Raw genomic sequence first — 144,179 nt, forward strand, 5'->3', positions numbered from 1 at the left:
TCTACTATGAACCATAATACAAACTGTTACCATAGTCTTGTGCTGCTTGTGATTTATCCTTTATTTATTTCTGGGATTAGAATTTGAAAAAATGTACAAACTATGTTCATATGATGATAGTACAGAAGCACATTGCTGCCAAGGCAGAAAAAAAGGATCAGTATCACGTTATGATGTAATAATCATCTTTTTTGTTGTGGCAGCATTGTGCTTCTGTACTATTATCATACACACTGTATTAATTATATTCAGTATGGTAAGACATTCTGATACAAGTGTGATATGAGGTAATAAGGAAATATATAGGCATACAATACTCAGGAGAACTGCCTTCAGTAACACTAAATAACAGTTTTAAACTGTTTAACAGTTGCAGCTTATTTTACTCAACAACGTTATGTTGCATTTGTGAATGTGGGGAATTCTGTCTTCTATTGATACTTAACCAAACAGAGCTGGAAACAGAACTATTTCTTACAGTCTAATCTGTTTCTCTCTCTTTCTTCCATCCAGGTGTACAAATATTTCTGTCACCACCAATGGAAAAAGTCAAACATTTGAATGTGACAATGGACCCATGTCTGGACGCTATGTTACCGTACACTTAGAAAGAACATATTTTGTCATTTTGTGTGAGGTGAAGATCTACGGTACAAAAAAAGATGGTAAGATGAAATGTTCTCATGTCACTGGTCAGTCAACAAACAAACTTACAAAAAACGTCTCTATTGCAGATTAAAATCCACCATATGTTTAATAGTAGATGTGTTAATAGTGAACTAAAGAGTCTAATTTATAGTTGACACATATAATTTGGAGACTTTAAGTTCATATTTAGGCTGGAGCTAAGCACAACCTTTCTGACACACTGAATTCACTGAGCTGAACAAGGAAACAGATAAATGTATCTTTGAATAAATCTATCAAATAGTAGAGCAGAATGTAGTATTTAGTTTGTTCTTGGAGAGATCCGCTTTCACATGTATTAAATATCAAGAAGAGAAAAAGCAGAACCAGTTCTACTGCTCTTCATACTGTGATATCAGTGACACGCTGTGTGTGTTTATGGATTAATACAACATGTGAGATGATGCCACTCATAGAGGAGCAAACATTCACACTGACAACTCTTTGTTATTTTTCATCACTGAATGGCCACAACGCTTTATACATGATTTGATTCATGTTTGATTCTTTTTTATTCTCTAAAACCTCTACACAATATAATCATGTACAGCTTTAAAATTCCTCTTTTGAGTTGATTGTCGATATTCAGCTCATCAGATGTGTCTCTTTACTCAAGGCTTGATGCTGGTCCGAGAGAACAGAACCTGGGAAGAAGCCCTGTACCACTGCAGAGACTTAAACATGGATCTGGTGTCCATCCTCGATGAAGACACTCAGGGCTGGGTTGAGTTGGAGGCCAGGAAGGCTGACAGTCCCTATGTATGGCTGGGTCTTCATTACAGCTGCACCCTGGGTTTCTGGTTCTGGGTCGATGATCACGTCGTATCATTCAACCACTGGGGTCCAAGAGAGAAAGAAAAAGAAAACTGTGACATGAGTGCTGTCATGGACACAACAGGAAATCACACCTGGTTTACAAAGTCAGACTATGATAAGTATAATTTCATCTGTGCAGAGTAAAAGACTTGTTTGACTTTGCTTACTGAGTAGTGGATGTCCCTCTAATATATCATGTGTGAGGGGTCCTGGCCCAGAGTAGCAGCTTTTCAGATGTAGTGCTGCTGATATGAAGCCAACATTTCTACTCTGGTCTATAAAGATGTTTTTGTTTCTTGGTTTTCAACAGTTTGTATTGTTATTTTCTTTGCTACAGTTAATTCACTGATAATAATGTATTCTGATGGTTATATGACATCAGTTGTTGCTGTGTGTTTTTGCTGCAAATTCATATACATTATTGTAGTGTAATTGGATACTTATCGGCTGTGGGTTTATTTAAATTTCATTTTAATTCTTCTATCAAAAAGAAAAAATTTTATCGATGATACAGAAACAGTTGTAATTAGTTTGAATTTCATATGAATTCAGGATGCAGTGTCATTTTATTATACAAAGCAGTTATATTTGCATCCTTCAGCGTGTACATTAGCTTGAATGGGATTTACAGATGATGTTATTTCTCACATAGATTATTACGACTAATATGGAAATGCTACTTTTTCATGTCTGGGTTCTTATCGAGTCTAAATAAAAGCTAAGATGTGTTTAAACACTTTATTGTCGTTTTATTAATGAAGGTGATATAAGGTGAATATTTCCATCTGGAAAAATAGTTGTTGGACGCTTCATATACACTGACGCATTTTAAAAACAATTCCAAGTTGTTCTGGACAATGAAGATTCTTTGGAGAAGCAGAAGTTTAGAGGAGACTTGGCCGTTAGATAAGGAAACTATCAGGTAATTCAAGTCATTCAGCTCAGTCTTTCTAACCCTAGTCACTGGCTCCTACTGAAAAATCGCCTGCAGTGTTGGAGATATTCACACAAACAACCATTCCCTTCAGGAACTTACATGTTTCTGGTCGGTTTGTTTACTGCTTTATTTCCCTATATTGGATTTTTCATAACTTCAGCTAACAAAGGGAAATTTACAGACTGTTTACATTTTAAAATTAACTAAAGCGACTTAAGATGTCATTCAAAAACCTTACATTAATAACATCTACATAATCTTTTTTTCCAGAGCAAAGAAGCCTCCAACACCTGTCACCTGACCAGCCTCCTGCTGCTTAAGGTCAGCGTTAGCCAGAATACATAAGGATCAAGTCATTCTGTTGTATTCAAACTAATTTAAACTTCTCCTGAAGGTCAGCATCTATGAGCATTTCGGAGCCGCAGGATCCAAGACGTTGTGTCTGCAGCAGCTGTGTAGCCTGCTACCGTTCAACCCCTGGCACTGGTTCAGCCTGGGTCAGACGTGTTTGCAGCTGCTGGAGAATAAAAGAACTTCAGGTAACGTTAACGTCACTTCCTGTCTCACTTAACACCCATACTTGCTCTCAAGATGGTAATTATTTAGGTGAATAGTTGATCTTTGTTTTGTTTTTGTTGTTTTTTTGTTTGTTGTTCTGTTGTTAAGTGTGGTGTGTTATTAGAATCCTGTTCTGCCATGAGATGTAAAAAGATACAAGTCCTGTTGATCCTGTGTTGAATGTTTACAGAGAACTCGACAGAGAGGAGAGGACTGAAGAAGATGCTTCAGTCAAATATGAAAGTATAAATCCCAGCGTCACTCAATTTGAAATGTCTGTGAATCTATTCAGTAATAAATGTTCTTTTAGCGATTTTAAAAGATTTAAATGATCTTAACTGACACATGTGATGTTTAAATCCACCTTTTTAAAGCATAAACTGTGATGTCAGTGTGTTGAATCTACCATGATCTGGTACGCGTTACCCAGACTGACCACTAGATGGGGCTCTAGGACTAAATAAAACTGGATGGATGGATAGATGGATAGAATGTGCTACGTTGTCTGTCTGTTATCTGGTAGAGAGGGTGGTCAGGGTTATCCATGGTTGATAACAGTTTGTTTAGTGTCCTCCTCTCTACCACTACTTCAAAAGTTTCCTCTCTGCAGCCAGTGACAGAGCCAGTCTTCCTGGTCAGTTTATTCAGTCTGTTGTTGTCACTGGTTGCAATGATGTTCCCCCTGCAGACCACAGCAGAGGAAAGGGTGCTGGCCACAACAGACTGATAGAAAATCTCAAGCATCTTATTGCACACATTGAATCATGTAGTCAGTGATCCAGGAGACAGTGGACGCACTGACACCCATCACCTGCAGCTTCTCACCCAGCAACAATGGCTGGATGGTGTTGAAGGCCCTGGAGAAATCAGAGAATGTGATTGTCACTGAGCCTCCACCACCATCCAGGTATAAGAGAGTGAGCTGCAGCAGATAGATGACAGCGTCATCCTGAAGTGTGAGTCTGTTATAAGCATTGATTGGACACAGTGTGTATGTGTGATCACTCGTGCTGTATCGCTGCAGAAAGATTCAAAATAATTCTTTGCGTCACCTGTAATCTTCAGCTTGTAGCTATGCGACACTGACCATTTGCGCAATGTTAATTTAAAACCCAGCTGTTATTGAGGCTCTGGATTGATGTTGAAAAGATTTTACATTATGTACATGTTTCAGGACAAAAAAGCATTTTACACATTTTCTTTAAATAAATGCAGTATGAAACAGTCTGGACTAAATGTCTGTACAAAGGATACAGTGCTGCCAACTAACACATTGGCTTTACTTTTACTTTATACTTGTCTCAGGTTTATTCACCAACATAGCTAATCATTAGTTATTTATTCCGCCACAAATTTAAATTTCTTTAACCTCCTGAGACCAAGGGGAAAAAAAGTGTTTTAATTATACATATATATATATATATATATATATATATATATATATACATATATATATACATTTACATAAATTATGTGTTGGGGTGGTAAAAAGCACATTGCAAAGATTTTTTTTAAAACTTAAATTTATTCAAATTTTATAACATGTCCACTGTAGTGGACAACAGGATTTTCATGTTCTCAAGCATGAAACATTTTAAGGCTGAGTATGTACATGGGAAGATCCACTGGAATCATCAAGGAAAATACAAAACAAATAGCAAATCTCGATTTATCTTTTTGTTACGTTATTTCATCTGAACCTTTTGTGATTTCTTCTTCCATTGCAGGTCTTGGGACTTGGACTTGTTTTTGACCATATGGAACAGGTGTCCTGTGTCCTGTGTCAATCCCATGGACGGTCAATACCATGACAACAGGCTTGTTGTCCACCCACTTGGTGCGTGCGATTTCATGAGGTCTCTGTACAGTCATTTCTGATGACCCTCTCCCTTTTTTGCTCAGGACCTTGTCAACAGTGAAGTGGCACTCTTTTGGAATTTGATTTTTCTGAATTGTTCCTGTAGCAGGAAGGCCCCTTTCCAGAAGAGTCTCCAGATGCTTGATGGTGGTAAAACACCAATCAAAGTACACCAGTGTTCCTCTGGAAACTATCTAAGTCAAACGCAGGACTGCATTTGCACCTATTCCCATTTGCTGGTCTCCAACAAAGGTGTTCTTTCCCTGGTAGGGCTCAAAGTCCAACACAAGGCCACTTGGAGTTGCAAGAACAAATACCTTTAATCCTGTTGGATTTGGTTTACCAGGAAGGTATTGACAAACTGGACATCTACCTGTGAAGGGATCATCAATGTAGACCTTTGCTGGCCTGGGTAGGATGAGACAACCTTGGAGCACTCTCTTGAGGAGTGGTCTTACTTTCCAAAGCAGATCCCTTTTCTTCTCATCTTCTGGCACATCCAGATCATTGACCACTTTAAGTGAAGATCTGATCTTGTAAAAACGATCTTGTGTCATTGAGTCAGTTATAATAGGGACTCTTGTTTTGGCAGCCCAATACATTTTAATTCTTGGATATCCAAGGCATGCCATGTACACTGAGATTCCTAGAAAAGTCTTGATCTCTTCTGGTATTGTGTTCAAGCTGCAGCCTGAATCCTGTGCCATGCGCTGGTTGGTGAAGACAGACAGATCCTGAATTAGTTGTGCATCATTGTACTGCTGGAAGTACTGCAGTGGGCTCCAGTCTCTACGGGTTAGGACAGCATCATCTGGTGTAACTCTGCATTCTTCCAACACGGGAATAAACCTTAAGAGAAAGACAAAACACACTCAATAATTAAGCACAATTAACATAAAAATGTTAAAGGGATAGTTCACTTGAGAACACTTATGTACATGTTTTTTTTACATCCATCCTTCTAATGAATGTGTTAACATTTTTTCCTCAATTGTTTCATTAGATTAAAAAAATAAACAGCCTCAGTTGTCCTCTTTAAGGAACACTAGGACTTGTTAGTGACATGTATAGTATGAGAGATGTTAGCAAACACCTTAATGCCAACTAGAGTGGACAAAAGTGAATTGCTGGGTATCAGGAGGTTAAACACACAATAACATGAATCCAACACATTTTAGTAAAAGGATGACTGGAGGCAAAAGCTGTCATCAACAGCGCACAGTTTCACACAGTGCGCCACACTATCTGAGACCAGTCAGTCTAAAAGCCTCCTGTGCACAGTAGGCCCCGCCCCTATCGCTGCTGAGCCAATCACGAGGCCACAAATTACACCGACTCTGTCAGATTCCCGCATTTGGCCAAGAGAGGCTATTCAGTCCCCAAGTGAAGCTGTCAATTATTTTCTTAATCTGTCGATTATGTATAACAGTCAGGTATGTTTACGGCAGTTGCATGGTTACCCTACTATAGCACATGTTTGGAATGAAAAAAGGATCTTTGAATCTGTGTATTATTTGAATAGCTTAATATTGAATGCAATATGATGATAATCATGTATATTTATAAAAAGCACTAGGTTCAGTTCAATATAGAACACATATAGTAGGTAGTAGGAGGGTCTCTACTTAATCTCTCCATCAGTTTGGGGGTCCTTGGCCTGGACTGGGGAAACTGGGGAGTTCTTGATTAATTGTAGCGAATAAATGTTGAACTCATTTTTATATTTATATATATTTTCTAGTTCTGGATGGAGAGATTAGGGAGCACTTTTAACAACTCTGTGTTTTCTGAGGCCAGAGACCGAGTGTGTGTGTCTCTGTGTGAGTCTGAGGTAAATCTCTTTCTTACAGAAGTGGTTAGTTTCATGGGAAAACGCTGCAAGTGTGATAGTCTGAAAGGTTGTTTCACGGTAGAAAGGTGGTGAAATAGAGACGACCTTATCCTTAGCTATAGTGTTAATTGTGTTGATATTGAACTACAAATCTAAAAATTAGCTGTTTTCATATATTTTTAGACACTGATGCATTTGAAAAACAATTCCAAGTTGCTCTGGATACTGACGATTCTTTGGAGAAGCAGAAAGTCTACAAGTTCAGAGGAGATTTGGCCGTTAGACACAGGAACTATCAGATAATTAAAGTCATTCAGCTCAGTCTTTCTAAATCCTGCAGTGTTGGAGGTATTCACACAAACAACCATTCCCTTCAGGAACTTGCATGATCCCAGTCTGTTTGTTTACTGTTGTATTTCCCTGTATTTGAATGTTTCTATGACATTAACAACAAATAAAGACAGTGTATCAGTATCCTTTTTTTCCACAAATGTACCATTTCCTCATCTTCAGAACAACAAGTCATGCAATTCAACAGAAAAGTAGTTTAGTCTATATGTTACATCTAAAACCAATATGTAAATAAATGTAATTTAAGTTAATTTGCAGCATGTTGTACAACAATGACATTTATCTGAACTGCTTTAAAAAAGACTTCTGAGCAGATATTTAGACACAGTTTTACTCTTAAGGAACCAGACTGAAGGAGTGAAATCTTAAATCTGCTTCATTTTGAGAGAACACCATCTGCTCTCATGATTTGAAAGTGTCTGTGTTTCTGTTCTTGTGGTGTGTGTGGTTCAGAAAGCCTTGGAGGCATACAGCACCTGCCTGCAGTGGATCGCTGACAACAACCTGACCATCAGACGAGCTGTACTGGAGGGAATGGCCCGATGCTGCACCAAACTGGGACAGAGAGACAGGACACTGGACTTGGCTGATTTGCTGCTAATTCTTTGTCTGATTTCAAATTCACTGCTGAGCTGTCATATTCTTTATACTGTATGTCACACTGTTTAAATGAGACAAGTTCTTACTTCAGAAGCAGATCAGGAGGATGGGGCGACTGAGGAGCAGCAGGAGGAGGCGGCAGAGCTCAGTGAGGACAGGATTCATATCAAAGCTTGTGGCTGTTTCATCAGGACAAGGTACAGCCACTGTGTTTAGATACTGTTGACCAGTTTCCCACAAGAACTTTGCAGAAATACATTTACTTTTGTAATGTCTTCAAATTTAATGCACATCCACTTACCTACTCTTACAGTAGATCATTATGTCCACAAGTTTCCTCGTCTCCCACAGACTCCTGTTGAGAATCCTTCAGCTGCAGCAGTCGTCCTTCGTGTTGCAGTCCAGTCAAAGTGTACTACAGATGTCAGAAGATGAGCTGCAGCAACTAAATCTCAAATAAACAACACTGCAGGCTCTCACTGAGGTGAGGTAACACACTCACACACTTGTTTAGTGCAGACATGCTGCTCCAAGGCCTGAATTACAGGAACTTTAAGGTGGATGCTGATTTAACGTTGAGTTAAAATGTAATATGTTCACAGAGAAGATGAGGGAGGTCCACCAGGTACCAGTTAGCCAGACTGACCACTAGATGGGGCTCTGGGAATAAAACCATTTTTTTTTTTTTTTTTGCAGTAGATATAATTAAAGACAACAGTCCCAACCAGTTTAGGTAGATAGATAGAATTTCAACTTATTAAGTTATTAAAAACTCCCTACTGGCCCATATCTGTGGGATGATTGTATCAGGATTTGACTCTTTCAATGTTATGACAACAGTCAAATCAACAGTATCGACCAGAGTGACCTGTGGGGGTATAATATGCAGCTAGAGGCAAATACTCTTCAGCTGATTTGACTATTGATAAAAATCTGGACAGAAAAAAGAATGAATGATATTGGTGTGTTTCAATGAGGGAAGCTGTGGAGGAAGGAAAGTAAATGTGGCTTTGTCAAGGAGAGGGGTTCATTTTTTTTTTTTTTTTGTCTGCATTTGTCTGCATAGTTGGACACCACAGGGTGTCAACATTATATGAGGTTGATGCAGTTATATTCTTGCAGTTGAAAGCTTTATTACTTCAGTGCGTGAGTGTGACCATCACCAGCCCTCCCTGAGAACTGTCCTGTTGATCTTTATTGAGTGTAGTGACCTTGTGTGGCAGGGAGGGCAGTGCTACACCTCAGTGGATAGAGGGGGGGAACAAAGGAAAGAAAAGATGTAGAAGGATGGACAGTGGAGGAGATACATGTGGTGCTAGTAGGAACTAGTGGAGTGCAGGGTTCTGTGCTTCCCAAGTCACCTCACTCAAGTATGACTGGGTACAGTCATCTCTGGAGAGATGAGAGAGTCCAGGGGGGGTAAGGGCGTCCCAATGGAAGGAGAGAAGTCTGCCATAGGGCACGTAGTGATAGAGTGAAAACAATAATCCAGCCCTTAATAGCCGGGACTCATCAATTCTTTTTGATGTGATCCAGCACGGGCTGGCAGGTGACAACACACATGCATGTGGGCATTCCCTAAATATGAGTGAGACCATTATCAGGGCCCAGAGTCAGGTCAGAAGCCCCAGCGCCCGAGAGCCTCCACCCCAGTGTGGGGCGCATGGGTGACAGGACCAGAGAACCACCGTAGCCACGGGGCAAGCCACACCCCAGCGCAGATGGCGAGCGATGACCAACACCCCCAGACCAACCAAGCGAGCACAAGTCGGTGCAGGCCAGAGCAGCCCCCCATACCCCCCACACCCCCCAGCCACCGCAGCCCGTCCACCCACCGCCGCCAACACCCCCCCCAAAGACCCCACCCCCCGCCCGCAGGGCAGCCATGGACACCTCTCCAGCCGAGAGGACTCCCCCAGGAGCCCAGCAAAGCCCCCGCAGACGGGCACCGGCCCAGCGCCCAACCAGGGACGGGCCATCCGAGCAGGGGGGCCAGGGAGCCGGCCCCATGCCCCTGGCGCACCCGGGCCAGGGAGACCACGGGAAGAGAGAACCCCCATCCGCCAGGGAGAGACCCCAGCCCCCCATCGAAGGGAGAGGGGAAGCACCAAGCCACCACCCGAACCAGTCGATACCGGAACAACCGGGTACCCAAGGAAGCCGCCACGAACCCGTCGCCACGCAGCACCAGGAGACAAAGCCAGGCCAAGAGGACACCAGAGAACCTACGTAGATACCCCTACCAACGGCCGTGGGGCCACAGACCGCCAGCCCAAGATCCCCCTGCTAGCGGAGGACCAGGCCCCCCAAGCCGTGCCAATGGATAATGAAAAGTGACAGTGTCCCTATTACTGTGCTTCCTCAGTCCCTGATGAGGAAGCAAGCCCCTACACCGTGACCCTGTGACCCTGGATGTGGTGTGGTGCATTAAGACAGGGGGCAAACAGGAGGGTCAGGTGGGTCAGAGGACTGCAGCACACTACTGTCCTGCAGCCTGCCCTGACCCTGACCGATCCTGGGTGGACCCCTAAGGTGAGGTGCATTAAAAACGTGGGATGGGTGTGTGTGGTGTATCTAGCCTTGGTTGTAATGGGCGACATAGTGTATGGTGGAGTGTGAGGTGAGTGCAATTTAAGAGGCAGGCAAGTGAGGGCCAAGTCCCCGGCAGCAGGGCCAAGGCGCAACAGCTGCCCATGGGACCCACAGACGGGGTGAGGGCCCCCAGGACTCAGGAAGTCCCCCGACCAGACCCCGCCCCCAGCCCAGAACAGCAACCAGGATGCGACAGACCCCCAGGAAACCCCGAAGAACCAACACCGACCAGCCGAGCAATGGCATCAGCTACCCCCCCATCCACCCCCCGGGGTGGCAGGGGTGCCCCCAAGGCGGACGGAGACCCCACCCCCCACAGCCCCCCCAGCCCCAGCGCGACGGAGCGACCGGACACGCCCAGGGTGGTACTCAGGCAGCCCCCCACACCCTCAGGCTCCGACCCCAAGGCGCCGGGCGTGGCCCCGACCTACGGGGCCCCCCGGACCCCAGGAAGGGCCCCCACGACCAGCGAGGGCCCAGCCACCAGCGGAAGGAAGGAGGGGCCGGAGGAGGAGCGGGGCGAAGGGAGGAGGGCGCTGCAGAGGGGAGGGAGAGGAGGGGACAGGGAGCCCGCCAGCCCAGACCGCCAAGGCCCACCAGGAGATCCAGGGAGAGTCGGCCACCGATACCCCACGACCCCAGGAAAGTGAGCAAGCGCCGAAGCCACAGGGAACCCCAGGCAAGTCTCCATCGCCACCCCACGTGGGGGAGAGGGAGGCCAGCCGGGTAAACCGCTCAGGGCCGGAAGTCAACCCAGGGGTGAGAAGGAGTAGGGCACCCCTAATGCATGCTCAAGGTGTTGTGGTCCGGGGATCCTCCTTAGTGAACCTGGATGAAGAGGGCAATAAAATCTTTTCCATAACGACATTCATCACTGTAAGAGAAATATTATTATAGCATTACAGTAAGTGGAACAGAAGTGGCAAAAGCTAGCAGGCAAAGTCTAGATGTAAATTAAGGTTGAGGGAGTCGCAGAATACGGACCATTTTTTGGCAAACAGAGTCAACTGATTTTTTCGGGTAGCAGATATTTTCTCCAATGATATATAATCGGAAAGAAGGTTCAACCACTGGGAAATGTTTAGTGACTGTTTGTTCTTCCAGTTCATAAGGATTGTTTTCTTGGCGATGGTGAGAGCTACAAGGACAGATTGTGATAGATGGTGAGGAAGACTGATTGTTTCCAGGTCACCAATGAGGCACAAGTTAGGGGTTAATGGGATTCTGCAGTCCAAAATTAAGGCGAGTTTCTGTGTTACAAGTGACCAGAAGTGCTGCACCGGAGAACAGAGCCAGAGAGCGTGGAAATAAGAATCTGAATAGTTTTGGGTGCATTGCGTACATTTGTCGGATTGGGAGAAGCCCATTCTATACATCTTGTATTGAGTTGTGTGTGATCTGTGGAGTACTTTAAACTGGATCAGCTGTAAATTCGAGTTTTTGGTCATTTTAAATATATTTTGGCAGATCTGAGTCCAGAAATCAAAGTCTGTGGACAGGGAAAGATCGGCTTCCCATTTTGATATTGGTACATGTATTAAATGTGTGGTTGATAGCAGCTTATATATTAAAGAGAGGGTTTTCTTCTTTTTCGGTGTGAGTTTTTTAATGTTGGTGACGAATTGTGGTGGCTGTATGCAGTTCTGGAGCACTGGGATTTTCTTTCTGATTGTCTTGGTCACCTGTAGGTATTGGAGGAAGTTTCCATTTCTTATTTCAAACGTATCAAATAAATCTTTGTGATTCATAAGTAAGTTCCCCTGGAAGAGGTGATGGAGGTGGGTTATTCCTTTATGCTTCCAAGTGCTGAGGTGAAGAGGGACTTTGTTATTCACAAAGTCAGGGTTGTGCCAAATTGGGGAGGGGTTCATTTTAAAACTGGTGGATCTGGAGGGAGCTGAGCATCACCTGGACTGTCAGTTTGTTGTTGTGCTTTCAGATAGAGGGGATACATTTGTGCAAATCCTTTGTGATTTCCAGTCATTGGTCTGTGGTCATTTGTGTGGATCATCTAGTCAACAGTTACTGAGGTTTCTTCTCTTTCAAAGCAAAGATGCTGTGGACTCTGCTGTTCTTCTGTTTGATTGGTAAGTTGCTCCTTTCATTCAGAGTCAAACGTGAATGTGAAAAAGTAAATGAAAATAAAATGATAATCGTGTACGTGACCAGAATGATAAAAGTAACTCTGATGTATTTCTCTGACACTTCACATTTCACAGGGACGTCTGCTCAGAACCAAGGAGGTAGTATTAAATACATTTCTCTGCTCTACTCTGTTTCATCTCTTGAGTCATGTCAAAAAGTATAAGAGCATTGATGCTGAATATGTATATGGGTCAATATTATGAAGTGAACTGTTTTGTGTTTTCTGCTACAGCTAGCTGCACAACAGGAAAACTGATAGAGGGAGGAAAAACAACTCAGTCTTCAACCTACATCAATCACTTCTCTGACAGAGCTGTTGATGGGATATACAATCAATGTGCTCACACTGAAAACAAACCCAACTCCTGGTGGACAATGGATTTACTGGGCTTATATGAAATTTCCTGTATCAACATCAACAACACTTCTCATGGCAATATTGACCTAACGAATGCTCGGATCCTCATTGGGAACTCATCTGATGGAAACTTTGACCAACACAATGTGTAATGTCTTCACTCTACTATGAACCATAGTACAACCTGTTACCATAGTCTAGTGCTGCTTGTTATTTATCTTTTATTTATTTCTGGGATTATATTTTGTAAAAATGTACAAACTATGTTCATATGATGACAGTACAGAAGCACATTGCTGCCACGCCTGAAAAAAAAAGGATCAGTATCACGTTATAATGTAATAATTACCTTTTTTGTTGTGGCAGCATTGTGCTTCTGTACTATTATCATACACACTGTATTAATTATATTCAGTATGTTAAGACATTCTGATACAAGTGTGATATGAGGTAATAAGGAAATATATAGGCATACAGTACTCAGGAGAACTGCCTTCAGTAACACTAAATAACTTTGTAACAGTTGCAGCTAATTTTACTCAACAACATTATGCTGCATTTGTGAATGTGGGGAATTCTGTCTTCTATTGATACTTAACCAAACAGAGCTGGAAACAGAACTATTTCTTACAGTCTAATCTGTTTCTCTCTCTTTCTTCCATCCAGGTGTACAACTATTTCTGACACCACCAGAGGAAAAAATCAAACATTTGAATGTGACAATGGACCCATGTCTGGACGCTATGTTACCGTATACTTCGATAAAACATCTTCTATCGTGGTGTGTGAGGTGAAGATCTACGGTACAAAAAAACATGGTAAGATGAAATGTTCTCATGTCACTGGTCAGTCAATAAACAAACTTACAGAAAATGTCTCTATTGCAGATTAAAATCCACCATATGTTTAATAGTAGATGTGTTAATAGTGAACTAAAGAGTAAAATTTACAGTTGACACATATAACTTGGAGCCTTTAAGTTCATATTTAGGCTGGAGCTAAGCACAACCTTTCTGACACACTGAATTCACTGAGCTGAACAAGGAAATAGATAAATGTAGCTTTGAATAAATCTATCAAATAGTAGAGCAGAATGTAGTATTTAGTTTGTTCTTGGAGAGATCCACTTTCACATGTATTAAATATCAAGCAGAGAAAAAGCAGAACCAGTTCTACTGCTCTTCATACTGTGATATCAGTGACACGCTGTGTGTGTTTATGGATTAATACAACATGTTAGATGATGCCACTCATAGAGGAGCAAACATTCACACTGACAACTCTTTGTTATTTTTCATCACTGAATGGCCACAACACTTTATACATGATTTGATTCATGTTTGATTCTTTTTTATTCTCTAATACCTCTACACAACATAATGATGTACAGCTTTAAAATTTCTCTTTTGAGTTAATTGTCAATATTCAGCTCATCAGATGTGTCTCTTTATTCAAGGCTTGATGCTGGTCCAAGAGAACAGAACCTGGGAAGAAGCCCTGTACCACTGCAGAGACTTAAACATGGATCTGGTGTCCATCCTCGATGAAGACACTCAGGGCTGGGTTGAGTTGGAGGCCAGGAAGGCTGACAGTCCCTATGTATGGCTGGGTCTTCACTACAGCTGCACCCTGGATTTCTGGTTCTGGGTCGATGATCACGTCGTAACATTCAACCACTGGGGTCCAAGAGAGGAAGGAAAAGAAAACTGTGACATGAGTGCTGTCATGGACACAACAGGAAATCACAACTGGTTGAAGAAGTCAGACTATGATAAGTATAATTTCATCTGTGCAGAGTAAAAGACTTGTTTGACTTTGCTTACTGAGTAGTGGATGTCCCTCTATTATATCATATGTGAGGGGTCCTGGTCCAGAGTAGCAGATTTTCAGTGTAGTGCTGCTGAAATGAAGCCAACATTTCTACTCTGGTCTATAAAGATGTTTTTGTTTCTTGGTTTTCAACAGTTTGTGTTTTTTGCTACAGTTAATTCACTGATAATAATGTATTCTGATGGTTATATGACATCAGTTGTTGCTGTGTGTTTTTGCTGCATATTCACATAAATTATTGTAGTGTAATTGGATACTTATCGGCTGTGGGTTTATTTAAATTTCATTTTAATTCTTCTATCAAAAAGAAAAAATGTTATCAATGATGCAGAAACAGTTGTAATTAGTTTGAATTTCATATGAATTCAGGATGCAGTGTCATTTTATTATACAAAGCAGTTATATTTGCATCCTTCAGCGTGTACATTAGCTTGAATGGGATTTACAGAGGATGTTATTTCTCACATAGAACATTAGAACTAATATGGAAATGCTACTTTTTCATGTCTGGATTCTTATCGAGTCTAAGTAAAAGCTAAGATGTGTTTTTAGAGTTTATTGTCGTTTTATTAATGAAGGTGATATAAGGTGAATATTTCCATCTGGAAAATTAGTTGTTGGACGCTTCATATACACTGACGCATTTTAAAAACAATTCCAAGTTGTTCTGGGCAATGAAGATTCTTTGGAGAAGCAGAAGTTTAGAGGAGACTTGGCCGTTAGATAAGGAAACTATCAGGTAATTAAAGTCATTCAGCTCAGTCTTTCTAAGTCCAGTCACTGGCTCCTACTGATAAATCACCTGCGGTGTTGGAGGTATTCACACAAACAACCATTCCCTTCAGGAACTTACATGTTCATGGTCGGTTTGTTTACTGCTTTATTTCCCTATATTGGATTTTTCATAACTTCAGCTAACAAAGGGAAATTTACAGACTGTTTACATTTTAAAATTAACTAAAGCGACTTAAGATGTCATTCAAAAACCTTACAGTAATAACATCTACATAATCTTTTTTTCCAGAGCAAAGAAGCCTCCAACACCTGTCACCTGACCAGCCTCCTGCTGCTTAAGGTCAGCGTTAGCCACAACACACAAGGATCAAGTAATTCTGTTGTATTCAAACTAATTTAAACTTCTCCTGAAGGTCAGCATCTATGAGCATTTTGGAGCCGCAGGATCCAAGACATTGTGTCTGCAGCAGCTGTGTAGCCTGCTACCGTTCAACCCCTGGCACTGGTTCAGCCTGGGTCAGACGTGTTTGCAGCTGCTGGAGAATAAAAGAACCTCAGGTAACGTTAACGTCACTTCCTGTCTCACTTAACACCCGTACTTGCTCTCAAGATGGTGATTATGCAGGTGAATAGTTGATCTTTGTTTTGTTTTTGTTGTTTTTTTTGTTTGTTGTTCTGTTGTTAAGTGTGGTGTGTTATTAGGATCCTGTTCTGCCATGCCATGTTCTGAGATGTAAAAAGATACAAGTCCTGTTGATCCTGTGTTGAATGTTTACAGAGAAGTCGACAGAGAGGAGAGGACTGAAGAAGATGCTTCAGTCAAATATGAAAGTATAAATCCCAGCGTCACTCAATTTGAAATGTCTGTGAATCTATTCAGTAATAAATGTTCTTTTAGCGATTTTAAAAGATTTAAATGATCTTAACTGACACATGTGATGTTTAAATCCACCTTTTTAAAGCATAAACTGTGAAGTCAGTGTGTTAAATCTACCATGATCTGGTGCGCTTTACCCAGACAGACCACTAGATGGGGCTCTAGGACTAAATAAAACTGGATGGATGGATGGATGGATGGATAGAATGTGCTACGTTGTCTGTCTGTTATCTGGTAGAGAGGGTGGTCAGGGTTATCCATGGTTGATAACAGTTTGTTTAGTGTCCTCCTCTCTACCACCACTTCAAAAGTTTCCTCTCCGCAGCCAGTGACAGAGCCAGTCTTCCTGGTCAGTTAAATCAGTCTGTTGGTGTCACTGGTTGCAATGATGTTCCCCCTGCAGACCACAGCAGAGAAAAGGGTGCTGGCCACAACAGACTGATAGAAAATCTCCAGCATCTTACTGCACACATTGAAGAAGCTCAGCCTTCTCAGGAAGAGGAAGACACCAGAGAGGACACGACCCAAACAAACAAACTGTGGCCTGTTTGTCACGTAGTCAGTGATCCAGGAGACAGTGGACGCACTGACACCCATCAACTGCAGCTTCTCACCCAGCAACAAAGGCTGGATGGTGTTGAAGGCACTGGAGAAATCAGAGAATGTGATTGTCACTGCGCCTCCACCACCATCCAGGTATAAGAGAGTGAGCTGCAGCAGATAGATGACAGCGTCATCCTGAAGTGTGAGCCTGTCATAAGCATTGATTGGACACAGTGTGTATGTGTGATCACTCGTGCTGTATCACTGCAGAAAGATTCAAAATAATTCTTTGCGTCACCTGTAATCTTCAGCTTGTAGCTATGCGACACTGACAATTTTTGCAATGTTAATGTAATACCCAGCTGTTATTGAGGCTCTGGATTGATGTTGAAAAGATTTTACATTATGTACATGTTTCAGGACAAAAAAGCATTTTACACATTTTCTTTAAATAAATGCAGTATGAAACAGTCTGGACTAAATGTCTGTACAGAGGATACAGTGCTGCCAACTAACACATTGGCTTTACTTTTACTTTATACTTGACTCAGGTTTATTCACCAACATAGCTAATCATTTGTTATTTATTCCGCCACAAATTTAAATTTCTTTAACCTCCTGAGACCCAGGGGAATAAAAGTGTTTTAATTATACATGGTGGTAAAAAGCACATTGCAAAGATTTTTTTTAAAACTTAAATTTATTCAAATTTTATAACATGTCCACTGTAGTGGACAACAGGATTTTCATGTTCTCAAGCGTGAAACATTTTAAGGCTGAGTATGTACATGGAAAGATCCACTGGAATCATCAAGGAAAATACAAAACAAATAGCAACTCTAGATTTATCTTTTTGTAACGTTTCATCTGAACCTTTTGTGATTTCTTCTTCCATTGCAGGTCCTGGGACTTGGACTTGTTTGTTTTCTCTTTTTGACCATATGGAACAGGTGTCCTGTGGCTCAATCCCATGGACGGTCAATACCATGACAACAGGCTTGTTGTCAACCCACTTGGTGCGTGCGGTTTCATGAGGTCTCTGTACAATCATTTCTGATGACCCTCTCCCTTTTTTGCTCAGGACCTTGTCAACAGTGAAGTGGCACTCTTTTGGAATTTGATTTTTCTGAATTGTTCCTGTAGCAGGAAGGCCCCTTTCCAGAAGAGCCTCCAGATGCTTGATGGTGGTAAAACACCAATCAAAGTACACCAGTGTTCCTCTGGAAACTATCTAAGTCAAACGCAGGACTGCATCTGCACCTATTCCCATTTGCTGGTCTCCAACAAAGGTGTTCTTTCCTTGGTAGGGCTCAAAGTCCAACACAAGGCCACTTGGAGTTGCAAGAACAAATACCTTTAATCCTGTTGGATTTGGTTTACCAGGAAGGTATTGACAAACTGGACATCTACCTGTGAAGGGATCATCAATGTAGACCTTTGCTGGCCTGGGTAGGATGAGACAACCTTGGAGCACTCTCTTGAGGAGTGATCTTACTTTCCAAAGCAGATCCCTTTTCTTCTCATCTTCTGGCACATCCATATCATTGACCACTTTAAGTGAAGATCTGATCTTGTAAAAACGATCTTGTGTCATTGAGTCAGTTATAAAAGGGACTCTTGTTTTGGCAGCCCAATACATTTTAATTCTTGGATATCCAAGGCATGCCATGTACACTGAGATTCCTAGAAAGGTCTTGATCTCTTCTGGTGTTGTGTTCAAGCTGCAGCCTGAATCCTGTGCCATGCGCTGGTTGGTGAAGACAGACAGATCCTGAATTAGTTGTGCATCAATGTACTGCTGGAAGTACTGCAGTGGGCTCCAGTCTCTACAGCTTAGGACAGCATCATCTGGTGTAATTCTGCATTCTTCCAACACGGGAATAAACCTTAAGAGAAAGACAAAACACACTCAATAATTAAGCACAATTAACATAAAAATGTTAAAGGGATAGTTCACTTGAGAACACTTATGCACGTGTTTTTTTTTTACATCCATCCTTCTAATGAATGTGTTAACATTTTTTCCTCAATTGTTTTATTAGATTCAAAAAATAAACAGCCTCAGTTGTCCTCTTTAAGGAACACTAGGACTTGTTAGTGACATGTATAGTATGAGAGATGTTAGCAAAAACCTTAATGTCAACTAGAGTGGACAAAAGTGAATTGCTGGGTATCAGGAGGTTAAATACACAGTAACATGAATCCAACATATTTAAGTGAAAGGATAACTGGAGGCAAAAGCTGTCATCTTTCAGTCAGCACATCACTCATTTGCATACAATACAGGAGCTGTCTCAACAGCGCACAGTTTCACACAGAGCACCACACTATCTGAGACCAGTCAGTCTAAAAGCCTCCTGTGCACAGTAGGCCCCACCCCTATGGCTGCTGAGCCAATCACGAGGCCACAAATTACACCTACTCTGTCAGATTCCCGCATTTGGCCAAGAGAGCCTATTCAGTCCCCAGGTGAAGCTGTCAATTATTTTCTTTATCTGTCAATTATGTATAACGGTCAGGTATGTTTATGGCAGTTGCATGGTTACCCTACTATTGTACATGTTTGGAATGAAAGAAGGTTATTTGAATCTGTGTATTATTTGAATAGCTTAATATTGAATGCAAAATGATGACAATCATGTATATTTATAAAAAGCACTAGGTTCAGTTTAATATAGAACACATATAGTAGGTAGTAGGAGGGTCCCTACTTAATCTCTCCATCAGTTTGGGGGTCCTTGGCCTGGACTGGGGAAACTGGGGAGTTCTTGATTAATTGTAGCGAATAAATGTTGAACTCATTTTTATATTTATATATATGTTCTAGTTCCGGATGGAGAGATTAGGGAGCACGTTTGACGACTCTGTGTTTTCTGAGACCAGATTCATCAGGCCATATTGAACTACAAATATAAAAACTAGCTGTTTTCATATATTTTTAGACACTGATGCATTTTAAAAACAATTCCAAGTTGCTCTGGATACTGACGATTCTTTGGAGAAGCAGAAAGTCTACAAGTTCAGGGGAGATTTGGCCGTTAGACACAGGAACTATCAGATAATTAAAGTCATTCAGCTCAGTCTTTCTTTCTAAATCCTGCAGTGTTGGAGGTATTCACACAAACAACCATTCCCTTCAGGAACTTGCATGTTCCCAGTCTGTTTGTTTACTGTTGTATTTCCCTGTATTTGAATGTTTCTGTGACATTATCAACAAATGCAGACAGTGTATCAGTATCCCTTTTTTCCCACAAATGTACCATTTCCTTATCTTCAAACCAACAAGTCATGCAATTCAACAGAAAAGTAGTTTAGTCTATATATTGCATCTAAAACCAATATGTAAATAAATGTAATTTAAGTTAATTTGCAGCATGTTGTACAACAGTAACATTTACCTGACCTGCTTTAAAAAAAGTCTTCTGAGCAGATATTTAGATACATTTTTACTCTTGAGGAACCAGACTGAAGGAGTGAAATCTTAAATCTGCTTTATTTTGAGAGAACACCGTCTGCTCTCATGATTTAAAAGTGTCTGTGTTTCTGTTCTTGTGGTGTGTGTGGTTCAGAAAGCCTTGGAGGCATACAGCAGCTGCCTGCAGTGGATCGCTGACAACAACCTGACCATCAGACGAGATGTACTGGAGGGAATGGCCCGATGCTGCATCAAACTGGGACAGAGAGACAGGACACTGGACTTGGCTGATTTGCTGCTAATTCTTTGTCTGATTTCAAATTCACTGCTGAGCAGTCATATTCTTTATACTGTATGTCACATTGTTTAAATAAGACAAGTTCGTACTTCAGAAGCAGATCAGGAGGATGGGGCGACTGAGGAGCAGCAGGAGGAGGCGGCAGAGCTCAGTGAGGACAGGATTCATCTCAAAGCTTGTGGCTGTTTCATCAGGACAAGGTACAGCCACTGTGTTTAGATACTGTTGACCAGTTTCCCACAAGAACTTTGCAGAAATACATTTACTTTTGTAATGTCCTCAAATTTAATGCACATCCACTTACCTACTCTAACAGTAGATCATTATGTCCTCAAGTTTCCTCGTCTCCCACAGACTCCTGTTGAGAATCATTCAGCTGCAGCAGTTGTCCTTTGTGTTGCAGTACAGTCAAAGTGTGCTACAGATGTCAGAAGATGAGCTGCAGCAACTAAATCTCAAATAAACAACACTGCAGGCTCTCACTGAGGTGAGGTAACACACTCACACACTTGGTTAGTGCAGACATGCTGCTCCAAGGCCTGAATTACAGAAACTTTTGAGGTGGATACTGATTTAACGTTGAGTTAAAATGTAATATGTTCACAGAGAAGATGAGGGAGGTCCACCAGGTACTAGTTAGCCAGACTGACCACTAGATGGGGCTCTGGGAATAAAACCATTTTTTTTTGCAGTAGATATAGTTAAAGACAACAATCCAAACCAGTTTAGGTAGGTAGATAGAATTTCAACTTATTAAGTTATTAAAAACTTCCTACTGGCCCATATCTGTGTGATGATTGTATCAAGATTAGACTCTTTCAATGTTATGACAACAGTCAAATCAACAGTATCGACCAGACTGAGCTGTGTGGGTATAATATGCTGATAGAGGCAAATACTCTTCAGCTGATTTGACTACTGATAACAATCTGAGCAGAAAAAAGAATGAATGATGTTGGTGTGTTTCAATGACGGAAGCTGTGGAGGAAGGGAAATAAATGTGGCTTTGTCAAGGAGAGGGGTTCATTTTAAAACTGGTGGATCTGGAGGGAGCTGAGCATCACCTGGATTATCAGCTCTTTGTTGTGCTTTCAGATAGAGGGGATACATTTGTGCAAATCCTTTGTGATTTCCAGTCATTGGTCTGTGGTCATTTGTGTGGATCATCTAGTCAACAGTTACTGAGGTTTCATCTCTTTCAAAGCAAAGATGCTGTGGACTCTGCTGTTCTTCTGTTTGATTGGTAAGTTGCTCCTTTCATTCAGAGTCAAATGGGAATGTGAAAAAGTAAATGAAAATAAAACAATAATCATGTACGTGACCAGAATGATAAAAGGAATTCTGATGTATTTCTCTGACACTTCACATTTCACAGGGACGTCTGCTCAGAACCAAGGAGGTAGTATTAAATACATTTCTCTGCTCTACTCTGTTTTATCTCTTGAGTCATGTCAAAAAGTATAAGAGCATTGATGATGAATATGTATATGGGTCAATATTATGAAGTGAACTGTTTTGTGTTTTCTGCTACAGCTAGCTGCACAACAGGGAAACTGATAAAGGGAGGAAAAACAAATCAGTCTTCAACCTACAACACTCTCTCCTCTGACAAAGCTGTTGATGGGATATACGGTGCTTGTGCTCACACCAGAGAGGAGTCCAACCCCTGGTGGACAATGGATTTACTGGGTCTATATGAAATCTCTTGTATCAACATCAACAACACTTCTGGCAATACTGAACTAAAGGATGCTCAGATCCTCATTGGGAACTCATCTGATGGAAACTTTGACCAACACAAAGTGTAATGTCTTCACTCTACTATGAACCATAGTACAACCTGTTACCATAGTCTAGTGCTGCTTGTGATTTATCCTTTATTTATTTCTGGGATTAGAATTTGTAAAAATTATAAATGTACAAACTATGTGCATATGATGATAGTACAGAAGCACATTGCTGCCACGCCTGGAAAAAAAAGGATCAGTATCATGTTATAATGTAACAATCATCTTTTTGGTTGCGGCAGCATTGTGCTTCTGTACTATTATCATACACACTGTATTAATTATATTCAGTATGGTAAGACATTCTGATAAAAGTGTGATATGAGGTAATAAGGAAATATATAGGTATGAAGTACTCAGGAGAACTGCCTTCAGTAACACTAAATAACAGTTTTAAACTTTTTAACAGTTGCAGCTAATTTTACTCAACAATGTTATGCTGCATTTATGAATGTGGGGATTTCTGTCTTCTATTGATACTTAACCAAACAGAGCTGGAAACAGAACTATTTCTTACAGTCTAATCTGTTTCTCTCTCTTTCTTCCATCCAGGTGTACAACTATTTCTGTCACCACCAATGGAAAAAATCAAACATTTAAATGTGACAATGGACCCATGTCTGGACGCTATGTTACTGTACACTTTAATAAAACATCTTCTCTCGTGGTGTGTGAGGTGAAGATCTACAGTACAAAAAAAGATGGTAAGATGAAATGTTCTCATGTCACTGGTGAGTCAGTAAACATACTTACAGAAAATGTCTCTATTGCAGATTAAAATCCACCATATGTTTAATAGTAGATGTGTTAATAGTGAACTAAAGAGTCTCATTTACAGTTGACACATATAATTTGGAGCCTTTAAGTTCATATTTAGGCTGGAGCTAAGCACAACCTTTCTGACACACTGAATTCACTGAGCTGAACAAGGAAACAGATAAATGTAGCTTTGAATAAATCTATCAAATAGGAGAGCAGAATGTAGTATTTAGTTTGTTCTTGGAGAGATCCACTTTCACATGTATTAAATATCAAGCAGAGAAAAAGCAGAACCAGTTCTACTGCTCTTCATACTGTGATATCAGTGACACGCTGTGCGTATTTATGGATTAATACAACATGTTAGATGATGCCACTCATAGAGGAGCAAACATTCACACTGACAACTCTTTGTTATTTTTCATCACTGAATGGCCACAACGCTTTAAACATTATTTGATTCATGTTTGATTATTTTTTATTCTCTAAAACCTCTACACAACATAACGATGTACAGCTTTAAAATTTCTCTTTTGAGTTGATTGTCTATATTCAGCTCATCAGATGTCTCTCTTTACTCAAGGCTTGATGCTGGTCCGAGAGAACAGAACCTGGGAAGAAGCCCTGTACCACTGCAGAGACTTAAACATGGATCTGGTGTCCATCCTCGATGAAGACACTCAGGGCTGGGTTGAGTTGGAGGCCAGGAAGGCAGACAGTCATTATGTATGGCTGGGTCTTCACTACACCTGCACCCTGGATTTCTGGTTCTGGGTCGATGATCACGTCGTATCATTCAACCACTGGGGTCCAGGAGAGGAAGGAAAAGAAAACTGTGACATGAGTGCTGTCATGGACACAACAGGAAATCACACCTGGTTGAAGAAGACAGACTATTATAAGTATAATTTCATCTGTGCAGAGTAAAAGACTTGTTTGACTTTACTTACTGAGTAGTGGATGTCCCTCTATTATATCATATGTGAGGGGTCCTGGCCCAGAGTAGTAGCTTTTCAGATGTAGTGCTGCTGAAATGAAGCCAACATTTCTACTGTGGTCTATAAAGATGTTTTTGTTTCTTGGTTTTCAACAGTTTGTATTGTTATTTTCTTTGCTACAGTTAATTCACTGATAATAATGTATTCTGATGGTTATATGACATCAGTTGTTGCTGTGTGTTTTGCGGCATATTCATATAAATTATTTTAGTGTAATTGGATATTTATCGGCTGTGGGTTTATTTAAATTTAATTTTAATTCTTCCATCAAAAAAAATATGTTATGATTCAGAAACAGTTATAATTAGTTTGAATTTCATATGAATTCAGGATGCAGTGTCATTTTATTTATACAAAACAGTTATATTTGCATCCTTCAGCGTGTACTTTAGCTTGAATGGGATTTACAGAGGATGTTATTTCTCACATAGAACATTAGGACTAATGTGGAAATGCTACTTTTTCATGTCTGGATTCTTATCGAGTCTAAATAAAAGCTAAGATGTGTTTAAACACTTTATTGTCGTTTTATTAATGAAGGTGATATAAGGTGAATATTTCCATCTGGAAAATTAGTTGTTGGACGCTTCATATACACTGACGCATTTTAAAAACAATTCCAAGTTGTTCTGGACAATGAAGATTCTTTGGAGAAGCAGAAGTTTAGAGGAGACTTGGCTGTTAGACAAGGAAACTATCAGGTAATTAAAGTCATTCAGCTCAGTCTTTCTAAGTCCAGTCACTGGCTCCTACTGAAAAATCACCTGCAGTGTTGGAGATATTCACACAAACAACCATTCCCTTCAGGAACTTACATGTTCATGGTCTGTTTGTTTACTGTTGTATTTCCCTATATTTGATTTTTCATAACCTCAACTAACAAAGGGAAATTTACAGACTGTTTACATTTTCAAATTAACTAAAGCGACTTAAGATGTCAGTCAAAAACCTTACATTAATAACATCTACATAATGTTTTATTCCAGAGCAAAGAAGCCTCCAACACCTGTCACCTGACCAGCCTCCTGCTGCTTAAGGTCAGCGTTAGCCAGAACACACAAGGATCAAGTCATTCTGTTGTATTCAAACTAATTTAAACTTCTCCTGAAGGTCAGCATCTATGAGCATTTTGGAGCCACAGGATCGAAGACATTGTGTCTACAGCAGCTGTGTAGCCTGCTACCGTTCAACCCCTGGCACTGGTTCAGCCTGGGTCAGACGTGTTTGCAGCTGCTGGAGAATAAAAGAACCTCAGGTAACGTTAACGTCACTTCCTGTTTCACTTAACACCCAAACTTTGTCTCAAGATGGTAATTATGCAGGTGAATAGTTAATCTTTGTTTTGTTTTTGTTTTACTGCCATTGTTATTTAAGTCTGGTTTGTTTAAGGATCCTGTTCTGCCTTTGTGTTGCAGTACAGTCAAAGTGTACTACAGATGTGAGAAGATCTCAAAGAAACAACACTGCAGGCCCTCACTGAGGTGAGGTAACACACTCACACACTTGTTTAGTGCAGACATGGTGCTCCAAGGCCTGAATTAGAGTAACTTTGAGGTGGATGCAGATTTGGCGTTGAGTTAAAATGTAATATTTTTACACAGTCCCCTCCCACTTCTCAGGTGATGTCAGAGGACTTGATCCCAGAGAAGATGAGGGAGGACTACCAGGACGGAGAGAGTCTGACCAGTGCGTGTTTGCAGAGCTTCAGAGAGCGCTGGTGGAACAAGATCTTAATGACAGACGTGTTAGAGACTAACGAGACACATAGATACAAGTCCTGATGATCCTGTGTTGAATGTTTACAGAGAAGTCGACAGAAAGGAGAGGACTGAAGAAGATGCTTTAGTGAAATATAAAAGCATAAATACCAGCGTCACACAATTTGAAATGTTTATGTGTCTGTTCAGTGATCTCAGTGTATGCTTTGCCTTGAAAAATGTTCTTTTAGCCATTTTAAGATTTTAACTGACAAATGTGATGTTTAGATCCGCCTTTTTAAAGCATAAACTGTGAACTCAGTGCGTTAAATCTACCATGATCTGGTATGCGTTACCCAGACTGACCACTAGATGGGGTCTGGGACTAAATAAAACTAGACTAGATGGTGTTGAAGGCCCTGGAGAAATCAGAGAATGTGATTGTCACTGCGCCTCCACCACCATCCAGGTATAAGAGAGTGAGCTGCAGCAGATGATGACAGCGTCATCCTGAAGTGTGAGTCTGTTCATAAGCATTGATTGGACACAGTGTGTATGTGTGATCACTCGTGCTGTATCAGCTGCAGAAAGATTCAAAATAATTTCTTGCGTCCCTGTAATCTTCAGCTTGTAGCTATGCGACACTGACCATTTGCGCAATGTTAATTTAAAATCCAGCTGTTATTGAGGCTCTGGATTGATGTTGAAAAGATTTTACATTATGTACATGTTTCAGGACAAAACCCAATAACAAAAAATGAAGTGCAGCTGTAAGAGGCATTTTACATGTTTTCTTTAAATAAATGCAGTATGAAACAGTCTGGACTAAATGTCTATACAGAGGATACAGTGCTGCCAACTAACACCTTACTTTATACTTGACTCAGGTTTATTCACCAACATAGCTCATCATTAGTTATTTATTCCCTCACAAATTTAAATTTCTTTAAATACACAGTAACATGAAACCAGCATATTTTAGTGAAAGGATAACTGGAGGCAAAAGCTGTCATCTTTCAGTCAGCACATCACTCATTCGCATGCAATACAGGAGCTGTCTCTACAGCGCACAGTTTCACACAGAGCGCCACACTATCTGAGACCAGTCAGTCTAAAAGCCTCCTGTGCACAGTAGGCAGGAACTTGCATTTTCCCAGTCTGTTTGTTTACTGTTGTATTTCCCTGTATTTGAATGTTTCTGTGACATTAACATCAAATACAGACAGTGTATCAGTATCCTTTTTTTCCACAAATGTACCATTTCCTCATCTTCTAAACAACAAGTCATGCAATTCAACAGAAAAGTCGTTTAGTCTATATATTGCATCTAAAACCAATATGTAATTAAATGTAATTTAAGTTAATTTGCATGTCCTCATGTCTCCTCATCTCCCACAGAAACCTGTTGAGAATCCTTCAGCAGCAGCAGTCGTCCTTTGTGTTGCAGTACAGTCAAAGTGTGCTACAGATGTCAGAAGATGAGCTGCAGCAACTAAATCTGAAAGAAACAACACTGCAGGCTCTCACTGAGGTGAGGTAACACATTCACACACTTGTTTAGTTTATATGTTCACAGAGAAGATGAGGGAGGTCCACCAGGTACACATTACCCAGTCTGACCACTAGATGGGGCTCTGGGAATAAAACTTTTTTTTTGCAGTAAATATAATTAAAGACAACAATCCTAACCAGTTTAGGTAGATAGATGGAATTTCAACTTATTAAGTTATTAAAAACTCCCTACTGGCCCATATCTGTGGGATGACTGTATCAGGATTAGACTCTTTCAAAATTATGACAACAGTCAAATCAACAGTATCGACCAGAGTGAGCTGTGGGGGTGTAACATGCTGATAGAGGCAAATACTCTTCAGCTGATTTGACTATTGATAAAAATCTGAGCAGAAAAAAGAATGAATGATGTTGGTGTGTTTCAATGAGGGAAGCTGTGGAGGAAGGGAAATAAATGTGGCTTTGTCAAGGAGAGGGGTTCATTTTAAAACTGGTGGATCTGGAGGGAGCTGAGCATCACCTGGATTATCAGTTTGTTGTTGTGCTTTCAGATAGAGGGGATACATTTGTGCAAATCCTTTGTGATTTCCAGTCATTGGTCTGTGGTCATTTGTGTCCATCATCTAGTCAACAGTTACTGAGGTTTCTTCTGTTTCAAAGCAAAGATGCTGTGGACTCTGCTGTTCTTCTGTTTGATTGGTAAGTTGCTCCTTTCATTCAGAGTCGAATGTGAATGTGAAAAAGTAAATGAAAATAAAACGATAATCATGTACGTGACCAGAATGATAAAAGGAATTCTGACGTATTTCTCTGACACTTCACATTTCACAGGGACGTCTGCTCAGAACCAAGGAGGTAGTATTAAATACATTTCCCTGCTCTACACTGTTTCATCTCTTGAGTCATGTCAAAAAGTATAAGAGCATTGATGATGAATATGTATATGGGTCAATATTATGAAGTGAACTATTTTGTGTTTTCTGCTACAGCTAGCTGCACAACAGGAAAACTGATAGAGGGAGGAAAAACAAATCAGTCTTCAACCTATGAAAGTCTCTACTCTGATAGAGCTGTTGATGGGATATACAATCACTGTGCTCACACCCAATGGGAGTCCAACCCCTGGTGGACAATAGATTTACTGGGTGTATATGAAATCTCTTGTATCAACATCAACAACACTTCTGGCGACACTGAACTAATGAATGCTCAGATCCTCATTGGGAACTCATCTGATGGAAACTTTGACCATCACAAAGTGTAATGTCTTCACTTTACTATGAACCATAGTACAACCTGTTACCATAGTCGAGTGCTGCTTGTCATTTATCTTTTATATATTTCTGGGATTAGAATTTGTAAAAATGAAAAATGTACAAACTATGTTCATATGATGATAGTACAGAAGCACATTGCTGCCACGCCTGAAAAAAAGGATCAGTATCACATTATAATGTGATTATCACATTTTTTGTTGTGGCATTATTGTGCTTCTGTACTATTATCATACACACTGTATTAATTATATTCAGTATGGTAAGACATTGTGATACAAATTTGATATGAGGTAATAAGGAAATATATAGGCATACAGTACTCAGGAGAACTGCCTTCAGTAACACTAAATAACAGTTTTAAACTTTTTAACAGTTGCAGCTAATTTTACTCAACAACGTTATGCTGCATTTGTGAATGTGGGGATTTCTGTCTTCTATTGATACTTAACCAAACAGAGTTTGAAACAGAACTATTTCTTACAGTCTAATCTGTTTCTCTCTCTTTCTTCCATCCAGGTGTACAACTATTTCTGACAGCACAAGAGAAAAAAATCTAACATTTGAATGTGATAATGGACCCATGTCTGGACGCTATGTTACCGTACACTTCAATAAAACATCTTTGGTCGTGGTGTGTGAGGTGAAGATCTACGGTTTTAAAAAAGATGGTAAGATGAAATGTTCTCATGTCACTGGTCAGTCAATAAACAAACTTACAGAAAAAGTCTCTATTGCAGATTAAAATCCACCATATGTTTTATAGTAGATGTGTTAATAGTGAACTAAAGAGTCTAATTTACAGTTGACACATATAATCTGGAGCCTTTAAGTTCATATTTAGGCTGGAGCTAAGCACAACCTTTCTGACACACTGAATTCACTGAGCTGAACAAGGAAACAGATAAATGTATCTTTGAATAAATCTATCAAATAGTAGAGCAGAATGTAGTATTTAGTTTGTTCTTGGAGAGATCCACTTTCACATGTATTAAATATCAAGCAGAGAAAAAGCAAAACCAGTTCTACTGCTCTTCATACTGTGATATCAGTGACACGCTGTGTGTGTTTATGGATTAATACAACATGTTAGATGATGCCACTCATAGAGGAGCAAACATTCACACTGACAACTCTTTGTTATTTTTCATCACTGAATGGCCACAACGCTTTATACATGATTCGATTCACGCTTGATTATTTTTTATTCTCTAAAACCTTTACACAATATGATCATGTACAGCTTTAAAATTTCTCTTTTGAGTTGATTGTCTATATTCAGCTCATCAGATGTCTCTCTTTACTCAAGGCTTGATGCTGGTCCAAGAGAACAGAACCTGGGAAGAAGCCCTGTACCACTGCAGAGACTTAAACATGGATCTGGTGTCCATCCTCGATGAAGACACTCAGGGCCTGGTTGAGTTGGAGGCCAGGAAGGCTGACAGTCCCTATGTATGGCTGGGTCTTCACTACAGCTGCACCCTGGATTTCTGGTTCTGGGTCGATGATCACGTCGTAACATTCAACCACTGGGGTCCAGGAGAGAAAGAAAAAGAAAACTGTGACATGAGTGCTGTCATGGACACAAAAGGAAATCACACCTGGTTGAAGAAGTCAGACTGTGATGAGTATAATTTCATCTGTGCAGAGTAAAAGACTTGTTTGACTTTACTTACTGAGTAGTGGATGTCCCTCTAATATATCATATGTGAGGGGTCCTGGCCCAGAGTAGCAGCTTTTCAGATGTAGTGCTGCTGAAATGAAGCCAACATTTCTACTCTGGTCTATGAAGATGTTTTTGTTTCTTTGTTTCCAACAGTTTGTATTGTTACTTTCTTTGCTACAGTTAATTCACTGATAATAATGTATTCTGATGGTTATATGACATCAGTTGTTGCTGTAAATAAATTATTTTAGTGTAATTGGATACTTATCGGCTGTGGGTTTATTTAAATTTCATTTTAATTCTTCCATCAAAAAAAATATGTTATGATTCAGAAACAGTTATAATTAGTTTGAATTTCATATGAATTCAGGATGCAGTGTCATTTTATTTATACAAAGCAGTTATATTTGCATCCTTCAGCATGTACTTTAGCTTGAATGGGATTTACAGAGGATGTTATTTCTCACATAGAACATTAGGACTAATATGGAAATGCTACTTGTTCTTGTCTGGGTTCTTATCGAGTCTAAATAAAAACTAAGATGTGTTTGAACACTTTATTGTCATTTTATTAATGAAGGTGATATAAGGTGAATATTTCCATCTGGAAAAATAGTTGTTGGACACTGAACTAGTCACACAGTTTATACTGAAGGACATAAACAAGTGTGGCTGGAGTTGTGTAGTTTGTTTGGAAACTGGGGAGTTCTGGATTAATTATAGCAAATATATGTTGAGCTAATTTTTATATTTATATATATATATTATATTTATATATATTTTCTAGTTCCAAATAGAGAGATTAGGTAGCACGTTTGACGGCCAGAGACAGAGTGTGTGTGTCTCTGTCCTCTTACAACGGCAAACTGTGTGAGTCTGAGGTAAATCTCTTTCTTACAGAGGCTCTGCAGCCAGTGACAGAGCCAGTCTTCCTGGTCAGTTTATTCAGTCTGTTGGTGTCACTGGTTGCAATGATGTTCCCCCTGCAGACCACAGCAGAGGAAAGGGTGCTGGCCACAACAGACTGATAGAAAATCTCCAGCATCTTACTGCACACATTGAAGAAGCTCAGCCTTCTCAGGAAGAGGAAGACACCAGAGAGGACACGACCCAAACAAACCAACTGTGGCCTGTTTGTCACGTAGTCAGTGATCCAGGAGACAGTGGACGCACTGACACCCATCAACTGCAGCTTCTCACCCAGCAACAAAGGCTGGATGGTGTTGAAGGCACTGGAGAAATCAGAGAATGTGATTGTCACTGCGCCTCCACCACCATCCAGGTATAAGAGAGTGAGCTGCAGCAGATAGATGACAGCGTCATCCTGAAGTGTGAGTCTGTTATAAGCATTGATTGGACACGGTGTGTATGTGTGATCACTCGTGCTGTATCACTGCAGAAAGATTCAAAATAATTCCTTGTGTCCCCTGTAATCTTCAGCTTGTAGCTACCAGCTGTGAGACTGACAATTTTTGCAATGTTAATTTAATTTAAAACCCAGCTGTTATTGAGGCTCTGGATTGATCTTGAAGAGATTTCATATTTTGTACATGTTTCAGGACAAAACCCAACAAAACAGAAGTCCAAACGTAAGAGGCATTTTACATGTTTTCCTTAAATAAATGCAGTGTGAAACTATCTGGACTAAATGTCTATACAGAGGATACAGAGATGCTGAGGAACTCCTTAATTTTTAATTGACTCAGGGGCTAATGCGCGGCCTGCGATTCAGTAGAACGATCATTGTAGGCTACAATTTGCATACGTCAAACTTGATGTTGTACCAAAGATCATTAGATCCATGTCACATAGTGTGTCTGCAATAGTTTGACTGCTAAAATTGCAGTGTATAGAGGCCATTAATTTATTTAATACCACCCCTGTTTCTCACCAATAATTTAACACAGAGTTTTTGAATACTTCCTCCTGCCTTTTAACATCAAACCAGAACAATGAACAAAATGGCCTATACCATATTATAGTAAACTTATTCCACAGCATTTGCATTATCTAATTAACCAAATTGTGCATGAAAATAGGAACAATGTACATTCATGGTGGTATTACCACGAGTGAACACAATCAAACAGGAAAACTCCCCCAGTTCAAAGTTACTTCTTTGATGGACGTGATTGATGGATTGATGGATTGATGGATTGATTTACATAAAGTAGCCTAAATGTTAATATAGGTATATTGAATAGGTATGTAGCCTAGGGTCTGGGTGGGGTCCTGTGCCCCTGTAAGGCTGCAGGCCTAGTAACTCCCCTGCTTTATCCTTAGCTAGGAAGTGGTAATTGTATTGATCTTGATCTATGAATATTTATACTAGTTGTGTTTATATATTTTTTAGACACGGTCATGTTTAAAGACAATCTCGAGTTGGTATTTATATAATAAATGCAGACTCAGTTTTAAATTAGAGGCATTCACCCTTCAGGAACTGACATTTTCTCAGCCTGTTTGTTTACTGCTTTATTTCCCTGTATTTGAATAATTCTGTGACTTTATCAACAAATATAGACGGTGTATCAATAGCCTTTTTTTCACAATGTACCATTTCCTCATGTTCAAAACAACAAGTCATTTAATTAAACAAAAAAGTAGTTTAGTCTGTATATTAAATCTGAAACCAATATGTAATTAACTGAGGAGCAGCAGGAGGAGGCGGCAGAGCTCAGTGAGGACAGGATTCATCTCAAAGCTTGTGCCTGTTTCATCAGGACAAGGTACAGCCACTGTGTTGAGATACTGTTGACCAGTTTCCCACAAGCACTTGACAGAAATACATTTCATTTTGTAATGTCTTCAGATTTAATGCACATCCACTTACCTACTCTTACAGTAGATCGTTAAGTCCTCAAGGTTCCTCGTCTCCCACAGACTCCTGTTGAGAATCCTTCAGCTGCAGCAGTCGTCCTTTGTGTTGCAGTACAGTCAAAGTGTGCTACAGATGTCAGAAGATGAGCTGCAGCACCTAAATCTCAAATAAACAACACTGCAGGCTCTCACTGGGGTGAGGTAACACACTCACACACTTGTTTAGTGAAGACATGCTGCTCCAAGGCCTGAGTTACAGGAACTTTTAGGTGGATAGAGATTTGACGTTGAGTTTAACTGCAATATGTTCACAGAGAAGATGAGGGAGGTCCACCAGGTACTAGCTACACAGACTGACCACTAGATGGGGCTCTGGGAATAAAACTTGTTTTTGGAGTTGATATAATTAAAGACAACAGTCCCACCCGATGCATGTGTGTGTGTGTGTGTGTGTGTGTGTGTGTGTGTGGAGGTAGATAGATAGAATTTCAACTTATTAAGTTATTAAAAACTCCCTACTGGCCCATATCTGTGGGATGATTGTATCAGGATTAGACTCTTTCAATGTTATGACAAAAGTCAAATCAACAGTGTCGACCAGAGTGACCTGTGTGGGTATAATATGCAGATAGAGGCAAATACTCTCCAGCTGATTTGACTATTGATGAAAATCTGAGCAGAAAAAAGAATGAATGATGTTGGTGTGTTTCAATGAGGGAAGCTGTGGAGGAAGGGAAATAAATGTGGCTTTGTCAAGGAGAGGGGTTCATTTTAAAACTGGTGGATCTGGAGGGAGCTGAGCATCACCTGGATTATCAGCTCTTTGTTGTTGTGCTTTCAGATAGAGGGGATACATTTGTGTAAATCCTTTGTGATTTCCAGTCATTGGTCTGTGGTCATTTGTGTCCATCATCTAGTCAACAGTTACTGAGGTTTCTTCTCTTTCAAAGCAAAGATGCTGTGGACTCTGCTGTTATTCTGTTTGATTGGTAAGTTGCTCTTTTCATTCAGAGTCAAACATGAATGTGAAAATGTAAATGAAAATAAAACAATAATCATGAACGTGACCAGAATGATAAAAGTAACTCTGATGTATTTCTCTGACACTTCACATTTCAAAGGGACGTCTGCTCAGAACCAAGGAGGTAGTATTAAATACATTTCTCTGCTCTACTCTGTTTCATCTCTTGAGTCATGTCAAAAAGTATAAGAGCATTGGTGCTAAATATGTATATGGGTCAATATTATGAAGTGAACTATTTTGTGTTTTCTGCTACAGCTAGCTGCACAACAGGAAAACTGATAGAGGGAGGAAAAACAACTCAGTCTTCAACCTACACCGATCACTTCTCTGACAGAGCTGTTGATGGGAATTACAGTGCTTGTGCTCACACTGAAAACAAGTCCAACTCCTGGTGGACAATAGATTTACTGGGTCTATATGAAATCTCCTGTAACAACATCAACAACACTTCTCATCACAGTATTAACCTAACGAATGCTCAGATCCTCATTGGGAACTCATCTGATGGAAACTTTGACCAACACAATGTGTAATGTCTTCACTCTACTATGAACCATAGTACAACCTGTTACCATAGTCTAGTGCTGCTTGTCATTTATCTTTTATTTATTTCTGGGATTAGAATTTGTATCACGTTATAATGTAATAATCACCTTTTTGGTTGTGGCATTATTGTGCTTCTGTACTATTATCATACACACTGTATTAATTATATTCAGTATGGTAAGACATTCTTATACAAGTGTGATATGAGGTAATAAGGAAATATATAGGCATACAGTACTCAGGAGAACTGCCTTCAGTAACACTAAATAACAGTAACACAACTTTTAACAGTTGCAGCTAATTTTACTCAACAACATTATTCTGCATTTGTGAATGTGGAGAATTCTGTCTTCTATTGATACTTAACCAAACAGAACTGGAAACAGAACTATTTCTTACAGTCTAATCTGTTTCTCTCTCTTTCTTCCATCCAGGTGTACAACTATTTCTGACACCACCAGAGGAAAAAATCTAACATTTGAATGTGACAATGGACCCATGTCTGGACGCTATGTTAACGTACACTTAAAAAGAAAATATTTTGTCATTTTGTGTGAGGTGAAGATCTACTGTACAAAAAAAGATGGTAAGATGAAATGTTCTCATGTCACTGGTCAGTCAATAAACAAACTTACAGAAAATGTCTCTATTGTAGATTAAAATCCACCATATGTTTAATAGTAGATGTGTTAATAGTGAACTAAAGAGTCTAATTTATAGTTGACACATATAATTTGGAGCCTTTAAGTTCATATTTAGGCTGGAGCTAAGCACAACCTTTCTGACACACTGAATTCACTGAGCTGAACAAGGAAACAGATAAATGTAGCTTTGAATAAATCTATCAAATAGTAGAGCAGAATGTAGTGTTTAGTTTGTTCTTGGAGAGATCCACTTTCACATGTATTAAACATCAAGCAGAGAAAAAGCAGAACCAGTTGTACTGCTCTTCATACTGTGATATCAGTGACACGCTGTGTGTGTTTATGGATTAATACAACATGTTAGATGATGCCACTCATAGAGGAGCAAACATTCACACTGACAACTCTTTGTTATTTTTCATCACTGAATGGCCAAAACGCTTTATACATGATTTGATTCATGTTTGATTCTCTTTTATTCTCTAAAACCTCTACACAATATAATCATGTACAGCTTTAAAATTCCTCTTTTGAGTTGATTGTCGATATTCAGCTCATCAGATGTCTCTCTTTACTCAAGGCTTGATGCTGGTCCGAGAGAACAGAACCTGGGAAGAAGCCCTGTACCACTGCAGAGACTTAAACATGGATCTGGTGTCCATCCTCAATGAAGACACTCAGGGCTGGGTTGAATTGGAGGCCAGGAAGGCTGACAGTCCCTATGTATGGCTGGGTCTTCACTACAGTTGCACACAGAAATTATTTTTGTGGAATGATGATCACGTTGTAACATTTGACCGCGGGGGTCCAGGAGAGAAAGAAATATAAGACTGTGACATGAGTGCTGTCATGGACACAACAGGAAATCACTACTGGTGGAAGAAGTTTGACTTTAGTAAGTTTAATTTCATATGTGCAGAGTAAAAGGCTTGTTTGACTTTACTTACTGAGTAGTGGATGTCCCTCTGATTTATGATGTGTGAGGGGTCCTGGCCCAGAGTAGCAGCTTTTCAGATGTTGTGCTGCTGAAATGAAGCCAACATTTCTACTCTGGTCTATAAAGATGTTTTTGTTTCATTGTTTTTAACAGTTTGTATTTTTATTTTCTTTGCTGCAGTTACTTCATTCACTAATAATAACGTATTCTGATGGTTATATGACATGAATTACTAACTTGAATTTCATATGAATTCAGGATGCAGTGTCATTTTATTTATTCAAAGCAGTTATATTTGCATCCTTCAGCGTGTACTTTAGCTTGAATGGGATTTACAGAGGATGTTATTTCTCACATAGAACATTAGGACTAATGTGGAAATGCTACTTTTTCATGTCTGGATTCTTATCGAGTCTAAATAAAAGCTAAGATGTGTTTAAACACTTTATTGTCGTTTTATTAATGAAGGTGATATAAGGTGAATATTTCCATCTGGAAAAATAGTTGTTGGACGCTTCATATACACTGACGCATTTTAAAATCAATTCCAAGTTGTTCTGGACAATGAAGATTCTTTGGAGAAGCAGAAGTTTAGAGGAGACTTGGCTGTTAGACAAGGAAACTATCAGGTAATTAAAGTCATTCAGCTCAGTCTTTCTAAGTCCAGTCACTGGCTCCTACTGAAAAATCACCTGCAGTGTTGGAGATATTCACACAAACAACCATTCCCTTCAGGAACTTACATGTTCATGGTCTGTTTGTTTACTGTTGTATTTCCCTATATTTGATTTTACATAACCTCAACTAACAAAGGGAAATTTACAGACTGTTTACATTTTCAAATTAACTAAAGCAACTTAAGATGTCAGTCAAAAACCTTACATTAATAACATCTGCATAATGTTTTATTCCAGAGCAAAGATGCCTCCAACACCTGTCACCTGACCAGCCTCCTGCTGCTTAAGGTCAGCGTTAGCCAGAACACACAAGGATCAAGTCATTCTGTTGTATTCAAACTAATTTAAACTTCTCCTGAAGGTCAGCATCTATGAGCATTTTGGAGCCGCAGGATCCAAGACGTTGTGTCTGCAGCAGCTGTGCAGCCTGCTACCGTTCAACCCCTGGCACTGGTTCAGCCTGGGTCAGACGTGTTTGCAGCTGCTGGAGAATAAAAGAACCTCAGGTAACGTTAACGTCACTTCCTGTTTCACTTAACACCCATACTTTGTCTCAAGATGGTAATTATGCAGGTGAATAGTTAATCTTTGTTTTGTTTTTGTTTTACTGCCATTGTTATTTAAGTCTGGTTTGTTTAAGGATCCTGTTCTGCCTTTGTGTTGCAGTACAGTCAAAGTGTACTACAGATGTGAGAAGATCTCAAAGAAACAACACTGCAGGCTCTCACTGAGGTGAGGTAACACACTCACACACTTGTTTAGTGCAGACATGCTGCTCCAAGGCCTGAATTAGAGTAACTTTGAGGTGGGTGCAGATTTGGCGTTGAGTTAAAATGTAATATTTTTACACAGTCCCCTCCCACTTCTCAGGTGATGTCAGAGGACTTGATCCCAGAGAAGATGAGGGAGGACTACCAGGACGGAGAGAGTCTGACCAGTGCGTGTTTGCAGAGCTTCAGAGAGCGCTGGTGGAACAAGATCTTAATGACAGACGTGTTAGAGACTAACGAGACACATAGATACAAGTCCTGATGATCCTGTGTTGAATGTTTACAGAGAAGTCGACAGAAAGGAGAGGACTGAAGAAGTGCTTTAGTGAAATATAAAAGCATAAATACCAGCGTCACACAATTTGAAATGTTTATGTGTCTGTTCAGTGATCTCAGTGTATGCTTTGCCTTGAAAAATGTTCTTTTAGCCATTTTAAGATTTTAACTGACAAATGTGATGTTTAGATCCGCCTTTTTAAAGCATAAACTGTGAACTCAGTGCGTTAAATCTACCATGATCTGGTATGCGTTACCCAGACTGACCACTAGATGGGGATCTGGGACTAAATAAAACTAGACTAGATGGTGTTGAAGGCCCTGGAGAAATCAGAGAATGTGATTGTCACTGCGCCTCCACCACCATCCAGGTATAAGAGAGTGAGCTGCAGCAGATAGATGACAGCGTCATCCTGAAGTGTGAGTCTGTCATAAGCATTGATTGGACACAGTGTGTATGTGTGATCACTCGTGCTGTATCACTGCAGAAAGATTCAAAATAATTTCTTGCGTCCCCCTGTAATCTTCAGCTTGTAACTACCAGCTGTGAGACTGACAATTTGTGCGATGTTAATTTAAAATCCAGCTGTTATTGAGGCTCTGGATTGATGTTGAAAAGATTTTACATTATGTACATGTTTCAGGACAAAACCCAATAACAAAAAATGAAGTGCAGCTGTAAGAGGCATTTTACATGTTTTCTTTAAATAAATGCAGTATGAAACAGTCTGGACTAAATGTCTATACAGAGGATACAGTGCTGCCAACTAACACCTTACTTTATACTTGACTCAGGTTTATTCACCAACATAGCTCATCATTAGTTATTTATTCCCTCACAAATTTAAATTTCTTTAAATACACAGTAACATGAAACCAGCATATTTTAGTGAAAGGATAACTGGAGGCAAAAGCTGTCATCTTTCAGTCAGCACATCACTCATTCGCATGCAATACAGGAGCTGTCTCTACAGCGCACAGTTTCACACAGAGCGCCACACTATCTGAGACCAGTCAGTCTAAAAGCCTCCTGTGCACAGTAGGCAGGAACTTGCATTTTCCCAGTCTGTTTGTTTACTGTTGTATTTCCCTGTATTTGAATGTTTCTGTGACATTAACATCAAATACAGACAGTGTATCAGTATCCTTTTTTCCACAATTGTACCATTTCCTCATCTTCTAAACAACAAGTCATGCAATTCAACAGAAAAGTCGTTTAGTCTATATGTCACATCTAAAACCAATATGTAATTAAATGTAATTTAAGTTAATTTGCATGTCCTCATGTCTCCTCATCTCCCACAGAAACCTGTTGAGAATCCTTCAGCAGCAGCAGTCGTCCTTTGTGTTGCAGTACAGTCAAAGTGTACTACAGATGTCAGAAGATGAGCTGCATCAACTAAATCTCAAATAAACAACACTGCAGGCTCTCACTGAGGTGAGGTAACACACTCACACACTTGTTTAGTTTATATGTTCACAGAGAAGATGAGGGAGGTCCACCAGGTACTAGTTACCCAGTCTGACCACTAGATGGGGCTCTGGGAATAAAACTTTTTTTTTGCAGTAGATATAGTTAAAGACAACAATCCTAACCAGTTTAGGTAGATACACAGAATCTCAACTTATTAAGTTATTAAAAACTCCCTACTGGCCCATATCTGTGGGATGATTGTATCAGGATTTGACTCTTTCAAAATTATGACAAAGAGTCAAATCAACAGAATCGACCAGAGTGACCTGTGGGGGTGTAATATGCTGATAGAGGCAAATACTCTTCAGCTGATTTGACTATTGATAAAAATCTGAGCAGAAAAAAGAATGAATGATGTTGGTGTGTTTCAATGAGGGAAGCTGTGGAGGAAGGGAAATAAATGTGGCTTTGTCAAGGAGAGGGGTTCATTTTAAAACTGGTGGATCTGGAGGGAGCTGAGCATCAACTGGATTATCAGTTTGTTGTTGTGCTTTCAGATAGAGGGGATACATTTGTGCAAATCCTTTGTGATTTCCAGTCATTGGTCTGTGGTCATTTGTGTGGATCATCTAGTCAACAGTTACTGAGGTTTCTTCTCTTTCAAAGCAAAGATGCTGTGGACTCTGCTGTTCTTCTGTTTGATTGGTAAGTTGCTCCTTTCATTCAGAGTCGAATGTGAATGTAAAAAAGTAAATGAAAATAAAATGATAATCATGTAATTCTGATGTATTTCTCTGACACTTCACATTTCAAAGGGACGTCTGCTCAGAACCAAGGAGGTAGTATTAAATACATTTCTCTGCTCTACTCTGTTTCATCTCTTGAGTCATGTCAAAAAGTATAAGAGCATTGATGCTGAATATGTATATGGGTCAATGTTATGAAGTGAACTATTTTGTGTTTTCTGCTACAGCTAGCTGCACAACAGGAAAACTGATAGAGGGAGGAAAAACAAATCAGTCTTCAACCTATGAAAGTCTCTACTCTGATAGAGCTGTTGATGGGATATACAATCACTGTGCTCACACCCAATGGGAGTCCAACCCCTGGTGGACAATAGATTTACTGGGTGTATATGAAATCTCTTGTATCAACATCAACAACACTTCTGGGGACACTGAACTAATGAATGCTCAGATCCTCATTGGGAACTCATCTGATGGAAACTTTAACCATCACAAAGTGTAATGTCTTCACTTTACTATGAACCATAGTACAACCTGTTACCATAGTCGAGTGCTGCTTGTCATTTATCTTTTATATATTTCTGGGATTAGAATTTGTAAAAATGAAAAATGTACAAACTATGTTCATATGATGATAGTACACAAGCACATTGCTGCCACGCCTGAAAAAAAGGATCAGTATCACATTATAATGTGATTATCACATTTTTTGTTGTGGCATTATTGTGCTTCTGTACTTTTATCATACACACTGTATTAATTATATTCAGTATGGTAAGACATTGTGATAAAAATTTGATATGAGGTAATAAGGAAATATATAGGCATACAATACTCAGGAGAACTGCCTTCAGTAACACTAAATAACAGTTTTAAACTTTTTAACAGTTGCAGCTAATTTTACTCAACAACGTTATACTGCATTTGTGAATGTGGGGAATTCTGTCTTCTATTGATACTTAACCAAACAGAGCTGGAAACAGAACTATTTCTTACAGTCTAATCTGTTTCTCTCTCTTTCTTCCATCCAGGTGTACAACTATTTCTGACAGCACAAGAGAAAAAAATCTAACATTTGAATGTGATAATGGACCCATGTCTGGACGCTATGTTACCGTACACTTCAATAAAACATCTTCTCTCGTGGTGTGTGAGGTGAAGATCTACGGTACAAAAAAACATGGTAAGATGAAATGTTCTCATGTCACTGGTCAGTCAATAAACATACTTACAGAAAAAGTCTCTATTGCAGATTAAAATCCACCATATGTTTAATAGTAGATGTGTTAATAGTGAACTAAAGAGTCTAATTTATAGTTGACACATATAATCTGGAGCCTTTAAGTTCATATTTAGGCTGGAGCTAAGCACAACCTTTCTGACACACTGAATTCACTGAGCTAAACAAGGAAACAGATAAATGTAGCTTTGAATAAATCTATCAAATAGTAGAGCAGAATGTAGTATTTAGTTTGTTCTTGGAGAGATCCACTTTCACATGTATCAAATATCAAGCAGAGAAAAAGCAGAACCAGTTCTACTGCTCTTCATACTGTGATATCAGTGACACGCTGTGTGTATTTATGGATTAATACAACATGTTAGATGATACCACTCACAGGGGAGCAAACATTCACACTGACAACTCTTAATTATTTTTCATCACTGAATGGCCACAACGCTTTATACATGATTCGATTCACGCTTGATTATTTTTTATTCTCTAAAACCTCTACACAATATAATCATGTACAGCTTTAAATTTCTCTTTTGAGTTAATTGTCAATATTCAGCTCATCAGATGTCTCTCTTTACTCAAGGCTTGATGCTGGTCCAAGAGAACAGAACCTGGGAAGAAGCCCTGTACCACTGCAGGGACTTAAACATGGATCTGGTGTCCATCCTCAATGAAGACACTCAGGGCTTGGTTGAGTTGGAGGCCAGGAAGGCTGACAGTCCCTATGTATGGCTGGGTCTTCACTACACCTGCACCCTGGATTTCTGGTTCTGGGTCGATGATCACGTCGTATCATTCAACCACTGGGGTCCAGGAGAGAAAGAAATAGAAAACTGTGACATGAGTGCTGTCATGGACACAAAAGGAAATCACACCTGGTTGAAGAAGTCAGACTGTGATGAGTATAATTTCATCTGTGCAGAGTAAAAGACTTGTTTGACTTTACTTACTGAGTAGTGGATGTCCCTCTAATATATCATGTGTGAGGGGTCCTGGCCCAGAGTAGCAGCTTTTCAGATGTAGTACTGCTGAAATGAAGCCAACATTTCTACTCTGGTCTATGAAGATGTTTTTGTTTCTTTGTTTCCAACAGTTTGTATTGTTACTTTCTTTGCTACAGTTAATTCACTGATAATAATGTATTCTGATGGTTATATGACATCAGTTGTTGCTGTAAATAAATTATTTTAGTGTAATTGGATACTTATCAGCTGTGGGTTTATTTAAATTTCATTTTAATTCTTCTATCAAAAAAATATGTTATGATTCAGAAACAGTTATAATTAGTTTGAATTTCATATGAATTCAGGATGCAGTGTCATTTTATTTATACAAAGCAGTTATATTTGCATCCTTCAGCGTGTACATTAGCTTGAATGGGATTTACAGAGGATGTTATTTCTCACATAGAACATTAGGACTAATATGGAAATGCTACTTGTTCTTGCCTGGGTTCTTATTGAGTCTAAATAAAAACTAAGATGTGTTTGAACACTTTATTGTCGTTTTATTAATGAAGGTGATATAAGGTGAATATTTCCATCTGGAAAAATAGTTGTTGGACACTGAACTAGTCACACAGTTTATACTGAAGGACATAAACAAGTGTGGCTGGAGTTGTGTAGTTTGTTTGGAAACTGGGGAGTTCTGGATTAATTATAGCAAATACATGTTGAGCTAATTTTTATATTTATATATATATTATATTTATATATATTTTCTATTTCCAAATGGAGAGATTAGGTAGCACGTTTGACGGCCAGAGACAGAGTGTGTGTGTCTCTGTCCTCTTACAACGGCAAACTGTGTGAGTCTGAGGTAAATCTCTTTCTTACAGAGGCTCTGCAGCCAGTGACAGAGCCAGTCTTCCTGGTCGGTTAAATCAGTCTGTTGGTGTCACTGGTTGCAATGATGTTCCCCCTGCAGACCACAGCAGAGGAAAGGGTGCTGGCCACAACAGACTGATAGAAAATCTCCAGCATCTTACTGCACACATTGAAGAAGCTCAGCCTTCTCAGGAAGAGGAAGACACCAGAGAGGACACGACCCAAACAAACCAACTGTGGCCTGTTTGTCACGTAGTCAGTGATCCAGGAGACAGTGGACGCACTGACACCCATCAACTGCAGCTTCTCACCCAGCAACAAAGGCTGGATGGTGTTGAAGGCACTGGAGAAATCAGAGAATGTGATTGTCACTGAGCCTCCACCACCATCCAGGTATAAGAGAGTGAGCTGCAGCAGATAGATGACAGCGTCATCCTGAAGTGTGAGTCTGTTATAAGCATTGATTGGACACAGTGTGTATGTGTGATCACTCGTGCTGTATCGCTGCAGAAAGATTCAAAATAATTCCTTGTGTCCCCTGTAATCTTCAGCTTGTAGCTACCAGCTGTGAGACTGACAATTTTTGCAATGTTAATTTAATTTAAAACCCAGCTGTTATTGAGGCTCTGGATTGATCTTGAAGAGAGTTTATATTTTGTGCATGTTTCAGGACAAAACCCAACAAAACAGAAGTCCAAACGTAAGAGGCATTTTACATGTTTTCCTTAAATAAATGCAATCTGAAACTATCTGGACTAAATGTCTCTACAGAGGATACAGAGATGCTGAGGAACTCCTTAATTTTTAATTGACTCAGGGGCTAATGCGCTGCCTGCGATTCAGTAGAACGATCATTGTAGGCTACAATTTGCATACGTCAAACTTGATGTTGTACCAAAGATCATTAGATCCATGTCACATAGTGTGTCTGCAATAGATTGACTGCTAAAACTGCAGTGTATAGAGGCCATTAATTTATTTAATACCACCCCTGTTTCTCACCAATAATTTAACACAGAGTTTCTGAATACTTCCTCCTGTCTTTTAACATCAAACCAGAACAATGAACAAAATGGCCTATACCATATTATAGTAAACTTATTCCACAGCATTTGCATTATCTAATTAATCAAATTGTGCATGAAAATAGGAACAATGTACATTCATGGTGGTATTACCACAAGTGAACACAATCAAACAGGAAAACTCCCCCAGTTCAAAGTTCCTTCTTTGATGGACGTGATTGATGGATTGATGGATTTATTTCCATAAAGTAGCCTAAATGTTAATATAGGTATATTGAATAGGTACGTAGCCTAGGGTCTGGGTGGGGGCCTGTGCCCCTGTAAGGCTGCAGGCCTAGTAACTCCCCTGCTTTATCCTTAGCTAGGAAGTGGTAATTGTATTGATCTTGATCTATGAATATTTATACTAGTTGTGTTCATATATTTTTAGACACGGTCATGTTTAAAGACAATCTCGAGTTGGTATTTATATAATAAATGCAGACTCAGTTTTAAATTAGAGGCATTCAACCTTCAGGAACTGACATTTTCTCAGCCTGTTTGTTTACTGCTTTATTTCCCTGTATTTGAATAATTCTGTGACTTTATCAACAAATATAGACGGTGTATCAATAGCCTTTTTTTCACAATGTACCATTTCCTCATGTTCAAAACAACAAGTCATTTAATTAAACAAAAAAGTAGTTTAGTCTGTATATTAAATCTGAAACCAATATGTAATTAACTGAGGAGCAGCAGGAGGAGGCGGCAGAGCTCAGTGAGGACAGGATTCATCTCAAAGCTTGTGCCTGTTTCATCAGGACAAGGAACAGCCACTGTGCTTAGATACTGTTGACCAGTTTCCCACAAGCACTTGACAGAAATACATTTACTTTTGTAATGTCTTCAAATTTAATGCACATCCACTTACCTTCTCTTACAGTAGATCTTATGTCCTCAGTCCTCTCTCCCACAGACTCCTGTTGAGAATCCTTCAGCTGCAGCAGTCGTCCTTTGTGTTGCAGTACAGTCAAAGTGTACTACAGATGTCAGAAGATGAGCTGCAGCACCTAAATCTCAAATAAACAGCACTGCAGGCTCTCACTGGGGTGAGGTAACACACTCACACACTTGTTTAGTGCAGACATGCTGCTCCAAGGCCTGAGTTACAGGAACTTTTAGGTGGATAGAGATTTGACATTGAGTTTAACTGCAATATGTTCACAGAGAAGATGAGGGAGGTCCACCAGGTACCAGTTAGCCAGACTGACCACTAGATGGGGCTCTGGGAATAAAACTTGTTTTTGGAGTTGATATAATTAAAGACAACAGTCCCACCCGATGCATGTGTGTGTGTGTGTGTGTGTGTGTGTGTGTGTGTGTGTGTGTGTGTGTGTGTGTGTGTGTGTGTGTGTGTGTGGAGGTAGATAGATAGAATTTCAACTTATTAAGTTATTAAAAACTCCCTACTGGCCCATATCTGTGGGATGATTGTATCAGGATTAGACTCTTTCAATGTTATCACAAAAGTCAAATCAACAGTATCGACCAGAGTGACCTGTGTGGGTATAATATGCTGATAGAGGCAAATACTCTCCAGCTGATTTGACTATTGATGAAAATCTGAGCAGAAAAAAGAATGAATGATGTTGGTGTGTTTCAATGAGGGAAGCTGTGGAGGAAGGGAAATAAATGTGGCTTTGTCAAGGAGAGGGGTTCATTTTAAAACTGGTGGATCTGGAGGGAGCTGGCATCACCTGGATTATCAGCTCTTGTTGTTGTGCTTTCAGATAGAGGGGATACATTTGTGTAAATCCTTTGTGATTTCCAGTCATTGGTCTGTGGTCATGTGTGTCCATCATCTAGTCAACAGTTACTGAGGTTTCTTCTCTTTCAAAGCAAAGATGCTGTGGACTCTGCTGTTCTTCTGTTTGATTGGTAAGTTGCTCTTTTCATTCAGAGTCAAATGTGAATGTGAAAAAGTAAATGAAAATAAAACAATAATCATGAACGTGACCAGAATGATTCTCTGACACTTCACATTTCACAGGGACGTCTGCTCAAAACCAAGGAGGTAGTATTTAATACATTTCTCTGCTCTACTCTGTTTCATCTCTTGAGTCATGTCAAAAAGTATAAGAGCATTGATGCTGAATATGTATATGGGTCAATATTATGAAGTGAACTGTTTTGTGTTTTCTGCTACAGCTAGCTGCACAACAGGAAAACTGATAGAGGGAGGAAAAACAAATCAGTCTTCCACCTACACTGATCACTTCTCTGACAGAGCTGTTGATGGGAATTACGGATCTTGTGCTCACACTGAAAACAAACCCAACTCCTGGTGGACAATAGATTTACTGGGTCTATATGAAATTTCCTGTAACAACATCAACAACACTTCTCATCACAGTATTGACCTAACGAATGCTCAGATCCTCATTGGGAACTCATCTGATGGAAACTTTGACCATCACAAAATGTAATGTCTTCACTCTACTATGAACCATAATACAACCTGTTACCATAGTCTAGTGCTGCTTGTCATTTATCTTTTATTTATTTCTGGGAGTAGAATTTGTAAAAATGAGAAATGTACAAACTATGTTCATATGATGATAGTACAGAAGCACATTGCTGCCAAGGCAGAAAAAAAGGATCAGTATCATGTTATAATGTAATAATCACCTTTTTGGTTGTGGCATTATTGTGCTTCTGTACTATTATCATACACACTGTATTAATTATATTAAGTATGGTAAGACATTCTTATACACGTGTGATATGAGGTAATAAGGAAATTTATAGGCATACAGTACTCAGGAGAACTGCCTTCAGTAACACTAAATAACAGTAACACAACTTTTAACAGTTGCAGCTAATTTTACTCAACAACGTTATGTTGCATTTGTGAATGTGGAGAATTCTGTCTTCTACTGATACTTAACCAAACAGAGCTGGAAACAGAACTATTTCTTACAGTCTAATCTGTTTCTCTCTCTTTCTTCCATCCAGGTGTACAACTATTTCTGACACCACCGAAGGAAAAAATCTAACAATTGAATGTGACAATTGACCCATGTCTGGACGCTATGTTACTGTACACTTAAAAGAACATTTTTTGTCATTTTGTGTGAGGTGAAGATCTACGCTACAAAAAAACATGGTAAGATGTAATGTTCTCATGTCACTGGTCAGTGAATAAACAAACTTACAGAAAACGTCTCTATTGCAGATTAAAATCCACCATATGTTTAATAGTAGATGTGTTAATAGTGAACTAAAGAGTCTAATTTATAGTTGACACATATAATTTGGAGCCTTTAAGTTCATATTTAGGCTGGAGCTAAGCACAACCTTTCTGACACACTGAATTCACTGAGCTGAACAAGGAAACAGATAAATGTATCTTTGAATAAATCTATCAAATAGTAGAGCAGAATGTAGTATTTAGTTTGTTCTTGGAGAGATCCACTTTCACATGTATTAAATATCAAGCAGAGAAAAAGCAGAACCAGTTCTACTGCTCTTCATACTGTGATATCAGTGACACGCTGTGTGTGTTTATGGATTAATACAACATGTTAGATGATGCCACTCATAGAGGAGCAAACATTCACACTGACAACTCTTTGTTATTTTTCATCACTGAATGGCCACAACGCTTTATACATGATTTGATTCAGGTTTGATTCTTTTTATTCTCTAAAACCTCTACACATTATAATCATGTACAGCTTTAAATTTCTCTTTTGAGTTGATTGTCGATATTCAGCTCATCAGATGTCTCTCTTTACTCAAGGTTTGATGCTGGTCCAAGAGAACAGAACCTGGGAAGAAGCCCTGTACCACTGCAGAGGCTTAAACATGGATCTGGTGTCCATCCTCAATAATGACACTCAGGGCTGGGTTGAGTTGGAGGCCAGGAAGGCTGACAGTCCCTATGTATGGCTGGGTCTTCACTACAGCTGCACACTGGATTTTGGTTCTGGGTCGATGATCACGTGTAACATTCAACCACTGGGGTCCAGGAGAGAAAGAAATAAAACTGTGACATGAGTGCTGTCATGGACACAAAAGGAAATCACTACTGGTTGAAAAGTCAGACTTGTGATTTATAATTTCATCTGTGCAGAGTAAAAGACTTGTTTGACTTTACTTACTGAGTAGTGGATGTCCCTCTAATTTATCATGTGTGAGGGGTCCTGGCCCAGAGTAGCAGCTTTTCAGATGTAGTGCTGCTGAAATGAAGCCAACATTTCTACTCTGGTCTATAAAGATGTTTTTGTTTCTTGGTTTTCAACAGTTTGTATTTTTATTTTCTTTGCTGCAGTTACTTCATTCACTAATAATAATGTATTCTGATGGTTATATGACATGAATTACTAACTTGAATTTCATATGAATTCAGGATGCAGTTGTATTTATTTATTTTCTTTTGCAGTATATTCTTCATAATAATAATGTAATTATGATGTATAGGACATTAATTATTTGAATTTCATATGAATTCAGGATGCAGTGTAATTTTATTTATTCAAAGCAGTTATATTGCATCCTTCAGCGTGTACATTAGCTTGAATGGGATTTACAGGGATGTTATTTCTCACATGAACATTAGGACTAATGTGGAAATGCTACTTTTTCTGTCTGGATTTCTTATGAGTCTAAATAAAAGCTAAGATGTGTTTGAAACACTTTATTGTCGTGTTATTAATGAAGGTGATATAGGGAACCTGTTCCATCTGCGAAAAATAGTTGTTTGATTGCTAGTCACTGACATGTTATTACATTGAGTGTATAGGATCTTTGCGCTTAGTTTGAGAGTCTGTCTTGAAACGGAAAATTCAAGAACACATGCAGGCTCTCACTGAGGTGAGGTAACACATTCACACATTTGTTTAGTGCAGACATGCTGCTCCAAGGCCTGAATTACAGGAACTTTCAGGTGGATGCAGGTACACAGTCCTCTTCCTCTTCTCAGGTGATGTCAGAGGACTTGATCCCAGAGAGGATGAGGGAGGACTACCAGGACGGAGAGAGACTGATCAGTGCGTGTTTGCAGAGCTTCAGAGAGCGCTGGTTGAACAAGATCTTACTGACAGACGTGTTAGAGACTGACGAGACACATAGATACAAGTCCTGATGATCCTGTGTTGAATGTTTACAGAGAAGTTGACAGAAAGGAGAGGACTGAAGAAGATGCTTTAGTGAAATATAAAAGCATAAATACCAGCGTCACACAATTTGAAATGTTTATGTGTCTGTTCAGTGATCTCAGTGTATGCTTTGCCTTAAAAAATGTTCTTTTAGACATTTTAAAAGATTTAAGTGATTTTAACTGATATATACCTGGTTTTTAGATTCACTTTTTTAATCCAAGAGATGTGAACTCGTTGAATCTACCATGGTCTGCTACGCGTTACCCAGACTGACCACTAGATTGGGTCTGGGACTAAAACTGACTTTTTAGCTTTTTGTATTTGATATAGTTAAAGAGGACAGTCTCAACAGTGTTGTAGATATAGATAGATAGATGATAGATAGATAGATAGATAGATAAGTAGATAGATAGATAGATAGATAGATAGATAGATAGATAGATAGATAGATAGATAGATAGATAGATAGATAGATAGATAGATAGATAGATAGATAGATAGATAGATAGATACTTTATTAATTCCAAACTGGAAAATTTCACAGTTGCACTAGCAATGTACAAGTTATTAAAAACTTCCTACTGGCCCATATCGGTGTGATGATTGTATCAGGATTAGACTCTTTCAATGTTATGACAACAGTCAAATCAACAGTATCGACCAGAGTGAGCTGTGGGGGTATAACATGCTGATAGAGGCAAATACTCTTGAGGTGCTTTGACTACTGATAACAATCTGAGCAGAAAAAAGAATGAATGATGTTGGTGTGTTTCAATGAGGGAAGCTGTGGAGGAAGGGAAATAAATGTGGCTTTGTCAAGGAGAGGGGTTCATTTTAAAACTGGTGGATTTTGGAGGAGCTGAGCATCACCTGGATTATCAGTCTTTGTTGTGCTTTCAGATAGAGGGATACATTTGTGAAATCCTTTGTGATTTCCAGTCATTGGTCTGTGGTCATTTGTGTGCATCATCTAGTCAACAGTTACTGAGGTTTCTTCTCTTTCAAAGCAAAGATGCTGTGGACTCTGCTTTTCTTCTGTTTGATTGGTAAGTTGCTCCTTTCATCAGAGTCAAAGTGAATGTGAAAAGTAAATGAAAATAAAACGATAATCATGTACGTGACCAGAATGATGAAAGTAACTCTGATGTATTTCTCTGACACTTCACATTTCACAGGGACGTCTGCTCAGAACCAAGGAGGTCGTATTAAATACATTTCTCTGCTCTACTCTGTTTTATCTCTTGAGTCATGTCAAAAACTATAAGAGCATTGATGCTGAACATGTATATGGGTCAACATTATGAAGTGAACTATTTTGTGTTTTCTGCTACAGCTAGCTGCACAACAGGAAAACTGATAGAGGGAGGAAAAACAACTCAGTCTTCAACCTTCAAAACTCTCTCCTCTGACAAGCTGTTGATGGGAATTACAATCTCTGTGCTCACACAGAGAGGAGCCAACCTGGTGGACAATAGATTTACTGGGTCTATACGAAATTTCCTGTATCAACATCAACAACCCTTTTGCTGAAAATATTGACTTAACGAATGCTCAGATCCTCATTGGGAACTCATCTGATGGAAACTTTGACCATCACAAAGTGTAATGTCTTCACTCTACTATGAACCATAGTACAACCTGTTACCATAGTCTAGTGCTGCTTGTGATTTATTCTTTATTTATTTCTGGGATTATATTTTGAAAAAATGTATAAACTATGTTCATATGATGATAGTACAGAAGCACATTGCTGCCAAGGCTGAAAAAAAGGATCAGTATCATGTTATAATGTAATAATCATCTTTTTTGTTGTGGTAGCATTGTGCTTCTGTACTTTTATCATACACACTGTATTAATTATATTCAGTATGTTAAGACATTGTGATACAAGTGTGATATGAGGTAATAAGGAAATATATAGGCATGAATTACTCAGGAGAACTGCCTTCAGTAACACTAAATAAGAGTTTTAAAGTTTTTAACAGTTGCAGCTAATTTTACTCAACAACATTATGCTGCATTTGTGAATGACGGGAATTCTGTCTTCTATTGATACTTAACCAAACAGAGCTGGAAACAGAACTATTTCTTACAGTCTAATCTGTTTCTCTCTCTTTCTTCCATCCAGGTGTACAACTATTTCTGACACCACCAAAGGAAAAAATCTAACATTTGAATGTGACAATGGACCCATGTCTGGACGCTATGTTACCGTATACTTAGAAAGAACATTTTTTGTCATTTTGTGTGAGGTGAAGATCTACAGTACAAAAAAAGATGGTAAGATGAAATGTTCTCATGTCACTGGTCAGTCAATTAACATACTTACAGAAAATGTCTCTATTGCAGATTAAAATCCACCATATGTTTAATAGTAGATGTGTTAATAGTGAACTAAAGAGTCTAATTTACAGCTGACACATATAATCTGGAGCCTTTAAGTTCATATTCAGGCTGGAGCTAAGCACAACCTTTCTGACACACTGAATTCACTGAGCTGAACAAGGAAACAGATAAATGTATCTTTGAATAAATCTATCAAATAATAGAGCAGAATGTAGTATTAGTTTGTTCTTGGAGAGATCCACTTTCACATGTATTAAATATCAAGCAGAGAAAAAGCAGAACCAGTTCTACTGCTCTTCAACTGTGATATCAGTGACACGCTGTGTGTGTTTATGGATTAATACAACATGTTAGATGATGCCACTCATAGAGGAGCAAACATTCACACTGACAACTCTTTGTTATTTTTCATCACTGAATGGCCAATCACGCTTTATACATGATTTGATTCATGTTTGATTCTTTTTTATTCTCTAAAACCTCTACACAATATAATCATGTACAGCTTTAAAATTTCTCTTTTGAGTTAATTGTCGATATTCAGCTCATCAGATGTGTCTCTTTACTCAAGGCTTGATGCTGGTCCAAAAGAACAGAACCTGGGAAGAAGCCCTGTACCACTGCAGAGACTTAAACATGGATCTGGTGTCCATCCTCAATGAAGACACTCAGGGCTGGGTTGAGTTGGAGGCCAGGAAGGCTGACAGTCCCTATGTATGGCTGGGTCTTCACTACAATTGCACACAGAAATTATTTTTGTGGGGCGATGATCACATTGCAACATTCGAGCGCTGGGGTCCAGGAGAGAAAGAAATAGAAGACTGTGACATGAGTGCTGTCATGGACACAACAGGAAATCACTACTGGTGGAAGAAGTTTGACGTTAAGAAGTTTAATTTCATCTGTGCAGAGTAAAAGTCTTGTTTGACTTTACTTACTGAGTAGTGGATGTCCCTCTGATTTATCATGTGTGAGGGGTCCTGGCCCAGAGTAGCAGCTTTTCAGATGTAGTCAATGCTCCTGAAATTAATCAAATGTTTCTACTCGTATCTTTAGAGAAGAGTTTTTTCAGGTTAATTGTGTTTAACTGTTTGTATTGTTATTTTCTTTTTTTGCTTTGACTTCTGTTACTGATAATAATGTATTCTGATGGTTATATGACATGAATTATTTACCCTTCGCTGTGTGTTTTTGCTGCATATTCGTATGAATGACACTTTATTATTCGATGAATGTGGATACTTTGCTGTCGACTGTAGGTTTATTTTAATTCAGAATCAAACAAACCAAACAATGTTATTGATAGCACATAAATAGTTGTATTTTGTTTCAATGGTAACTGAATTCAGAGTGCTGTGTCACTTAATAGAAAACTTTTCTTTTCTTTTTTCTTTTCTTTTCTTTCTTTCTTTCTTTTTTTTTTTTGCCCTGATTTATAAAAAGCAGCATATTTGCATCCTTCAGCGTGTACTTTAGCTTGAACTGGATTTACAGAGGATGTTATTTCTCACATAGAAAATTAGGACTAATATGGAAATGCTACTTTTTCCTGTCTGTTCTCTTATCGAGTCTAAATAAAAGCTAAGATTTGTTTGAAGAGTTTTTTGTCGTTTTATTAATGAAGGTGATATAAGGTGAATATTTCCATCTGGAAAAATAGTTGTTGGACGCTGAACTAGTCACGCAGTTTACACTGAAGGACATAAACAAACAAGTGTGGCTGGAGTTGTGTAAATGTTTGTGTCTCTGTTCAGTGATAAAAGTGTATTCTTTGCCTGAATAAATGTTCTTTTAGCCATTTTGACAGATCACTCTTGATTTTAACTGACATATATGTGATTTTTAGACTTCCACTTCCTTAAATAGTGTATGCACAACCAGGATAAGGTGTGAACTCAGTATAAAATAGATAAATATAGAAATAGATAGAATATAGATAGATATATGGAAATGTGTGGAGATATATGGAAATGCTAATTATTCATATATGCCAGTCAGTGGATAAATTATCACCATAATCATTATTTAGAATATCAACATATTAATCATTGAAGAGCTGATGGGAGGCGGATCCACAGCAAAATCCCCAACACACCCATCCGACACATACACAGGTGTTGTGTTGTTGTTTTGTTGCATCTAATTTGTCCTATTCAACACAAGCTGAGGATGAGTTTGTCTCATAATGCAAAGCATCAGCGTGGTTGAGCGGCAGGTACTACAAAATCACCTCCGTTCATATACCTCCTCTGTGTAAAAACATAAGCCAAAACAACTTTTTGTTCTTTAATAAGAATTTGTACATGTGCTTTGCCCCCAAAATTACTTGTTTTGTAGGATCTTGACTGTCAGATATCATCAGTTCATTAACTGTATGTTGAACCATATATTTTCTATGAACTCTAGCTCCTGAGTGTCTGTGCGAGGACGAGTCATGTGTCCAATAAAGAGTGAAATTTCTGTCCAGTCTGTACAGTCTGTACTAGGTTCTGTTCGGACAGAAGCCTGCTGCGTGTCTGTCAGTCATGCTGTTGCTCCTTCCAAGCGGCGTAGTCATACCGCTCTGGAACGGCCTCCACCCTGGCTGTCCCGTCCCCTGGGCGCTGCTGAAGGACCGCTGCCGAGCCACAAATCTGGATCCTGCAGCTTGAAGATTTTGAGGGGTCCAGTTTAGCCCTGGAGGGGGACCCATCTGCTGGGAGTGGTGGTGCTGTAGATGCATATTGGCTCCTGTGCCTGACAGATACAGTGGGCGATCTCTGTGGAACTGTGGCCGGAGATGAGATCCCACTCCTGCACGGGCTGACTGTGAACCTGTGGGATTTATGTTAGGGTGCGCCTGTAGGGAGGGCTGATCTAGCCTCCTGTTTTCAAGAGAGGAGATTTTGTTTTGCAGCCCAGGCGAGTGTCCTCTCAGATGGGTGACAGCGAACTGAAGATTAGTCTTTGCCTGCCTTGGAGGCAGGAAATTACCAGATGGGAGTTCAACATTTGGTTTAAAGTTTAGCGAGTGGCCCCATTGTCCTCTTTGCGTGTTAAAGCCTGAAGTGTTCCTCGATGGCTTTGTTGACATGTTTCTGTTGCTTGGCTGAAAGAAAAGTCTCTCAGGACCCACGTCTGGAGCTGATTGATAGCGCTGAGTCCGGTGCTGTCCATGCGTCGTGGAGGCAGCGTGTGGAGGCTGTGACTCTTGAACGCTGGCTTTCTTTTCATCTGTGGCGGTGATGGTGAGGCCGCCCAGCTGAGACTGAACATGTGACAAGTGGTTCTGATCGCGAGGGTCTGAGTGACCGTGGCTCTGGTTTCGATTCATTTTCGGGAGTTCTACATTGGTTTTTACATCAGTCTGGCTGCTGGCTGCTCCCACTGGGTGTATTGGCTTTTCCTCAGGAATACTCTGCATTCTACACCCGGTTCCCGGTTGAAGCAAAGGCTTTGGACCCAGTTGTGTTGCTGAACCGGGGCCTGCACTGTGCGCAGAGCATTTGTCACCTACGCCGCGCTCCACCTCTGGGCCCTGACGATTGCATAAAAGTGGCATTGCTGCTTTTGTCTGGGTGTTTTCTCCGCTTTCAACCCAGGCCCAGAGGCACATCGCCTTGGTCGGGTTTGATTTCCGCTTACTGATGCGGGCGTCGCTATTATGAGCTTCATGTGATGTGGGGTGAAGAGTGAGAGGCAGAGTGATGAAGGAGACAAACCCAGCGACTGGGTTGGAGCTGGAGTAGAGTCGGTGGAACTCCTGAAGGAAAGGCGCCACTGAGCTGCCCTTTATGAGAACAGCAAGACTGCGATGGACCTGCCAGGACAGCCAGGAGAAACTGAGGGGACCACACAAACACACAAACTATTATTACCCAGAAACTGAAAACAACAAACACATAAGATACTGTGAGAATGCTTTATTAATCGTACATGTCCAAAAGTTTCCCAGCAGAACGTTGCATTGTCACAATGTTGTCAGTGTATTTACTTCTCCTGTCAGTGGTTTTAATGTTGTGGCTGATCAGCGTCTGCAGGTTTGTGTTTGCGTACCTGTATGAACCAGTCAGCACCTCCGTCCAGTCAGCGATGATAAAACTCTCTGCAATCTGACCCGTCAGCTTCCTGCCAGTCTTGGCGCAGTAGTTCTGTCCACAGACGCCCCTTACTGACAGCTTCTACCCACACAAACACAAGAAGACATTAAAGAGTCTCCACTAAATAAATAAAGACATAACGACATAAAGACATAACTGAAAACATGTCAAATGGGAAGCTTTTTATTTCAGATACAGCAGGAACGTGGCGATGAATATTCATTTCATAGCGTGTGTGTTTGGCACACATCAAAGGCCAAGCTGAGGCAGACTCTTTCACTAGACCTGTGCATCGACACCATATGAAAATTCAAAGGTTAGGGTTAGTGGAATGCAACAAGAACACAAAGAGACACAGTAGTCACACGGCAGTGTGGACATCAGCTACAGTCTGTCACGCAATCTTTCCGTGACTAGAGCATTTACATCTGGCAAGCAGAACTGTGCCCTTCTGTCGACGTCTAATTACGTGATTATATTAATAACTGCAACATAGAGGATGTTTGTTGGTTTGGTGCTTGGCAATGCAAAAAGAGGAACAAGGAGGAACCTTGTTTGTGTTCTTTTTCTGGGAATCTTATGGGATCACCTTTGGCTGGAAAGAGGGGGAGCGGCAGACTCACGGGGAAGTTTCTGCTCTCCAGTTTGACGTCGTGCCAAATGCTGACGAACAGGCTCAGGTTACGACGATCCAGCAGCAGATGAACGGACACATTCCTCTTCCTGCTCGCCTCCAGGAGATCGCACAGCAGCTCGACGTCAGTGAAGCTGTCCACCACTATGGCCAGGGCCTGAAGACACATGCGGTTGCGTTAATAAAGATGTCAGTACCCACCCGCAGATGTTCTTAAAGACCTCGACTCCCCGCACGTTATTGGCTCATAAAAACCTGCAGACAGATCACGCTCACTGTGCATCTGGCATTTCGGGTCAGGCACTGACACGTTTGATGACGCGCTTGCTACATGCATGCATGCGAACAAAGAAACGCACAAACGTGTACCAGTTTAGCCTTTCTGATGAACTGCCTGACCAGGTCTTTGATGCCAGCTGCCCCGCTGTCAGACGAGAGAAAAACCCCAACGCTGGACTCCCCCAGGACAGCGTTCCTTGATTTCACATCTGGAAGTAGAAAAACACGAATCTGTCGAGGTTCTCAGTCATCCAGCTCGTGGTAATCCAAAAGTGGTTTAAAAGGCAAGGCACCTGGACTTTTAACATAGTTCCTTTAATACAATTTACAGACTTTCCCAAAGTAATAATAATCTACTTGTTGAGAACCTTTCAGGTTACCTTGGTCCAGCCCTGTCACAGTAGGATCACTGTCTGTTGACATCTCAGGGTACCGTGTGGGAGTCCGGGAGCTAGCAGATAAGCTCAACACATCATCATCATCATCATCTGATGCACCAGGACCATCTGTATAAAGCATACAACTGTTAAAAAAAAATCAACAGTGTAGTCTTTTTTCTTACATCAACTAAATAAGTCTGATGATTGTCTTGGTTTGAAGCATAACAGCCTGCAAAGAACAAATGGAAGAAATCTATAAACATATAACAAGCATTTACAACCTGTGTTTCCATCCATCCCATATTCCAGGATGTAACTCTTGTCCAGCTTTGACAGAAAGTCCACCTCCCCCTCTTCCTCCAACACCCGGTGGTATCCCTCCAAGCCCCGGCTGAGGAGGCAGTCTACCGCAAGCCGAGCGCACTCGTTGTGGCTCAGGTCCAGCTCGGGTCTGCCGGCTATTAAGTCGTAGCAAGAGGAGGAGGAGGGGATGCGGACGTCTTGAATCCGTCGCCTCACCTTCCCCAGAGGTTTGGACCCCCTGTACTGCAGCACGGACACCCTGTTGCACGCGTCCATGGGTGACGGAAGTAAATTTAAGTCTGGTTACGGAAGGCTCGAGTCTCGAAGGCCCTCAGAGGAGCTACAGCAGCTCTGCAGCTCACTTTCCTCAAGAGAGACCTGCTGATTGAACAGACAGAGGTATCGAAAGGTGGATCCGCCCCTGCTAAGGGCGAACGGGTTCCTGAGATATGATGAGATGTGATGTGTGACAACTGGGAGTAAAAGTCAAAGCTCGTAGTTTAAGACAGGATTCAAGGTCACGGTCAAGGAAAATACAGGAAAGTGTGGTTAAGCGTAAACACGACCAGCTCATGTTTACGCGAAAATCTTTTTTTTCATTTCGCGACTTGTGTATTTGCTTCTATCCAGGTGAGCGATAACAGAGCGTGAAGTACTCATTTAGCAGTTTACTGCCAAGCCTCTGAGACACAGTTATGCAGAGCTGGTGAGCGTAGACAAAAGACAGGCGGAGGGACAGAAATGAATGAGTGACAGGAATGGAGATGGGAGTCATTTCAGATCACGTCAAGCACCACCTGGATGTTTACCAGCAACACCCGCGCAGAGCAGCGAGGAGTAAACTTTAACTTCTGATCCAGAAAAAGAATCCAACATTTGCTCCTCGACTCCTTAACCGTCTTCATTCAACCGGCAAACGTCCAAACAAATCATCTAGTACAACACAAAGGCACTCCGTTCACAGAAAATGGCTCCTGCAGACAGACATTTAAAAGACAGTTTTCATTGACTCCCCGAATAAATAATTGATGGTAATGAGTTAAGTCACAAAGAAAGAAAGAAAGAAAAAACAATCAGGACTTTTCAATGTGTTTTATCCAAACAAGTTTTAAATAAAAGCAAATATAAAATTCATTACAATTAATAAAAATCTACATATCTCACACCTATTAAAATGGAGGTAAAAAAGACAGAAAAGAGATGCAATTGTGGTTACTGCGGAAACAAGATTTTGTACCGCACTGTGAAGTATGTAAAGGATAGGAAACAGGTGTTTTATCACAGAGTGACTCAGTTTGACGTGATATCTACAGTAGTACTCAGACAGGAATGTTCACTGGCTACAGACAGACTGGCAAAGACAACCGAGGCACAACAAACACAGCCACTAGTTACTCGATTAACAGAGCTCAGTGCATTTCAGGTTGACTTGGATCCAGGTGTACACTTTATGAAGCAACAACTCAGAGGATTAACCCGCTTCTGTCCTGGCGTTTTCATGGAGATAGTGGTCGTTCATGTGTGGTGGAGAGCAGTGGAGAGAACGCAGGTAGGTGGTACGGCCTTCAGCCTGAGTCACTGTTTTTAGTGTAGAGAGTTTGAGTTGAGGTTATGCTGGTCACTGGGACACAGAGGACGGTGTGTGGACGGACTGTGAGGAGGCAGAGCTTCCCTCTTTGCCTCTGGCTGCCAGTTTCTGTCTCAGTTCACGGATTTCCTTCAGCAGTTCTCTCTCGCTGCTGTCCAGCTGCGCCCGGCCGCGGTCCAGGGAGACTGAAAGGATTCGGGGAAGAAAAGAAAGACAGGATTATTGATAGGATGCAATTTATCTCCTTTGGGCATCGGTGGATCAGGCTTGTTCTAGTGCATCCCACAGTTTGCATGCTTCAGTTTGGCTTTTACTGAATTTGGAGGCCAGGTCAACACCTTGTGCTGTTTTTTCTTTCTTTTTTTTTTTTTTTTAGTTGTTCCTAAACCAGTGTTGTGTGTGTCTGTGTGAGGCTGCATTGCTATGTGGTGGGGGTGCATGGTACATGCCTAAGTAACAAGACGGTCAATGTTATAGGCTTCTACTGTCTGTGGTTTTAATGTTGTGGCTGATACATGTCATATGAGAGAACATATATGCAGACATAACATGGGGGAGTCACTACACTTTATCATTATGACACGTCAACGTATTCCACGCATATCGACGTATTTAAATAATCATTGTCACCGATTAAGTCGACGCCTTGTTGCAGCCTTGCTTCACCAGTTTATTATTTACAGTGACTTACAGACGGTAGAGGTGCTTTCTGAAGGTGAACTGCTGTTCAGACACATCAGCTTGGTTCCTGTCTGCTTCGGAGTTGCGGCACAGTTGAATCTGAGGTCTCCAGGTCCTTTGGTTCCAACAGAAACAACAGGGGCCGGACTGTGTCTGTGAGGAAGTGCTGTAGTCGAACATGGTGGTCTCATCGTTGGTTGTCTCCGTCCATCTGACACAAACCAAACAACGTAGCATTAGACACATGTCTGGAGGACAGACTGTGTGTGTGTGTGTGTGTGCGTGTGTGTGTGTGTGTGTGTGTGTGTGTGTGTAGTCCTACCTGTTTCTGCTGAGGGCCAACAGGGCTGTTGCTGCTCCTGTAACTGAGCTCTGGTGCTCATCACGTCGTCCCACTGAAAAACAACAAATGCTCATTGTCCAAATGGATAACAGTAAGACAAGAGTCCACAGATTTTCAGACAGATATGGTCAGATAATCTTACTATCTTACACAAGAATCAGTTACGTTGCTGTGCTTCTTCATTTGATGAACAATTGCAGAGAGCTGCATTGACGGACACACTGTTTCTGTTCTCACCTTCTTTCCTACCACATCTCTCATGGTGTCAGCCAGTCTCTCCTCCTCTGCCTGTGTTTGCCCGTGAATCTCTGCCAGTCTCTCCCTCTTCCTCTCCTGCTCGGCGTCGACCTGCTGCAGGCGCTGCACCAGCTCCTTCTGCCAGTCCGACTCCAAGCCCACCTGGCACGCCTCTGCCAGAGACTCCTCCATGGCCTTTTGACGAGGAACAGACCACAGGTACAGTGTAAGGATCTGGATAACTGCAATGCCTTTGGCAGTTTCTTGTGGAGTCACATGGATAGACGCGTGCTGACGAATGTCTCACTTCTACAGGAATGTGTCACTAACCTGCATGTTTGTCTCTGCGGCGTTTAGCAGCCCGGTGTATCTCGCCTCCTCTCTTTCGGCCTCCCTCATTCTCATCTCCAGCTCCTCCTCGACGTTGCGTCCCACGCGCTCCTGCTCTTTCAACAAGTGCTAGAAATAAAACAGTATTTAATTTATTATCACATAATGTAATAATCAGTAGAAGTGGCACTACTGGTAATATAAATGACATGTGTCACATCTTTAAAGTAAAAAAGTGACATTACCAACACCTTTAACTTTTAAAGCTTCTACATTTACAAAAAAAAGGTTATGGGCTTTGTGAAGAAATTAAGAAACCAATGACAAAGACGGATGGAGGAAAGTTCAGGTCAGGAAGTTGACGTCACCTGCTCAAGCCGCTTCCTCTGAGCCTCCATCTCCATCTGTCTGACTTCTAGATCCTGGACAGCTGCGGCCGTCTCCTGCTCACGGAGATCCATCTGCAGCAGGAGTTAAAGGTTAGATATTCGGCTTCAGAAAGAAAGATAGTTGATAGTTTTCACAAATATCGACAAGCCCATAAATCTCTATGACTGGCCTGACAACAGAGTGACTCACTTTGGGATTAAAGCCTAAGATCACGTATGTGATGAACCTCTATTGTATGAAGGCTAGACAGTAGAAAACTTGGTTTATACTACATACTAGTGATGTAGCAGCTATTTGCAGAGATTTCCTATAGACACAGAAACATTTAGGAATATATTGACAATGAACCGTGTCTTATGCTGGGCTCAGACTAAATACTACTAAATTTTGAAATCAGATATCAAAATGTATCCGATGGTGATCTGTAGACTTGACATTCCATACCCAACCTCAGTACCGAGTAAGGTCTGGCCTGGATTTATCCACCAATTGTTCTCAGGGTTGAATTCAGAGATAAATCACATCTGGAGTCTGAGCCCAAAATCAGTGTTGCATGAGCAGATTTTTTCTTGTCTTGGGCTTAAAAAATCCTTTGACAGATTTAAGTGGCTAGTTTACCTCTTTCATAGAAAAACTGACAACTGACTTTAAATATTACCGAATTAAAGTGTTAGTGTAGCTTTTAGCGCTGTTCACCTTTCTGCTGATCTCCTGGTCTAGTCGCTGTATCTGTGTGGCTCTCAGGTCCTGCTGGTGCTTCAGAAAGCGTCTTCTAGTTGCATCTAGCAGCTGTAACTCTTTCACCTTCAGCTCCCTCTTCATAGCTGCCAACCTGAACAGGAAGCACCGGTGTCAACAATCAATTCCTTAAAAAAAAAATCCCATTGCTCTTTCTGGTCATATTCTGAAAATATGGTGAAAGTGTTTCGTCGTTTACTTTGCCCTCTGCTGGGTTAGTTTTTCTTCTTCTTGCGCCAGGATGTTCCTGCGCTGTTCTTCTGCTTTCTGCAGCAACTCCTGTGTTCAAATCAGTGGACACAGTCAATTATAGTTCACTTTCATTTGCAATCCAGGGGATTTTAGGTTCTTGTTTTTAATATTCTGTTAAACTCCATACAGGTTTGGCTTTAAAATAATTTACCTGTTGTGCATAGTAGGTCTCTTCTTCTGCTTGGCGACGTACAAAATCTGCACGCAGAGCTGACACCTCCTGTCTGAAAACAACATACACATACATGCGCGTGATGCCTTTTTTTTTTAATAATCAAAATAACCGTTCCTGCTTCTCTTATTAAGATTCCTCTATAATGTCACCTCTCGCGGAGATACTCCATCTCCTGCAATCGTATCCTCTCTTTCTCCCGGCTTTGGTATTCCACTATGAATTCTGGGTAATGGTTGAAGATGGGGTACTGGCCTCTGGTCAGTGGTGTAAAGTCAGAGAGCATAGTTCTTGGATGGATGTCAGCAGGTGTGCCACCCATGAGCCGGTAGGCCTCTTTTATCATGGCTCCAACGTCCAGGTTGTTGCGATGGTGAAAGAAATACTGAAGAAGGGAAATGTGAGTGAATTTCATGGACGAGGACAGAGAAGTTAAATGTGGGATGGCGAAAACATAAGGAGGTACAGGGCAGCTACCTCAAAGTCTTGTTTCTGGGAGCAGATCAGCAGAGGTTCACGACAGCAGATGATGTAGGCGACGCAGGCCATGAGCAGGAATGAGGGATGATTGGAGAAAATGTTGTCAAACAGTCGCAGCCACTCGTCACGAGTCAGAACCTCTGAGAACAAGGTCTCCAGCAGAGGCCACACATAGACCTGGACACCGAGAAAAATGTGTGCACAAATAAGAACAGAATCGTGTGCTCCTACAGATGCAAAACGGAGAGCAAGCCATTCAAGGTAGTACGTGTGCTGCTGTTACCTGTGAAGTGATGCCACAGTCCAACAGGTGCTGCAGCAGCTCCTTGTCATGATGAGCCAGAACGTTCTCCGCCATGCTCAGGATGTTTAGAGGAGGGTTGGGGAAATACTCAAACCAGTGCTGACACCAATTCACTAAACGGTCAAACATCCAAGTCAGCATTCAGCGGTCTGGTAATACCTCGACTTTGCGGTGAGACAACCAGTGAAAAAGGCCACTGTGTTAAGAAGCACTGTAAAACGTACCTATGACGGTGGCCACCACCTCGAAGCAGAGCAGTGGATTGTTCTGGAAGAGCTTGACGAACGGAAAGGCTACAAGAGGTAGGTACTCCACCTCTCCAAAGATGGCTGCCCAGTGAGCTAAGGCAGACAAAACCCTGTGGAGCACACAAAATTAGCAAATGACTAATCGGTTTAAAAGCATGCTACTTAAAAACAAACAAAAACCATGCAATCAGACAAATGTGTGCACTTGTGAGTTCCAGTTTTGTATCTGAGAGAGTACCTCTGCAGCCCTCTCTGCAGTTTGTGGCTTTTGATGGGGTATTTATCGTGTAGCGTGAGGTAGGCTGAATGCAGGCCTTTGTCAGTCAGGCTGCTGTATGCTGCGTGGTTCTCTGGCAGACACAGCAAAGATCGCCACACGAACATTCTGCAACACAGACGCAGAAATGAGATGCGTGTAAATCTTGTTGCCGTAGTTGCCGTTGTTGTTCATCAGACAGACGAACGCATGAATCTTCCTCACGTGATTTTTACCTGTACTTAGCAGGATATTCTCCAAATGCCTTAAGCAGAGCCACCAGTCTCTTTTTATTCAGACCAGCTGGAAGTTCATTCTGTTTGAAGAAAGACATACAGGCTAAACACCATGTTACACACTGGCTTCATCCAGTCCTATTCAAGGAAATGCTTTGTGTGTTTATGAGTGTAAACCTTCTACAGAACTCAAAAATATATATAATTAATTATAATATGACAGAAAGGAATAAAAGCACGCTGGCAGGGAAAAACAGTTGGATGACTTAAGAATGACAATGTTTGTGATGCTTCTACCTCTTTATCCTCAGTCACAGACCCAGTCGGAGGTCTAAGCATCTTCGCTTGTGTTCGTCGCCCCGAGCTCTTAGCTGGCCTCTGAACGGCCGCTGACCTCACCTTGACGTTAAGGTTTGACAAGTCCTGGCGTGCTTCACCACCAGAGACTACCGCTACCTGAGATGGAGGAGGCTGTGGAGTGGACGACACACACATGATATGAATCCACAAATATGCCTTTTTCTTCCTTTTATTAATAAATCATATGTCTGTTGCCTTGACGGACTCTCACCCTGTTCAGTTCCTGTGTGAGACTTTGGACACTGTAGACATTAATGCTGCCATTATCCATGATGGCTACAACATGTCGGCCACTAGGGCTGACTGTCACTGCATTAATGGCATCATCGTGGGACCCGACGTGGAAGAGAAGTTTGCATGTGTGAATGTTGATGAAGCGCATCACACCATCCTGGCTCAATACACCCAGTGTCTATGGGGATTAAAAATAAAGCTTGTAAATATACAAAACCTGTACTGTAGAGAATATTTGCACATTAATCCTATATCGCTATCCATCACACAATGTCATCAGGAAGCTACCTGAAATACACAGCTATCGTGATAAAGAACCAACTTCAGGCACAAGAACAACAAGCCCTGATCTCGTTAAGTCAGTCTGGCAGAACATAGAGATGGACAGAGGATGATTTACAAACTGGTGGCCAAGTAACCTTGAAAAAGTGTAACTCGAAAAACAAACAGATATGGTGCTGTTTAAAATTAAAATTTGGGAAAGGTTTTCTCTCTACTTCACATTGTATTTATTTTATTTTTTTTTGCCCTGTACTGTTAATCGCTTCAGAAACGAGAACAAATACATGTGTTCTGGACAAATGGTTTGAAAGCAACTGAAAATATAAGAATTTAGTTTTAAAAAGAATGAAAACAAGAGAAATGTTGCCGGTCCTGCTGTGTGTGTACCTGGCTGGCTCCTCCATCAAAGCTGTCCGGCAGGAATTCCAGCTGCCTGACGGTTCGAACTTGTGTTGGCATCTGAATCACCCTGACCAGCTGTTTGCTGTCCAAACACCACAGGTGCAGCAAGTTGGAGCGCCCTCCTGCTGCAAGGCTCTTACCATCACTGTCAACACAGCACGTCTGTGTTAAATGTTGGTTAAAATCTTCTGATCCCTATGTTTATTTAATTTTTTTTCACATTTATGGAGATTGTTAAGTTGTTTATATGTTATGGAGAGAGACAGTTAAGTGCACTGAGAAAGCAGCTGAGTGATGTGAGAGACTAACCGTGTCACAGCGAAAGCCTTATAGGAGATTCTGGGTCCACAGTCAGGAACAGGGAGCTGGTACTTGCAGGAAAGTGTGTCGCTCTCCCACGCAAAGATGGAGTCATCACTGAAACAGCTGAGGATGGTGTTACTGAGAGGCAGGAAAAACACCTGCAACAAAGACAGCAGCAAAAGGAAACACATGACAAAGCCTCAAAGCCGTCAAACTGCGATACGAATTTGTTCTGATGAAACAGGCAGTTACTTTGACAGTATGTCTGCATGTTTACCCTCTGTATGCCAACTGACTGCCTGATGTTTAGCTTCCTCTTTCTTTGGAAGGTGTCCAGGTCCCAGAGCTGAGCTGTGTCTAATGATGTTGTAATGGCATAGCGACCTGAGCTGTGGACGGAGATGGATGAAACTGCTCCCTCATGACCTCGCATCCAGCTGACCAGCTGCTTTGTGTCTATGCACCAAAACATGGTGGAGAACAAGTTTATTTGTAGTTAACGTGGTGGTAAGGAAATGATGAAAAGAAGCAGAAACTGACCAGCTGCTGAAAGAATGTTCATGCTCAATGTGGATGGTCTGTTGTTACAATGAAGGATATTCTAACATGAGATTAAATACGTAAAGCCAGAACAAACAACAAATTAAGAATAAAATGATACGTTTGGACGATGTGTGCGTCCTACCTTTGTCAAAACATCTGATAGTGTAGTCAGCCAAAGCCACAAGGAACTCCGTGGTCCTGCGGAGGCTGAATGCCAGAGCAGTGCAAGCCTGTCCTGTTTTCTGCACCAGGCGAAATCTAACCCCGAAAAGAGGCAAAGAAAAACAAACCGATCAGATAGATGTCAAAGGATTCCTGATGTTTGTCGAAGGGCAACTTTAAACACAGAGACGTTCATGTGGAAGAAAATAATTAGTAGGGACTAGATAGAAGTGTGTGTGTGTCTTTTCACAGCTCAACGGACCACATTCAACAACAACCACAATCAGTAACCTGTTTCTGCTGATGTCAAAGACGTAAATGTTTCCATGGTGATCTCCAGCCAGAAAGGAATCTCCTGTGGTGTCAAAGGCCACATGGAGGAAACGCACGGTCTTGGTCTGCTGAGCAGTGCGCACCACCGTTACTAACACACTGAGGAAGACAAACAACACGCAAACAGAGGATGAGAGAGGAAAAGCAACACAGCGCTGTTGCTCTCTAGTGGTTACGGGGGGAAACTGTGTGGAAAGTACATGAAAAACTCAATACTATAAATGCTGGTGTACAGTGTGCACACTTGTACAATTAACAGCCACTCAAACCTTTACCTATGCAGCAATGAGAAACAGATGGGTGATGAGACAACAGTAAATATAAATCTGTGGCATGAATTGAAAGGGAAAGAAAATCCTGGCACAGCCCAAACGCTCCGGACACTCTCTCTTCTCCTTACTGCTGTCTGAGGACAAAGACTGAGAGTTTCTATCCCAGTGCCATCTGTTTAATCAACTCTGAGTCTTAACTGGACTTAAGTACCACTGCATTACTGCCCTTTATTTACAAAGCTGCTTTTTAAAAACACTGTAAATAATCAGCATGTATATATGAGCTACCCCTCCCCCTTTAGGTTTACAATACAAGTATAAAGTTAACATTTTATTTTATTATATTTAATTAAATTTTTGTTATAATTGTATACTTATTTTTTATGTGTAATTATTACTATTTCCCTGTATTACTTTTTTTACCACCAGCTGCAGGTACAAAAAATGCATTTCATTGTGCACTGTTAACGGATAAGTGACTTTCAACTAACCACTATTTTAGATTGAGTATGATATAAAATATGAAAATACTACTACCCACAAACTAAATAGTGAAGCAGTGATGATTTTATTGCCCATAAAATGACCCGATGTGCTGTTGTGTCTCAGTAACGTTATGTTTAAACAGCGACCGTCACAAACAGGTTCACACGGGTTGGGAAACTAATGGTAAACAAGGACATTTAGAGTAAAAATCAAACCTACCATCTCCCCGGTGTTGGTTTTCGATGCCATATTTTACCCTCTTCTTTGTTTCCGATGTCAGTCACCTCCATTTTAAAGACGTCTATACAAATTTAGGGGTTTATTTAGTGAATATCTCGTACTTCACTTGACTCTCTGACGTTACATGGTTGCTAAGCTAACGGGTTAGCCGGGCTAAACAGCGCGAAATTTAAACAGCGAAATTCATGAAATTTAGTTTAAGTAACAACGACAAAAGTCGTGAAGAACATCGATAAAAGTTTAGAAACATGTAAAGTTATTCGGAGCTCAGAAGGGACGTCAATGTTTAACAGACCTAACATTAGTTATTCGGTACAATCTACAGTTTTATGATATTTGGGGTTTGATTTGAGGGCGCCTAAAGATGACGCAATAAGGGACCTACTCGTGCATTATGGGAGTTGATGTTCAAATTCTTAATGCCGATGATATTTCCTATATTTTCTATTTTTTTCCAGTGATGTGTAAATGCTTCTAAAAATTAATGTCACTCCCAGGAATAATGTTTTCAAATGCATACACCCAATAAGCCTCCAAGAGGTTTATTTCTATGTGCCAAAAATTATAAGAACAACCACAGCACATTCTGCACTCATGCAAGTTTTTCAAACTTATCTTTAACTTGTTTATATGGAGTGTCTACATATTATTTTGGAGATATGTTTTCACTGTAGAGTCAGACTGTACAGCGTAACTTATACCTTCAAGCTGTGCCTCCTGCAGAGAAGTCAGTCAGGATAATGGCGGTGAAAGTTTTCAATCAGGGCTGAATGCCAAAACCTGAGCTATACTGGTAAATTCAGAACCGCAACCAATCTGCCAGGTACAAGAGGGCAGTCTCTGGCCATGAAATGACAGATCAGAATACTTTAAAAATAAATAAATAAAGTGAAAGTAAAGTAAAAAGTAAAGTAAAATAAATAGTTTAGAGCTACCTAAGTCTGAAAATTGCTTACATTAAATTAAATTTAAATTACAATAAAAACAAAATAAGACAAATAAATGTAATGAAATGAAATAATACACATTGCATTATTAAAAGTTTCAGGTTCAGACGGAGTGGGTCATGGGGGAGATTGAGCCACAGCCGACTTTGGATCCCCACCACTGCGTCTGGCACGCCTCCTAGTGTTGCTGGCTGCCTCTGTATGGTCAAGTGGGCGCTTTTGCAAATTCGACAGGAAGTACTATAATAATACAAAGCAGGAACAAAAGTTGGTGACATTAGATAATAGAGGTACATCCGGTTTCAGAATGGGCCCTTCAGATTAAAAGCACGCTATAAACTGGTCTCCAAAATTACACATCATGACCAACAGACTGGACTGGAAGACAACAAGCGATGCTGTGTACAAGAAGGGCCTAAGTAGACTCTACTTCCCGAAGAGGCTCAGGTCTTCCAATGTGTGCAAGTTCCTGGAGTCTGGCAGTGAGTTGGAGACGTTTGTCTCAGTGAGGGACTGGAGGACACTGGATTGCTCTCCATCATGGACAGTCTATTTCATCCGCGACACCAAAGTATACAGGGACAACGGAGCTCAGAAGCAGATTCAGAAAAACATTATTTTATGTTAATGTACATTATTTCATACTTTTAATCCCTCTTGCATATATATATTTACATCAGTCTCTATTTCTTGTATAAATTGTTCATACACTAATTTTGTATTTCTTTTTTTTTGTTTATACTATTTTTTTTTCACTAAGTTTTTACTTATATTTTATTTTAATCTTATTTTAATTTATCATTATTTTTATTTTACGTTCTTGAGGGTGTTTTTATGTGCAACTAAGCTGCTGTGACCAAGCAATTTCCCTTGTAGATCATTAAAGTCCGAATCTTCATATCGGTGGTAGTAGCAGAAGTGAATTAGTTTTTTTACTTTGAAAGGTTAAACCGGATGTTTTCCTTTTGGCGTAAACAACTTTACCAAACGTAAAACTAGCTCACTGTGGTTAGCCACGTCATGTAAACTTAGCAGTGGAACAGTGGAGATATAAAGACAGAAAGAAGTCGGAGTTTATAGGGGAGAGTTGGACAATTCCAAAAGAGGGACTTCTATTTCAGGTTCATAGCTTGGCAGTAATCCTATGGAAAGATGTCGGATATTTCGGACTGGTTCAACAGTGTCCCTTTCATCACCCGGTCCTGGTTTGCTGCATCGCTTGGATTGTCCCTCACTGCAAAACTGGGATTGATTAATTTCAGGAACCTCATACTGTTTCCGGAGCTGATCATAAACAAATTTCACGTAAGTTTTATACAGCCCTGTGTATTTGCGTGTGTGTTAAAGTGTGTGTGTCAGCTTATAAACGAGGTGTTTCGGATGAAATCGGTTTGTTAGCAGGTGGCTAATGCTGTTCAGCTCGCAGGCCGGAGCTGTGCGACAGCCAATGACAATGCGAGACGTAGGTTAGAACTTCCGGGTGCTGTCAAAAATGCTACTTCATCATCATGTAATGACACATGATACCTCTTTTATATAAATGTAATAAATGTATATTAAATATAGCTTAAAGAAAAAATAAATGAGTGTTTTCATTATCCCATAACGTGGTGAAATAATGCACGATAGTTTTTGATTTTTATAAACAAATTAGTTTTAGGTTGCTGTTCTCCTGCGCACCACAAGGCGGAGACAGTACATCGGAGTATTTCTTTTAATTTCATTTTCATTTATATAATCTTTTGTGTTTTATAATACTTGTCATAAAAAAATAAACACACCAGACAAGTGCAGGGTCTTTAGGGTATTTTTTTTGTGTTCATATAAATTGTAGTACTTTAAAATGATTAGTTAATGAAAGATTAGAGTTTTTGTAGCTTTTTCAGTTTCCTCCTTTTCCACTTCAGTGCCATAAAGTTTGAGTTCAACACCAAACAGATTGAAGGGGGATAGTTCAATTTGTAGATATAGTATTTGCCAAGAAAGATTAAAATCATATAGTATATATATATCTTTCCAACCCACCTAACACAAAATATAAAACGAAATTCATTCATGTGTATATTGATATATTAAACCATATGTGTAGCCATATCTATATATACCCTAAATCCATCCAACACTTATTTGACCGGATCAATTCAGTGTAAAATTTCGAAAGAAATATCTTGTTATTGTTATGTACCATATTTATTTTTACTTCACAGGCTCTTTTCTCCTACAAATCACATATGAAAGATAAAAATAATGTAGCTGCAGGCGCTATAATACAGTCACAGGTATTGCTAATTTATAGTATGTATAGTCTAAGATGTGTGGAAATGTGTGGAAACATTGCCCTCAGGCATTGTTTGGCATGTTGGCAGCTACGTGAAGTCTTTTTTTTTTTTTTTAGCAGGTATTGTTATGTAGGAAGCTTAGATGTTCATGTACAGTCTGGCAGGTAAGGTAAATTTCAAATATAATAAAACACAATAAATAATGTAACATAAGTGCAAGTTCAAGTAGGGGATACAGAAAATAGTATTATAATATAATTGCTTATGTATTCGCTTCTTTGTTAACTAAATATCCATACATGCTAATTATTAATATACATAAAAACACGTTCTTCCAGAAAAAACGTTTAGGATTGGGAGAAATTCACAGAACCGTGTTGTGTTTGTGTGTGTTTGCATCGCTTGAGTGGCGTTCACGCTTCGGTGAGGTTATTCAAGGTTAGGAGGCAGAATATGAATATGTAATCAGACACAGCTCGGTGGAGAAAATAGCCCCCGTAATTGTACAAATACAGTATTTTATTCATGCACAAGTCTCTCTTTGCTTATTTCTGTTAGAAAAATAGTGTTTATGCAGTTTATGAGTATAACATTCTAGTGTATTCTTTAAATGTGTCTATAGGCTGTATCTTTCTTAGAATAATGAATGTTTTTATGGAGTTATTTTCGACACAAGTATGAATAGACGTCTTCTCCTTACACTGGTCATTTCAACAATCATTACACTTCCTGTAAAGTTATTTGACTGTGTACTGTTTAACCTGCTCTGGCCGGTACAACAGGTCCCACGTATCTCAGAGATGCTGCTCAGTAGCACATTACACTATTATTCTTTTTCCTTGGAGTCGTTAAACGCTGGTGCTCGACAAACGTTAAGAAATTGAATCTCACCCTTGTGACTTACTGCAGATAATTATTATAAAGGAAATCTATCGATTTAAGCCGCGATTAATTTCATGATGTGCTTTATATACAGAGAGCCATTTATTTAAGCAGCTATTTAAAAATGTGAAATGAGTTGAAACCTAATGGTAATACAGTGAAGATATTAGACCGTGACATATGAACTCGACCCGACACGAGTAGTGAATAAGCACTGAATTCAGAATCAGAGGAGGGTTGGCGACGTCTTAAAATAAATAAGTCATTCATCAGAACTGTCGAAGATGAACTCTGCGTCAAAACAGAACTGACAATAACTCTAATTGTGACAGTAGTAACAGTCAAATCACGATCCTAAGGGGCATCATACTGTTGCTCTTGATTGAAACAAATAAAGTATTTCTCCTTTCATCCTTTCTCTTTATTAACACTTTATTGATCTGACTTCTGTTGCCATTACTCTTTTTTTACTCTGAGACTGTCTCTAGTTCTAAGTGCTGCATAGTCAGCATTTGAAATCCACATCAGGCTGAATAAGAGTTGAATGTTATTTTGATGCCTCACTTCATTTTGTATTAAGTTGACGTCTCTTCTGTTTGTTTCAGATCTGGAGACCGTTGACGGCCACCTTTTATTTCCCCACTGGATTCCAGTACCTGGTCAACCTGTATTTCCTCTATCACTACTCCACTCGGCTGGAGACAGGTGAGATCTCAGGCCTTACTTGTTCATGTTACGTGCCCTTTACGTCTGCGTGCAAACGTCTCTCCCTCCTTTCGTCCTCCAGGCGCGTTTGATGGCAAACCTGCAGACTACATCTTCATGCTCCTCTTCAACTGGATCTGCATTGTCGTATCCTTTGACTGTGATCAGTCCCCTTTTTAAAGCCTCACGTTTAGACGAGAGATTTTAATCGACCCGCAGCAAATCATTGCCTCGACATCAAAGTTAGGCTGCTTTTCGCTCGCTGTCTGCTTTCATCTGTCTTCTGTGTGCCCGACTCCCTCTCTGCAGCAGTGTGCCATGTCAGACTGGATCTGTGCCAGTGGCCCAGAGTCAGTCTACCCCTGCAGAGCAGAGAAACCTAATCTAGGTCACATGCAGCACCCGCAATACCGTCCAACCCACATCCCAACTCTGTGTCGCTTTGTCAGAGTTCAGCTCTGATTGTCTGGCTCTTCGCGCGGTTCTGTTTCGTCTGTGTACGTCATTTAAACCAACTGTTTCGGCCTGATTCTGGAAATGTAAAAAAAAAAAAAAATAGGGAGGTGGGGTCGGCGTGATCCGCCAAGGTCAGATACTTAGCTCAAGTGGATAAAAGCAGGGGCGACTGCCAGCTCGTTTCAGGGCTGGTGCGGGGTTTTGAACTGGCAACCCTCCAGTCGCCAGCTGCTCTGATCTTAAGGCTCCAGCTGTGATTGTGCCGAGGTTGTCGTCCTTGACTCCGTGTCTGTAGATAATTGGGATTCTGATGAACATGCAGGTGAGAATTGTTCTCCTCTGGATTTACCGTTTGCGACAATGTGAATCGTTTATACACACATGTACTTGAAATCTTACGAGCGTTTCATAATCGAAGATGCACACTTACTCCGATCAGCCGCAACATTATGACCACACTAAAAAGGTTTAGGAGCAACTCAGGAAACACGAAGAACAGCGAAAGGTGTTGATCTGGCCTCCGAATTCACTAGATCCCAAAATGATCAAGTATCTGTGGGATGCACTGGAAAAAGCCTGATCCAAAGAGGGTCCTCTCCCCAACCCATAGGACCCAAAGACCCCCACTAGCAATATTCTGTTGCCGGACACCACAGGACATTCAATGATGAGTCACAAGGGAGACCTACACTATATTAGAAAGGTGGTCATAATGTTATGCCTGATCGGTACAAACCATGTTTTCTGGTCACATATATTGTGATTAACACGTATTTGTTTTTTCTTAGCTGCTAAGTGTAAGGCTACCACCTACTGCTCCTCTAAAGCTCACAAATGTCCAAAAATGATCCAAACTACTTCCTTCTAGTCGAACCCAAGTTTTTGTAGAGATCAAAGATCTAAAGACGCTCCTCGCGTGTTAATGTGTAATATTGTTGATGTTTTCAGCTGCTGATGATCCCGCTGGTCATGTCCGTGTTGTACGTCTGGGCTCAGTTTAACAAAGAGAAGATCGTGTCCTTCTGGTTCGGGACGCAGTTCAAGGTAAAACGCTGCAAGCGCCTCGTCGTTCGACGCCACCTCGTACTTCACAGACTTATCAGAACCCATAACGTCATTTACTGCGACTTTCTCACCCGAATATGAAGCTTTCTTATTATTCAACGGAAATTGTCCTAATTTTCACATTGACTCTATTCCCGTCCTAGGCCTATTATCTACCTTGGGTCATCCTGATCTTCAACTTTTTCATCGGAGGCTCGTGAGTACAAATTAAAATCTCCTCCTGCCCCTAAAAGGCAGCTTGTCGTGTTCGTAACAGCAGCACTTCGGCAGCGGTGTTAATCCTCTTCTCTTTGTTGCGCTGCAGCTTTGTGGATGAACTGACAGGAAACCTGGTGGGCCACCTCTACTTCTTCCTCATGTTTAAATACCCCATGGACCTGGGGGGACGCAACTTCCTCTCCACACCAGAGATCCTGTAAGTTTGTTTTTTTTTTGCCTTGAAAATGTGACATCACTAGAGGAAACATGATATAACACTGGTATTTGTGGATAATGAGCATGTGAAAACGTATCTTTATTGATTTTGATACACTTTACTGCTGCAGCTTTACTCCGTCTTGCACGGCCATTCTTGTGGCTTCTTCTAGCAAATGTTTGCAACTTAAAGGCGGATACATTAACTAAGTCATGATGCAGACGGCTTGACTTTTTGCTCCTTTGTGACATTTTGAAAGCAACAACAGTTACGCAGGGTCCCATTGATGACGCACTGGGGTGCAAGGTGCAAGCAACCAGAACTGTAACTCACCGGGGTTTAACCTTTTATTCATAAAGTTACAAGTTTAGTCTATTTTTTTTTTTTTTGCATTGCTTGGTGTGGTTGCATTCACTTTTGGTTTCAAGTATCTCAAATATTTGGTTAACCATATTCACCACAAACCAAGAGACTCTCATCAGATAACGGTTGTACCACAATGCATTTATAAATGTACCAGTGAGGCTTTGGGTGCAGCCCAATCTTCCATGTCGCCAGATTTCAAATCTGTAGTTTAACCATACATATCCAAACTTTTCCTCCCATTTCTTCATCAGTTCATGTCCAGTTTTAACATCTCTCCCCAGGTATCGATTCTTCCCTAGCAGAAGAGGAGGGGTGTCAGGCTTCGGAGCCCCTCCGCCGAGGAGGCCGGCCGCCGAGGGGCCGGCGGGAGGAATGGGAGGAGGAGGAGGAGGAGGAGGAGGACGCCACAACTGGGGACAAGGCTTCCGCCTCGGGGGTGAATGAGAGAGAACCACATCGCCCCCACCCCCCTCATGTCCCACTTACAAAATGGCGCGACAGTTAAAATTCTTGCTTTCCCACGTTTTTTGTCCTGTTTGAACCTCGACTTCTCTAATTTAATTTCGCATTTAAGTTTTAAAAGACACAGCAGGAGAAAATATGTGGAAAATGTGTATTTTAACCGATAGTGCCCTATACAGCAGGACTCGGACTCTGGCCTTAGGCTCAAAAAGTAAAGCCAGCTCATCTAATACTACTACTGTGGATGTGTCCATGTGAAGCAGATAGATTGTTATTATTTCTTTTTTTTTTTGTGATGATTTTTGAGCCCCCCCCACCCCTTCCTTCCTTCCCATTTTCCTTCGTTTGGTCCCTCCTCTGCCTTTTCTTCCTCGCCACCCCGCCATTGGACTGTCAAGACGAGAGATGTTGCAGCTGCACACCAGCACCCTGTTGATTTTGAGTCTTGTGTTCCTCCCTCTCTGTGATGCCATATCAGATTACATTGTAATTACCAACGCACTGGGACGGTGCTCTCAGCCATCCCTCGGCAGAACGCGGGCAGAGCTGTTTAGAGATCTCCATTTTCCATGTCTGAATTCACATGGGTGTGAAATGGGGTTTTTTTGAGCCCCTGTGGCACAGATCTGATGTTTTATCTGTCATGCAACTTGATTTGGGCCATAATGAGGTAAAGATGGCTCTTTTTTTTTTTTTTTGTAAATATAACAATTGTTTATTGAAAGAATGAACGAGTCTGAGCGTAATTTATCGCACCGTCTTTGTTTCCTCAATTCAACGCCAACGTTTAGATGAAACAAAGAAAAAAAAACTCACCGAATGCCGCTGGAAATAAAAAGGTTGAAATTGTGCGATTCAGGTGTAAACTGGCGGCGCCGTCGGTGGAGTAGAGTTTCTAACATCTCTGGAACACTTTCAAGGTACATTTTCAGTAATTATTATAATGGCTTCGAACAACGTTTTTGACCTCCACGGTTCATTAGTGGAAGAGGCCTGAAGAGACTTATTTAAATGCTGGATGCGAATCATTTCTGGACACAAGACAAAAAAACTGAACAAAAAAAAAAAAAAAAGGCGAAAAATTCTTGTGTTTTCAGGAGATGTTGCGTTTCAATATCATTCTTCATGTGGGAAAGTCCTACGCTCAGATTGTGTGCAACATTAATCATTTATGGAGGCTTGTTATCATTCTAATAAAAACATATTTGGATAGCCACATGTCACAGCTATCTTGATGTGAAGAGGCTCTCAGATGATGTCACTGTTACTCTTCTGTCCATCATGGCTTGAAGTCCACCCATAACATTTTATTGGGTCAGCAGATCTTTCTTGGGGGGATTTATCAGTTCTCATGCATTATCTGGTGAAATTCAGGGCTGCTCACAAAATGTTGTTTTGTTTTACACCAAAATGGCTTCAATTCACTGTAAGACTATCCAACTGTATTATTCTTATTCGCCGATCAGGCGTAACGTTATTACCACTTGCTTGAAAACTAAATAATATTGATCATCTTGTGACAATTCAGTGTTCTGCAGGGAAACATTTGCACCTGGCATTTTTGTGGATGTTGCTTAGACGTGTAACACCCGCCTAGACCAGAGCATTAAGGACCCAAATGCCTCCACTAACCAGAAACTACAGAAGGCCCACGTCCATCATATTGATCCGTTTCAGAGAAATAAATGTAATGTAACAATCGGTCACAAAGGGAGACCTACACAATACTGGGGAGGTGGTCATAAGGTGCATGTAGATCTGCGCGTCAATCACACGACAGAGAGGACATTTGAGTTGGTTGGGTTTTTATTGAGTTACAGCAGACTTAAAGTAGAAAATGAAAATGCAAGCGGTATTCTGTATTAGCCAGCCAAACGTACAGTATCCCAGATACTTGTCTGAACATGGAACTAAAGCAGCAGCAGCAGCAGCAGAAAGAGACATTCAACCAGGAAACAGTCATACACCTGCCGTTCAAACTGGGGTTAAAATGACTCGACCAGAAATTACAAATATCCCTTCAGATCATTTTTTTTTTTTTTTTTTTTTGTTAAATTAGTTGAAGCACACGCCGGTAGTTCACAACAGCTTTGGCTGATGTGATATTACCACTTGTTTTTTGTTTTTTTGTAGAAAATGAGCACGTTTGGTCATTTCTGCATCAACAGAATAATTGATTGTCCTGAACTGTCTGTACAGAAATCAACTGAGCCCGGTCCTGCTTTAAAGTAGAAAATCCCACCCTAAAGCCAGAAAGAAGTCGTAGAGAAGACGAGAAATGTGTTCACAGACCACAGCTGAGCGAAATGGACATTTTTAAATGGCTTGAAAAAGATTAGCTTCCATTATTTTTTTTTTTTTTTTTTGTCATGCGTGAGACATTTTCACCGATTTGCTCTTGGCAAGTTCAGTCAAGAATATTTCAAGTTTCTAAAACAAAGAAGTGATGAGCTGAAATCATCAACCATTCTTCTGAGGCAGATGTCAGATAAGAGCAGAAAAAGGCAGCGCGGTGCGATCGGACAGACACTCTCTGCTCTCTGCGTTTTATTGTTTTCCATGTCGGGAGCGTGAACATTCTGTGCCGTTTCAGCCTCTTGAACATGCCTCAGGTACTGATGCGAGAGCCAGCCGATGGGAAAGGAATTTCTGGTGTGCGTGTTCATGCATCCGCCCGTTTTCTGTTCATTCTTGCAGCGAGCGGCGGCTCTGTTCACATTGCCCCGTCACGCTTTCTACTTGCCAGCCCCCCACCCCCCTCCGGCACTTCTGACTTCCACTTTGTTTGTGAGGGCGAGGCGACGCTGCGGGAGAAAAGGAAAAGCTAGTTTCTTAACAGTTAGCTATGAAGCGGCCTCGCAGGAGGACATCTATCACTACCGTATATGCAAGTGCCATCGAAGTCTGCTCAGAGCTGAGCAGCGCGGATGCGTGATTTTCAAAAAAATAGGACCGATTTTCAGCAAATAACGGACTATAATACACTTTTGATCTTAACGACAAAAACATTCCAGGTTTGGGGGCAACGGTCTTGACTTTTTTCTTTTTTTTCTTCTTTAATATATATAAAATGTAACAAAATCTGCCCTCCAAGTAAAACTGTACAAAGTCCTTTTTTTTTGGAATACAGAAAAATATTTACAGACGTCTTTCTATGAACAAACAAACGAACAAAACAAAAAAAAAGTGTAGTAGTAAGAACAATGCATCAAGTCCAGCTTTGGCACTCTTCTCAATGTCAGCGTCTGCACCTCACATCAGTCAGTGCTTTAACAGGGGGGGGGACTCCAAAGCCCCTGGCGCTTTGTGATGACATCACAGGCAGACTGTTCCATCACTGGAAGCGTGTTAGGTCATCTTTAGTCGTCTGGTGGTGGCCGGTGACTCAGCAGGCAATGATGAACTCTACCAGTAACAGAATCAGACAGAAAAATCCAGCGAAATCAACATTTGCGCTCTCGACACAAAAGATTGTTTACAATGTTTACTACCTAAAAATCACAGTTCTCCTTCAATACCCTCAAATAAAACACACGCATCAAAGCAAGCCTCCTCTGCTTTCAGGCAGTGAAAACAAAACCGTATCGGTACAAACGATTAGAAAATGACTCTGAAATTCATCCTCATTTGCACCCTTTCGTTCAGCCTTTCAGTTACTGTAACGATGTGTGTGCTCATCTGTCTACATGTACAATGCTAATGATGGTGTATGCCATCTTTCTGAAGGACCAATCAGAGGTAATTACACACTAATAACTTCCTGGGTAGCCGGAGACTGCAGCTGCGGTATCTTAAAGGAACAGTGCACCCTTTTTTTATTCATGCATTTATTCAAGCCAAGCTGCAAAGTGAAGCTTTCGAAAGCCGTCGTTCTCCATCTCCATCCATCTATTCTCTGTAGTTAATCGTGGCCGTTAAGGGTCACAGAGGGATGGAGCATGCACTGAGTGAAAGGCAGGGAACCACCACTACCTATAGAGCAGCCATGTGCACCTTTGTAGGACACTTTAAAGCTGCACTAATACATTTTTTAAAGACACTGCTTGGAAATAAAAAATTGATAAAAAAAAAAATATATCAGCCAACTACAGGCTCTTCAACTACTTCTAATATTGCTGTGTTTGTGGATGTTTAAACAGGAAACCTCAAACAACCTACTTTCTTCTCAGTTTTAAATCCGATATAGGAGGCTGGTAATATATCATTTGGATTTTATTATGGGGCTTGTTTCAACCTATACAGAGAGAATAAAGCTGGCGACGCACTACAGGATTTTTTTTTTCTTTGCCAACAATGTGTGTTGCCAACAGCCAATGAAAAAGAGAGGGTGGGACACAGGAAGTAGCATCAGAAGATGATGGGATCAAAAGAACGATGGCAAAGTGTTTTCACGAGCTTGGGTTCAGTTGGCTTTAGTTGGTTTGACAAATCACGTAGTCTGATCCCTCATCAACTATTAAGTGTGTGATCACCAGTCTCAAATCTGCTGAAATCTGTTAGTTGTGTCCCCAGCTTTAGTGGCCGCTACTCTCCTGTCCATGAGCGCATGAAGCACAGGAGCCCCAGACCAACTTTAACCATCAAAAACCTTTGAGCAGGCTAATACACTTAGCTCTTTAGTATTAGGAACAAAACGAAAGAAATGTTTGTTGTATTTATATAAACATCTAAAGCCCATCCCAATCTCCTCAAATGTTATTCATCTATCATCTTAGATCACATTTAACTTTATACTGCCCGCGGTTAAAGAGGTATTTCACTTCTCTAGTTGAGCCTACCATCAACCAGTGACCCTCCCCGGTTGCTCCAAGGTCAGAACCTCGGTGTCCGTTGCCAGCTTCTGTCTTTCCACTCCTGCTTCATTGTCCTCCCCCACCGCCACAGTCACCTTTACCCACCTGGCAAGAAAACAGACACAAGGTTTAGACACAAGCAGTCTCCGTCTACGACACCACAGCGCTTTGAGGGACTCGAGGAAAGACGAAAATCATGATGGCGCAGTCAGAGAATGAAGTAATTAACAGCTTGCTTTGCCCATATGGTGCTGTATTTTTAGACTATCAGACAAAAAGAAAAAAAAATCTTAAAATAACTGTTATTCTATCTGTTTAATGCGAATCTGACCCCGGAGGTAAGAGATTTGGTTCCCTCTCCCTCTCTCTCTACCCACCTTCCTTTGTCGGTGTTGGCGGAGCTGGTCTGGTCCTGTCTGGTCCGGCTCAGGTCTGTCACACTGTGGGCTATTCTGTCCGTCAACCACTGGTCTTTGTCTTGCTCGTTCTCGCCGGACTCCTCCACTGAACGCAAAGTACAAAATAAGAAAATCGAGGAAGGACAAAAGCAAATCTGCAAAATCCTGTTTAAAAAAAAAACAAAAAAAAAACTCCATGTTCTCCCCCAAAACTCACCTTTCGCAGCCTTGACATCCACGGAAACACTCTGGCTTTTCTCAGAGTTCTGGCCGTTCTGTCCCTGCGCTTCTTTCTGCCCCGGCGCTTCTTTCTGCTCGTCCGCAAGGTTTTGGAACTTTTCCATCCAGTCCAGCGTTTCGCCGTTCTTCAGGGCCGAGCGGTGGTCCTTGAACCAGCGGACGATGTCGGTGCGTCCCAGGCTCGTCTGCGCCTCCAGCTGGCTGTACTCCTCGGGAGACGGCCACTGGGTCCGGCAGAACATCTGCCAAGGCGAAGTGGCGTGAGCGAAACATATTTTACACCGATAAAAAAAATTGCATTTAATTCAATTTTATGTGGTGCTTTATTGGGCCTCGGCAGGAAAGTACAGCAATTATCATTTTGTACACAAAACACATGATGCTTTTATTGATTGGTAAACCCCATAGTTTATATACAAAGCTATTAAATCTAGTACCATCTCTGCCAACTACAGCAGTGAAATCACACTAGAAAATTGGAGCTTGCTTGATAATAACCCATTATTATACTTTACTTCACCACAATAAAAGTGTATAAATTGAGTAACGACGCTCATCTCAGATGTATACTATATGATATTTACACACATTTTCAAACTGCATATCTGATCATATCTATAGCTCTATATCTTACCTCTCTGAGCAGGGTGAGCGAGTGGCTGGCGATGGGGGCCGGGCTGGTGGAGGCCGACAGGATGGGCGGGTGGGGAGAGGAGGAGCAGGACGAAGTGAGGAACGGAGGAGACGCCGGCGAGGAATAGGTTGGCGGGCGAGGGGAGGACGCCGCAAGCACGGGAGGGGAGGAAGAGGAGGACGAGGAGAGCACGGGCGGGTGGGGGGAGGAGCGGGGAGGCTTCCCCTCCTGCTCTCGATGAGCGGCCCCGTTCAGCAGCGCTCCCGGCTGCTCCGCTCTGTTCTCCGAGTTCTTCGAGCCCATCGTGAGCAGAGCCTTCTCCATGTTGTCCCTCAGAGCCCTGCGCTCGGAGAACCAGCAGTCCACCTCCGTCTTGGACAGCCTGGTCTCCTGGGCCAGCTGGTCTGCAGCAGAACAGAGTTCAGCGGATCAGACGAGCTGGGTGGTAAGTTTTTTTTTTTTTAGAAACCTGGGGAATTCAGCCTTTCTCCGGGGGACTTAAAAATGGGCTCATTAAAAACATTTCTCCTATTTCTGTCATGCGCGCATCCACCAGAGACGGGCCTGCAGCTCCTCTGGGGTGAAAGAAAATTAAGTCTCACGCTGTGAACCAGTACAAATGGAAGAAAACACCACTGGATTTCCTAGAGTAATTTAAACATCTAAGCTATAAAGTGATGATCCTGGTAAAAACTTCTAATGGTTCAAGTGTTTTTTCCTCACTTTGCTTTTTAATAAGTGGCTTAAAAGTTCTATAATAATTTTTCTAAGGGCCTTCACAACGTTATTGGATCCCATAGAGACAGAAGCAGTCTCCGAAGCAGAGGTTGGGCATCATTAGTGCTAGATCTGCAGGAGGCCTGTCTTTCTGTAGGCTAAAGAAAATGTGACACGCTCACATCAAGAGTCTAGATTCAGGGCTAGGGCAGGAACCTCAAAGAGACTTAAATAATATTAGTTTGAATGCAGAGACACACAGTCAATACATGACAGTGTTATCGGCACGTTTAGCGAGTTTTAAGGAACTTTCTTACACTGATGTTTTGCAATTTTTATCGGTCAAGTCCAAGATGATGAAATTAAATCTTTGACGTGTCTCACAGTTAACACAGAATAGAATGTACTGTATATAGTCACTTCTCCCCCAAGACAGAAATAAAACAACACAGAACGCACGCTAACATAGAACATAGCTTTACTAATATGTACAGAACATTAAAAATGAATTCATGCATAAAATCTGATGGATTCAGAAAACCTTTCAATGGCATCGTGTAAACAGTGCTCGCATCCAGCTCTTAAAGGTGCTGCATGAAATTTTAGCACTCTGCATTAAAAGCAACCTACAAGGAAGTGCTGCAACCAGTCTTATCCTTACATTTAGTTAGCTAGTTAGTTAGTTAGGAGCGGGTGTCTGTGGAGAAAATTACGAGCCAATAAAAATCTTTCAGACAAGGTCAAGCTCACATTCAATCGTTCAACTGAGCGACAGCGGCCACAAAGATCAAGAGTCAGATAACCAGGTCTGAGAAACACCTGGAAATACTGCGTATTCCTGCAGGGGCCACGCCTTTTTTAACCTTTGCAAGTCTATGATTACACTGACGCCGTCAGATCATGTGACGTTTCCAAAGCGGCTAAAAAAGAAACTAGGTCACCTGAAACGCCCCTGATAGACTACGGCTGATAGACTACGTGTTGAATATAACGGGGAGGTCTGATGTGGATCACAGAACGTCAGCACTTAGCAGAGGAAACAGAGTTTGAATCTAGTTTGAAATATATTTACATAGTAGGACTGACAAGGTCTTAAAACACAAATATATATAAATGTTTTTACAGCAAATATTTGTGTGTAGTTTTACCGCATTACAATTTTACATTTACATGTTCGTATTTGCAACTTATGTTTACTTTTGTTAAGTTTCAAAACACTTCACTGGGCAGGTTTATGTTTTTTATTGTAATAAATATATGTATATATATTTTTCAATTGGGTTTGATGAATTTAGTGTATTTTCTGGCACTAATATGTTAAAAGTAGATTAAAGTAAAAAATGAAAAAATAAAAAATATTATCAGAAGTTGTGCTGATGATAAAGAAACCAAACATGTGTATGGTAAATATTTTCTATGTGGTATATAAAGGGATGCATTCAAAAGTGGCCTAAAGGTGGCTACGATCCCTAATAAAAAAAAACCATCTCTTGTTAAGCAACAAAATGATCTGATAAACAAACTGAGATGGAGTTTCTATTCGATCTTGAGTGATGAGCTTATGTACTGGTGAGTAGGTGCTGAGGGCTTTACCTAGCTCTGCCTCCGTTGGAGAGTTGCTTCTCTGGAAACTCTCCTCCAGCGCCTTCAGCTGATCTGATGTCTTCCCCTTCACTCTCTCCAGCAAGGGGAACTGGTTGGGGACAGCTTTTTTTACGAGGCCGTCTTTAGGTGGTGGCGTCACCTCTGCTTTCACCAGCACGGGTGGTGGAGGAACACCTCAAAGAGACAAAAACAGAGAGACTTAAGGAGCTTAAAGACAACATCTATTATTAAAGGATGCAGCACAGACAAAGCAAATAAAATTCCACATTCACGGATCAATTCTGTAAATCAGAACCATTGGGCAACCTAAATCCCCCTTTAAGATGTAAAATAGCCTCATTTAAAGCTGCATTTCATCTCTTCCACACAGATCACGGCATACCTTTGAGATTGAGGAGCCTCTGTTCACTGAACCACTTCTTTATCTCTCCTCTGGACAGCCCTGTGGTCTCTATCAGCCTGTAGATCTATCACACGATAAAGTGCAAAATCAAATGTAACAGTGTGAGTGTGACATCCAGGCAGAAGAAAGGGTAGGAGCACTAAGTTAGGAAAAAGTAATCAAGAGAAATCTTTTCCTTTTGAGCTAGCACAAGAGATGTCATTTCACTCACATATTCTTACCTCATCTTCCTCAGGGAAAGGACAGTGCGTGTAGCTGGACCTCAGCACCGACAGCTGCTCTGCCGTTTTACTGGGGTCCACTGTGAAACTCAGCACTTTGGACGACGCCACCTTGGATGAGGCCATGGGCGCGGAGATGGTTTGGATGATGGAGGGCCGCTTGCTCTCCGTGGCGATCACAGGAGAGGCCAAGGGTCGTTTGAGCGACTGCGCCACCTGCAGTGACGAAAGTTTCTTTTATCCCGTGAGTTTGTGCCAAGCACGCAGCAGCACACGTGCACAAATTGTTGTTTGTTTTTTTTCTCTTGCATTTCAGCCCACAGTTTCCTACCTGGTTAGCCACTGTGAGTGCCAGAGGTGCACAAGTGACAGTGGGGCCGTTGGCTACAGGAGTCAGAACAAGGCTGGTCTGTCCCAGGAGCTGGCAGGGGAGGGATTGAAGGACAGAGGCGGCCTGCTGCATGGATTTGGAGGCTGCGGAGGGGGCCGACTGGATGGTGGATGTGTTGAGCTGTGAAGCGACCACGGTGAAAGCCTGAGGCACGGAGGAGATTGTACCGTTGAACATTTTCTTCCTGGCTTCCTCCACCTGTCATAGAAAAAAAAATGCACTTGTTGAGTTACTTCAGTCTTTTTTTTCCTTTTTTTTTTTAAACAAAAAATTACTGCACACTGTAATTATACTGATTTTATCCTGCATGTAAAAAAAAAAAGTAAACAGTTTGTTGTTAAATGCAAGAGTAATAATTATGTATAATTCAATGAGTTATCTGGTGTATAAAGGCAAGTAAAACAAAAGCCCACATCCTATCAGCGGTTCAGGATGAGCCCACTTGAGCAGTGAGTCATGGCTCATTACTTCTTCTTTCTGTTCGGAATATGAATGCAGGTTAATTTAAGAGCGTTTCAAGCATATGGTGCAGGAATATATTTAAGCCTGTGAACGGTGGAAAAAAAAGGCCAGGACAAATGCAAAATTGATCAGAACTGTGACTGAAATGTTATTTTCCTACCTCCTCGGGCGACCAGCTAATGCCCTGTTTGAGCCTCTGTGTGGTGAACCAGACTTTGATTTGCTCCTCTGGATGTTTGGAGGCGGCGGTGAGCCACGAGAGCTCGGCCTGCGTCGGGTAGGGGAACTTGTTGAAGGAAGAGATGAGCGTCAGGTTGTCGTCGAGGGAGGGGTTGTATTTGGTTGTGTTGAGGGGCACTGCAATCTTGGGCACCTGGAACGAAAACAAGCACATTGGTCTCCCATTTTGGAACGGCGTAATATGAATAATGATGGGTGTGAAAGATAGAAAAGCAGAAAATTACAACCAAATCTGCAATTTCATTTTCATTTTCCTAATAGTTTCCTAGTAAGTTTTATTAAGAGACCTACAACATTTGGAAAAAATTACAGAAGAAAAAGGATAAAGTTAAAATATATTTAAACTTAAAATATATGTGGCGCATGCTCTAAAACTATATGCTTGGGCTGTAGTTAAGAGGTCAGTTAATCATACAAAAATCCGAGCACTGACTCTGTGTTAAACTAGTGAGTGATTAAAATCAATCACTGCAGTAAAAATGATAACGATGAACCTGATCGTTATTACTTTCCTGGAATCTTCCAGTGAAACTACCGAGCCATGAAAGATTGGATTAACTGGGACTGGGCGAAACACCAGTTCATACCGAATACCAGTATTATTTGTTTTTCGTTATGATATAATTTTTTAATATACTGGTGTATTTGATTTCACAGCGTTTGGAACACTGCGCCACGACACACTTTTTTTGAGACTGGACCATTTTCTATGTAGCACTTATCAACACGCCTGGTGCGAGTGTGTCACTGTGAGGCGTAGTGTAGACGGAAAGGTACGAAAAATGCGGCACAACAAAGGACTCTGCCGAAAAAAGCATGTACTTGTTTTTTTTTTTTTTTTAGGGTGAACAGGCAGTGTAGGGACAAGAGTCCCCGTTTTGGATGATCTGTCCCCCGGCTAAAGCTGTCTCTGAAAATATCCCATGTTTTAGCTTTTTATGAATGAGAAAAAAAAATATTGAGCACAGACTACAACTACTACAGTAGCCCAGCGTGCTGCTATTGACATTACAGACATAGCAGTTTAAATAAGTCAAAACAAATGAAACCGTAATTGGTAATCGCCCCCATTTCTTTTTCTTTTTTTATATCTCTGAGGTGTAAATGTCACTATTTCCACATCAGCAGGCTGTGCTAACACGGGGCCATGCAAACCCATTTTACTACTAGTGTGGGATTATTCTACAATATTTACTCATCGTGACAGTAAAATAGTCCATCCTTAGTCAGACTGCTGCAGTAATTCCTCTCTCAACCAGTAAAAAATGCTGCAAACATCCCATTATGCATGAAAAAAAGTACTGTTATATACAGTGACACTAACATAATTTTGAAAAATCGTGTGATATACATTTTTGGTGATACCGCCCAGCCTTAGGACTAGGATAACTTTAAAATGCTAATTAGTCAAACTGAAAGCTTTTCCACTCTTAAAAGCTTGGCCACAAAAAGTGCAGTCTGATACTTTATGCTCTTACTTGCTTTTCTGCTTAGAGTTATATGAGAAGATCAATTTGACTCTGGTATCCATTAAACATGGAGCTAGATCCAAGAGTTGCAGTTAGCTCATTTAGCTAACAAGACAGCTGCTAACAGGAAACAGCTCTCCTGCTGGCAACTCTAAAGCATCTGAGCATCTTGATTAAATTGTACGAGAACTGAACTGCAAAAATAGAGATATCACGTGTCATTTACTGAGTTTTAAAGGCCTGTTATGAACTCATTTAAGCAAAGAACTCTATTACAAAATGTCAGAATCAGTACACACATTAAGAGACTTGTCCTACCTGGGTGTAGTTTAGAGGCCGCTGCAGAGAAGGCATGATGTGAGAAAGGCCGTCCGCTTTGAGGAGGGTCGACTCGGGGATGATGACCGTCCCGTTCACGTTGACCGCTGTGATCGGTTTCTTTGACAGATCGGTGGTCAGTTTGCCCAACTGAGGCTCTGTCCGTTTGTTGTCCGATGACATTATTTTTGGTTTGCCGATCTTGACTGCGGTGGGTTTGCCCAGCGGCGGAGCGCCGAGGTCGCCGGACGTGTTGTAGATGACTGCATTGTTACTGAAGCCTTCTATCGTCTGCTCCAAGATTGTCTGATTGTTCATTTTGATGCGTTTGAACTTAAAGTTGCTCTCCCCCGGGTGGCACCGCTCGTTGTGTTCCGTCAGGGTGTCGAACTTCTTTGTGTTGAAGTTGCACACGGCGCACAGGTACAGGGGGTTGAGGATGACGTTGGGGTGGTTGGCGTCGACGTGCTCTTTGAAAGTGTTCAGGTTCTGCGTGGAGAAGGTGCAGTATTTGCACTCGTAGCCCCCCTGCTGTCTGCGCTGGGGCTTGGAAAGGTCTGGCGGCTCTGCTGCCGGTTTGTCGGGAGCCGCGGGGGGGTCCGAGGCCTCGCCCATTACGTCCAAGCCCATGGATGGCTCGGCTTGTGTCGATGGGTCCGTGTCCATCGGCCCCTCCTGAGTGTGGTTCTCTGGTGTTGCCTGGCGAAAAGAAATCGGGAATTAGTTCGATCACAACCAGCTGTATGACTTCAGGAAACTGCACACATCCACACTGTTGACACAAGGCAAATTTACAAAAAATCCCAGGGTGGAGAAAGTTTCTACTGTGCATTAATCCTTGATCAACTCCATCCCACAAATTATTTACACATGGACTCATGAATTTCATGCAGCGTCTGTTCTGTTAAACACGGCCAGTTAAAGAGAAGCCGCACGCCTTTGCAGGACAAACTGAGCGCGTACCTCCATGCCGTGCGATTCCTCCTCGTCATCGTCGAGCTCCACCATCGTCTGCTCAGGTCGGATCATACAAGGAGTGGAGGCCTTACGTCGACTGGACATGATGGTGATAGATTCTGAGTTTCTCCTTGTAGATAACCGCCCTCACTCGATGCAGGGATTTTTGCAAATGAGGCTACTACAGCCGAGGTTCCCAGGATGCAGATCTACTGTGAAAAGACAGTCTAAGGTGCTTAAGTGTGGCCAGCAGTGGATTGGAGAATTCAGATATTGGCCCAGGATTTTAGCAGAACCAGCAAGCGCAGCAAAGCTTCTGGGATCGGACTAAACCACGGGCTGCGAGATTAGCGGCTGGAGAGAGGAGACGGCAGCGGGAGGTGAAGGTCTGCTAGAGATGGAGCTGTAGTGTACGCTGGGCTCGCAGACAGTGTCAGCTCCGCTGCTGGAGGACTTCCTGAAACTGCATGACAGGATGTTACCTGGATGGGAGAAAGGAAAGAAAGAAAGAACAGTAGAATTAGAACCACCAGAACCAGAATCCACGGTTTATTCCTTTTATCGCTGGTCGACGTGATTGCTCAAAACACGCGGAAACACATGGAAGATACAACATAACAATACAAAAATTCATTTAAAATGAATGATCCTCGATCAATTCCACAAATAGATCCCTATTTTAAAATGGCAAAATGCGAAACAAAGGCACTGACAAAGAGTGTCTTTGTTTTTTTCCTTCATTAGCAGCAAGCACCAGGCCAGTTTGATTGTGTCATAAAATGCAACATGCTGGGTTATTTTAACTCAGCAGTGTCCCGTGTAGATCTTTAACAAGCCAGTGATCAAAAATAAAATTTAAAAAAAAAAAAAAAAGTGGCGGAGAAACGAAGCCACACAGCACAGCAGACAGTCTTGGGACGGTAAAACACTGGTTCGGAAAATAGAAAAAGCTTAACAAGCTTAGCAAAATATTGTGCATTAAGGAGCAAAGATTGACTAGACAATGGAGAACAGAAAAAACACTGCACTGCCTAATGAGCACTTGTGGTTTAAAAAGCAAAGCACAGCGACGTGCTTGAAGAATAGGAGACTAAACTAACAGACTCAGTCAAACTTGCAGAAATTTCTTAAAGCAAAAATGTTGACAATTATTACAGACTAGCTTCAACAGCTTTGGTATTTTTTTTTTCCTATCTCCTGCAGATGTGTGCTTTTTCCACCTCATGTGGTAATGCAAATAACAACCATGCACCCTTACGCCCACGTACACTACCAGTCAAAAGTTTGAACACACTTTCTCACTGAACTGAATGAGAACTTTTGACTGGTAGTGTATGTGTTAAATAAAAAACAATTATCTCAATCAATCAAGCAAACTTTATTTACAGAGCACTTTTCAAACAGAGGATGTAGCCCGAAGTGCTTTACATAAAAACAAATCGCGCGGATGCATTTGTACACACGCAGACACAAAATTTTTAAAAACACTGAGGAATCAATATCTCACCCTCACCACCTTGAAGATGAGGAAACACCAGAGACATAAACATAACTGTAATAAACTATAACTACAATAAATAAAATTCAATTAAAATGTACACTAAAAAAGGTAAATATAATATGATAAGGTAAAGATAAGATGTTAAATAAATAAAATAACCTAAACTAAAAGTTAATAATAATAAAAAATAAGTAAAATTCAGTTAAGTCAGACAAATAATACACACACACATATATACACATATAAAATTATAAAATAAATTCAATAAATAACCCAGACTAAAAGGAAAATAAAATTCAGTTGAAAGCTATAAAGGTAGGTATATCCACATTGTCATGTGTCATTGTCTGACAAATTAACACCACAAACATGCTGCCTATTTCACACACTTTATAATTACTTAACACTTTATTTATTTATTTATTTATTTATTTATTTTAACTTCCACAAAAGTTGTCCTGAGAAAACCAGAGTGAACAGAGCGAGAAAGCCGGGATAAGAGAGCTTCAGATGCGTTTCTTAAAAGGGCAGAGGGCTGCCTTAGTTGGGGTTTTGTAGACGTGAAAGGGAGGGCGAGAAGAGGGAACTTTCCTGAGGTGATATTGTAATGACTGGGGAGGCGTGGGGGCGGTGGGGAGGGGGTGAGAGAGTGAAGCTTATCTGACTGAAAAAGTCTATTGATATTCTGGAGGCCTCACGCCGAAGCCTCATACTCGCATGAGTAAAAATCAAATGAGTCGATGCAGCGGCGGCGTTATTCTATCGGGACGTAATGAGGTTCCATAAACCCAGAGAGCGCAGAGGACGTGGGAAAGTCCTCATCTGAATTAAAAACGCCACTAAGATATAAAAGGCTTTTAAGTAAATATACACAGACACACTGTAATCCTACACACAGATGTTACTCAAGCATTGTCGTGATGGTGATTTTTATTACTTTTTTCTTTTTTTGTCGGTACTGTGCCGCGTCACGTACCTAATACGGACCGCTCCTGCAACGACGCGTTAATCAAATACCACTGTGCCACCTTCAAGGCTCGAACGCCATCATTCGCGAGTCAACTAATTGTCCCGAGATATCTCAACTCCTCAAACTACCCACTGAGGCATCATTAGAATGCAGACTCATTACCATGGCGTCGCTATAGCAACTGCGGACGTAGAGCTGTAGTCAAGTGGCAGCAACATCCGTGTCACTGGCGGAGTCTGTAGATACAGCCGCGTGCACGCGGGGCCGCGTTTGTTTAGTGGAGGCAGAACAATAAAATTTAAAAAAATAAATAAATAAAAAATAGAAATCCCCGGGAATATAGAAATAAATGTCAGGAAGTGCGTGTTTTTCACCACTTAGGAAGTCCCTGTTCCTGCAGGATGCACTGACCGGAGCCTTTCCGTTGAGCTTCCAGAGCTCGACTCGCAGAAAAACTCTGCGTCGGGGAAGGTCAAGAACGCTCACGAGAAAGAGATTTCACTCTTTACAATAACCACAGCGAGTCCTAAAAGCACTTTGATGAGATTTCTCAAGTAGCAGACGCTCTTAAAAACTGCCGTACGCTTTCATCTTCGCTTTTGGAAGAGATGTGAACACCAGAGCGCACCATCAGCACCGTGGTGTAAAGTATAGTAAATAAGGGTAGCACTCGCAATCAGTGCCCCCTCAAAGTCTGGCCTGGCCTGAAAGCCGGCCAGTGTGGCAAACATCTGGTGAGAAGACGCATCTGTCAGCTGCGTCTGAAGAGCCACTTCATGCGGCCAGCCCAACTTCTGCTGCCGACACAGCCTGAGCACTTCAGCTGGATGTGCCGCTAGGTGATCGCAGCAGAGCAGACGAGAGGAGGGAGAGATTATGGAGCCGTGGCTGGATTTTTTTACCTCCTACAGCTGTGTTAAACCCACGCGAGCAGAGCAGAGCGGAGCGGAGCTGAGCAATTCCATTTATGCAACCTCCGTGTTACTAAGTAATAGCGGCGTCTACGCGGCTGAAGGGCCAGTCAGCGATCACAACTTAACTGGATGGCATCAGACGTTGGCCTGCATGCTAATGAACTGACGTCTGGGTCATTTATTAAAACGACATACGCAGCCCTGCAGTCCGAGCGGCTGCGGCGAAGTTCAAACGTGTGCGCTGACCGTCTCAAACAAAAGAGAAAAAGCCTGTGTAAACACCGACGAACACCCAGGATACACTGGCACCGACATCCTCTTCCTCTCCCTCTACTCTGTCATTTTGTGTGGAAGAGGGAGGGGCGGCGCTCCTGCTGCTTTGGCTGGCTGTTTGGGAGCGCAGAATGCCATCATGGAAAAGAGAAGTGTGATTAATAACCATGGCAATGCAACAACTCTATTCAACGGTCGCCCAGACTTGATGAAAATAACTTGTATAATACCTTTATATACACAACAGCCTCCAGTCTTGTGGAAGAAGAACAAATAATAACTACTTGGTGTCCTTGAGTGTGGAATTCTTTAGTCTGAGATGCAGGAACGTTCGGCCGCGGAGCTGAAGGAAGTAAACTAAATAAGCCACTGTTTCCGACTGATAGTTTGCCGTCTCATCATCCCATGTGCTTTATTCTCAGAACCAAAAACCGTTAATTAATCGGCGGCGCTGCGCTCCGATTTTGGCTACTTTCATAACCCAGGTCAAAATGCCAGTCTCCCACCTGTTCGTTAGTGTGTCTAACCTCGTCAGCCAGTCAGCTTCTGTGTGCACAGTGAGCTCAGCGCCGGAGCCACAAACTCCCTACTGTCTGGATGCTCATTAAACTTGTATGAATACTCAGGCTGGCAGCCTCTTGCCTGCCCGTCTGTCTGTATTTTCCTGTTGTCTGGCTGTCTGTCCGGACTGGTGCATTATATTAGCGGAGCCATCTTTCTGGAGGAGTTCCCATTTATTGCAGCCAGGCAGCAAATACATTTATCAACCCTGGCAGTAATCAGTTTAAAGCTACACACTGGCGTACATACTGGGGAGAACACATGGGAAATCAATACAAATCCCGCGCACCGCACTGAGCATGCCTAGCGTATGGAGACAGACAGGCCATCGAGTATGACGGAAACACAGCGGCTCTATAGGAAGGACATCCATCCCGACAGCAGCGAGAGGGGAATGACAGTCGAGCGAAAGGATGAGTCACGGCGGCAGACTCTAACTCAGCGCCTATTTCTGGGTGTCATTAACGTAATCTCAAAGTGGGGTGGGGGCATAAAAGTGTCTTCGATTTTTGTGGAAAAATCCGTTACACGCAAATAACCCGTGCACCAACTCGTCGATACCCACGACCCTGACTAAACTCGCAACAAGTGACTTTTATGATGTCGTTATGAGAAAAGTGTCATTTTCATTGGAAACTGCCACATCCCACAGAGGTTAATGTAAAAGGCTGTGTGTGACGTCAGAGTATAAAAGCTTATAAATTATATTATTCACTGTAGTTGGTGAAGACAAAAAAAAAAAAAGTCTGGATAAATAAATGTAGCGACACGGCCAAACCGGTGTCAGAGTTTGCAGGCATGCGGCCACTAACACAAAAGGCATCTGAATGGTAACCTCTGCGGCTTCCACAATTGAAGCCATGCATGAAGTACAGACCAACCAGTCACACTGGAGCTCTAAAATAACAAGCCCAAGGCAAGAAAGCCACACGGGGACCTCAAGCACGGGCTCCTCAGCTGAGAACTGACATTTTATTTTAACCATAAAAAAAATCTCTGAAGTTCAGTCACACGTTTTACATCGTAAAACAAAAAACAAATGCGCACGGAGGGAAACGCGGACGCATGTCTGCCGGTTGTGCCGTTCATACTTCTCTCCCTCTCGTCTTATTTTGAGCGCGTTTTCCCTCCTGACTGTCTGTTCCACAAGTGAGCCACTGCAGCGAGGAGGACAATGTGTGTCTCTGACTCGTGTGGGTGAGGAGACGCACCACCAACGTTAATACAACGTGTCCCGGCAGGAGGGGTGGGGAGGCAGAATTTCGGACCGTCGCAGAATTAATTTAAATCTCATCACGCGGCTCCTCTAGAGCAAAGCAAAGTGCTGCACTGTGTTGGAGTGCTCGGTATGTTCTGCATAGCAACAGAGCGGCGCTACTTTTGCTGGGCTGGTACGAGGGCTAAACGCGGATCGATGATGAAAGCGGGCATTTTGCTACCAGGCGCCGATCTATAATTGCATTCCGAAGCAATAACATTCAAAATGATACATCGGGCGATGTAAATTTTCTAAATAATTCGTTTATAGAGTTCTGATTAAACCAGCGAACGTGGGGGAATTAAAACTTGGGACACCTCGAGCGAACACTGAGGTTTTCTAAAACACCTCTAACAAACCTTTTCTGCACATTAACACGCATCCATATAGCGAGACATTAATCAACGTGACAAAACCGGTACATACTTTAACCTTGGTGCGTGATTTGGTCGCATCAGCAACTTTTAGTGAGCGTATACATTCTAATGTAGTTAGTTTTTTTTTGTTGTTTTTTTTGTAATGTCAGCGCTTTTCCTCACATTGCTGTATTTTCTTTTATCTGCTACAGTAGCAGCTGTCCTAACAAGTTGCCAGACTTTCGCGTGGAAGTTCTGGGAACCTCGAATCAACTCGTACTCGAGACGCAGTGGCCGTTATACAACACACTATTAAGAAATCCATACCACATTTTAATCCAACCTTCCTTTTGATCCGATTCGGACAATGAACCTAAATTAGCCTCGCGCTGCCAGACCCTTCTCCTCACCAAACACACACACACACACAAAGGGCAAGCTTTAAAAATATCCAAGTGTCACCCACTCTGCAGCTGATGGTTGTGTTACTATGGCAACCCTGTAACCAACAGAAAGCGCGCGGGAGAGTGTGTGTGTGTGCCTGCATCCAGGAGCAGAAACCCCGCAGAGGTCAATCGGTTTCACGACGCGGGCGATGTCTGACGCGCAGCTCGACCTTTTTTTTTTCTCCTTCCCTCTCTTTTGCGTGTGCCCGCGGACACATCTTTTACGTTATTACCGAGACACATCGAGAGGAAAGAAACCTTGCGTTGATCCGTGTTTTTATGGGGGGGAAAAAAAAAATGTTATTGCAGGAAGAGATGAGAGCGCAGCCTGTCATTAACCTGCAACGCCGTTTGACACGGCGTCGCCTTGCTTTGACTTAACCGTCTGAAAACGGCAGCCGGAAAAATTGACTCGAAAGAAGCAATTTTCTGAGTCGAACTACTCTGTGTTTTTTGCGTCGCCTTCTGTAGGCAGGTGCTGTTGTGTTGCCAGCACACGCGCTGTTGTGCAACTCGTTTCTAAACCGGCGTGACTTCAGCTTGTCGCTGTGTCCCCCTCCGCGCTCGCGACAAAGGCCAGCGAGAAAAATATCCTTCTTGAGCAATTTCTATGCCGCTTCCATCATAATGGCACAACTTGGTTTTTGCTGTTCTGTATGCACGCCGCCATTGTACCGGCCCACTCTTCTCTCCTAGCTCTCCCTCCTGGCCTTGTACACATCCAGCGAGCCACAGACACACACTCGCACTGCATAGCTCCCGCTTAAAAAAAAAAAAATCTTGTACTCCACAATGTCAAGCTTTTGAGAGCTTAAACCACTTCAGCTCTGGTTAGGCGGGATGAAGTGTGACTTTTTTGTTACTGTAAGAGGAGTGGGGTAAAGGTCGGGTCCACCAGCTGGCAAATTAGGTCGACGACGGGACGTGGGAGGGGTCTGGCAAAAGTTCACTCCAAAGTTCACCACGCTGTAATCAAATGATATCACAGTTTAATGCAACGCGACGTCTCAATACGGCAAGTCCTCTACGTGTGTCTCCATGCATGAGACGCAGGATTAATGTCAAAGCCGCTTGCCAAGTCCTACTGAGAAAGCCTTTTGTGTTTATTTATTAAGAGCCTCGGCGAGCGTTCGGAGCTCCTGTGCGGCTGGATTTCCCACCTGTCAATCTCTGCCTTCCCTGCAGTGGGTGTGGCTTGTGAACTGTCGCCAGGCGTTTTCCATTGGTCTCGGGCTGGAAAGGAGGGGTGTGTCTGAGCTCTGCCAGTGGCTGACGTGGTGCAGAGCAAAAGGCCTTTTTTACTGAGCTCTCCTCTTTCCTCTTTTCCAACCCCCAAACTTGAAATTCTGAGGACACGGTAGGACGGCCACATGCTCAGGCATGACCGACCTACAACACACACGCTCATTCAGTGCAAAAGTGCAAAGCTAACTTTTAGCAACTTCCACGCCGCGCTGTGAGAAACGAGCCGTCCCGTCCCGACCGGTGGATGGTGCACACGCTGGTGTTTTAAGAAATGCTTACACGTGCAGAAGAAACACGCCGCTGTAGAATTTGCCAGGCACCCGTACGCTTAAATAATAATCAATGCGGCGATGAAGCAGCGAGGTCTTTAATAAAACACAGTCATCCACTGCTTGTGAAATGAGTGACTGCCGTTGCTAATGGTGGGTTCCAGCGCGCGCGCTTGTTCTCCCACACATACGCACTTATCCTGCAGTCTAAGGCTAGGCCGGCTCTTGTTTCTCATTCACGCCGCTCAGACATTCTGACTCTAGTGTCGCTTTTCTTTTCTTTGTCACTCCCCGGCTCTCTCCGTTGTTCTTCTCTCCTCTTCCCGCTCGGGTTGAATTTGCCGACGTGTTAAGTGCCACGGGCGATCGTTCAGATTTTTCTAATTATTCATGATTTCTTTTATTTTATTTCCCTCCCTGATAAGATCTCCAAAGCTGGCGACACCATCTCGAGCACGCCCTTAGAGGTGGGGATCGTCTTGGACGACACATGAAACCACCAAACCCAAGAACGCCGTGACCTTTTGTGCGCTTTACCTGGAAATGTTGCTGCTGTGGTGTGGAAGATTTCCAGGAATCCGACTAGGTCCTGAGCTAGCAAAGCGCAGCCTTTCACGCTGGAAATCGACCTCACACTAACGTGGAGAATTGCTTTAACAGGTTAAGGTGCGTGTGGGGCTTCAGTCTCCATCGGCCTCTCACTTCCGCTCTCTCCTCTCCTCACCCTCACGCCATTCAATCGCCTCTTCCTCCGCATCACTCCGTTTCCACCTCAGACATCACACACGGTATCTGATAGTGTTGATTTCATGCTCCCTCTCTGAGTGCCCCTATGTAACTCCTCTTTCCCTGCCTCTCTAATTGTCTCCTTGCCCTGCCTCCATCACACTCACCCTTCTCAGCCCCACCTACAGGTGATGAGCTCATCTCTGTGGTTGCCTTAGTCACCTAACAACACGTCTGAGAAGCGCGGCGGAGAGGAGGACCTGAGCCGAAAAAACACGGGGAACAAAGCACAGCGTACATGATGTTGACATCATCGCAGAGCCACGCTGAGCACGGCGGGCCCGCGATGACAACAACCTCCGTCCTCCGGTCCGTGATGACTCACTCCAGCCTTTCACCAAGAGAATGGACAGCCATTATATAGCTCCGGACTGGATGTGGAGACGTGACATGAGGACAGGAAATGCTCGACAAACAGACGCTGAAAAAGCATCGCCGGTCGCTCCAAGACAAACACAGAATTATGCAATCGCTTGCGAGTTTATGAGGTACAAAATTAACACATTCTAATATAAGAGCCCTGCAGGAAATCTTAAGCTTCTTGAAGGTTCTGGTGCTTGGTATTTTTTTTAAAAGAAGAAGAAAAGAAAACAGAAAGAGCTGTTGATTCAATTGTGTTTCCATGTTGGAGGCCATGGTTTGTAGTACTACTGAATTGTACAGTCTTGTAGAGACACAGTCCTATTTTAGTCAGCGGCATAGGCTAAAGACACAAACAACGTTTGTGTTAAATATAACAGTTTAGTAGCACAGCGAATTGCATCCTCCAAAATGACCACACATACAGAGCACCACCCCTCTTTTGCCGTTTCAACATAAACTGAATATTAGAGCTGTCGTCAAGATGAGATTTATTACACGTCTGATAAACTGATGGTTCTGCCTCACATATATCCACAGTGGATCTGTCAGCAGTTGCCGAACAGGTAGTGAAAATGGAGAAAAAGAGCATAGCTTTATAGTTTATCGTAACACACAGCAGTAAAATCAACCTCAGGCCCATTATGAAGAGGCAGCGTTGGAGCGAGCCACTCAGACGGCTATTTAGCTTAACACACCCGTCATCGCTTCCAACACCCTGCGCTCAATTATCCCTATAAAAACGGAGGGAAGGATCAATGCTGCTAGCATGCTTCTGATGTTTTTACACTTTATTTTTGTTGGTAAGCCAAATGGCAGAATGAGCTATTGGCAGCTAACAGAGGAACCTGCCTCACGAGCCTGTACGCCTGCACTTGTTTTTTGCTGTTGTCAAGGCGTAAAACTCTGTGTTTGGTTAATGAACGATCTCGCGCTAGCGGCTTGTGCGCGTCTTTTTCTAGCGACGCGTCTACTGATCACAGCTGTTTATAACGATGGTAAAATGACGAAGTCAGATCATGTGAGGTTAGCCCGGCAGCTGCATAGCACACAGAGCTGTCAACAGGATCTAATAAAACTACGTTTATTTATCAGATTTCACTTAACAGCAGTCATTATTATACAAGCGGAAAGTTATCTGCTAAAACAGCATCATTTGTAACATAATAATTTAGCTATGCAATCATCTGCATCATCCACATTTGCAAATGTTTATATATATATATATTTTTAGAAAAGCAAAGAAGGAACATCCAGTAATACATATATATTTTTTTGTTATTGTTCTAGCATTATTTTGTGGAGCTGTCTGTACAGCTGGAATCCGAGACCCTTCAAACAAAACACTAATTTAACACGCCTCAAACCATCCTGCCTCCAACACCAAACAGATATCGGATTCACAGCGCTCACAACGCACATGCTACCTGCCACCTGCCAACTTTCATTTATTCAAAAACAAACAGAATTCTTCTCAGCACAGAAATGTGTTTTCTTGTCAATCTTCAGCTCCGCGTCAGCTTCAGCTAACAGCCAGACAATTCTGATTGACGCGTGCAACATCTGGTGGCACGCCGACTGTCAACAATTAGACGGCAGGCGACATTTATAGAAATCATACACCGATCAGGCACAACATTAGAAACACATCTGTGGATCAGGCTTGTTCCAGCGGATCCTGAAGATACTTTATCAGTTCGGCATCGAGTGAATGCAGAGGCCGGCTCAACACTTGGGTACATGTCTAAGTAACATCCACACGATGCCAGGTCCAAAAGTTTCCCAGCAGAACATTGAACCATCACAAGATGGTCAGTGTTATTTACTTCTCCTGTCAGTGTTTTAATGTTGCGGCTGATCGGTGTATTAGACTATACTGACCTTTGTGCGCCATCGGTAAGTGAATGATAAATAACAAGCGTTCATGTCACTTGGGATGTGATCTTTGGAAAACGTGAGCCACTAATTTGACATAACCACTGTAAACCCTGCCTCTGATTTGATTTGGAACAGCTTGCGTACAGGCTGCCTGAATAAATCCAAACAGAAATATCTCTGTGGGGCTTTTTTTGGATGCAGTTCCTCGTTTATGATCCGACACGGTGCTTGATGACGTTTTTTTTTTTTTTTTTTTTTTTTTTAATTCTTAACAAATGTGACAGACTGAGTTGTGTTCATTTTCCACCATGTGACTACAGTAACTGAGAAAACGCCTCTAGGAACAAGTAGAGCGGATCACCTCACAGCTGGATGTTTTGGCTGTGACATTCTAAGAGGTCACAGTACATTGAGGAAGACGGCACGGTTGAGCAAGACTGGAAAAATCTGCACTTAAATGAGGGCGAGTTAATTTCGTATTCCATCTTACTGTAAATGAACCAAATGATTACAGTACGCACGTAACTTTTCTCCTCGATGCTTTCTCTACCTTTCACTGCCATCGCACAGGGATTCTAGACCAGTCGGATGTGTTATGGACAACAAGGTAGGATTTGTTCAACATGACAACCCCTGAAAAAAATTACGCACAGACTTAATCTTGCATCTGTTAAACTGTGAAAACCATTCATATACCCATAAACCTGACAACAAAAGGGATTTTGAATTCCTCTTTTTTTATTATTATTATTCCCATGTCTTTCTAAAGCACACCGAATTTGTATGGGCGCACCAAAACATGAATAATTCACAGCTGGAAGTCTCATTTTATTTCCAAGTGCTAACAAAATATGGTAATTTCTAATATAATAATAAGAACCGTTTTAGCGGTAATTTCTACATTGTTCTGCAAAAAAAAAAACAACAATAATAATAATAATAAAAAAAGCTTGGCTACACAAGTGTTGGCGTGCGATTCACACCGATTACGTGCTTTCATCAACACGGGCAGGTACAACGCTTTGAACAGTTCAGCCACCACTGAAAACGAGCCGGCCGTCGTTCTAAATTATATAACATGATCTCTGATGGTGCAGATCAAAAGTGGGAACCATGCGTAGAACAAACACAAGCCAAATGGTTTCGAGAGCGGCGCCAAGTTTATACCCAGAGGAATCGCTGGTAACGGGTCTGACAGGAGGGTTAACTGCGCTGTGATCAAAATCACTCACATCTTTAACAGGGGAGGGGGTGAAGAGTGAGGGGGGGCGCTGCTGATCAGAGAATGTCTTCAAATACAAAACATGGGGTCATCGCAGCGCTGAGAGAAAATTGTCTAATGAAGATGTTTCATAAGATCCTCACCAACAGAACACAGCTGGGTGAGAGCTTAGTAGAAAAAGCAGTGTCTACTTACTGTGCAATAATTCAAAGCATCTGTACAGTATTGTTACTGATTTGTAAACTCAACCCGTTCATCATGATGAGAAACACTTCTTAATCTCCGTAACTGCAGGCTGGTGTTCCTGTCCTTGAATGGCTCCGCTCTTCAAAAATCTAGTTGGGTGTTACGCTACATATATATGCTCGCCTACCAGCTCATTAGGTGCACTAGTCAAAACGCAAATACATTTTAATGTAACAATCCTGGTTTAAATCTCAGCTTCATGAGGGTTACAACATTTGGTCTAAAACAAATGACTGTTGTGATGTGTGATGATCTGTTGACTCAACCATGTTTTCATTTTGATGACTGTGGTTTTGTAGTAGCTACTACTGAATCGTTTTGTGATGTACCGGCACATGTTCCTATTATTTTGACAGGCTCATTTAGTCAGTGGTCTAGGCTCCTAAATAATAGAAACGCTTTAATCCAGAGCAGTTGATCACACAGCAGAATCTGTGCCTCATCGCAACGTAAACCAAATTTCAAGCCAAGATTAATTGCAGGACTTTGTTTCCACTAGTGTAGCTAATGAACTCGCAATCAGGTGCGTGTTGTTTACGACAGACTGACATCAATCATTTATAGTGTCCACGCACATAAATACTCATCTGATACCAATTGTTTCCTATTCTAAAAAAAAATCATCACTGCACAGGATATACTGGAATAATTTTCCCGTGTCACTGTAGCAATAACAACACCACAAATCAGGAGGAAACAATGCATTTACTGTAAATAAATCATCTGAGTGTGCACTGTCCAAAAGCTGTCTGATCTCTTTGCAAGGTGCAAGTGAGATGCATGTTGTTGTTGTTTTTTTTGTGTGTGTGTGACACGATCTGCGAGTTTGAAGTGAAGAAACTTTACAGCCACGGTAATAAAACCTATGACATGGCACAGTCTCTGTTATTTACAGTTATATGATAGGAGATGTCATGGACGGATGTGTTCTGAATTGCTATATTTTATATAAACGTCGCCTCCCTTTATGGTCAGATGCCTCTTCAGTGTCTTGATGGATGTATTGTCGAGCAGCGCGGCACACAATAATAGAAACCAAACAAGCATCAGCCCTCTAAAATGTATTACCGGGTGAAATGAGGACACATTCACCCCCCCTCCCTCCCTCTCTCATGGTTGAAGCCGACTCTGCACAGACTGTTTACAGTCCAGGGCACCGGCTTCGCGGAGAGAGTTGATATTCAGAGTAAAAACAGAACCACGCCTGGACTTTTACAGCGGTTCCAGGCCCACTGCAACGGAAAAGGGGGCCATGGCACCCGTCTGCATGCAGCAGGAACCGTGGTCTCGGAAGGGGGAGGAGGCATCACCAGGGGTAACGGTACGCCTACGTCGCAGAGTCGCGCAAATCAAAGTCTATAAACAACGCCAGACTCCCCCAAAAGTTGCTCTCTCTCAAGACCTCCGCACCGCTGAGAGCGGGCGGCCACGCCGGAGCAGGAGCGCGCTCCGACGGACCCCCCCTCTCCGTCTGGCTGCGCCGGCCAGCCCGAGATGTGACAGAGGGGCGCAGAGAAGCACTCTCCCCAAATGTTCTCCCCCCTCTCGCCATCGACGTAACAACATGTCGGCAAAGGACGGCCATGTTTTGCTGGTTATGTCGACACACGGGGAGGAGGAAAAAGTAGACACGACGTTTCTCCTCTGTGCCCTCTCCAGCCGCCGCCACGACGCGTCAAAGTGAAACTTAAAAACACACCGAAAAAACGGCCAATTAAGAACTCGGCGGAGACGTCGTGTCGGGCACGCAGGTGTAAACGACAGGGGCGGGCGAAGTTCACGCGGCGAGACAAGTTAAAATATTTACGCAGAGGCGTGCGGGCTGTTTTTGGGAGCCACGCAAGGGGAAGAGCGCACGGCCACAAACAAACAACTACATGCAGCTTTAACTTGAGGGAGTTTTGAGAAGGGAGGGAGCCGTGGCGAGTCGTGCGAGGAGGAGAGAAGGAGAGGGGGGGGAACACACACACATACACAGAGGAAGAGTTTATCCGTTTCTTACCTGCCCACCGTTTTGGCGCGACGCTCAGGTAGTGCGGTACAATCCCAAAAGCGACGGCTAAAATCCGCAAACGCGCTGAAATCCGCTTCAAACACTCTCGCGGCGGCCCAATAGCCGAGCAGACAACAGGCGACAGGAAAGAAAAAATTGGCGATCACAAGGAGGATCTACGCCAAAAGCCACATGATCGCCGACGTCAGAGTACGTATTTGCATGCCGTACCGGAGCGCCGGTGTCCGTCCATAGCGGGTCCATGGTGCTACAGCCGCGAAAAGTTTAGCGGCAGGCTGGGGGAAGTGAAGCAACTCTCCGTCCAGGCGGCAGGAGGAGTGCTGGTGTCTCCATGAAGCATGCCTGCTGCTCTACATTTGAATGAAGTGCGTCTTGTTGCCGTCAACTCGCTCCCGTGCTGACGCCTGCCTGCCCCTCTGCTCCGAGCTAATTGAATATTAAAGCATCTGAGGGGGCGTTTGTTGGCCCCTCAAAGCCCCACCCTCTCCACCGTCACCCCGCCCTCTCCCTGAGTGCGACGTGCATGTGATGTGAGGAGGCGTGGGGCTGCTGCAGTATGCTCTCTTTCTCTCTCACCTCCCCCTCTCTCTCCCTCCCTCTCTCTCCGTCTCTCTTGCAAACGGCAAGCACATCTGTCTTTACGTCACGCAAAACACACTCACATCTGGATCGGCGCAGGTTATCTTGAGGTCAGATGATGCACGGAGTTGATAGTGGTGCAACTGAGGTGACAGAGACAGCTCGGCGAGCTCTCACTCAACAGTGACCTCCACTGGAGCCACTTCAGAACTGACTGTGCCCTTGGCCTCCCATCCTTCCTCTAACTATAAGCCGTGATGGATTCCTGCAGTTTTCATCATTTTCTTTAGGGACACGAGCAGAATTTACCTTACTAAACTCTATCCCTACACACCCCTCAACTCCTCACTCCCTCTGCTACTGGGCTGTTCTGCATGCACACGCTTTAAACTGTTTGCACAGTACTATGCACCAAATATTGCACTAGTTCAGTAACATTAGGCAGCTACTGCTTATTGCTTATGCACTGTTTAATGCTCATTGTGTTTGTATTTTGTATTGCCCAATTTATCATCTGCCCATTTCCTCTAGTGTAAATTATGTTATAGTTCCTGTTTATAGTCTACTTACCCTCCTAATCTGACTGTTTTAAGTTTTCTCTCTGAAGAAAATACAGTTAATTTCATGTGTTTGCCATGAGATCTGATGACTTTGTTTACACATGGCTTCAGAACACATAAAATAAATTCTGTGTGTTTTATTTAACCTATATGCACCCGTGCAAAAAATGAGCGGCCATTAGAAATGAATGTTTAAAACTACAACTAGTGTATAATACAGAGTTCAAACACAACACGATGACTAAGCGTGTTCATTTCGGCTAACACCGTCAAATGTGACCGGGAACATGTGAGGAAAAGTTGGAAACAGGACTTTATGTCATCCACCCTGGATGTGGCATAGCGCGTTGGGCCTGGGGTCATCTTCATGACATTTTTCACGTGGAAGTCGACCTCTCCTATCAGACACCCAAGACAAATACCCATTTTTAGACTGAAAGGTGACCACAACTTCAGTCGGGACTTCTTCCTCATCAGTGGATTTGTCTTCTGTTTGTTAATGTTAATATTAAAGAGTTGTTAATGTGTCCATATTTTAACTGTGCCTGTAATGTGGTTAAGTTTTCTAAATATGTGATATCAGTTAATTTTGACTGGGAACACAAAAACGTATATTTTGTGCAACTATTTTAAAAAATGAAATGGTTTCAAAACAGTGACCTTGGTAAGCATTGAGGTAAAGTACTCTGTGGTAAATAGTACAGTTGTATGAGCTGAAGTAAATTGCACCTACAAGGACATACATGGCAAACAGAAGTTCAAAACATGCAATTTTCTTCTATTTTTGATGCTTTTTATTAAAACCTGCAATTTTCACAAGAGCTGAAGCTGGTAAAACATCTAACACAACATTAGGTGATAATGTATGTATTACTTTGGATTTATAATCAAATATATATTGTCCCCGGTCACATTCGACTGGGAACATTTTGAGTGTTAGCCGAAAAGTACACAATAGGAGACTTAAATCCATCTGTATAATATGTTCATAGTACCTCAATCAGTGACTGTGTATATCATGCTCCCTCACTTGTATATATGGCCTCATCCGTACAAAGGTTTTCACCTGTAAATATTGTCCATATGCTATAAAAACACCAAACCACTTATATACCACACTATTTATGCCACATGCACTTACTGCTTATTGCACTCCTGGTTAGATGCTAAACTGCATTTCATTGCTCTGTACTTGTACACGTGTAATGACAATAAAGTTGAATGATCTAATCTAATTTGTGCCATGGCAACTAGCTCAGAAGCCCTTCCCAGAGTTAGCGATGTGGAAACTTTAAGATCAAGATGCCTTTCACTGTCATTGCACAGTGCATGCAGTGAAACTGGTGCATGGCCTGAAATGTTGCTTAAATATACACACTTCTAGCACGCACATGTACACGCACAGTTCATGTGTACCTTGCTAGTATGAGTATTGTATATATTCTTTTGTTGGTAGAATAATGCTCAGAAATAAATAATACTACACAGTTTGATGACAGGTTAAATAATAAAAAGCTGGTGGGAATGAAATATAGCCCAGGTGTGTCTATATGGTGAGAGAGTTCAGTGTCATAATGATAAAAATGGTTCATCAGTCTTAGACTTTAATGAGGCCTTTAAAGTGCTCACTGCATTCTGCAGGCATCGGGGAAAGTAGATGGTAGAAGACAGCTGTGTGTTGGTGCCCTCACATCAAACACTTAGAGACATCAAAAATTAAAAATATTTGAACATGCACAGATTCTGTACTTCTTGTTTCCTGGCCAGTCCTAGTAAAACATCAGAAACATCTACATTTGCCTACATCTATATTTGTTGCACTGTTGCATGCATATGTCTGAATACAGAGCCAGTGAAAAGAAAGCAGAGGGCAGAGTTGCTCATTTGATGCTGCTGAGAGGTTTCACTTGAGATGTTGTGGTGTACTGGTTGACTAATGACTCGAATTTCAATAACCAATCACTTAAAAATAAAGATCAGAAATACTCAGATTAAAAAGGCCACAGTATGTTGGTTGCCTTCAGACCTGAGCATCTTCACAAAACTTTATTCAAACTCTGTTTGCTTACACAAAACACCTATAAAAGAAAGACAGATGCATTAAATATTTCCCCCAAAATAAAATAAAAGTGTTGAGAACATAGTTAAGGTGAACTGCAGCTTTATTCTCTGATCGCCTCATGGACTGTTTCTATTTTTATCCTGACATTTACGCCTCCAACAGTGTTTGTTAATATCCAAATAAAACCTGCTACCTGAACCCCTCTAGTCTCAATAGGATCCTTTTTAGGATTGTCCAGTAATGTTGCCTTGATGCGGTGTCTCAATCCTCTTTGATCCCATAATCAAAATGTAGTAACTGGAAGAGAGAATTGGAGAAGTTTCATGTCTGACCTTTATTGAGACTTCACAATCGAATGTCAGAGGACACCCGCACAGGTTAGGCCAACTAGGCATTAGCCTTTATTCCTGACATAGCCAGATTCAGTTCTGTCAGGTTATGAGTCTGATAATATGCCATTTGGGTTTCATTATGGAGCATATCTCAACCAATACAGAGGAAAGAAAAAACTCTGGATATAGCTGGATTGTCTCACAACTAATCAGATCTAATTTATTTTGTTGTAAATAAATTAAACTACACGGTGCTCGTATGTCTCTTCTGTCCATCAACACATAATGCCCAACCCAAACGATTTGATTGGCACGACAGATCTTTGCAGGAGGATAATTGGGTCCCAGTGGAGAGACTCCAAATTAACCACAAAAAAAATAAATAAAAATAAAAAATAAAAAACTTGTGTGTGGTGAAGTTGACCTTGCCTCAAGACTAAATCATAGTATATCAAAAACAAAGCTTAAACAAAGGCAACAGATTTGTTTTAATGGTATCTGACTGAGAGATGATGACAATACAATATTACACAGACTGATAATTAATCTAACAATAAGGACACAAGATATCGTGTTCCCTTTTCATATTAACTTTAATGTTTATTTTTAAAAGTGAATCAAAAGTGACAGTCCTGTTTTTAGTTTCTCCTCTTGAGACTGTTTAATGAAACTCTCCAACAGTCCTTTTTTCTTTTTCTCACAAAACATATAAAAGAACACTTCAGAAGCCAAAAACTAACAAGGACAACGACGCATCAGCTTCAGTCGAGTAAACGACAGACAGGAGCACTGTGTAGCCTTGCAGCCTTACAGGGATAACAGGGTTTTAAAATGTAAGAAGGTATTTCAAATTTCCCGTGCTCTCAAAATACAAGTGTCACTAATTTTCATTGTAAATCACGTAAGAGCTCAAACACAGAGTAACTGCATTAGGAGACATGTGGTTCTTTGCTAAAACACTGGCTTTTAACTATAAGTATAGGATAATTTTGTCACATGCACTGCTAATGACAAACCGAGGCTTAAGTATAAATCATTTCTCTTTTAGTTCCTCGGTTAGTTAAGGATGGATAATAAACTGTTTACGTTGGGGAACAATGATATCTGAAAGATCAGTCTAAAGATAATATACAGTGCTGCTTAAAAGTATTGGCACATCTCATTTCTGTATAAATAACTCTAATTTTCAGTAAAAAAAGTAGAAAAAAGAACTTAAACAAATGAAACAGATAAAATTACATATATGATGATATTACATATCGGTGAGATGAAAACGTTAAGTGCACCTCTAGGATTACAAGTCAAGGCCCAATTAGAGACCATTCATTCAGAAGTGTTTACAGTCGATGTAATGAGACTCAGGCTTCATTCAGTGTCTTAACATTTATTCCTGTCTGTACTTTGCTAATCATCATGTGGACAAGGCAGCATGCTATTGGGAAAATGTTTTGTGGATGGATGAAACCAAAGTAGAATTATTTGGTTTAAATGAGAAGCTCTCATGTCTGGAGATAAAACAATAATGCATTCCAGCATCAGAACCTCATCCCGCCCATGAAACATGGGTATGGTAATGTCCTTGTTTGGGCCTGTTTTGCTTCATGTGCACCAGGACGACTGGGCGAATTCAAAGGGAAAATGTCAGGATTTCTGTCAATGAAATCTAAAGAGAAACTGGGTCATGTAGAGAGACAACAACACCAAGAGCACAAAAGAATGGTTAAAGATGAACAACAGTTTTTGAATGACCTTTATCCAATACAAATGTGGTGTGAAGCAAACACTTCATTTGAGGAAACCCACCAACATCTCAGAACTAAAGCGGTTCTGGTGTCAGGAATGGACAAAAATCTGTTCCAGCTGCAGCAAACGACTGATCAGAAATTATCAGAGACATTTAGTTGCTGCACAAATGGGGTCACACTGGATAATGTAAATAACAATTTGCTTACATTTGCACCTCACATGCATGTACACATGATCCATTTACTTGAACAAACAAATACAAAAGCATAATATTTCGTTCTCTTTGTCTAACAGTCTGGAGTTTTGAAACATTCCTTATTATTAAAAAAAAAGTTTGAAAACTTTGAAAAAAGTTTCAGGGCATATAGTGTGACACGTTCCATGTTTACTGTAGTGCAAAAGAGCAGTTTTACTGACATTGAACTATTATTTTTACAACCCTTTTGATTTAAAATAAGTAATAGTTTTTATTCTTCTGTCATTTTTCAGAACATTTCAGCATTGTTTGACACAAGCATCATTCATTCACCTTCCTTAAAAGATGAATTTTAAATTACACGTTATTTAATAAATTCTGTGTGAAGATCAGAGGTTTTTGACCGGTTTTGAGAATAAATGTGATTGAAATAAAAGTTCACTAGGTGGTGCCAAATGGCTGCATCATCACACCTAAACGGCACTGAGCCGAACTGACCCGAGCCTGTTGGACTGCACACAGTGGAGGAGCCACCAACTCACCAGAGCAGGTAATTATCATGTTTTTGTTTATGCAACAAAGAGGCATTAGTTGAGTTTTAACTTAATCATCATGTTTGGAGTTGGAAAGTTTAACTTGCTACTTTACATATTCTTAAACCAAGTCATTTTATGACTGGATTACAATCATTAGATGAAGCAGAGTCTGAAGGTAGTAGTTTACTAGAAGTTACTAGAAGAACTTTACTATGAGTTAAACCGATATTGTGTGGTCCAGTTGAATCTGGAGGTTATACTTGGACAACCCCTCATGCTTTGCATTTACAGTATATATCCCCAAGATGACATCAGTGGAGGTCTTTCTTTCTGTTTGTGAGTCTGTTATGGTTTTCTGTTGTTGTGTTTTTTAAGCAATAATGATGATTGCCAGTTGGCTTTTAAACTAACCCACACCTCTGAACAACAAATGTTAAGCAATAGGCAAAAATACAATAAAAAACAACATCAAAATATGAATCTTTTGATTTCCTTAAAATGCCCACTAGTGGACCACAAGTACAACTAATTCAAATTATTACAAATATGCTAACAGTAAATCAGGTTACTCTATGTGTTTGTCCATATGTTCATTTATTCATTCGCTCATTTGGTACAAATGTACTTGGTGCAGTTCCCTGCCACATATGCTTTCGTATGTGTTTGCCACTTGGATTAGGAACTGGTGGGGAACAGGAAGTTTTAGCTTTGGTCTGAGGTTAAAAACATTGATTATTTTAATTTATTTATTAGATGGCACAAGTCTGCTTGGCGGAAACATTAAAACCCCCTGCTAAATATTGTGTAGGTCCTTACATATTGCCAAAACAGCTGTAACATATTGAGGGTGAACTGTCGAGCTATGTACTGAGGAATTGGAAGAATGGAAGAAAATAACAGAATAAATCTTTATTGTCCACCTTAAGTGGAAAACCGTCAAGATCCTTTAAAACCTGTAGGTTGAAGGTTGAGGCCCCAGGTACAATTTTTAGTCAGATGGCATCTGAGGAGTTGGGAGGCCAGGTCAACACTTGGGCTGTTTGGAAGCGTTTCTGAGCAGTTTTTGGGGTGTGCTGCGGTGTATCCTCTTCCAAGCAGAGGTCGCTCAAGTTGTCAAGTGCCATATGTGTGTGTGGCTGTACAGCAGCAATGTTCAGGTGGTACGTGTCTAAGTCACATGTAGATGAAGGCCAGGACCCAGGATTTCCAGCAGAATTTTACACTGTTGGCTTGACTTCACCTGGTTTTAATGTTGTGGCAGATCGGTGATCACATGGTAGCGAACTTATTTTCTACTCAGGTACAGCTATAGGTACAGCTTTTCTACAGTTGCAGTCATAATATTTGTCCTAATTGATTTGCTTTATTATTTTATTGTCGAAATGCTTTGGAAACACTATGGCTCAAAGGGGTTTCGTGAGGCACCGTTGTGTGAAAGTATTTGCGCGTGTGTTGTGCCTTCAGTTTCCCACGCTCCAGTTTAGGCGCATTCAGACAACAGTCAGCTGGAATGAAATCAAGAAGCTGTTTTGGTAACAATACATTCACAGACAGCTCATCCGGTGGGAGCTAACGTCTAAATCCTGATTCTGCTGCAACCTCAAATCTACCGTTCTTCCGTATCCAGGTCGGGCCAACTGTGATGTAGTGAATGAAGGGGAGGAAAAAAAGAAAAATGACAAGGGATTGCTTTTTTTTTTTTTTTTTTTTTGTTAGATTTAAACACTGTACATCTCACAAGAGCACAGCAACAGATGACCTTGCGGCTAAAGAGACACACAGCTGTGCTCCCACAATGTGCGCTGCCAAAGTCGTTTGTTGAAGAGCTAGACTCTAAACAGGAACTGGGGAAAAGACATGATGCACAGACTCTCTCTCAGTCTCTGTACTTAATTAATGCCAGAAGCTCTTGAGGTCAATTAAGTTCACTGTGTTTGGTAGATTTGGTTAATACATCGAAGGCTCATTTAACAAAAAGGGACCAAGCTTTGTGCTGTATTAAAGTACTTTACGGTGAAGTTGTGCCAATACGAGAAAAAAGCAAAGTCAAGGAGCCCGAGTCCATGTTTCTCTATTGTTCAGTGTTCAAAGTAAAAGACAGATTATTTCCTCGGAAAACAGAGCGAGTTTGTATAATGTGAGAATATACAAATGCACAATTACAAATGTGTTTCTGCAGCATCCCATCTCCTCCCATTAACTCGGCGAAGATAGATTGAAAAACCTACGAGGCATAGGAAGGAAGAAACCAGATGACCACTCTTCCTCTTCTCCCACTCTCCTGTCTTTCCCTCGGCTTTCTTTGATTTTAAATCTACATAATACTATTGTTTTGCAAGACAAAAAAAAACAGCATTCTTTTTAATTGAGCAAGGCAGCAGCACAAAGCGGGGCACTATTGTGTTTTCCCCAGTGTACGCAAAAATAGGAAGAGCACCATTTACCAAAAGATTCATCGCCCCCCCATTTCCATTTCTGTGAAACACTCACACTGGCGGTTTATGGTACCGTCACTTCACAAAACCATGATATGAAAATATTTACCGCAATGACATGAAAAGGGAGGAGACACTTTGAAATCGCTTCCCCTGAGTGTCTCAAATGTGCGTCTTTATTCTGTCATCGGCAGCGTGAACGTCAGCGTGCGTGTTCGTATGGTGAACACGTGCGTGTCTGTAGGTGCCACCTCCGTGCGTGATAGTAGAGTTTCTCAGAGTCTGACCGAACTACCACTGTAATCATCAAACATGCACATGGTTGCAATTGCACCATATGGCTTCAAGTATCAGGCAAAAAAAAAAAAAGGAAAAAAGGAAAGCCGAGGGAGAGAGATAGCAGAGGCAGTAAAATGAGATAGAGAGGACAACAGGGGAAGGACAAGAAGATCAAAGGACAGAGATGAAGACGCTGCAGTTGGAGATGGGAAGATAAAATGAAAAAATGCCAGGGGAGGATAAGAAGAAAATAAACTTAAGAAAAATGATGAAGGAAGTTGGAGAGAAACTTCTCAGTATCCTCCATTTATTTCAAGTGAGGTCTGTGTAAAGTATAAAGAACAACTCCATTAATTTCTCACTGCGTGTGGCACTCATGGCAAATTCACACATAGTGAACTCTGTAAAACTGGTCTGAAAGTGCTGATCTTTGAGCGATTGGAGACATGGACAGCACTCATTAGAGGATGCCATCATTAGCAGGTTATTTGTTTTTTTTTGCATTTTTCACATCAATTTAGCCTCATATGATGGGGTTTATTCTGCCCCACACAGGGTTTTTCCAGATAGTTGTGTTACAGTGGTCTTTTGAATCAACTGTGTAGTTATCCTGTTGATTTTGCTCAATGATCATTTGATGAACAAATTCAAGTTCAAGTATTTTGTGACCTTGTTTATGACTGAAAATAAAGGTTGGTTTAGAATGGTTGCAACGGTATCTAAGATGCCATATTCATATTGCATTTAATGGTAACACTTTCTATGATGTACGACAAGATACCACTACACTGGCAATGCCGTCAGATATTATTTTAATATCGCTTTTATTAATATTATTATTATTGTAGAAATGTCATTCCTTGTCATGACCCCTGACCTCTGACCCCACCCACCCACCTCCGTCCCCAGCTCCACCCACTGTCGTAAAGCATTGACTGTATGTACTAGTCGTAAAGCGGCTTTTCTGCCCTTTCTCCGCTGAGCCCTCTCTAGGACAAGTAGGATGTGTCTCTGTCCTGCTAGTGTTTTGTGAGCTAATGCCTTACTTTGCTTACACGAAGCACATGGTTTAGGTATGAAAGCAATGATTTCGAATGGTTTCAATCATTAAACGCAAGAATATGAAAACGATCTAATTTGTGAATTAAAACTAGCCGTGTCTTGTAACTTTCGTCTAGCTAGCATAAGCCACCTACGGGTAATCTGCACTGCCTGCATGATATGCAGTAACACAATGTCTCATTACGCTGCTTTAAACAAAAAAACGTGATCTGTTTATGTGTTTTCAATCAAACCTTTCTGCATAAAAACTAACCCAGCTAGAGCACTAAAGATTTGCCTCTGTTCTTCTTGTAGTTGCTGTCAAACCATCTCCTGCCCCCTTTACCCTGAATCACCTCACCAACCCAAAGGCACTTTTAAGAGCCACATCTCTAGGACCACGCCGTGCCACTTTTGTGGCCTGTTTCACGTGTTTCATGTGTTTGTGTAATGGGCTCAGAACATTAATAATCATTCTGTGTGTTGGTTAAAATGAAAATAAAGTGAACTAAATACCTTCCTTTTGTCTTTACAGTCCAGGCTCTCATTTCATTGTGCCTCATATTTGTTTATAATCTTATATCTACAACACCTCATTTGCTCTACTTTACTTAAAGCTGACAAATACCACCTATGATATTAACAAAGTCATTTACAATATTGTGCTAATGGGGTAAAGATGCCAGACTCAGTCCTTAGTTCATTGCGACTTTTAATTACTCATAGTAACTTATATCTGTTAATAATAGTGTCATATTCTTGTCACTTTACTTAGAGCTGACAAATAGCACTTATGATATTGCATAGCTGTTTATAAGTGTGTGCTGTAGGGAGATGTATACATTATTATAACTTTATTACGTATATTTATAGCTACAGATATAAAGCACTACAGGCGAAGTCAAAACTCATTATGCATCACTATACACATTTAGCAAAGCAAAGTAGTTTTGATGCATCATACAATTAACAAGTGACTAGGCAGATATTGACATGTTCATAATGCACTATTCAGATTAATATTATAATAATTCATAACCAGTTGTCATAATGCATCATGACGTTGGTTATGACGACTTGTGAATATGTATAGATGGTAATAATGACCATTATAATGCTTTATAGACACCTTATAAAACATTATGATTTTATGTTACCCATTTAATAATAGTTTTTTGAACTTTACCTTTAAGCAATATGGTTAGTGAGGTGTAAAATTAGTTTATTTCATTAGTCTTAAACATACAAAGACATTAAAAGCAGTGCGCAAATTCTGTGCTTATTCACAACTGGAATATTTGTTTTATTGGAATGAGTGGAAAATGAGTTTTATTCAGTTTGTTTAAAACATTAGGCAGTGTTTGGGGAAATTGCATTGTTTCATCGAATTGGTGCAAGATATCAGGTTTTACGTACTAGATGTTAACATAACAATCGATTCTCATTAAGCTGAAAACTATTCAATATTTGAGGTTTGATATAATGAGTTTCGCAGGAAGATCAGTTGAAAATTTAGAAAATGACATAAGTCTCTATGAGCACAGTTGGGCCGATTTGCAACAAAGTACAACAAAGTTTCCAAAGTGCCTGGCCAGAAGTTTTCAATAAAACACTGCTTGATGTTGGTTGGACTACACTGAGAAGCCTTAGGACAAAGGTCTAAAACAGTAACAGTCGGTTCGGTCTGTCCTCCCACCTGTTTGGAAATCAAAACTGTTTCCTATTTCCACATGACAGGACGGAGACACAGATCACAGTGTATGCTTTCTTAAAGTGTCTCCTTGAAAACATTCGCATGAAAAATAACAAATAATAAGAAGTCTCATCTATGCACCTTGAAATAGTCCATGGAATAGTTATGAATGTTGGTACACTGGCCTCCAGCCATGGATCAAGGAAGAGTTGAAGGTTAAGATTAAGGTGAAGAATAAGACGAGCAGGTTTGCGCATGAGAAACTGTGGAGAAGAGGAAGAAGAAACCAAGACAGAAGATGTCCCCTCTGACTTTTTTCACATACAGTTTATTGAAGAGTTGATGTATAACTAAAATGAACTTGGGTTTCACCTGGAGGAGGATGATAATCTCCACACACAGCTAAGTTGTTGTGCCAAGTGCAGGAGTATTGGCACACATGACAAAACCCAGGTACTAGTCAGAGCATCATAATAAATCAACTCTGTCAGTGATATTGTTTTGTCTTTCCTGCTGTCAAAACATATATGAGCATATATAATATCCGTCGCATCCCTTGGTTTCATTGTGGTTTTCCTGGTTTACACATGTGTGATGCACTTGGCCTTTTGGTCTGTAATCAAAGTATCCAGCACCACTGTTATGTAATCTGTTGCAATGTGTTGGCTATTTACAGGGGAAGTTTCCCCTTTCATTTCGTTCTACACAGCCTCTCTGTTGCATATCTGGCAGGGTCTTAACATGTATCCCACCATAGAATTAAGACACTGCCGTAAACAGCACTGTAGTGATATTTAGTAAATATGCAGCTCAATAGTTTATATGAAGTTTTTATTGCAGGGCTTTGGAGTAAGGCTATAATTTCCTAAAGAACACTAAATCTTTGTCCTGCCGTTTCCGCCTGTTTCTGTATACATCACTAACTGAGACGCTCTTTCACTCTCTCTGCCTTTCTTTCTTCTCTGTTATTTGGAAACCACAACATTTTAAAGTAATTTTTCAGTTTTCTGTTATTATTTTGGCCCCTGATTACAGATGCCTTGACTCCACTTAACAGTTTCAACTTTCACAGTTTTATTTCAGCGATGGCACTTCACGGCCAACGAGAAAATATTGTACCACGTGTTGTTAGTTAGTTCTAAATCAGCTTAATTTTATTCTTTTCACTTCCCTTCCATATATTGAATGAACAATGCAGATATTGATGTCGCCAACTCATGCAGGTCAGGATGCTGAAAAAAATCCTCCCAGAAGACTGAACTTTTTGCACATTTCTCTTAAGTTCTGCTTCACACGTCTCTTCCTTTCCTGCACCTCCCTAACCCTAACTTTCTCAGTCTCCCCTTACCTGACCTTTGCACCTCATTGCTCCTTCTCATTTCCTTATTCTTCATTTCTTTTTCATCCACACAAAAGCGGTATGGGTGTGCACCGAAAAAGGTCATGTCATTTTTTTAATTGCTACACCCAAGCACAATAATAAACTTTTAGCGAAATGAAGGATGTAAATGTTCCCACATCTTGTTCTTCCCACTTTCTTCCTCTCTTTTCTTCTTCTTTTTTTTTATTATGTTTTATAAAACCCCAAACATGAGCCTTCCAGCTGGGTGTGTTGCGTGTCAAGGAAAATTAATTGGCCGAAAATGGCTTAACTACCCTACTGGCTAATGGTGTCCGTTTACAGCTAAGTGAACCAAACCCAGCAAACGAGTGAATGGGGGCACTGCTGTGACCACAGTCTGAGCGGTCAAGTTGAATCGGCCTCATCTCGGAAGCAGGATATATTCCAGCTTGATTCACTCAGATTTTACTAGTTTAATTGAATGTTCGACCCACGGTCACAGGTGCGGGTTAAACAGCTCCCCTGAATAACGGATGGGAACGAGGGCGAATAGATATGTGGTCACTGAGGGGGAAAACTGTTTGAACTCTGAGAACACTGTTTGATGTCCGGTATGGGATCTGGAGCGCTACCTTTCATGCTGTTTCCTCTTGGTGTTTTGTAACAAGGTCAGTTTTGGCTGAAGGTTACATAAAAGGTGACTGTAAAGCTTAGTGGCGTGGCTAGTCTGTGCTCTACACCGTTATTGTTGGCCTCAGTAGTTTAACAGTTCCTTCCTTGTTGGACATGATAGTTCAGGACTTCTGTCAGGACAGTCACATTTAAATGTGGTGGAAGAACTATCTTCTGCACAAAGGCCACAGTGTATATAGCCAATAAGATGTAACATTTCTTTTGCAGCATTTGGTTCCTTGGCCATGTTTCTTTGTTGATCTCATTTCTTTGGATGGCATTTGATCATACCACACGTCTGATCTCTGTGATTTCTCGTCTCTGCAGGAAAACTGAAAACCTTATTATCGTCAGATTGTGGCCATATACAGGCTGCAACAAACACAGCCGAAGAAGAGCAGATTGTGAACCCAAAACAAATCCAAAGAAGAAGCCAGAAACCCGTTCGTTCTACATCTGCATCTGTAGTAGTTTTAAGACAAGAGGTGTCAGACACTGTGGATTAGGATCTGCAGATGTATTTGAGGAAAGCAAAAGCACAAAGAAAAAAATCGCAAAACAAGAACAAAAGCCACATCAAGAGAACATGAAATATTATTCTTTCTTTCATCATTTTTGCTGTGTTCAATCTTGGTGATTTCTAGTCTTGGCAACCATTCTTTTGGTGGTTGTCAAACTCAGGTTCCTGGGCTTCTAGAGAAACATCTCATCAGTGTTTGTGACTAAACAAATCATGATTATGCCCCCTGATTAATCCTTAGTGTCCAGTAAGAGTCAAGCATATGCACATAACGTGATTATTCCAAACCAAAAACTACTAAAGGACAATGCCATTTAAATCAGGGAAATTGAGACCGTACGTCGCTGCTTCTTGTAAATGTGACCACAGCTAGTCCCCTCCTCACCACTTTTTTGGTGGGCATGCATGTGGGCTTGTCTGTGTGTATGTGTGTGGCAGCTAGAGGAAGCCGAGTGGCGTTCTGGTTTCCTTTCCCCAGCTCCATAAAAACCTGGAGACCATTTGTTAACTGTCAGTGGGTTAGCCCCTGTCCCCAGCCTAACCTGAAATAAAAACCACTGGACATCTATAACAGCTTGGAGAGCCAACATGCTGCAGCATTTTACGCCATTCGGTGGTTTCTTTGATCCGACGTGCTTCCTCGTCATTGAGTTAACTTTGTCCACTGGCTATTTTACAATTATTGGATGTTGAAACAGAGACTGAGCGTTACAATGAAGAATGATTCACATCCGTGTTTGCTGGACAAAAAAAAAAAAAAAAACACAAATGTTTCCTGTGGTAGTTAACCGTTTGTCAACTCATGCCTTGCCTTTAATGTGGCGCAAACATCTACCCTGGTATTTATCCACCATGCATGACTCACTCAGACACAGCATGACTTTAAGTCTGAGTTGTCTCTGATCAATTAAAGCTGGATTATGCCAATGCACATCTTGTTGTTGGTTATTGTTGTCCTCCCGAACATCCTTCACAGCTCTTCTGCCCCAAACAAGAAAAAATATTCCTCACGATACACATTAAACAAACAATACAGTTTGCCCCGTTTGTCCATCCAATGTAACATAAATGCATGCTAAGTAACCATGCAGACCTCAACCTCACAATGGACAGGAAACACTGCAGATCAGCTGCTAACAAAAAGAATTTTTTACTTCTCGAAGACAGGATAACAGAAACTTTGCTTCTAGCTTTCACCAGCGTCCCTAGGGACGGTAGTGTTGGTCTGTCAGCTACTTCACCACTTTGATTTAGTCTGAAAAACTTTTTCGAGACATCTAAGATCGCACCACAAATGTGTACAGATGTTCGCTCTCCCATCATGTGGGCGAAATACATTTTTCTCATAACTTAGACAACTAGTAAGTCAGTGTTTGGTGTGCTTTGCTTTGCTACCAAGTTTGTACTTTCGTAACTTAATGTGTTCTCTTGATCCCATTGAAAATCAATAGCATAAAACTATTTTGTTTTGATCAAAGCATTAATGTAATTAGTATACTGATGTATGTATTTAACTCAAAGCTGTAAGGTGTCATAATGTCGCCGCCTTGGATAAATGTGCTCGGTGGACGATTTAGACTGAAAACAGTTCAGAAGACGACTGAAGGGCAGAAAATATTTACTGTTGCTTCAACGGCCAAACAAAAATACGGCGTTCACATCACAGGAATGCACACTTGTGTGTACTTTACGAGGCACAGCGTTTCTTAACATGGTTTTAAGATACGATCAGACGACGGGAGTTTTAAATCCTGTCTGATGACGACTGAGCCACACTCCAGTCCTGTAGCTAGCAGTAATATTCCTGCAAGCTGGTTTTCCAATGGTCAGTCTGAAGAAGACGAAGAAGAAGTGGAAATAAGGCTTAAGAGTAAAGAGTGAGAAAATGGTTGAGGAAACACCGTCAACAAAAGGCAAGATTTTAATTGTCAGTTTTAATCAACAACAGTAGTACGCTCGCTAACGTCAGAGCCAGAACATTTACTGTTGCCCCACACCATCTGCTCCTCCTTAGACTTGTTTTCTTTTTGTCATTGATTATTATCAAAGTACTGACGTACATTATAGATGCTACGCATCAAACATGTTTGATATTGATCAGACACCTCGGGGTCTGTGAGTACTTTGGTTTAAGTGAACCTGTAAAGCCTCGTGTTACCGGATATTGTGGTCTGAACATGTTGCAGAGGGTGGTCCGGGCTGGTTTCTCCGCTGATTGTCAGGAGGGGTGAATTTGGGGATAACTTTGTCTAAAACTCTTTTCGTCAGAGTCCAGAATTAGTCTTTCTGAAGTTCTGTATAGACAGTCTTTTAGCCTATTACAAAAAAAACGGCGATCAGGTTTATCACCAGCATACCCCTCAGTCTCAGTCTTTTGTTTTAACCGTGTTAGCTGTGAGCTTTTGTTCAACTTAAATATCTGAGTTAGGAAGACACAACAAAGAGAAAGGGTGTGATGTGCTCAGAATTAGAGGCTGTGTGCAGTATTCAACGTTGGGTGGTCTGACTGTATAAGAGCTCCAAACAAGAGCTCATCCTGCAGGGACCCCGGGCCAGTCAGAGCAAGTACGAACACCAGGGGACAAGAGAAAAAGTGAATTAATAAGTCAAATAGTTAAACCCATTCACCAGGGAGTCATGTAGAGTCATGTTCAATAACCCAGACACATTCCCATACACTTGTGTGGTAAAAGGTATTTGATATTTTAACTCAGAGAAGATAAAACAATCCACCATGTACAGAAATATGCTTTTATTAAACTTACTAATTTGTAAAAAAAAAAAACTATATTAGTGTCTTTATTGTACAATTCCGCCATTATTCAATACGTCGAAAAATGGACGTTATGTTTTTATTTCATGTGAAAAGGGGGATACCCATAGAGTGCTGTAACTTGTCGAAATACCCACAAGTGCTCATTACACCCATGCAACAATTTACAAACCCCAACCCTTGCTTTGTGCTGCTCAGTCGACTTACTGACTGTAGAGGCTTTGTTCCATCTGTGAGTTTGTGTGCTCATGTCTTTAAACATACAGGGGGTGGGGGGATGGGGAGTGGTGGTGGTGGTGCTGGTGGTGGTGGGGGGGGGGTATCTGCCTAGGTGGTGGGCTGTTATGGAAAAAGACAGCAGGGGGCAAGGTACACACACACTCACATGCGGGATATATGCCTCAAAACAGACCTAGAGATGTGCATCCATGCACGTACCCTGACTTTTTCTTCCCTCTCACACACACACACATACACACACAGTCTCATCAGAAAGGTTACTGGAGGTAATTGTGTCAGAGAAGAGAGGGAAGCTGAGCTGAGGGGGGAGCTGCAAAGAGAGAACACAGGAGGCAGGGGAGGAGGGAGGTAGAGAGAAAGAGGAAGCTGGAGCTGGAGGGGTCCACATGCTAATTGGAGCCAAATGGGCTGCAGACGAACTGAAGTGGTTTGCTATATAGCTGCAACACACACACACACGCACAATCCTTCTCTGTGTGTCTTTTTCAGTATATTTCTCTATAAATAGTTTGTGCTTAATGCCTGTTTCATATTTCTCTCACTCCGCCATCACATAATATACTGACCTATACATCTCAGCAGGAGAGGACAGTTTTGGAATCAGTTTAATTCAAATAAAGATATACTTAAACTGATTTATTCATTGGCTGATCCATCTGCGTGATTGCCAAATAGCCTTATTTAGTGGCTCTGTTTTGGTTTATACCTATTAATGTGGAAACCGTGTTTCTCCATAGCTGCTAAATGATCCAATATGTTTGCCAGCTAATTGCATCCATTGTCTGAGAGTTGCCTGAAACAAAGTAATCTAAAGGGGAAAGTAAAATGCTCCATTGACTCTCAAAGGACTGAAGAGTTAGAGGGTAATTTTTCTTTTTTCTTTTTTAGCTCAGTGGTTACCAGAGAGGTTGAAGCCCTTTACAGCTCCTCATCCAACAACTCACTGTGGTTGCTTTCTTGTTCTATTACTGCCTGTAATATATCTGACATAAGAAAGTGTTCATTGCATTCTGGTGCCTTGAGTTTCCCAGCTCTTCGAGCGCATGCAATCTTTGATTGCATGTGACTATTATAGAGGTTTTCAGCAATGGACAACTTTTCTGTCACAACAAGCAATTAGATCTACAGTATAGCTCTTCTATTAGATTGGATCGCACAGGTCAGCCTTTGTACCCATGGCCCTGTTGCCTTTCTTGGACCACTTTTGGATAGGCACTGACCAATACAGATGGAAACTCCCCACAAGAGGAGGTTCCCTAACCCTCTGTCAAGCCATCAACATTTGGCCCTTGGCAGTGTCACTCCCTTACCACCATCTTATTTTCCTGCTTCTAACATTTCGACTTTGGGCATAAAATGTTTACTCTGCTTCTAATATATCCTGCCCACTGACAGAAGCCATGGGATCGAGATAATCCGTGTTATTCTCTTGACCACATGGTCATAATGCTATGGCTAATTGGTGCATACGCCAAAATACAGAGCCTCACTTACATTCTAAAAATAAAAATAAATGAAGATACTCTTGTGTAAAATATGTGCGTAACCTGCTATTAAGCTGCTGACACTTAGTTGTTTCAAATTTCCTGGTGTTTGTTTCCTTGAGTTTGATTAATTGGCTTCTGCCTTTTTGATAATACTTTCAACAGACGGCAGTTAAAACAAGCAAAGTGGCAGAACATGAGAGAGAGACATGCCTAAACAAAAACATGAGAATGCAAAGAACAGCAAAAGGAAGCCTGCGAAATCGAACACATAAGCAAAGGGCTCTAAAAACTGTTGACAGAGAGGTACTGAAATATCTGACATGTTGGTTTTCCAGTTCTGAAGCTAAGATTGAAACAGGGTTTCCATAATGTGCGGATGTCAACAGACTGCTCTGCTGACTTTTTATCCCAACTCCTAATTCCTAAGTCTGTACTTACTCACCATGTGAAATTTGTGCACGGACATGTACAATTATGTAGATGTGAGTGTGCACAGAATTCTCAGTCTGTATTCAATCTGTGTGAAAATCAGTTCGAGTTTAAAATCAATACATGAAAAAAAGCCTCAGCTGCGGTAAGAATGTGAGTAATTGCGTTGATCCTATTAGGTGGTGACCTGCAGTGCCAGAGCCAATCAGGACGCAGAGCACCATGGGGCTGCTGGAGAAACCCCGAAGGCCAAAAACTAATTAACCTGCGAGCTAATTCTCGCGGTCTCTGTGTGATGAAGAAGAAATGACAGCAAAACAGGCACAAAGGTATCAGACATGCTTCCTTTTGAAGAGACACATGCACGCTGGAAGTGGTGCGCCCGAACAACATTCACCTGCTGCGTGATGTCTGGGAAGCATGCATAATCGCCTGTTAACAGTTGCCTTGATGATCAAGGAGACCAGTGGTGTGCAGCCACCAAATCAAAGAGAACATAAACACAAAACATCCTACTGTGGCCAAAATGAAATATGTCAAAACTGTATTGAAATAACGACTTTGTGTGAGTGAGAGCGAATGTCATAAGGTTGCTAACCCAACAGAGCAAACTGCTTTATGGTCAGTAAGTTGTTTTTATTAACAAACAGTCAATCTTCTTCGGATAATATGTAACTTTACATATGAATATATGGAAATAAAGTTAAAGGATGAGTTAAAGATAACTTAACCCTCCTGTGACACTTTTTATCCTTGGTGTCACCCCAGCAATCTAAACCTCCAAAAAAATTATCACAGATATATATATATATATATGTGTGTGTGTGTGTGTGTGTGTGTGTGTGTGTGTGTGTGTGTTTGTTAAGTTAAACATTGCATGGAATCAAATTGACCCCAAAGATAATAGGAGGATTAAGTCCAATAAGGTCAAAAGCTGAAATGGCAGCTATGCTAGCTACCTTACAGTTCACCATAGGTCTCATTTATCATGTTTTATCATTTTCCACATGTTACTGGGCCAGAATGGGGCTAATGCTATGTTTGCTAGTAATACAAAACAGCTGTTTTTTTAAGACGTTGTCCATCTCTGCTGCACGATAACACAACATTGACCGCACAGAGGTAAACTAATGCCGAGGTTCTCGATGCTAGAGGTGTTTGCCAAGGTTTCAGTCGAGTCCCTACGATGTTAATCCAGTTCAAAGCCCTGGATTGAACTGCATATGGGATGCATTGTCAGCTCTTGTAAATTACACAATGATGGCAAATTTGACAAAACAAAAACATCTTCCCAGTCTTTGACACTGCGTGTGTAAGAACCAAGACAACTCACTAATGTTTAGGAGTTGTCAGGGCCTCGTCTTACTGTTTCTGTTGTTTTCCAGCTGTTCACCTTCTGAATGATGTCATGAGTCATGACAGACTCAAGCATATAAATGAGAAATATAATCATTCGTTCGTGGAAGCCAAGACGAGGCAGGGTGTCTCTTCGAGGATCGACCTCTTGTGGGAACAGTTCCTGAAAGCATCGGGAGATTGATTAGTTCTTGGAAACAGACTCACACAGATGCACATGTGTATGTCTGTGTATTATCTTCCTTTTTTATACCAGTTGTGGTTTTATATCATATCATGATGAGTTTGATAACTTATTTTAAAACATTATTTGTTTTGTGACAGTCACACTTTTAGCATCAGTCGAGGTCTTACACTACCTGTGTGTGTTCAGGTAATGGTTTGCAGGAATCGATGGAGCGGGGTTTAGATGGATCAGCAGGATGTAAAGAAATATGTTCAGGCTTTGATTTCCCCACTTTCAAGGAATGCAAGGTTGGGTAATTGGCTAACTGGTCAGTGCATGTCTTTACTTTACACCAGAGGTGTCAAACATATGTCCCATGGGCTAAACCTGGCCCACTAGAGCATCCAATCTGGCCCGATAGATGAATTTGCAAGGCGCGAAGATTACACAGTAGACTTAAACTACAGTTATTCATCATCATTATCACTAAGGGTTGTGCTGCTATAGTCACATTTGAGGACACAACACAACACTGAGAACCAGAACTAAATAGTAGACCGATGCTATGCACGGAAATTGCAAAATTGCTTATTTTCTTTAGAAATTTCAGGTTGTACATAAATGTTTAGGAAAATTAAAGCATAGTTCATAAAATGTAAACAGTTTCATAATTTTTCTGCACTAAAACAAGGGAAATAAAATTGGAGTGGCTATTTATACATCATACCGATTATACTGTTATGTTACTGGTCTGGCCTGCTTGAGATGAAACTGGGCTGCGCTGTATGTGGGCCTTAAACTAAAATGACACCATGTAGGATGTCATAGTATCTAGTGCAGATTGCAACCCACTGAGTGCTCCTTGTCAGATTTAACCCAAAACAAACAAATGGCAAAAACACCCTCTCTAAACCCAGTGTTTACTTTCTAAATTGCAGAAATAATGCATTGCAACATGGTAGACTTCATGGAGTTGGACCTTTCCCTATGAAGATGTAAAGGACTTTTTATCATGACTATTCTTATTTTTAGTTATTATGCCAGAATGGAAACGATGTTTGATGGCAGGTCGAAGGCAGTGAAATGAGGAGGTTGAACGGTGCACAGGTGGGCTGGATATTTGGCATTTGAGGTGACAGTTAGTGATCCTGGAAAACAGAGAGGAATCAGTTACAAAAGCGTGGATACAAAGAATAAAATTAAATTCTCAGACGGCCGGGATCGACGAGCCACCACACAGGAAGACACAGCGAACTGATGAGGAGTGGATGAGAGAAGAGGGTTGATAGATGGGTAGGCTTCAGATGTGCAGGCTAATTGCAGAGCAGGGGCTGAGTGGATTGCCACAAGCAGAAACTCACAACACACCCACAAAATTGGTAAAATTGAGAAATGAGGGAGAGAAAACACCAGAAATAAAATGGGAGAGAACACACCAACGTCATGACAGACATGCTCAATTTCTGCTAATAACGTGGCTACATGCTACATGCTGGACCTTAAATATCTAAAAATGATAATACTCATACATTGTTTTGCTATTCTGTGCAGTCATTCCTGGTTCTCAGAGGATGAAGTCTCTCTTTAGACATTAACGCTAATTAGCAAATGTTTTTATGCTAACACACCAAGTAATGGATGTGACACGTGTGATACATCAGTGAGAGTTTACCAGAACAATGCACCAGTTTCTCTGGATCAGTCAGACATCTTGCAGTCATCCCTTTTCTTGGTAATATTTCAGCTGTTCCAATGAAATCTGTCCACATTAATCACACTGTCAAATCTAACCGCAAACTTGTGTTTTTATGTGATCTGAGAGAATTGGTCCTCAAAAGTGTTCTGGACCAGTGTATTGGACATGTAGCATTTATGTGCTTCGCTTGGATAAAACATCCATTTGAGTTGTCTCCCTCTGCAGGGAGGCCATTAGTGACAGTTTCAGTCCTTTGGAGGATGGATTTTTTTTCACTTTATGAAATAAAATATGTTATATTCCACCCGCTGTTCACACATGGCGCTGGTTTTCACAGTGATTCAAATAAACTCAGTAGTGGCCATAGCAATATTGGAATCCTTCTTTAACATAAGACGTCACTTGAGGATTGATTCTCTGATTTTTTTGTAGATGCAAGCTCAAAACTTGGCACAGGTTTTGTGTAAAGTAAATCCCAGCCGATAATGCTTGTCTTATCAAGCTATACTTCCTATGCAATGTCAATGAAGGTTTGACACCATCCTTTTACCGCATAATAACCTAAATTATAATGATGGTAATCTCTTTATTTTTTTCTCCTCCGTCTCATCCCCTGTCTGTCTGTCATGGTGTTCTTTGAAGTGTAAGGATGCATGACTGGCTCTCTTCCCCAACGTCTCTAAGGAAACATCCAGGATACTTAAGCCAATTACATGCTCCTCTGACTGAAAGATGCAGCCTGTGGAGAAACTGCAATACATCAAGACAAATACAGACACAAAAATATAAAAAAATCAAAGTGAATAAACATGACATTATACTGTATATGAGTCACAATGTGAACATCTATCTCTGGTTCATATCCATAATCCTGACTCTATGTCTTTTGTGGTTCAGTCAAAAAAGGAAAATACGCTGTGATAGCCATGTTGAACAAGAATCTTGTTAATTGTAATTGTACTAATTTACGTGGTTGTAATGTGTGCCTGGCTCGCCTATTATACATTTTTCCTTATGATGATATATGAATACTAAGTGGACTGAATCATTTACTAAATGACTTCAAGATCTATTCATATTTAATTCACACAAACATTATATCAGCTCTTGTGGACTGGCTTGGTTTAGTTTTAATTTCATGGTAACATAAAAAAAAAAAATCTGAATGTTCTGCAAGTATTTAGTTTTCTGTACATACAGAGACAATCACAACAGTATCTGTCCTCATTAGTTTTAACTCTCTCCTAAAGTATTTTGCAAAAACACACATTAAGCAAATACAATAGAACTTAAGTTTGTTGGTGAGTTTTCTGGATGCAAAAATCTGTGCTGACTTCAGTTGTTATGCCCTGCAATCCAATGTCTTATGTGATGAGTGGTGTTGTGGGAGAATGTTAACAACAAAAGGCACCACAGGCTGTGTAGTGGTGAGACAGTGATGCAAAATTTCAGACAGATCCCATTGAGTAGGAGGCTTTTGGAAATGTCCCTGAAAGCACATCATCATTTTATATCTAGAGCATGAGAAAAAATGCCCAAAGATGGAGGAATTTAGTGTATTTAAGCAAAAAATGCCATTTGTGTATGTCTTAAAATGCATTTTGAAGTCTCCATGCACGAGAACTGAAACACCATTGTGGTTACAATTACAGAGCGCAGTTAACAAATTATGTATTTTGGATATTTTGTTCACTTAAATAGTTTTGGTTATTGCAAGGCCCAGTGAGCCCTGCAGTGGATCAACCTCTAATGATCTTAGTTAATGATGCAGCTACCCAGTGGATCAAATAATTCCCTGATGCCGGTAATTTGCCATTCAGCAAAATGACAAAACTTATTAAAAGGCAGAAACAGAGGGTGAGATTTCAGAAGTCTGATCAACGGATTAGAAATGTCTTGCAGAGACTGGAGCGGGGGGTGGGTGGCCACAGACTGAGACGGAGAGGAATCTGTGTAAGAGAGAATATGAATATTACTAACTTTTCTGTTATTGCAAAATGTGAATCTTGTGAATAAAGTGGAACTGAAGTTTTGTTGAAATGTTCAGTAATTAGAGGATTCGGACGAGTAGTTGCTGCTGCTTTGTTCTCACATCATACAGATTCAACCTCACATTGCGTCAGTCATATTGATGCACTCATTAATTTTATTTTTTTAGTGCAACTAAGCTACTATGACCATGCAATTTCCCTTGTGGATCATTAACGTTTATCTAAGTCTTTACTGGTATATGTTTTTTGAACAAGTTTGGTATTCTGTGTTTTTTTCACACATTTGTCAAAAGCTTTTTTGGCCATTCAGAGCCACTGTACATGCAAAACATCCAAAAGGTTCGAAAATATCCTGTTGGTTCATCAGCTGGATAGGATGATTGGTGGTCTTCTTTATAATGTCCAGCACTGGACTGGATCCCTTTCAACCTAAGCCAGGAGTCTTCAATGTTTTTCAGGCAAAGGACCCCCAAACTGATTGGGAGATTAAGTAGGGACCCCCTACTACCTACTATATGTGTTCTATATTAAACTCGGCCTAGTGCTATTTATAAATACCCATTATTATCCTTTGGCATTCAATATTAAGCTGTTCAAATAATACACACATTCAAATATTAATTTATTTATTTATTTTTTATTTCAAACATGTGCAACAGTAGGTTGGCCGTGCAAACATAAACATACATACATTTGCATACATAAACATACGTACAAATATGTCAAATCAACCAAAGATTTTGCAACACTCCTGCACTGCCTCTGCAGACCCTCTAGGGATCACGGACCCCCTATTGAAGACCTATGTCCTAAGGCATTGGCATTTCTCAGTATGCTATCTTGTCTGATGTTCATGTGAAACTTCATCAGTTGTTGCTCAAGTGCTGTCCCAGTTCAAAGCATACAAGGTACACATCTGACCAAACACGGACGTACATTTCCAATACCCGGATGTGTTCTTGTCACACTCACTGTATACATGTTGCATTAGTGGGTAGCCTTTGTGGTGTTACAGTCACGTATCCCAGAATGCATTTTGCAGACATCATCAGTTACGCTGCTGATCTAATTCCATAAAGATCGTTCTGCCTCCTCCTATCCTCCAGAGTCTGTACTTCAGGAAGTGAAAGAGTCGGCTTGGTCTACAACCCCATGTCTCCAAGGATTGGCATTACACAAAGAGCAAGTAATTAAAGTGCTATCATTCAACCTCTTCTGTTTTAAGTGTGTCAAAATTCACCACAGCTCTATACATACTGCTTCAGCATGTAGAATAATTCCTGACTGGATCATCCTGCTGTGCATAGTTCAGCATTGGTCAATCTTGTGTGTTACCATCAGTAAACTGGCTCTGGTAAGAAGTCATTAACCTCCAACAGTTGGTTCTTTGGTTTTCCCATGAGAGGAAGTCTTAGTTTAAATTTTTTTCATGTGTGTTTATTTGTGCCTTTGTGTGTGAGTGTGTCTCGCTGTGTGTGTGGTCTGCTCTCTTACTCCCACAGTAACACTTTCCGGCTGCAGAGGTCACCAGCGGTGACACAACAGACAGTCCTCTATTGTAAAGTGATGTCTCGTTGCTGTCGCATGCATGAACGAAAGAGTGAATGAAACAGATTGTTACGTGCAGCCCAACACATCATCACGTTACCTACCCACTAAGGGCTAAAGCAATAATATATGAAGATGTGGCACAATTTAGTCGACAAAGTTCCTATGTGTATCGCGTTAACCCTTTCTTTTTAAAGGCTTCTCCCATCTTAAATACAGTTTGTACAAGAGGGAAGCAAACAAATATGGCATTGTGTAAGCTTGCCATGTTATTCCTATAATAAGGAGAAACACATTGTAACAAAATTTACATGCAACTGCGGTTCTGTGAACTCTCTGCAAAGACATCGGAGATAATGTCAGTGGGAATGACTTTTAATGCAGAGGTAAATGACTGCATGTGCATATAAACACCCTCCCCGGCAGTTTTTATGAGAGCGTTTTCCTTTCCTTTCTTGCCCTCTGTGTTTATATGCATGCATGTGCCGTGCAGCAGTGTGCGCCATTAAGTAGAGCTGGATGGAAGCCTGGCCCTCTGTTTGCGGCCATGGGAGAGAATGAAAGCCAGGGATGGGAGGGGCGAGGAGAGGGATTACAAAGTATTGGGACAGTGAGGTAACACTTGGCTTCTTAGTAGCATTTGAACTAACAGCTCTATTACTTTATCACAATCGCGGTATTGTTATTCCGTAACAAACTGTGACCAAGCTGGTTACAGTTGTAGCTGTATTTTTTGCTTTCATGAGTGTACAGTTTGTGCTTAGCTCACAAAAAGGAGACTGTTTCAAATCCAATTGGAAGAGCACTTATCTGTACAGTAACTATGAAGCAGTAGATGTTAACTTAGCTGAGCTTTATGGGAAACAAACAGCCTAGAAAAGGTAAAACCTACCCAGCCAGACCTGTAAATCTTGTTAATTACCACATAACATCACGACCACGTCCCTAATAGTGTGCAGGTGTCCCTTAGGTGCCTCCAAAACAGTTCTGACTCTTCAGAGAGTGGACATGTGCCTTATGAGGGTGTCCTGTGCTGTCTGGTAACAGCATGCTGCTGTTGAGGGGAGGGGCCTCTGTGGATCATCCCACAGACATTTGATCAGTTTGGGATCTGGTGATATTGGAGGCCAGGTTAACACCTTGTGCTGCTTTCCATGTTTTTGAGTTGCTCTTGCTGGAGATGGCTTCTGCCATCAATGAGTGTCATTGCTATGGACCTGGTCTGGTGTACGTCGGTGGTACATGTCGAAGTAGCATCCACACAAATAGCCAAAAGGTCCAAAAGTTTCCTAGCAGAACACCGGATTGTCACATGATGGTCAGTGTCGTTTACTTCTCCCCTAGGTGGTCATAATGTTATGCCTGATTGGTGTATACCAGTTGTTTACACATTGAGGTAAATGCTAAACTACCCCTCAGTCCATATTAGGATCTCCCTTTATCACCACTTTGTGCATTGTTGATGATTGACGATGAAGGCATCGTTCAATAATGTGATGTGATTTTTATGTGTTTTTAATGTGGTTTTATGAGGTTTTGCTTTATTTACTGTTTGCACCAACAAGGATGGCATTTCAGTTTTATTTGAACAATGAAACTAAGAATATTCTCTTCAAATATTTATATAAAAATGTCCATCTGAAGCAGACCTATTACCTTACTATGAGTTCTGTAATCTATTCAATATTCACATACCAGGCCCATTGACAAGGGCCTGGCACTCTGCTGTGGATAACACTTACAGCTTCCATCAGCCAAGCATTCCTTCACTACGTGGCATCGGGACAAAAAGGGTCTCTTTTGGTCATTTTTTTTGTAGCCGCAATCTGTCAGCTGCTCATTTAATCAACTTTGCATTAACAGTAACAGCTCTGGAGAGTCTGCTTTTGGTCAGTAGACGCAGTTTGTTAATGTGTCTGCACATGACAGTGTTCTGACTGTGTGTAACGGGGGAAATGCACGCTCCCAACACACTCACAGATCATTCGCCGTGTCTCTTTTCATCCTGTATTTTTTCCATACGCCAGTGTAAATTCATCCCATAACAAACAACATTAACTTAAACAAATGGTGGTGTTTCCATAACCCTAACCACCAATCAGCTTAAAACCAACGTATATACACAGTTCCACAAGCATACACTTTCTCTTGGCAGCCCCTCTTAATGTGCATTTAAACCACACAGAAGTGTTCTGCCAGGGTGGCCTGATGGTGATGAATTTGCACAATAACATACAACAATGGTCTCAGAAGACCTGTCTTCGACAATGTGAGGACTCACACTGGTTCTTTACAGTTTGAGAGCTAATGGTCTGAGGAGACTGTAACCACACTGTGTATACAACCCACTCAGAGAATGGGGCGGGGTGGCAAATGAGAGGCAGACAAGAGAGAGAGAGAGAGTTAGAGAGCAGGAGGTAAAGTGGGGGGTGGGAGAAGAGTGTGCGTATGAAAACAAATTTAATGGCCCCATTAATAGAATTAAAGAACGTGTGATCCTGTGACCCTGCCAAATAAGGGAAAGGGCTTTGGCATCGCTACCTAAAACAAGTCGTCAATTTCCTGCCAACATGCACAGCACAGAGCATTTATTGGTCTGCAGCACCTCAGGTAGTGGACAGCGTTGCATACCTACAATTACACTAGTTACACTGACCAAGTTGACCTGCTTCATAACTTTTAAGATTTATTATTAATTTGCACCGTGCAGTATTTGTTCCTCCAGGTCCAGAGTAGAGTTAGAAAAGCAAATCTGCATTGTCAGATCAGGTGAGTGTCACTAACCCATCTTGAGTTACCTTGACTAATAGATTTGTTTTCCACTTGGGGGCAGCAAAAGCACCTAAAAACATCTGAAACTGATATTTTCTGAAAATTACATTATCGTTTTATGAAGGTGCTTTGGGTGAAATGTGATATGTGTGTTTCTCACTAAGAGCTGCAGCTGTTGCACTGTGCATGGCAATTCAATTAATGATCTAAAATAATCATTTAAGTTGTGGTTTTAATACACAGTGCACCACTTAATAAAAAAAATTAGAGACAATTAGGTCCTATTTTTTAACTTGCATGTCAAAAAGTAAGGGTGGTGCATGAGTAAATGAGATTGTATTCGCAGTGACCGCAAAGTGGAACTTGTTAAATCTCTGCGGTACTGATGATGGCACACTCCTCTCAATGACAACATGAACCTCCGCAACTGAACCGAGCAAATGTGCAGAAAAGTAGCATAGCTCTACTCCCCTCCCCTCTCACTCTCTCCCTGCTCCTCCCTGGTAATTTAATCAGAGGATTAAATGTTGCCACATCGGCCCTGCATTTGGACAGTATTCCTCCCATCACTATGGAGCTGGGCTGCTTGATAAACACACACACAACCAGAAAGCTGGCTTCTCCCTAAAACATCACACAAGAGCGCAACAACCTTGGGATTGAAACACTAATATTTATTCACATCTCAAAAGAATAAAAGAAAATATATATATAATGGGAGATTTGATGATCATGTGAGAAGTACATGCCGTGGGAACTACTGACATTTTAGACATATTGACAAAATGCCCACAGATATGATTAAGGTTTCAAAAAGGATGATGTTTAGGATGAAGGATTCTTTCTTTTGACTTTTTAAAAGGATTATGAGGGTTACGTTGTAAGCAACACTGTCTCATCCAGCTAAATGTTGCTATTGCAATTTTCTCCTAGCGACCATTTATTGCAACTTCGACATCTGGATTTCGGCAGTGACTCTAATTACTTGTTTCTATTCATTTGTCAAAACTAGATAACTGGTGCTTCAGATGTCCACATGACCCCATGCAGTGCTTTAGATGGGTGACTGTAAAAAGGCTGTAACTGCAACACTGTCGATTGCACAATACAGAAATGACTTTGCTTGTGCTTCAGAGATGAAGACGGGTGGAGCTGTTTGGAAACCGATTGGCTCTCTCTCTATTGTTGTGTGTACGTGTGTAGGCATCATAGTAATAATAACCAAAACAGTGTGGCTGCAATGGACAAGGTGCGTAAATGTGACGATTGTATGGCGTCACTGCACTGCACTCAACATCTGCTTAGTGTGTATTTAACGCTGGAGCTCTCGGTCATGTTGCATGAGTTTGCACAGTCAAGAAATGTCCTTCTATCCAATGTTAAGATAATGTTCTAATAAAACCAGGCAAACTACTTTCAGGGCATGCAATGTCTTCCCGTGATAGTTAACTAAATACACCATTTGGAGCGTCGTTCGCGCTCGGGGACGCATGTGTAAAGAATGTGGCCGCAAGTGGCTCAGACCACCTCCAAATGTGGTCTGGCTGACTGGATCTCAGATGCCTCCTCAATGGCTGGGTGTGTTGGTCCTGGGTGTGTTCACGCTAGTGCTTTGAGCTGGCTAGTTGCAATCAGATTTCTCAGGGCACATGTTAATACCAGGTCTGAACAGGGCCTTAGTGACCTTCTGCTCCAAGACAATGTATCCCTCCACTGCTTGTAAATAAAGTGTCAAATATTTCTGGTCATGCTAGCATTGTGGAATTGAATCCAAATATGCAGCTCCATAAAGTTAGCACTTTTGGCTTTTAGTGAAATGTTTCAACAAATACTAGACGAGCTTGCCATTACATTTGGCATGTTAAATATAATATATGTTCAAGTGAAATGTAAAAATCCTTTGTTTTATATTGGTCAGTTTATTTTATTTTAATATCCTCTGTAGGGTCAGTGTCACTGCCGGTGGCATGAGGGGATACCTGGAGAGGTTGCACAGGCAGTCCATCTCCTCGAGGACGGAACATCAATACGTGCCATCAGCCAGACCGATGAGCACTGCTAAAGCCCTGGAAAATGACCTCCAGCAGGCCACTGGTGTGAATGTCTCTGACCAAACAATCAAAAACAGACTTCATTGGGCTGGGACAGTGATGCTTAGAGGCTTGATGTTCACAGGCCTTAATACAAGCCCATGAGGGTCATACATACAAACTACTAAGGCCCATTTCGAGTTGCTGCAATGAAATTTCAGCAAAAATGGACTAGTCTGCTGCATAATTGTTTTCTCTTTGAATTTCTGCATGTCTTTGAATTCAGCCCTCCGTAGGTTGATCATTTCCATTTCCATCTAAGAATGTGGCATCCTTTCATTCTCAAAACATTACCCTGTCCATATCACTGTAGATATCCAACATGATTTTTTCCCCATGATGGGTTTTCAAAGTGTTTCTTTAATTTTTTTTGGAGTAGTGCATGTTATGTGGGGCATCAGTTCCCAAGCTGTCTGAAGCCGAAGCGTAGTTTTTGTTGCAGTAATTGCAGCAAAACCCTCTGCCCAGATGTTGGAAATGGATGCAACGTTTTCATTGTCTTTGTGGTTTTCTCAAAAACTTCAGCCCTGACTTTGAACTAGAATGCCAATTGAGATTTTATCATATATATTCAGTCTATTGTCATTCACAAGCTTGAAGAGTTAGTCTTCTTTTCGTGCTGATGTGGATGGGCATTCTCAAACGGACTCAGGACTCGCTGCTTTTCTCGCTGCAGTTGAGAAGTAGCTGTTGATTTCTTATGACAGTTAAGGGTGAATCATGTCCCTGTCCACTCACTGTCAACACAGTACCAGTTCGCCTGAACTTGGTTCACTGAGCAAGTTAAAGAATATATATATATATATTTTGCTATTGATTTTTTCATGCACTGCCAGTGTTGACTGAAAGAAATCTCCCTTTTGTCAAGAGGGAAGTTGCATCGTAAATTCACATAATAACCCCACAAACAGCCTGTAAAGTTCAAATCAGAGCCAGGTAACAAATGATTCTTCACCTTCAAGACATTAACTGAAATGAATGATTATATCATTGACCTTACATTCATAAAATTGAATATCTCCAAAAAGCCTGTTATGTGATAAGATTAATCCGGTTTTCATTTTCTTCTTTCAATTATTTCCCAATTTAAGTGCTCTACATCTTCTACACAACTGAACATAACCACGTACACAGACGGACACCAATGGAAAGAGCAGGTTCCCATGGTGAACATGTTATGTGTAGAGGAATAGGCTGCATGCCAGCTGCTCTACAAACCGCTTCATATGAAGTGACAGTCAGCTGGAACCGGGCCTACATAGAGGCCACATTGGAGTCACTGTAGTGAATGGGCTGAACTACATTGTAGAATTTTATGTTAACTTCATTTGTCACAACATTGTGGCTTTACATTTATTTTGAGAACATTTTACATTATTTTATATGCAAGAGAAACAGTAATATATGTAAATGCTTTTAGTTGGCTGCAATGTGAATGGAGATGTGTAACTTCAAGCAAAGCCTCCTCTTCAAAGGTTCTCAGGAATTAAGGTTGACAAGTTTGAAGCTGGGTGCTGAAAAATGCTTTAAGTTACAGGCAAACTTAAATAAATTCAATATGTACCCGTGTAGCCATGTTGCAATAGCTTTGCTTTGTAAGTCATGCTCAGCTGTAATACAAGCGGTAAATCAAGCATTTCCCGCATTGTAATTGCTACATTAACACAAAACTATGAGAATGAACAAATATGCAGCGAGACATGATTATGGACAACAGCGCCCCAGCGCTCTAACATTAAATTACATTGTCAAGGGGTAATATACAGGGACGGCCGGTATAAATGTGCTAACAGGGCTAAGCCCTCCCAAGCTAACAAACAAAAGAAAAAATCTTTTTAAATAACTTACAATGGGTGTTTTTAAGGGCAGCAACAGCACCAAAGAGTCAAAAGAAAAACCGAGTATCTGTAAATGGGCTGATTTTGTACAGCCCCAGCGTCCTCGGTCTACTTTCATTCATTTAATTCTTGTAAGTGATTGACAGGTTTCATGTCACCCCCCTGTCATTCACTGATCATTTGGGCTAAATCTGTCAAAAGTGCTGCAGGTGCCAGAGTGGGAGGAGGGAGAAGAAGTTCAGCGATGGCTGCGTTAGCATGTTAGCATGAACAAGGTGGATGATCTAATTCATTTCCTCAATGTCTTTGGAGGAAAAGTTGGAAGTTAAGATAATGGAATCGCATCGGCCAAACGATGTTAAAATAACTCAAAGTGAAAAATGACAAAAAAAGAAAGGAAAGAAAGAAAGGACTGGCTAACAGCAAGTGCAGCCAAAAATTCACTTTTACGACATAGACCCAACAAGGAAATGTGGATTTGAAACATTTGTCGGTCAAAACTAGAAAACATGGATGCAGCACAGATTCAACATAACAAGCTGGGCGGTTGGATAGTAGTACAGTTGCTAGTGATGCTATCTACAACACGGGACATCGGGGTTCATATCTAAGCAACACAATTGGAGTTATTTCATTGTTTTTTTTTATTCTTATTATTTCACAGAAGTTGCACTTTTTTCTTTCACATATTTTGCATGAAAATATCAACTGAGTCTGTTAGTGAGTATTTCACATGAGACTTGGCTAGAAAATGTGACCATGCTAAAACAAAAACAAACAAACAAAAAAATCCGGTGGTAAACATGTTTACGATAGAATCATACCTGGTAAATATATAGCATTGCCACCATCACCATGAACATGCTATCATACTAGCTTTAGCATTTAACTAAGTATATAACTAAGAGACGTTAACATGTTTATACCAACCCCCATGTGGAGTGATAACTTTGAAATTACTCACACTGTAACTATGATTTGCTTGTGTTTCATCTAAGCTGCTGAATTCCTTCTTCCTGATTTGTAGACTAACTTAATGCTGACAATCATCCATAAGTCATAGCTCAGTACACTTGGTGTGGAACCAAATATGTGATTCACAGCTTCTTTCGCCTTTCATAACTGGGGACTTAGTCCTGAGTGTATCCGTTGGAACTTAAGAAGCTTAAATATTTACCAGTAAATGCAGCCCTGACTAATTTTCCTCAAGCAGTCCGTATTCCTCACCAGTCTCCGCATCAGTCATGGTCTCTGCAGTTATGGGAATAGTCTTTGATGCTCGATGACTTTTTACTGCAGCCGCAGTGCTGGAAGTAATGTGAGCGAGTTTGTGGTTACAGTAAGTAACTCGGTAGGAATGATGTGCATTTGGCCCACCTGTGAGACATCACACACAGATAAAGACTTTTTCTTTCTTTACTTTTCCTGCTTAGACTGAATCTCCCCTCCTCCACACCCACACATGCACGCACACACACACACACACACACACACACACACAATATCATGGAAACTAGGACAATGGAAAGCCCCTCTCTATCGCTCTGTGTCATTTAGTCGTCTGCAGCTCTGTTATTCTTGTGCATTAGTCCTTCTCGGAGTAATGCCATTTCACATGATTAATGTTGCAACACGCCTCAATTTACTAGAATATGTTTTAACTTTTAATATGCCGTGGCATTCATGGCAGAACTCCAGCCCTGTATTTTCAGTGACAAACACATACCGACAGCTTGGTGAACGTTTCCCAGCTGGTGATCGATAGATCTCTGTAGCCTGTTGCTCATAGACCTTATGTGTCTCCAGCTGAGGCATAAGCTGAAGTTCCTCTGTGAAGTTGGAGTTCAACATAGATGATAAAAGAGAGACATACAGTGTTTAAATCTGTATATTTTATCTCTATGGTGCACAAGTAAAGAAAAATGCTTTGGGCGGTTTCTTTCTTCTGCACAGCAGTGAAACATATGGGGCCACAGAGCAGTATGGACATGTGGTGGCACAGCAGGTTCTTTTTTTATATAATGTTTTAGTTTCAAATCCTACTCACTGCCTTTGTTCCTATCTTTAATCTTTATTGTTTGCCTGTGAGTTAATCAGCTATAAAACCAAATTTCTGCCTCGAAACTGCATTAAGCTATTGAGAAAAGACATAGTTTTTTATTCTTGTGTCTCTTGGGTTAACATTTACTCACAGTGCACTCTTGAATCCTCTCATATCCTAATATTGATCCAATATTTTGGCACAGACAGTTGTGGTCAGAGTTGTGACTTTCAGCAGATGTTGAGCAACATAAACACACAGGGAGAAAGTAGCAGTTCCATATGTGCATTCAGCCAAGCTTTGGGCTTCTCTCTGATGGAGGCCAGGATGACAAAACAAAGGATGCCAACCCTTAAAACAACAAACCACACAGTACTGCTGCGGTCCAAGTTTTGATGCCCCTGCTGCCCGTGTGTTCGCTGGGTTTGATTTGTGGCGAAGCCTTGCTTCATTCACTTCTGCCTTGTTCGCCTTTCCTGGCTGTAACAAACTCCAGGTCATTGCTTCATGTTCCCCATCAAACCCCATCTCAATTTATACACTACTTCTTAGCGACTGTATTGTTTATTTAGAAGTAGTAAAGTGCTGAAAGGGATGGATTTGCTGGCAAAGGTAACAATAATTCATTGTTCCTATTCTGAACTTGTGTTACATTTATAAACAAAGTTGTGACGTAATTATGGTAAAGATTGAGGTTGCACAGAAGCTGCGTTTTTAGTCACTCGCTATAAAAGTTTTATTCATCTGGACCTGCCCCCAATTTGCACAGTGCACATTTTTAGGCCTTAAAAGTTTGTTCTGTGAAAAAAAAAGAAGTACGGGCAGTATAAACACTCACAAGGTCTGGCTTGTATCTGATAAGATTATTACGGATGACTAGTCTCCTTATCACACTGCTTCCTGTGACTCAGCATTAAAGTGTCAGAGGTCTAGAAGTTCCAATATGCGGTTATTAGCTACGTAAGGATGAATAATTGTGTTTGGATTTCATGGAAACCCAGACTTGTAACACACATTATCTCTGAGATGTGTCTGAGAATTTTGTGACCTGGATAGTGCATATCTCCTCAGCCACCCTCTTGGCTTTCTCTCGGCGCCTTCCACAGTTTTTTCAAGTTTTATCCTGGATGATCAAGTTTTTCTGATAATCTCCTGTGACTCACGGAGTAACTTAGCAAGGTTTAAAAAAGACAAGGAAATCAAAGGGACTGTCCAGCGTAAGGGAGGACTTTTAAAAACAGCTTTCATCTTTCTAAAAGAATTGGAAGCTACAAGAGCCTTGAACATTATTTACTATTTCACGTGCTACGTTTGCACCACAGATACTGTGTACTTACTCTCATGGTTTCCAGACACTTAATTAAACAAATAAATTGTAAATGATTGCATTTAATAGGCGTCTGAAACATAGATAGTAATACAACGTGAATGTTTACTGTTCAACCCTTCTTCTAACAAAACTACTCTTTACCGTATGTGTTTAAAACAGTCTAATAGAGAATGACACTGTGCAGAAATCTACTGTGGCTTGAAATCACAGCGCAGCAGTTGTTTTCCTTCAACAGCTGATGGGAAACACCTGCAGACCAACACTGAGCTTGGTGTGATCAGATGTCAGTGTTTCTGCTCCTTTATATAAAGTATACTGTAGATTTACCCTTTAAGATGGTCGATGTGACTCAATCACGCCTACCTGGTGTGTTGAAAGAGGCATGACGTACATGAATACAAAGAGAAAAAGCACATTATGTGTAGCTATGTAGCAATGCAACTCTCTGTTACTCACCTGTTATTTTAACATGTCCTTCGAGTGTAAACTAAACCGACGGGATCTTCCAAGTTTTGGTTTTCTGTGAAACATGTCAGTTCACAGCACGTCACGGACAAGCTAAGACCAATTACCTTTCCTTCTCTTGGCAGCCCTTGCCATCATTCAGAGACTGCAAACTGTCCCCCATTTGGCATCATGACACAATAGAGCATTGTTGCAGTGCTGAACTTTGGGGGTATTGCTAAATCTGTTTCTAAAAAGAGACTATGCTAGGGGCAGAGAGAACAAGAGGAAGAGAGGAACAAGGAGACCTTTTCCACAATTGATCTCTTCACTAACATGTTTTTACAACATGAGTTCGGTGACTCCAACAGACCTATTTCAGTGAGCTCAGTGACTCAGACACACGCACTATATACACAGAGAGTTCAAGGCTGGGGGTCAGTTAAACACAGTCGCTTTCATGAAGCAGATTTGAATCCACTCAGAGCCCCCGATGAGAGGACTGTAAAACCATCCCAATCATAAATCTCAGTGCAAACGCTGTGGTCTTGAAATCCCCGTCATTACAAACAGGAGACCTGAGTTGCATCATTCCACCGAGGTAAAACAACGTGACGCATGATCCGGTGAAGCTGAATTCTCTGAAATATCTCTTGAAAGGGTTGCCAAGACATTTGGTACATTCGTCCATGACCGCCAGAGGATAAAGCACAGTGAACTTTGGAGATCCCTTGACTGTTCCCCCAGTGTCAACAGCTGGTCAAAGCGTTCACTTTTTCTCTAAAAGAAAATATCAACATCATCTGGCCTATATGGAATGGTATAAACTACAAGTGTCATAGGCTGTTTAGTGAACATAGTTGTGTTTCTCTGAGAATGATTGGGATGAGCAGGATCTTTCCATTTCCCACATTCCTTTATTATCAAGTCTAGATGATCCATCAACCTCAGAGTACTCTGTGTCGTCACATATGTGGGAACAAGGGAGCCAGGACCAGGCAACAAAATTACCTAAGGTGCAACAGAGATGGTGCCACAATCCAGCATCTGTGTCATTTACCTTGAACATGTTTTGAGTTTCCTGCTTATTTAAGTCCCTTGGTTTCCTGTCTGGTGTTCCATCTTGTGTCTTCCCTTGATTGTTTATTGTTTCTCCTTGTGTGCTCTGGCCTCATTAGTTTCACCTGTGTCTCGTCACCCCTCAGCCATCTTGTGTATAAATAGCCCTAACTTTAGCTTCATTCTCTTTTGCCTAAATTTAGTAACCACACTCATCCTGCCTTTTTGTCTACCTGCCACGTTTGTGTTATCATGTTTTTCTGTTATTCTTCTGTGTTTTCACTATTTGTATCCTCCTGCCTTCTCTGCAGTGCTTTCTTTTTCTGGAATCCTGCACTTGGGTTCTACAGTATCTACAAACTCTGACAGATGGCAGGGTAATCTAAACACACGCATTAAAAAGAAACTTGTGAAGACCAAAACCTAAGGATGTAGAGTTAAAAGCACAGGGGTAACAGAGCAGACGACCTGACAACAAACAAAGGGAAATAGGCAGGGTACACAAGATGAAACCAATACAACTAAGCGGTGTGGGATGAAGTACAGCAAGACAAGAAACACCAAAGAAAAACAAATTGGGTGACAGAAATATTCAAAAAACAGGTTTTCTGCTTAAACCACTCCCGGTTGAATGAACTAGTTTTGTGTTTTTCCTCTTGACAAATGATTCAATCCTCTGGTCATGTGATCCCAGGCATTTCGATTCATCATGCAATGAATGAATGAAACATGAATTAGCTCTTATGCTCATACGTTAGCCAAGCTAGGGAGATCTGTGCGGTCCCCGCCTTTGCTTCAAGTGAGCCAATGAGAAGCATATTCACCACAGTTCACAAGTGCACACTACAGACCAGGGCTGTCTCGACTGTGCTCCACCGAATAGATACAGAGACTCAGTGACAGAAACAACGAACTATTCACACACAACTACACTTCAAAAAGTGTCTACAGAGGACGTTTCATTGAGGACAAATTATTATTATTATTGTTATTATTATTATTATACAAAACAACATTTTTGACACAGGGAAACTCAAAAGGGATCCTCCCCTGCAAGGCAGACGCCAGTGGTTGAATCAACACAGAAAGCGCACTGACACCTAAAAAGGTTTCTGCACTCGACAAGCAGAACATAAGAAACCAAACCCAAAACAAAACAAAACAAAACATAAACTAATTAAGCCCACATCTCAGTATTTCACAACAGTCGTCATCACACTGGCCATAAAGCTTAAATGGCCAAACCAGATCAACCAAGCAATGATCTAAATAACATGGGTTTACCAACTGGAATATATGGTGTTTTTGGGACTTTCCACCACTGCAGGGTTCCCAAATTACTCACATGTTGCATTGTTAAAGTCAACCAAGATGTTTTTCATCATCTTTTTGTTTTCTTGCAACCTCCACAGAGAGCTACATGGCCAATTTAATGACTGATCTGCTCAGTTCAGATCTCTGCTGCAATGTGTAGTTTATGTGACTGTAACTATAGAACATACTGTCATTTAAATCTGCAGATGTGTTTCATTAAAAGAGATTCTCTGAGTTTGAAACACACAGGTAATGAGGTTATTCATTACATGGAACCTTTACATTACACGTCCTTGTGTATAAAAGGGTGTTTAGAAGTAAAGACTTCTGCAGAATCATCCCAGATCACTTCCAGGTCTCTACTTTCACAGTATCCAACTTTCTCTTAAGACAGTTATGCACTGGTGTTTTTTATAACCAATATTGGACTTGGCGTATCATTTATCATTTAAATATATACTGAGAATCATAAAGACATTTGGTTTGCTCTGTGTTTCATGTTCCAAAATGCATACCTATCAGTACGAACACATGCACGCTGTCAGGCTAATCAAAGGCAGATACTGTGCTTATGTGCACACAATATTTTGTAGCTTTCAGGACATACACACACACACTAAATCAACTGGTGGGCTCTTCTGATCTTTCCCCCTTCTGCTCTTGATGAATTTAAGCCTTCCTCACAATTCCTGAAACGGACAGGTCAACAGGGTCTCTAATCAGGCAGACGTCAAAATGTACAATCAATGAACACATGTAGCAGAGTATGGGAGAAGTTAGGTCCGTGGGTGGGGTACAATGCAATACTAATGATAATAATAAGGGAGAGAGCTAGGTGAGCACAATAGCAATGATACACTTTGTACTTTCAGCCCAAATATGTCAGAAAAATTTCCTTGGTCACTCAGACAAATATCTATACTCTCTCCCATTTCCCATGTGATATAAACAGCTCATGCATCACAGAGGAAAAAAAATAAAAAGCCTTCAGGTTCAATTCAGAATATGCAAAAAGGACTGGAGGCCTAATACGAGTACCAAAATATTCCAAAAAATGAAAAGGACTTCCTAGTTTGAGCTATTTAATAGATGAGATGCGAGTTAAAGTAGCTTGTTTATAAAACATCTGAAACAGGCTTATACAAATGACTAATGACATATCTATCAAGAGCCTATCAGGCTCAGGGGGATCATTACTTTATTATTTGCATCTAATTTCTGGGGTATAAGATGATGTTGTCTACATTTTCTCACAATGGCAAAGAGACTGTCTCTTTAAGATGATGCTCTGTACAAGGACAGTCTACTTTTTTTTATACCGACTCAGTCTCTTTATCAGGCCACGTTAACAGTCAGACTATGACACAGGCTCGTGTGTTGGCAGCTCATTTAGACACATTGTTACTCATGTGAAACTAAAAACCTTTCACGCCAGCGCACTGAGACTGATTAAAGCAAATAGTTTGCTCTGGGTTGACCCTGTTTCTCCCAGAGTCTTCCCAGAGTAAATCATTCTTTTTATAAATCCTCTCTTCAATACCCTCTGGTCCGTAGCCTTATTTCCCTTCCTTTACCTGCTATACTAATATAACATCTGTCTGTGTGTCCTTTGACTTCACAGAGGCAAAGCCAGTGTATTGCTGAAATTATTACAGCCACCACGGTTCCACTGCTTTCGCTCGCTGCCCCCTGCAAAGGCATGTTTGGTTCTGATGGGAACCACATTGTGGGATTTGTGAGGTTAGACAGGGACTTCAAAGACACATTAATTGTCTTGCATGCAATAACACACACTCACTGTTCAGTTTCACACTGACTTTGCATCACTGCTGTGAGAGGATCAACAGGTATTAAATGAAAGTACAAACTAAACAAACACAAATTAATTGAGATCTTTGTACATTGGTCACCCCTTAAATAATTGTCTAGAGTTTTAATCTCTGAACAGCTTATTTGATCATTTATCTTGGTTCCATTTATTTGGGAAGTATTCTACATCTTACTTTTATTCAGAATCTATACATGTGGTTTTACATGATGTTGAGGAGGATGGCATAGTGTTGAACAGCCTGTTTATTTCAGTTAACCATGTGGGTGCCAACAATGTTAGTGACTGTTATAACCCTGCTCTTAGCCCACAACATAAAGAGGGGTTACCTCCCGATGCATCCTCGTTAAAAGTGATTTGACAAGAACCCATTAGGACTATACTCAGAACCCAGTCAGATGCATTCCTTGAATTTGAACAGTACTTTGGCAGTGAGTGATGACGTTTCCCAAATCCACAGGAACAAAAGTACTCATACTGAGAAACGTCCAAAGACACCTGCACCACGGCTGCAAAGCCAGGCATAACAGGCGTAACAGGTCTCCCTTTAAAAGAAAAAGAATCTTTACAAAGTACTTCAACAATCTTGTCTTGAATCCATTAGACCTAGGGGTGCAGCTGCCACAGATGAAGATGGTTACACCAGTCAGTTTGTTTTGCACTGGTACTGGGTCTGCAGGGAGGTGCAACATTTAACAATGACCCTAAACAGGACTTAATTCTCACTCCACATGTTCTCTACTGCTGTAAAATATCTTAGAACTTATGTCATCCCTTTAAGAGATATTCTTTATGATACTCTTCTACTTTGGAAACATGACAGTATTTGTGACAACATGACAACATAAGGCTGGCACATCAGAATGATAAAAAGGACACTGTTATCCCACGTGTAAGTGACAAGTGTGATTAAATTCACACATGCAAACCAAGGCACAGACTTGGAAGGTATCAGTTATGGACTGTCAGACCTTGTCAGCATTGAAGAACATATGGAGAGTGCATGCAGCTCTTGCAGCAGTATGAGTCTTTCTGTCTGTATGTCTCTCCTGCACACACATGCACGGGGATCAGTCCCCACAGAGAGCAGTAGCGGGTAGCAGTGTGGAAATAATTTCACGCCGTAGAGAAACCACACAATGGCACAATTCAGTGGAGGGTGGAATCATCTGTTCGTATGGTTTGTCCGTCCTCTGTGTGTCTTGGTCTTCATTTTTATCTTTATGTACTTTATCTGTACGTAATCAATGTGCCAAAACTCATAAGTCTTCTGCCTGTGTATTATTGTCTTTCCGTCTCTTCTTCTCTTTGTATTCATACAATACACATGTGTCCTCCGTGCCGGCTCAAACATTCTGATGATCTGAATGCTAAATCCTGAAAGCCGCGAATATAATGTTGGTTGTCGTGGTTGTCCACATACAGTCACGCACATGCACACACACCCGTCCTCTCTTTGGCCTCCTCACAGCGTTGACTGCCGAGAAGACAGGAAGTTTGGATGTAAACTAAAGCTGGAATATTGGCCACATGAATGAGATCACCTTTTGGTTTCACTCACTCTGGCAGCGATAAGGGAAATGGAGCAGACGCCATACGTAACACTGCAGGTAAACATTGTGCTTGACGATCAAAGCACAGAGCTGTTCATGTTGTGCTGGGAACTGAAACACTGGAACCCACGTGGCAGGTCACGCTGTGGGGGTTTGCTTGCCGTTTTGTGTTTGCTTCAGAAAAAGGGTTGAGTCGTTTATTTAAAAGGAACAAGCAAAATACCCCATTCACCAAACATGTTGACTTATTCATTAAACATATGATATGTACCATCATAAATGTAGCATTAAATAGATTTAAATGATTATATTGATATATATAATAATTAAACCCCTGACCTATCCCTCCATAAGTTAAGAACATTTCTTCACTCATAAGTACAGTAAAGCCATAGTTACGTTTTAGA

General features: G+C 41.1%; 6 protein-coding genes, 3 long non-coding RNA genes and 1 pseudogene across 12 annotated transcripts; 7 read left to right on the top strand and 3 right to left on the bottom strand.

The window, feature by feature from the left end:
• The first annotated feature begins 246 nt into the window (after positions 1-246).
• LOC125016006 (C-type lectin lectoxin-Lio3-like) lies at positions 247-14,578 on the top strand. Of its 2 annotated transcripts, none has more exons than XM_047598173.1 (2): positions 247-665; positions 14,190-14,578. In XM_047598173.1, the coding sequence occupies exons 1-2, from the start codon at positions 578-580 to the stop codon at positions 14,531-14,533; spliced, it is 432 nt and encodes a 143-aa protein (XP_047454129.1). In that variant the 5' UTR covers positions 247-577; the 3' UTR covers positions 14,534-14,578. The 2 variants fall into 2 exon arrangements, with proteins under 2 accessions (XP_047454129.1, XP_047454128.1); XM_047598172.1 differs by lacking the exon at positions 14,190-14,578 and adding an exon at positions 1,304-2,101.
• LOC125016009 lies at positions 12,156-12,822 on the top strand. Its single transcript, XR_007113653.1, has 3 exons — positions 12,156-12,317; positions 12,450-12,473; positions 12,608-12,822. It is a non-coding gene; the product is annotated as an uncharacterized LOC125016009 (long non-coding RNA).
• Positions 14,579-15,416: 838 nt separating the features above from the next.
• Positions 15,417-37,854, top strand: LOC125016059 (annotated as a pseudogene).
• A 1,910-nt stretch (positions 37,855-39,764) lies between these two features.
• Positions 39,765-40,271, top strand: LOC125016010. Its single transcript, XR_007113654.1, has 3 exons — positions 39,765-39,937; positions 40,048-40,071; positions 40,206-40,271. It is a non-coding gene; the product is annotated as an uncharacterized LOC125016010 (long non-coding RNA).
• A 784-nt stretch (positions 40,272-41,055) lies between these two features.
• Positions 41,056-42,701, top strand: LOC125016007 (C-type lectin lectoxin-Lio3-like). The gene is made up of 2 exons (XM_047598174.1): positions 41,056-41,161; positions 41,799-42,701. Exons 1-2 carry the CDS (start codon positions 41,074-41,076, stop codon positions 42,140-42,142), a joined length of 432 nt encoding a protein of 143 aa, XP_047454130.1. The 5' UTR covers positions 41,056-41,073; the 3' UTR covers positions 42,143-42,701.
• Positions 42,702-45,907: 3,206 nt separating this feature from the next.
• On the top strand, positions 45,908-50,607 carry LOC125016011. 2 transcript variants are annotated; one of them, XR_007113655.1, is made up of 3 exons: positions 45,908-45,983; positions 50,383-50,406; positions 50,541-50,607. It is a non-coding gene; the product is annotated as an uncharacterized LOC125016011 (long non-coding RNA). The 2 variants fall into 2 exon arrangements; XR_007113656.1 differs by lacking the exon at positions 45,908-45,983 and adding an exon at positions 50,180-50,253.
• A 1,522-nt stretch (positions 50,608-52,129) lies between these two features.
• LOC125016061 lies at positions 52,130-57,963 on the bottom strand. The gene is made up of 6 exons (XM_047598231.1): positions 57,111-57,963; positions 56,926-57,051; positions 56,636-56,754; positions 56,256-56,423; positions 55,589-55,713; positions 52,130-55,374 (listed from the first exon to the last, which is right to left on the bottom strand). The coding sequence occupies exons 1-6, from the start codon at positions 57,502-57,504 to the stop codon at positions 54,036-54,038; spliced, it is 2,271 nt and encodes a 756-aa protein (XP_047454187.1). The 5' UTR covers positions 57,505-57,963; the 3' UTR covers positions 52,130-54,035.
• Positions 57,964-58,111: 148 nt separating this feature from the next.
• Positions 58,112-67,452, bottom strand: tbc1d31 (TBC1 domain family, member 31). Of its 2 annotated transcripts, XM_047598165.1 has the most exons (23): positions 67,080-67,452; positions 66,061-66,201; positions 65,750-65,865; positions 65,342-65,520; positions 65,071-65,222; positions 64,747-64,906; positions 64,055-64,255; positions 63,781-63,954; positions 63,484-63,563; positions 63,230-63,376; positions 62,968-63,101; positions 62,723-62,856; positions 62,437-62,616; positions 62,112-62,344; positions 61,939-62,011; positions 61,735-61,814; positions 61,494-61,629; positions 60,776-60,868; positions 60,408-60,536; positions 60,078-60,272; positions 59,820-59,892; positions 59,508-59,708; positions 58,112-59,001 (listed from the first exon to the last, which is right to left on the bottom strand). In XM_047598165.1, the coding sequence occupies exons 1-23, from the start codon at positions 67,148-67,150 to the stop codon at positions 58,847-58,849; spliced, it is 3,237 nt and encodes a 1,078-aa protein (XP_047454121.1). In that variant the 5' UTR covers positions 67,151-67,452; the 3' UTR covers positions 58,112-58,846. The 2 variants fall into 2 exon arrangements, with proteins under 2 accessions (XP_047454121.1, XP_047454123.1); XM_047598167.1 differs by lacking the exons at positions 66,061-66,201; positions 67,080-67,452 and adding an exon at positions 65,605-65,642 and having other exon boundaries at positions 65,750-65,851.
• Positions 67,453-69,017: 1,565 nt separating this feature from the next.
• On the top strand, positions 69,018-75,893 carry derl1 (derlin 1). The gene is made up of 8 exons (XM_047598067.1): positions 69,018-69,352; positions 71,814-71,913; positions 71,996-72,060; positions 72,665-72,691; positions 73,318-73,413; positions 73,578-73,630; positions 73,739-73,849; positions 74,497-75,893. Exons 1-8 carry the CDS (start codon positions 69,200-69,202, stop codon positions 74,657-74,659), a joined length of 768 nt encoding a protein of 255 aa, XP_047454023.1. The 5' UTR covers positions 69,018-69,199; the 3' UTR covers positions 74,660-75,893.
• Positions 75,894-76,465: 572 nt separating this feature from the next.
• zhx2a (zinc fingers and homeoboxes 2a) lies at positions 76,466-102,266 on the bottom strand. The gene is made up of 13 exons (XM_047598066.1): positions 101,813-102,266; positions 87,532-88,007; positions 86,569-87,267; positions 84,702-84,914; positions 84,020-84,277; positions 83,689-83,904; positions 83,447-83,531; positions 83,053-83,238; positions 80,743-81,146; positions 80,086-80,350; positions 79,848-79,974; positions 79,456-79,575; positions 76,466-78,082 (listed from the first exon to the last, which is right to left on the bottom strand). The coding sequence occupies exons 2-12, from the start codon at positions 87,628-87,630 to the stop codon at positions 79,458-79,460; spliced, it is 2,670 nt and encodes an 889-aa protein (XP_047454022.1). The 5' UTR covers positions 87,631-88,007; positions 101,813-102,266; the 3' UTR covers positions 76,466-78,082; positions 79,456-79,457.
• Between the last annotated feature and the right edge of the window lie 41,913 nt (positions 102,267-144,179).

The sequence above is a fragment of the Mugil cephalus genome, chromosome 11 (genome assembly GCF_022458985.1).
Source record: "Mugil cephalus isolate CIBA_MC_2020 chromosome 11, CIBA_Mcephalus_1.1, whole genome shotgun sequence".
NCBI lineage: Eukaryota > Metazoa > Chordata > Actinopteri > Mugiliformes > Mugilidae > Mugil > Mugil cephalus.

Bases quoted from the DNA above. Each gene is read 5' to 3' on its own strand.
- LOC125016006 (XM_047598173.1), top strand. From the start codon at position 578: ATGTCTGGACGCTATGTTACCGTACACTTAGAAAGAACATATTTTGTC. The intron at 666-14,189 runs GTAAGATGAAAT...TCTTTATTCAAG, and splicing joins CTACGGTACAAAAAAAGATG to GCTTGATGCTGGTCCAAGAG.
- LOC125016007 (XM_047598174.1), top strand. From the start codon at position 41,074: ATGTCTGGACGCTATGTTACCGTACACTTCAATAAAACATCTTCTCTC. The intron at 41,162-41,798 runs GTAAGATGAAAT...TCTTTACTCAAG, and splicing joins CTACGGTACAAAAAAACATG to GCTTGATGCTGGTCCAAGAG.
- LOC125016061 (XM_047598231.1), bottom strand. From the start codon at position 57,504: ATGGACGCGTGCAACAGGGTGTCCGTGCTGCAGTACAGGGGGTCCAAA. The intron at 56,755-56,925 runs GTAACCTGAAAG...TTCTACTTCCAG, and splicing joins TGTGACAGGGCTGGACCAAG to ATGTGAAATCAAGGAACGCT. The intron at 56,424-56,635 runs GTACACGTTTGT...ATGTGTCTTCAG, and splicing joins TCATCAGAAAGGCTAAACTG to GCCCTGGCCATAGTGGTGGA.
- tbc1d31 (XM_047598165.1), bottom strand. From the start codon at position 67,150: ATGGAGGTGACTGACATCGGAAACAAAGAAGAGGGTAAAATATGGCAT. The intron at 62,012-62,111 runs GTGACATTATAG...TGTTGTTTTCAG, and splicing joins ATGGAGTATCTCCGCGAGAG to ACAGGAGGTGTCAGCTCTGC. The intron at 60,273-60,407 runs GTTAGTGACACA...CCTCGTCAAAAG, and splicing joins CCGCAGAGACAAACATGCAG to GCCATGGAGGAGTCTCTGGC.
- derl1 (XM_047598067.1), top strand. From the start codon at position 69,200: ATGTCGGATATTTCGGACTGGTTCAACAGTGTCCCTTTCATCACCCGG. The intron at 72,692-73,317 runs GTGAGAATTGTT...TGATGTTTTCAG, and splicing joins GGATTCTGATGAACATGCAG to CTGCTGATGATCCCGCTGGT. The intron at 73,850-74,496 runs GTAAGTTTGTTT...ATCTCTCCCCAG, and splicing joins CTCTCCACACCAGAGATCCT to GTATCGATTCTTCCCTAGCA.
- zhx2a (XM_047598066.1), bottom strand. From the start codon at position 87,630: ATGTCCAGTCGACGTAAGGCCTCCACTCCTTGTATGATCCGACCTGAG. The intron at 81,147-83,052 runs GTAAAGCCCTCA...GTTCTGCTGCAG, and splicing joins TCCAACGGAGGCAGAGCTAG to ACCAGCTGGCCCAGGAGACC. The intron at 79,975-80,085 runs GTGAGTTTTGGG...CTTTGCGTTCAG, and splicing joins GGATGTCAAGGCTGCGAAAG to TGGAGGAGTCCGGCGAGAAC.